Raw genomic sequence first — 144,179 nt, forward strand, 5'->3', positions numbered from 1 at the left:
ATGCAGGAGACGTAGTGCAAGAAAGGGAGATGGCATCCGCATTTTGTGTTATAGAATTGGATGGGTCGGTGGCACCATTACTGGGTCAATAGAATGGAGATTCTGATTTCCATTTTGATGTAAGTATGTAGAACTCCAAAGGTTACGTTTGGGCCATAGGTGGAAATTTGAGAAACGCGGTATCATGGCAAGAAAAGGACTGGTGAACCCACTGTTTCTCCAGACATGATGAATACGTGCATCAGAATCCCTTGGAGGTCTCTGGTGAAAATGCAGATTTTTAGAGCCATCTCAGAACTACAGAATCAGAGTTGGTGGGAGTAGAGCCCAAGGAAGTTTTAGTTTTTAACAAGGGCTCCAACCGACTTCTTAAGCACTCTATATTTGAGATCCCTTGGCCTAGGGACAGAGACGCCCCGAGGGGCTCTAGCATTTACTGTGTTGGTAGAAGAGGCTGGACCTACAAAGAAGTACTTCCATGTGTTTTGTTCTCCTCACTTACTAAAAAAAATAAAAAATATAGCTTAGGTCTCCCTTTAGAGCTGATGATCTATCTAGATTAATCTCACAATTCACATAAAATTAACATGCCTGTTCCCCAAGGTCCACACGTAAGAAAATCAGCTTTGACTCACATAACTTGTGCTGATCACCCAGCTTGGGTCCTTGTTCTTTGTTTCATGGGCTCCCTTTCCTCCCTCTCCCAGGCCCTGACCTTTGGACTCATCCCTTTCCCTAGAAAGACAGCATTTCCAGTGAGCAAAATGTCACATTACCTTTGCTGAACAGGACATTTCAAATAAAATATTAGCAATAACAATTACCTCTAAGCCACTAATCCCTCTGAAGCTACTTTAAACCACCGAAGGATTTAAGGCAATTCCCTGAAAATATCTCCGGCTTAATAGATTATGGTGCCGGGCGATGAAATATATTGGCTCACGTAGCCTTAACTTGCATTATGTGGCATTTTCACCTATAAAAGAAAAGTCATGACACACACTGCTTCAACTAGTATTTGATAAAAAAAAAAAAAACAGATCCTGAAAATCACCATCATCCTCCTCCTCCTCATCCTTCAGCACACATCACACTGTATCAATGTTTCCATGACCAGAGTGTTATTGGAAAGAGAAGCCACCAGAAAACAAAATAACTATTCAAGTACTCATTTCCCCAGGCAGGTTGGCAATTTGCTGTGGCCAGCGTATACAAGAGCATTCTAGAAGAATGCTTTCCCTGGCAGTGTGCAAGGCGCATGGATTAGCGGGGCTGGTGTTAACTCTGAGCCTCTGAGCGCGTCCTTCAGGCTTCCTTTGCCACAGCTGAATTTCTGAAAACGTACCTGTACTACATACAGCAACATGCTTTCTGGAAAAAAATGTGCTGTGTGAGACCCTACTTATAGAATGCTTTGGGGTTGTTTGTTTGTTTGTTTGTTTGTTTGTTTTTAAGAGACGTGTAAGCCACTGTTTGATAAAATGATAAATGAAGACATTTCCCCTCTGTTCCCTAGTCAGTCAGTGCCCAGGCCCCTTCTCCACTACACTGCCCACTGTCCTAGGGAGATGTCCCTGATCCACTAAGTCAGGCACAAAACAGTCAGCCTTTCAAAACAGAGACCAAAGGCTCTGCAAGCCCGTGTCCACTTCTTGCAGAGGTGCTTCTGCAATCTGTTGATGGTGGCTCACCTGATGTTTGTTTTCTTAAGAGCACATTATAGAAATAAGGATCTCTTGCCCTCCATTCTCCCAGCCCTTTGTGTCTTCATCACTCCCCATGTGGTACGAGACAGGGGAGATGGTTTAGCTACATTATGTCCTTACATGACAGATGGGCAGCATATATCTTTCCTTGTGTAAAAATGTCACTGCAGCTACGGATATAGTTGGAGGCTGAAAATGGAAAGTGATACAGATTAGCTTTAACCTAACAGGACAGACAGGAACTCGAATAAAACACACAGGCCCACCTTCTAGGAGCAGTTGGTCTCCAGTCCTCACTAGCAATTGACAGGCAACAGGGGAGAAGTCAGAGCATCAAGAATCTGGAGTATTTCCAGGTGGTGGAAATGTAATTCACCATGATTTTTATCTATCCTGAGGAAATGGGCTTGAATTGGAAAGGGAGTGCAACTTTTGTATCTTTTTGTGTAAAACGGGTTGGAGAGAGGATACACAGTCCAATTTTTTTTTTTTTTACTATAAACCAAAGGATATTCTTTTTCCCTTAATGATTGTCTAATGAAATTTTAAAAATATAAATAGAATCCCTAGAAATTTCTCACCCCCCCCCACCCCGCTCATGTAAAAATACAAACAGCAGTGTTTCATATTCTCAGTGATATATTTTGAGTGGTAATAATAGTGACATATCAGTTTTATTCTAATGCCAATAATTAGGGAAATATAAAAGAAACATGTCAGAGAATCTGGCATTCTCTGGGAAAGTTTAACACCAGGATCTGGATGGAGCAAAAGGGTGAGAGGTGTGAGGCCACATTTCTTTTTTTCCTACTTTCCTTTTTAAGCTGTCTTTTGGCCGTTTTCATTGTTATTTAGGAACAATAATAATTCGCATTGATGATAACATGGTTCAGCACTCATATCCTAAAGGCAAACTTTACTTACTTTATGGAGATAACTTCTAGGGAAACTCCACCTTGGGGTGATAGTTAATGCTTTGGCAGGGTTATTTCATTATTTTCATTCACATTTTATTGCTTCTAAGAGTAACTTGAAATATGAAAAGAAATATTAAATTATTTGATTTTTTTATTTAAATTTTTTTTATTTTTTTTAATTTTATATTAGAGAGAGAGGGGGGTGGGGAGAGCGAGCGAGAGACAGAGAGAGAGAGAGAGAGCACGAACAGGGGAAGGGCAGAGAGACAGAGACAGAATCCGAAGCAGGCTTCAGGCTCCGAGCTGTTAGCCCAGAGCCGGATGCGGGGCTCGAACTAACCAATCGCGAGATCATGACCTGAGCCGAAGTCGGATGCTTAACCCACTGGGCCACCCAGGCACCTCTTCAATTATTTGCTTCTAAAGAGAAAGTTGAAATATGAATACATATATTATTAAATATTTTAAAAAATAGTTCACGTTTTGAAAACAGGCGGAGGACATAACAAAGAGGGAGAAAGAAATAGGGTAACTAAACAACATGAAAATGTTTGACCTTACGTTCCAAACACTAAAGCAAGAGGCTCCTTGGAGGGTGTAGAACACATCTTACCGGAGCAGTTGGGACACAGCAGTGGGGGATGCTGATGTGGGCAGGGTAGCAGCAGTGCCCCCACCCACTGCTGGAGAGGGCTCACAGGTGGCATTGCACCAAAGAGCCCCCCTCCTGACTAAGTCAGATGGAGAGACTTGAGACCTACTTCAGAATTTCAGTGAATAGGACTGTGCAATGGATCAACTGAGGGCGGTGAAGGAGGGGTAATGATGGAGTAAGAGTCTGCAGTGATTCTGATTCATGATTGGGATCCCAGTGTGGAAGGCAAGAAAGGGGGTACAATTCGTAATTTCCACAGCCTGTCAAATATCCCAGTCAAGACACCGCAGTTCCACAGTTACTTTCCACTTGAAATTTGTATCTGTCCTGCTTACTCACTTCGTATGTCTATTAACAAATGATGTGACCTTTCACAACCTCCAATACGTTTTATGTTATATTGTTTCTCCTTTTTTTTAAAATTGTTTTGTTTCTTTATTCTGAGGCGGGGGAGGGGCAGAGACAAAGAGAAAGAATCCCCAGCAGGCTACCTTGTCTGCCTTGTCTCCTTTCATATTCCTGGGACCTATTGTCTGTCTTCTCTGCACATAAATCCTCCTTCGTACTTTCAGAATGTGTCCCTTCCTTCTTTATAACATATTTTATATATTTATCATTTTATATATTTAAGCTTATGTACGATAAACATTAAATGGACGGCATTATAACACAGAGGCTCTGTGAATTGCAGTGGTCCCATTAGCTACTTGAATGTCATGATGAAATATTGAAAGGCTAGACAACAGTTAGATTCTGTCTGGGTTTTTTGTGCAAGTATTTTATTTTATCCAGCTAATATATGCATATATATTTAAAAAATCAAATACCCCCAAAGGCTTAGGACAAACAGCAATTTTCTACCCTATCCCATCCCACCTCACGTTGAATTCCCCATAGGAAAACTCCTTCACTCCCCATGCTAGTCTCCTCTGCATTCCCAGAAATATGTATACACTACTTTTATCTATGTTACTTGTTATCTAGTAGTTTCTTCTCACCATAGATGAGGGTTAGCTCTCTTGTATCACGTGTCACCTCTCCTCTCTCCCATCCTCCCAGTATAGTTATCCACCACTTTAGAATAAATCACTTACCAGTGTTGATGCAGTTCTGCCCGCTTAAACACTGTTAACTCCACATTCAGGTGTACTATGACTGCATTTACTTTCCTGATCAACTTTTTGTTATCCTTGAAAATTACAATTGTCTCACTAGTTTCCTAGCACCATCTGGAATCCACATGTTATCATTACTGAATCCTGCTCCTGGACTGCTCCATCTTCCTGGTTCATTCAGAGTTAGTCACTCTTTAGAGCAGCACTTTTCAATAGAATTTTGAATGATGACAGAAATTTCTATATCTCTACTGTCCAGTATAGTAGCCACTAGTCACGCGTAACTATTGAGTGCTTGAAACGTAGCTAGTGCAATGGAAATACTGGGGTTTTCATTTTTATTTTTTTTTATTTTATATGTCTTAATTTATTTCTCAGAGAGAGAGAGAGAAACAGAGTGTGAGCAGGGGAGGGGCAGAGAGAGAGGAAGACACAGACTCTGAAGCAGGCTCCAGGCTTAGAGCTGTCAGCCCACAGCCTGACGTGGGGCTTGAACTCATGAATGGTGAGATCATGACCTGAGCCAAAGTCCGACGCCCAACCAACTGAGCCACTCAGGCGCCCCTGGCGTTTTCATTTTTAAAAATTTAATTGGTGTGTTTTGATTCATTTACAGTTAATTTAATTATTAAAATGGCTGGATTAAAATCTTATCTTGATATTTGTTTTATCCCATTTGCTCTTTCCTCCTCTATTTCTCCTTTTCTCACTTCTTTTAGGTAAATTGGTTATGTTTTAGTACTGACTTCTATGACTATTTCCGATTTTATTTCCTTAGTGGTGAATCCCCTTAAGGTGTGGAGTTACATCTCTGAGCCCATTCTGTTTTCTAAGTCCCATGTATGTGTATGTGGTGGGGGTGGGGAAAGATGGTGGACTCCTAGCTGTGGCATTCTTTGTACGGAATGTGGGATAGATTTTTGAGCATTGACCTCTCTTTACACTAAAGTTGGACCAGTCTTTCTGTTTTTGACCCCCTACTCAATGATGTGCCAGAACCAGCTCCTGCCAGCCAAAGAGCCAATCATGCACATTCCTTCTCATTGAATCCCGCATTCAATGATGGCTTGTTGATAGCTTCAAATTGGCCATGATAGTGTACCTGTATCAAGAAAGTCAATAAATGCTGTAAACTGGGATTTGCTTTCTCCTTCCTTCCTTTCTTCCTTCCTTCCATTCTTTCATTCTGCAATTCTTTTTCAGAGAGCTGTTTGTAAAATATTGAGCACACCACTGCCTACATCTTATCCTCACCATCTGTTATGCCTGACATTGCCATGATGTAGGGAAGGAGGCTGATCCTTTCTGGTCCATATCGCCATAAACACCCTGGACTCTCATTTCCCTTGCCCTGCCATATCTGGCACCTTCTTCATATGCTGAGGACATCCTTCTCTTTGTCCTTGTGGGCTTATATACTTTCTTACCATTTGAGTGCAGCATGAATAACTAATCTAGTCCTATTTGTCTCAAAAATTCTATCTTTGTGTTTGAAAGTAGAAATGACAAAGAAATCAGCAACTTTGAGAACTCAAGAAGGCTTGGTATTGAATCAATACCCAATACCCAAAAGTTCTAGTAAGCTCCACATTGGTCCAGTTTACCCTTTAATCTTAAGGGGGGAAAAATGAGGATGATGAGCAGCTATTTTTCACCTCTAATAAGGGAAAAATGAAGAAAATTAGTTTTTAACTACAGCATGAATCATTTAGATGTCAGTAATTTGATTCAAGCTAACATCTCTTGAGTGATTACTATGTGCTACTCAATATGCTAGGTGCTGGGGAGATAGGAAGGGACAAAGCAGACATAGCCCAGCCATTGTAGAGCTTACAGTAGAACAGGAGAGACAAGTAATTTCAAACACCTCTACAAACATGATATCTGCTAGAAGAGAAAAAGTACTATGTACCCTAGGAGCACATGACAGATTTAGTGTAATCTGGGGGGTCAAGGAAGACTTCCCAGAGAGAACAAGACTCTAACCGAGACTTGACCAGTAAGGAACAGCATTCCTTTGAGGCTGCAAATAACAGAGACCTCACAGCTTGTTTAAACAAAGATGTAATTTGTTAAAGAACGTTAGGTAGCCTTCACAGTCTCCAGGAAGTTCAGAGAACCAGCTTGGGGGCTATGAAGCCATAAATCATGCCCAAATCAAGCCATCAGACTCCTCATACAAGGGCCCTCTTGCCACTGGCACAGGCAGAGCCTCTCTGCTGGAGCCCCTGAGCCGAGTTGTGGTAAAGCTAGCAATCTACTATTATCAGTGCTGCCTCTAGAAGAGGAATGTCTCTCTGCTCTCCTTGCCAGAATGGCCACCCTGTCTTCCTGTTACCTTTTTATAAGCTTAAATCTCAAAAGAGGTATGTTTCACAGGGGTTGGGTAACATGAGTGTGTCCTAGCTCCAGGTTGAGAAGCCTGAGAAATTGAGTTTGTCCCATCTGTTTCCAGTTGTGGGAATCAAAAGATGGGAAACCCTGAAACACAGAACCTTTAAAAGGCACTTAGTGGCCCAAAAGTATGAAAAATGTCTTTCCCAGAATGCCATCGTTGTTGGATTTCTAGTGATATTGTTTGGATTTGATGTGTATGTAGCTGTTACTTCAATGTGACTACATTTGAGATTTTGCATAGAATTGCAGCTCTTAAAACTGAGAGTGCTTTCTAGAGATCACCTGGCCGAGCCTCCACCTTTTAGAAGGGAAATTGTTATTTATTCCCACTGTAACAGCAGAGGCAGGTAGGTCCTTGGGAGGTCATGCCTTAGTTCACACAACCAGTAAGTAACAGAGCCGAAACCAGAATTTTTATCTTCTGGGTGTTCACTTCATTCTGTCATCCCCCAATAACATGTGTGGGGATGGCTGGAGGCAGCAAAGTACAAGTCCAGTAGCTTAGGTTAGGAAGGTCACAGTGGAGATGAATCAAGGTGGCCAGATGGTAGAGATGTATAGGTTGTAAAATTGGCTTTGCAATGGATTAGATGTGGCAAGTAGTGGAGAAGAAAGAGTTAAGGTTGGTCCCCAGTTTGGGGCTGATTAAACCAAGTGATGATGCTTTTTACTATGATAGGTAAGAGAGTCTGGAGTGGGAGTGAAAGGTAGGCAGAGGAGGTGAGGAATGGAGAACATGATGTGCTCACTTTGTGATATGTCCAATCTGAGGGCCCCAAGATACAGCTTTGTGGAGTTGTTAAGGCAAGGCAACCCAGCTTTTGGTATTGTTGAAATCTTTATGGTAACTGAAGCAGGGACATGGACAAAACCACCCACGGAGAATGGAGGTGGTGATAAGAGGAGGGACTAGGGCATAACCCCAAGGACTAGCAGGACCTGAAGGACTGGTGGAGGAGAACAACATGTGTAAGGAGTCAAAAAGGGAGGGACCGTAGGGAAGGTAGAAATCAAAGAGGGAAGGAGGCAGAAAGAACACAGCTCCACCCCCTTTCCCAGAGATGTTTATTTAACTCATCTTCAGGATTGGAGGGAACATTATGCTTCCTTTTAAGTGTGATAGCTCACAAGGTAGGAGGTAGATGTTCTCTTCAGGTCTTTAGAGCTTTATTTATAAATCAGAAGCTGACATCTGGGCTCAGTAGCCATATAGTGGTCTTTTTGGCTTTGGTTTCAGTTTCAGTTAGCTCATTGGTTTTCTTAGACTGTGCTGCCAGTCCCAGAAAATGAATGTCCAATGAATAGAATCTGAGAGACAAGAGAAAAGAGAGACACATAGAACATATGTCGCTCTGGGGCTTGGTGGGGTCCGAGTTAAATCTCAAAAGTTTCTGTGCTTTTTGAAAGATCGGGAGGCCTAGCAAATCAGGATGACTGGCTTGATTCCCTTTTCTACCCATGGTTTACGTAAATACAGAGAAGTTGCCCGACCCCCATATAGCTTAGCAGCTCACTTTGCAAGATGAAAATAATATAACCATGTTCTCTTGGCTTAATGAGTGAACATCTATCAATGTAAGATTCTTATAGCCAAATGGAAGAATATAAAAAACAAAATTTTGATTGTTTCCCTTGGAGCTGGGGTCTTTATTGCAGACTTGTATAAAATACACAAGTAATAATCTCATGTTGTTAGGTTATATGAACCAAAGACTGGACATCGAGGGTCAAATGACCTGTTTCCCGTCTGTCAGACACGTTGAGAAGTTCCGTTAGAACATGGCCTGTAGACTAAGAATATAAAGACCCTGACCTGTTTAAGCAGTTATCACATGGTGCACAGAATGTGATGTAGCTTCCATTCTAACTGGATAATTACATGAAATTTCACATCTCTCAGTGTTCACATGATGGAAGAGATCTGCTGTAGTTTTCCAAGGCATAATTTCCAAATAACACAAACATTAGAGTTGCATGCTTTACTGCACTTTGGGGGACCGTTTTCTAGGCTAGTATTTACCAGGAAGCATTGGAAAGTGTCTGGTCTTACAGATCCCAGAAGAGTTTACTGCATTCTTTCTTGACTTCCTCACCCCAGAATACTACCGCATTTCATATTGATTAATATTAGCAATATCTTATTAATACAATTTTATTTTACATTATGCCTTTATCCAAAGGGTCATACACACTATATCAGCAAGCCTCATAGCAGCTGGAAGAAAGAGAAACTATATTCTTGATTTATTTGAATAAAGAAAATGAGGCAGTGGGAAGACAAGTTCCTTGCATGTGTCCTTTGTATATGGATAAGCATAATTGTGCTGGCTTCTTTATAAAGGAGAAGTTTCATAGAAAAGGTGCTGGAATGGGAGTCTGGAGACTTGGCTTCTCACTCTGGCTTAGCCACTAGTTGTCCAAGTTCCTGGGGGCACCAAGGACCCTCCTGTGACTGGTGCAGGAAGGTGAAAATGCTGATGCCCCTTCAAACCTTGACTCTTTAAATGCTTGTGCAAAATTTAAGGGGAAGTCTGAGAACTAGGTAAGAGGGAGAAGGAAAATGTAGACACCCTAGTTATCAAAACATGGAAGGCAGTTTGCACAGTTTCCAGGTTCCATTCTTCTCAAAGGCAGTTTTGTGACCCTGTTTGACATCACAAGTGCCCCTTGAGGTTGCCACACCCCCACCCATGCAGCTCATCTTCCTATTCCTTCCAATTCCATAAATCCTGCAGATATCTGGTAAACATCGTCCACTACACCATCTTACACCTCCAGGGGGATATTCTGCACTCTCTGTACACAGCCACCCCAGGAAACACCCAGGGTCCACCGCTTCCCCATCCAGCTCTGCCAGAACAGGTGACTTAACCTCACTGAATCTTGTTCTCAGAGATTTCAAACTGGTATTAACAGTGAAACTCTTGTTTAAACAAAATCTACATGGAAGCCCACCTGTGAAACACGTAAAGGTTGGAGGAGAGAGTTGTTGGAAGCCTTCTGGCTCCCTGCCTGTTGTTGCTCTTATATTGTGGGAGGTGGGTAATAAAATCTCAAATAGTCTGGCAAGCATAGTTGGAAGTCGCTGAACTGGACTATCTTTAGGGTGAATCCAGCTTTCACATTTTGTAATTCTGGATGACTCTGTTAAGGGACTTCTGGTAAAGAGGAGACAGGGAGGGAAATAAATGGAAAGTTACATGGTGTCATGTATTTTCCCCAGCCATTAGTTAGTAAGTTTGTCTTCAGATGGTGATTGTCCATCACCACTGCGTTGATCTCCAGGGAGGGGAGAACAGTGATGAGTCCCTCCTCAAAGCATGGGAAGGAGAGAAACACTAAGAAAAATCACTCAAATCACTCACATCTACAGAGTTGACCACACAGTAACCCCCTACACTACACTGAGGACTGTTGAGGGTCTCCCTCTGGAACCCCAGGGTTGCAGAGCACCTGAAGCTACTGGAGTATAAAAAAAAAAATTGAGGGGCGCCTGGGTGGCACAGTCGGTTAAGCGTCCGACTTCAGCCAGGTCACGATCTCGCGGTCCGAGTTCGAGCCCCTCGTCAGGCTCTGGGTCGATGGCTCAGAGCCTGGAGCCTGTTTCCGATTCTGTGTCTCCCTCTCTCTCTGCCCCTCCCCTGTTCATGCTCTGTCTCTCTCTCTCCCAAAAAAAATAAATAAATGTTGAAAAAAAAATTGAGAGGACAAATGGCAGCATTCTCAGGACTCACTCTGGCAGGGAGATAGGTGAGTTTCCCCTGGGAGGTGTGGGCACTGCAGAAGATGCCTGGGCTCAAGCCTTTTTAATTTTTTTATGTGTATTTATTTTTGAGAGAGAGAGAGAGAGAGAGCAGGGGAGGGGAAGAGAAAGAGGGAGACCGAGAATCCAAAGTAGGCTCTGTGCTATCAGCACAGAACCCAGCATGGGGCTCAAACCCACAAACCACGAGACCATGACCTGAGCTGAAATCAGACCCTCGACCTACTGAGCCACCTAGGCTTCCCTAGGTTCAAGTCTTTTGATTGCTATCCCTCCAAGTATCCTATACACAAAACAGTGGGCTGTGCCATGTGATATATAGTCTCCAACACTGCCATCAATATTTCTTTTCCTCTTGAGTCTGAGCTGGCCTATGACTTTCCCTAACCAAGAGATTGTGTTAGAAGTAATACTGTCATTAAGAATCTCGGAGTTCCTGCTTTTGATGTCTTGAAATGGCTTGAAAAATCTCAAGCTAGATTGCTGAAGAGTGAGAGGCCACATGGAGGGAGGTCCTGGAGGACAAGAGGCCATCTTGGACAGTCAGCCTCAGCTAAGCTCCCAGCAGAGTACAGCCTCTTGAGTGACCTCAGCCTACACCAGCAGGAAACCACCACCTGAGCCCAGGCAACCTACAGAATTGTAGGAAATAATAAATCACTGTTGCTTTACACCACTGTTTTGGGGTGCTTTGTTTCACAGCAGTCAATAACTGAAACAATCAAGGGACACAACTGGCTAGAAGAAAGGAGACAGCCCATGCCAGATCTCCTCTAGTAGGGAACTGTGCAAAGGGAAGACCCTATAGAACACAGTGTGACTGATATTCATGAGCATGTCTGTTTCCTAAGAGGAACATGTTCTGTCATCAGGATTGCAATTATATCTGAGCATTATGTTAAAGAAACAGGGTAACAGTAATGAGAGCAAACAGTTAGAGAGCAAACATCTATTACATTCCAGGCACTACTTTAAGTGCCTTACATTTTTTTTTTCACTTAATCTTCTATAGCAAGTCTATTAAGGTTCTATTATCATTCCATTTTACAGATTAGAAGACTAATACACAGAGAGGTTAAACATTTTGAATCTTTAGAGAGTAAAAGACATAGCTAGTATGTGGTAAGGTAGGCTTTCTGACTCCAAAAGCTATACTCACAATCACAAAATAATACTGCCTCTCATAAAGACCTAAGTGTTTAACAGACATGGTTGATTTATTAAAACATCATAGGGTGGGGCACCTGGGTGGCTCAGTTGGTTGAGCATCCGACTTCATCTCGGGTCATGATCTCACGGTTCGTGAGGTTGAGCCCCGCGTCTGGCTCTTTGCTGACAGCTTGGAGGCTGGATCCTGCTCCAGATTCTGTGTCTCCCTCTCTCTGCCTCTCCCCCACTCATGCTTTGTCTCTGTCTCTCTCTCTGTCAAAAATAAACATTAAAAAATTTTTTAAAGAATAAAACATCAGAAAAAGGCTTTATAAGATAGAATCAATAACTGAATTATATAGAATATTGTATTCATCTCCTTCAGTTGCTATAACAAAGTACCATAGCCATGGTGGCTTAACAATACACATGTATCCTCTTATACTCTAGGAGGCCACAAGTCTGAAATCAGTTTTACGGGGGCAACATCAATGTGTCAGCAGGTCTAAACTCCCTCTGAAGGCTCTGGGGGAGAATCATTTCCCAACTTTTCCAGTTTCTAGAGCTGCATTCCTTGCTTTCCTTGGCTCATGGCCCCTAACTCCATCTGAAAAACGTAACATCTTGATTCAGTGTCACATTAGCTTGTTCTGCATCAAATCTCCCTCAGGCTCCCTTTTATAGAAATACTTGTAATTATACCTAGGGCCACTCAGATAACCCAGGATAATATCCCCATCTCAAGAAGCTAAATCACTTCTGCAGTCCCATATAAAGTGACATTCTCAGGTTCCAGGGATTAGGAGGTAGATATCATTGGGGGGCGTTATTCTGTTTATCTTAAATATTAATTATATTATGAATATAATTCACCACTTTAGTAAATATAAGGAAAAAATAATTGCATAAATTCTTTTAAAAAGCATAAAGACCAACATCCATTCTTGATTTTTAAAAGTGACTAATAAAATGGGATAAATTGTTATGTTTTGTCACAGTCAAACCAAGGGCCAACATCCTCTTTAATGGGAAACCCAAGGACATTCCCAGTCTCCAGTGTCACAAATGAAGTGTTTTCCACCATCAAAATTATTTATTGGCGGGGGGGCACTGGTGAACACAGACAAAAGGGTAACTATATAAAAGTTGGAAAAAGAGGGGGAAAACTATCATTATTACAAAAATATGTTTCTCTACCTAGAAAATCCAAGAGAAGCAACTGAAAAATTATCTTACGAAATGGGAACTATCAGGAGGTATAAAACTAACATAGAGAAATAACAATGCCTAAATGTACAGATAATATCAGTTAGAAGAAATAAAGGAAAACTCCCCATTAACATAGCGACACACAAGAAATGTATAAGATCTATGTAGAAACACTCATACTTTAAGAGGCACAAAAGAAAACCATGTTCTTGGAAAGAAAGGTATCACATCATAATGATGTCACTTCTCCCTAAGGTATCATGTGAATATAATGCAATTTTTGTGAAATTACTAATAGAGTGGCTCTTACAAGTTACATAAGATGGTGTTAAAGTTCAGATGGAAAAGTAAACAAGCCAAAGTATTCGGGGATTTTTTTTTATTTATTAGATTTTTTGAACAGATTATAAATATAGGATAATAAAAGGACTTGCCTAGGAAAAATCAAACGAACAGATTTTGATAAAAATGGCATTTCAACTCTGGTGCAAATAGATGGATTGCTCAATAAATGGTGTTGGCACAACTGAGAAGACATCTGGAGAAATAAAATAAAATTGGATCTATGCCTCACACGTTAAAGATAAAGTCCAGATGGAACAAATATTTAGATGTTAAAAAATAAAGCCATAGATGTACTAGAAGAAAACACAAAGGGTTTTTTGTTTTTTTTTTTCACGTCTTCACGGGACAGATTTTAGAAGCATGACAAAATCCAGATGCCTTCAAGAAGAGATTGTTCAATTCAACCACAGCAACTAAAAAAATTTTTTGGCATTACAGCCTACAGCCAGGAAAATGATATGACAGGCAGCTAACTAGGAAAACTCTTCGTAGGTCATAGCTAGTTTTCCTAACACATGAAGAAATGCTACAAATAATAGATAAAAGTTAACACTCATATAGATAAAAGGGGAAAGGATGTGCATAGTCAAGTCACAGAAAAAAAACACATATGGCTTTTAAACATAAAGACATGCATGTAATAAAAGAAAAATTTATTTTTTTTAACGTTTATTTATTTTTGAGACAGAGAAAGAGCATGAACGGGGGAGGGTCAGAGAGAGGGAGACACAGAATCTGAAACAGGCTCCAGGCTCTGAGCTGTCAGCACAGAGCCCAACGCGGGGCTTGAACTCACGGACCGCAAGATCATGACCTGAGCCGAAGCCGGCCGTCCAACCGACTGGGCCACCCAAGCGCCCCAATAAAAGAAAAATTTAAACTACACTGAACTCATTTTTGCTAATCACTGAGATAAAGATCAAATAGTTTACTGGCATACAATATTAGTGCAAGTGTAAAAAACAGGCATTCTCATACATTGCTCATTAGAGTGTAACTTGGTATAAGCTCTACAGAGAATAATTTGGTAGCAAATCTGTCAAAATTATTCATAGATGTACTCTTTAGTCCGGAATATCACCTCTATCAATTTATCCCACAGATAATTATACATGTGCAAAATGATCTATACAAGAATGTATTAATTTTAGAATTGCTTATAATAGCAAAAGATTGACAATTACCTAAGTATCTCTCAGTAAGTAAATGACTAAGTAAAAAATGGAATACTAATACAATGCAATACTGTACAACTATAAACAAGAATAACAAATTTTTTATGTACTGATAGGAGATATAAAATGTATTGCCAAGAGAGGGAACAAATCAAGGTACCAAACAGTGTATATGGTAAGCTACCGTTTCAATTTTTAAAGGGCACTTTAAAAGGTTAATCCATATATTTACTTGTATATATTTATTGTGTCTCTAGAAGGATACAAGAAACCGTTAATTTTGGTTGTCTCTGGGGAAGTGACCTGAGTGCCTGGGGACAAGAATAGAAGGTAGAATTTATAACTTTTGAATTTTAAAAACACTTCCTGTTCTTAAAATGTGTTTTAAGCATCAATCTTTTATTTTTTTAATGTTAATTTATTTTTGAGAGAGACAGAGAGACAGAGAGAGACAGAGTGTGAGCAGGGGAGGGGCAGGAAGAGGGAGACACAGAATCCGAACCAGGCTCCAGGCTCTGAGCTGTAAGCACAGAGCCTGATGTGGGGCTTGAACCCATCAAACTCACCATCAGTGAGATCATGCCCTGAGCCAAAGTCAGATGCTTAACTGACTAAGCCACCCAGGTGACCCATTAAGCATCAATCTTTTAAAGAACATGAATCACAGGTAAATAAAATCCCCAACTTAGAGTACAATTCAGGTAAATATATAAGTTGAGTTGGGAGTCTTTCTCATAAATTTTCCAGTTTTCTTTTTTTTTTTTTTTTAATTTATTTTTGAGAGAGAAAGAGACAGCATGAGCGGGGAAGGGGCAGAGACAGAGGGAGAGAGAGAATCCCAAGCAGCTTCCCCACTGTCAGCACAGAACCCCTTGAGGGGCTGGAATTCACATAACTGTGAGATCATGAACTGAGCTGAAACCAAGAGTCAGACACTTAACTAACTAACTGAACCACCCCAGTGCCCCAAATTTTCCACTTTTAACTCATTGCTTCATCTCATCAAGGTCTATCTCTGGGCATGAGAAAGTGCATTCTTGTACTTCATCCTAACCCTTCTGGGCTTATTTTCAACTAGTCTACAAAGCAGATTCTTTCCCATCTGCATGGGAGACCTCTGTTGGGGTTTCCATTTGCGTCTCATTCCTTCTACTTCCCTGACTCTTCCTTTCTCCATATTGATAGTGAAAACTTCAAGCTTATTCATAGTTCAAATCGTTTATTTTGGGGTTTTAAACTCCTGCACCTTCCTTCGTAGCTCTCAAATGTCTCATGTCTAGGTCTGCTCCATACTTTTCCTAGAAAAGGGTTTGAGTTGCTTTTGCTATGCCTTCCAGAACCCACATTTCCTGCACCTGCCAGGGCGAGAGAAAGCAGACTCTTCTTATTTACCTGTGTGTGTCTTCCTGTGACTAGCTGAAGACTTGACTAGAGAGGGATCCACTTCCAAGTTCGCATGGTTGTTGGCTGGACTCTTTCCACATAGGCTGTTGGACTGAAGACCTCAGTTTCTCTCTGGCTCTTAGCCAGAGGCCACACTTAATTTCTTGCCACATTAGTCCTCTCCAGTATGGCAGCTTGCTAAATCAAAGCATGCAAGATGAGGAGGCAGTGAAGAGATTCTGCCTTTCTGGAAGTCAGTCTTTGAAACCTAATCATGAAAGTGACACCATTACTTTCACTTTTGTAGTATTTTATTGGTTAGAAGCAAGTTATTCCAGGGGATGGAATTACACAGAGTGTCAATATAAGGAGGTGGGAGTCAACTGGGGCCATCTTGGAAGTCAGCCAGCCACAAGTGGCAGTACAGATTTATTCAGTACTTACCTACTTACCTTAAGAAGCTTGAGGTGTCAAGATGGCCGGTATGAGAAATTGTCAGTGATGTGTAAGCAAACCCATTTCAATGAAGAATCCACAGTTTTCTCTTTATTTGATGCAATCTCTATTCCTCCCTCATGGAACCCTATTCCTCATTAACTAACAGGTAATTATATGGTGAACTCTGCTTCTTTTTCTTCTATTGTCTCTGTCCTTTCTGTGATAGAGGCACTAATAAACAGCAAAATCTCTCTGAAATTAAGGAGTCAAGGAAAATAAAGGAGTAAAGGAGCTGAATGATCTATTTTCTTGATCATCAGCCCTGGGATAATTTACATTGAGTAAAATGTGATTCTTTTTTTTTTTTTAAACAAATGAGAGCCAAGCAGACTACCTCAGCACTGCTCAAAGAAATAATATTGTAAGAAAATACATAAATAATAAATGTACTATTTTCATCGTCACTAAGTCCTTTATTACATGCCTGGGTACAAATGACACAGACTGTTAAATTAGAAAGGCAGAATGAAAACTTTACATCAATCTTCATTCTAGCCCCAAATAACATGTTATAATCCAGAACTTTCTCTAAGCTTTATTGTTCAAGTAACATACCCATCAGAAAAAGAAAATGTTTGAAGTCGCTTCTGGCCCTTTAATAATTTTAATCAAAGGTGTTCTTCAGATGGAGGCAGCAAAAATCAAGAGTGTGTTACATTTGTGTTTCAACCCATATAATTTTTTTAAAAATTTCCTTGTAAATAACAATCTTCCCAAGAGTCCTTATTTTTCTCTACATGGGTTATAGCAAGAGGAATGAAGTATTAGTGAATTCCTTTCCCCTGCAAAGCACAGAACTCTCACAATTTCTTGTTGTGGATGTAGAGTATTATCTTTACTTTCTAGTTGGAAATAGAGACCTAGTGAGTGAAGGCCCTTGACCCGAACCACACAGTGAGGGATGGAGCAGGAATTCCAACTCAGAGTTTAGAATCTAAGGCTTGGGCACAGAGGCTGGCTGGCTAACTTGAACAGCACAGATGAGCACTCAGCAAGGCGATGCTTGCTTCTGACAACAAGAGGTATGTTGGGGGACAAAACTGGATCTTCACAGTTCCTGCTTCTCCTTTTGCAGCTTCTGGTGACTTCTCCTTCCGAATTTGAAAGGAGCTCAGACCTTTCCACACTAGCTCCTCATTTTCCCTCAGGCAGGAAGAGTGTCTGTTCACCCGCCCATACCACCCCCCACCCTGCCACCCCAACACTTAGCTCCGTCTAAGCAAAAGTGTGGCTCCGCATTTTGTCCCACAGCCTGATCCCCTGAAGATCTAGTATTATTCTAAAAAAGACAGTTGCCACTGGCCCATTGCCGACCCTCTAGCAATGCACCCCACCCCCAGCCAAACCACACAAAAAGTGTATTAGAGAACAGTAGGCACTCTCACCAGCACATTCAGAAGAAATGGGGGGACAGCCTGTTTTCAAACACCCAACTTGGACACCACAGAGGGTGTGATCTCATCTAAATGGCTCCCAATTTAACATGTGACAGGATGGAAATTCAGGAGATTCTTTTCATTTCCCAAAGACATGCTTATTCTTTTGGGACACATTCATGGTTTGCTTTTCCATAATCATTTCTGACGTATTACTTATCAGACTCCAAGTTCCCTCAAAGAAGGGAATTAAATAGTCAGTCTCCATTAGAAATGCTCTGAAAGACCAAACAATTTTAAGAGACTTACTCTAGACAGTACAAAAAGAGACGTGTTGTAAAATGAGTTTCACAGTTTAGAAATATTACAAATGCTAATTATTAACATAACTGAATATATGAAGAAGGCAGTGATTACCAGTCATTATCTATATAAAATAAAATAAAGGCTACAGAAACTTGCACAGAGATAGCATCTTTTGCTAACAAGAAATGACCAATTCTGTTCACATACACACAAACGTACACACGCATAGACCCAAACACTCACAGACCTCAAATGGATTGAACAAAAACTCTTTATAGGAGCTCCGCAACATACTTTTGCACTGGCATCTCTACATTAAAGGTATGGTTTTCTGTGGATACCACCTAGTGGTTCAGAAATGAGGCATCAACCAAAAGAAGTTCTGTCAAAGTTGCATTAAGAAGTAGAGAACACTGCACCCCCAGTATGTTGTAAAGCCTCTGATCTATCTCCAAACCCTTTCTCGCACCAGGAGGAAATGGGCAAAATCTGCAGTCCTTTTTGTGTTCTTCTCTTGGTAACTCCTTTTATTAGACAGCAGCTTCTTGCCCCCCGCCCCCCCCCCCCCGCCTCAACACATGCTATGTGAAGTAATCTATAGCAAAGCTGACTGTGGCCTAGCTCTCCTAACATTGTTGTGAGCATTTGTGGGGTCTACATATGAAGGGAATCTGTCCAGTGTCATCTTCTCAATGAGGCCAACTTTGCAACACTGGCATACTTCTGATACTTATTTTGCTCTTTATTTTCTTTCTTTCCATTGTACTCATAGTCTTCTAACAGTCTGTGAAGTGTGGCAGAATATAACACCCCAAAATATGCTATTTTGGCCTAAGGATTTTTTAAAGCTGAAGGTAATTTTGAGAAGAAGGAAATGTAAGAAAAGCTCTCTGTCCTCCCACTATTTGCCTCAGCAGGGCATAAATTTTTTTTTAAATATAATTTATTGTCAAGTTGGCTAACATACAGTGTATATACAGTGTGCTCTTGGCTTTGGGAGTAGATTTCCACGATTCATAACTTATATACAACACCCAGTGCTCATCCCAGTAAGTGCCCTCCTCAATGCCCTTCACCCATTTTCCCCTCTCCCCCGCCTCCCCATCAACTTTCAGTTTGTTCTCTGTACTTAAGAGTCTCTTATGGTTTGTCTTCCTCCTTCTCTGTTTGTAACTATTTTTTCCTCTTCCCTTCGCCCATGGTCTTAAGTTTTTCAAGTTCCACATAGGAGTCAAAAGATAGGATATCTGTCTTTCTCTGACTGATTCATTTTACTTAGCATAATACCTTCCAGTTGCATTCATGTTGCTGCAAATGGCAGGATTTCATTATTTCTCATAGCAGGGCATAAATTTATAAAGATGTGCACACCCCACACACCAGGAGTGACAGAAGTTAATGACCAGAGATAACTCTACACTCTTACCAGCCCAGAGATGGCACCAGAGGAACTTGCCTAACAAACTTCACTAACTAGCCTTTGTCTTCCATTAGTTACCCCTTATATTTATCTTTTGACAGTTTGCTAACCTAAAGCTCAAAGTCCTTCTCCTTTCTTATCACTTCACGAAAAATGTATTGTTCTTTTGTTAAGATGCAATACAAGCCTGAGTTCTAACTATCCCTTTGAGCTACTTGTCACCAAATACTCCTATGTGTACAGGTGATGCACATGTTCATAAACTTCTGTTTATTTTTTCCTCTTCTTAATGTATCTTTTGTCAGTCTAATTTACACAATGCTAACCAATGAACCTAAGATGGATAGAGGAAAAGGAAAATTTTTAATTTTGGCAACTGGATAATGAACGTCTTTATCAGATTTATTATGTATTGTTTCTCTTTCCTAGAACCTGAGACCCACAAGCCCAAGTATCTTGGTTTGTTTTGTTCATTCATATATCCCACTGCCTAAGACAGTGCCTGGAAAAGCTGTCACCCAAATGCTTGTTGAATGAAAGATGATTTGCAAATGACTTACACTTAGCAGTTCTTATTTGTTACCTTCTGGTTTGAAACTAAGCCGGGGTGCCTGGGTGGCTCAGTCGGTTGAGTGTCTGACTTCGGCTCAGGTCATGATCTCACAGTCTGTGGGTTCAAGCCCCGTGTCCGGCTCTGTGCTGACAGCTCAGAGCTTGGAGCCCATTTCAGATTCTGTGTCTCCCTCTTTCTCTGACCTTCCCCTATTCATGCTCTCTCTCTCTCTCTGTCTCAAAAATAAATAAATGTTAAAAATTTTTTTTAAAAAAAGAAACTAAGCCTCATAGTTCAGAGTAAAGAAACCACAGTACTGCTGTGATTCCAACTTACTGCTCATGTCTCTTGAAAGGGATTGTGAGCTCTTTGATAGGTCAAAAACACTCCGTCTAGGGGAGAATAGAAAAACATGGGGGGTGGGGAGTGGAATGAGGAAGGAAATGGCCAGACTGAGAGAGAGAAGTGTCAGGTGGTGTTCCCCCTGGCTCTCTCCTCTGGAGTGAGATGCCTGCTTCCTATTACCTGATTCTGTTTCCCTTAAAGACAAATTGTTTCATTCAGAGAAAGCTGTAAGCAGCAGCAATTACTGTTTTCACAAATAATGGTTGTATTTTTTTTAGGTAGAACCAGAGAAAACTTGATATCAGAGACTTAGATAGACATTTTTCTCCATTTTTTTTTTTTGTAAGTGCTGGGAAGGACAAGCAGGAAATAGTAAAAATAAATGTGAAAGTGAATCAGGTAATATTCTCTACGGGTGTAATAATGGAGGGTAGACCTGAATATGCATTTACTAGTTCCTAATTGTGTATTATTTATAAAATTTTAAAAACGCAATCATATTTTTTCTTCTTCCTACTAAAATAACAAATATTAGCAACTGCCTTAAATGATTTTCAACACAACTATCCCTTTATGTCCAACACAGTGCCAACCACAAAATAAGCATGTAAGAGATTGTCATCGCAGTTACTATGCATAAGTTAATAAATAACAAAAAAACCTGTAAGAGAATATAGGGAGCTGTAAAACAATACAGGAAGAGGGACATTTTAAAGTAAAGACACTGAGATTCAATAGAGAAGTATAAAGAGGAGGAGGAGGAAGAAAGAAAAAGGGGGGAAGGGGAAATCACAGAAATGAAAGAGGCAAGTAAAAGATAGTGTGGAAGACTACTCCCTTCCAACATTGATTCTCCCTGTAGGGATAGTCCTTGAAAGGTTGAGCGAGGCAGACAAACAGGGGTGAGCCTAGTAGATCCTTTCAAAGCTCAGAAGCCAAATTTTATGGGAAGAAAAATCATTTGATGTAGATGGTCTGGGACTTTTTATTAAGTGCTGACAGCTAACAACACTCAGCCCATGATTTATTCAGAAAGCTGTGGATGCAGCAAAGACCAGCAACATGGACTTCATGCTGCCCAGCACTGGCTTTCCATCCACACCAGAGGACCATCCTCAGCCCTTAATATCACCAGGCACCATTCCCTCTCGCTGAGCTGCCTCCTTGGGTTTAGGGCTAATGGGGTCTAGTAAGAGTTAGTAATCCTGCTCTCTGAATCTTCAGTTCAAGATAAAAGCCACGTATGTTGTGATTGTGCACAAAGGTGCTCAGCTTCAGTGAAGGCTTTCCTGCCACAAAACAACTTCCCTTGTGGATTTAGAAGGCCATCTGTGTCCTGTGTGAGAGATGGTAACCTACTCACTCACTGTGTAATGATCAATGCTCAGTAGTTTTCCTTAGTCTTCCTGTCAGGAGGACTGTCAGAAAATGCAGAAAATTGAAGGTAGCCCTTATATACCTTAGATTATTTCTTCTTTTATTAGTTCCAAAACCTACTGGTTTTGTTATTTCTTTTTCCTTTGTTGAAAAACAAAAACCAAACCAAACAAAACAGAAACAATCCTCCCTTCATTTATGTATACTTTTAACCAAAAGATCCAATAGCTTATTTTTCTCCTCTCAGAAATGCATCGTGGGTGTGAGTAAATCTGAGCTCGGATCTGACCTTTATCTTTACAATATAACATGAGCACAATAATAATTTACACGGCTCAGTCCTAAGTGTGACATTTCAATGAGCCTGGTAAATATCATTACCTGAAGCCAGCAGCCCACCAGGATACAGACTGAAAGGCAGGTGGGTGAGGGCATTTTCCAGAGAGGAATCCTTAATATGATGGTGGATATGGTCCTGAAGTCAGCAAAGGTTTCACTCCTCAGAGCTATGTTGGGTTAACATTGACAACAAGGTAAAAACAAAACCAAAGGGGGAAAAGGAGGCTTTCATTTAGCTGGACAACAAAAAAACTCTAGCCCTCGCATTGCAGGTTGATGGACTGCTGAACATCCAGATGCGTGGATAATGGCTCAAGGTCTTCCTTTTTCTCTCTGTGCTTGCAGACAGAGGACAAGGAGGCCACACATGCTATGAATGGAGCAGAATCCCGCAGGAGTTGGGGTTAGGAAAGGAGAAATTGGGGAGGAAGAGACAAGGAAATGGACTGATAGTTCTGCCTGTCTTCAAAGCTTAACCAACCTGTTGGTGGAAGGTGTTTGGCACCCAATCTCACTCTGCTTTGGGAAGGCAAAGCTATCAAATGTCCTTTCTTCCTACCTCCCCAGATTCCCAAGGCTACTTACGTCTGACTTTTCTAGACAACCTATCTCATCACATGACCCCAGGGTTTCATGTGCCGCTTAAGGGGCAGGTCACTCAGGGTGTATTCTACCCCTTCTCTGAAAATCAAAGCCTCTAGACTTGCGACAGACAAGTGTGCCCTTCAGCCTGGCTGGCGCCCATCAGATTCTTTTTCAAGCGGAAGGAAGTGTGGACACGTTTCAGCTAGCGGAGAATAGTTAACGATGCCATAATGTATATGCTTCTCCCCATGTTTGCCTATTTGCATCCAATTGCAAGAGGCACGTCGTCACTCCACACTTCCCATCTCTTGTCAGTTTATCCTGTCCCCAGTGTAGAATGGCATTTCTCCCTGTATCACATCACAGTGATGTACAGAAAGCAATTTCTCAAAAAAATTAAAAACAAATGCTAAAAACAACCGACAATATGTTCTGCTAGAATTCTGTGCTTTAATAGGGAAATCATTCTCCCAGGGACAAAGGCCATCTTCATGTTGTATAGAAACCCCCTTGGTGCAGAGGTTTCTCCTCTAATCCAGCCCTGCCCCCTACTAGGGCTTTGGTAGGCTTCAGCAATATCTTGACAAAGCTCTCCTTGGTATGGGAAAGAAAAGTTGGGTTTTCCTGAAATACGTTCATACCCTCGTCTTGCCCATAACCAACAGATTAAATACACACACATATCACTTGCTGAGAGTTCCAGCTGTTTAGATTTTCACCCAAACATGTGAATAAAAACCGCAGGCAAAACAAGTGCTGTCTCTCATACCTTTTATGGATTAACAAATAGCCCTTACCCTGCTGATGCCCGTTCTTAATTGGACTGTGCTGTGAGGAGCAATTAAGCCTAAATGGCCACTTGCTGAGAGCTGGAGAAAGAAATGCCACAGCTTGAGGCATCTGCATTCTCCAAATAGAGCACATATGCTTTACTTTGGTGCCCATAAAAAAAAAAAAAAGGAGATTTACTTATCTCTTTCGTCCTTTTAAAAGTGAAAAGGGACCATTGTTTCATGCAGTAGGTGGAAATTATTCAAGGAAATCCTTTAGGGATAAAATAATTCTTGCAACTTTTATGCGCATAGAAGATGTAGGGATGAAAGAGCTTTGTTCCTCCATGAAAGAGGGCGGGAACTGGGCAAGAGAGGCCCCTTCCCACCCTCCACTCTACGGTGCATCTCCATTACACTTGCCGAGGCCGGATCAGAACCCACATAGTGAGAATGTAATACAATGAGACAATCCCCTGGACACAAACAGATTAACACCTGAATGGCATGTAAAGGAGGAAAAGTTTTATCAAAGAATATTCAGAGATATTATTTTTTGATGTGCTTTTGCTCCTGAAAATGGAGGAGAGAGAGCAAGAATGAGGAGGTTAAGAGAGGACTCACCTGCTCCTTTCAGCCAAGAAAGGTCATTTCAAGCAGCATCCAAGATATTCTTCTACTGAGCAGACACATGCATTGTCGGCCTCAGTTACTGATATTTGTGTCATTTTAGTATGGACAAGGGACTTTTCTCCTGAGCCATCTATCTCCTGAGATACACTGAAAAGGTTTTGTTATTGTTGCTGTTGCTTTTCTTGTGGGAAAGAAGAGAAAAAAACCATTGTTTGTGTAAACATTATATTATTCATCATCATTGAAAAATAAACTTCCAAGTGATTAAGGAAAAAGAAGAGAAACAAGAAAAAAAACCTTCAAACCCCACCACCTAGAAACACCCATCATTAATCATACTGTGAACACCTTTCCAAACATCTCTGTTTGGACACATACAGATAGAAGAAGTAGGGGAAATTCTATAAAACCAGAATCATAATATAAGAGCTATATATTTTTTAAGGGTTCAGTTTTATTTTACTTCACTTTAACAGCCACAATAAAACTGTGGCAATATAGGATAAATTACTAAACTTTAGAAAAGCCGTTCTCTTCAACAAATCAATTTAATTTTTTAAATGTATCTTTTTGTTGTTGGGGACTGGCCCGTGCACTGCAGGTGTTGAGAGGAAAACTTTTACTTTACTCACCTACCTTTAAATGTTTGGGAGCCTACAAATTAACTGAAAATAGATTGACAGGAGAAGAGGTTGGGTTTATTTACACAGGCATTTGGGAACACTAGTAATGAGTAGCTCACTGAAGAGCCAGAGGTAAAGATTATAAATGATCTTAACAAAAAGGCAGAGGGGGTTGGGCACAATGGAAAAGTATGGAAGAATCTGTCAGGCTTTTTTGATGCTCACAGACAGTTGAGTTTATTTTCTTTTATTTAAAAAAAATTTCTTAGGTTTCTTTTTGAGAGTGAGCGCGAGAGAGTGTGGGGGAGGGGGGAGGCAGAGGGAGGGAGACACAGAATCCAAAGTAGGCTCCAGGCTCAGAGCTGTCAGTACAGAGTCCGATGCAGGGCTTGAACCCAAGAACCGTGAGGCCATGACCTGAGCTAAAGTCAGACACTTAACCAACTGAGCCACCCAGGTGCCCCAACAATTGAGTTTAAACTTCCTGGTGCTAAGGGTCAGTTTCCTCCCAAATGGGGAACTTCAGAGGAGGATCTGTGGAAGCTCTATTTTCTGGAGGCTCTGCTGAAGGGTAGGTAATGTTTCTTTTTGTGGCTGTTGATAGTTTAGAGGGTTTCAATTTAAAGTAATTTTTATATGACTTTGGTGAGCCATTAATCCTCTCCTCGATTTCAGACACCAGTAGAAACATCCTCCTTCCCCAGTAGGAAACCAAAAATGTCTCCAGACCAGGTCAAATGCCCCTGGGAAGGTGGCTGAAAGTCACTTCTGGGTGAGAACAACGACTCTAAGGTTCAAAGAAAAATAGAATCAAGAGGAAAAATACTGATAGATTGAAAGCATAATTTTTAACCATATAATTCAATTTTGAATGGTATCTATTTATCCCTTGCCATGAAAGATTTTTAGGAATTGACAATTTCTTCGACATTTCCTCCTTCCAACTCCCAATGTCAGTTAGCCACGATTTTTATGTTTTCAAAGTTTAAAACACATTTTGTTGTTTAAGTATAATTCTGACAATTAGTTAACTATTAAAATAAATCCAGATTCACCCCATGTCCTGGACCACAGCTTCTTAATTTATTCCTGAGTTCATGAAGCAGATGTTCAATTGGTCTCCTCCAGAATAGGAAATAAAGCCTCCAAACTGTACATAAAGTACCTCCATATTCTAGAGAGAAGTTCCAGGGAACCCAAAACATGCTCTCCAGAACGTTAAAGATGCATGGCAATCCCAATCCTGTTATCACCTCCTACTCCAACCTACATATGCAGAAGAAATGAACTCAAGGAAGCAAGTGGGGCGTGGTAAGAGGGATTGTGCTGTGCTCTTTCTTCTCTTTCCTCCCCCACAAACACACACGCACACATACACATACACACACAATGACCTGAAATGAAGGACAATGTAAGAATCACTAGTAGAGATTTGTGAAAAAACAAAAGTCTCAGGCCACTCATTCCTCTCTGGGCAATCACACACTGGCTAATCTACTCTGTGCCTCACTGAGACTGGCCCAAAAAACCTGTGGGAAAACGTAAGGCAGATTGTACGGGTGTTGTTGAAACAGCCTATCTTCTAGATATTTTAAGGCCAGATGCATGAGTCTTCTGAGGGTTGGGTCCCCACAAGCTAGCCTGGTTGAGCCACTTCAGTAATATACCAGCTAAGGAGACAGCCTGCCTGGCAAGAGAATCTCAGCAGCAGGAGACTACGGAATAGTCCACGGCAGATAGGAGCTGAGTTAGAGTCAGAGATCCTGCCAAAGCACCAGTTGCTTGTCTGGCAAGAAAGAAGTCCTAGAAGGACCCCCAAAGAACTCAAACATGCATTTCTTGAGAACACCAGCTTGTGGACTTCTGTAAGGCAGAGTGAATGAGAATCAATAACAATCTAAAAAACGCCCAAAGCCACCACCAAAGTGCTGTTCACCCCTTTTTACCCATCTCTCCTCTCACCACAGGGCAATAGAGGAGAATGGCACTCAGAAAAAAGAGTGTGTGAGGAAGGGCGACAAGGGAAGGCAGAGGGAACACAGAAGGATATCTGCGTAGAGGAGGAAAACTCTTTGTTGCTCCGCCCTCTTAGATTTAAGGCCTGGAACACACAAATAAAACCAATCAAAAACAAATTAACAAAAGGAAAAATAGTTTTAATTATATACTACACACAGAAACCCACAAAGCAAAATGTAGCTCAAGGAGGTCGCCAGATGACCAAGGGTTATATCCTATCTTATGCTAAACACAAGAAAAGGAGGTTTGGGGGGCTCCTGGGGGGCTCAGTTGGTTAACTGTCCAATTTCAGCTCAGGTCATGATCTCACAGTTCATGGGTTCACGCCCTTTGTCAGAATCTCCGTCAGCACAGAGACTGCTTTGGAAGCCTCTGTCTTCCTCTCTTTCTGCCCCTCCCCAGCCCATGCTCTCTCTCTCTCTCTCTCTTTCTCAAAAATAAAAAAAAAGAAGAAGAGAGGGGTTTTGAGCTTCTCTGGTGGGAGGAGGGGGAGTTATAGGAATGTAACCAAGCTGCAGCAGTGTAAGAGCACCCAGCTCTAGGGGTCCCAAACAAACCAGGTTTAGCCACTGATAAAATCCAGACGTGGAGAAATGAGCAGTGGTGTAACAAGACAGGAATTTATTTCAGTGAAGCTATCGCCAGGAAGACAGCAGACTAACATCTCAAAGACTGAACATTTCTCAAATGCTGAAAATTCCTTTAGGTTCATACTGTAGGTGGGTGATAAAGGTCAGCTTGATCATTGTCTTGGGGTCAATCACATGGGGTCCTGCTGGTCATCACGGCAGTACCTATTGCTTGAGGAAGTAGTTTCAGTTCCCATCACAAGACGCTTGGACCAGTAGGGTCTTCTGCCCGAATTAAGAGATAAATTGGAAAGAAGAACATAATCAATTAGAATGTACAGGCCCAAGGTCAAAATGGAGGGAGTTGAAGTTCTCTTTCAGAAGGAAATATATGATTAATAAGGTTTGTTTTGTTATATAGATAGGACAGGTGATAAGCGTTGTCTCTGAGAGTATCTCTCTTCCTGGTATAGCGACATCTTTACAAATGGAAATTTTCTTTATAAGTTTAAATTTCTTTTACCAAAGGGAAAATCTGTGCTCTGTTTTTAGACGGTTAAGCGGAGGTAAATAGTTTTTCCGAGTCTATGGTTTTTCCATTGTATTTCACTCAAAATAATTCATACGCCAAAGAGGCATACTTAGAAGCTTCATATTCTGGTACCCCTCCTCTGCCATAGCTGCTCAACCTCAGAGTGAAAAAGAAAATAAGAGTTAAATTGAATATGAGATAGAAGCTTCATTGGAGTTCCAATCCTTGAAATCACTGGAAAGTGATTAGATAAAGCTAAGGTATTATTATAAGAACAAAAAGGGAAGATTTGCCTGGGAGGGTTTGAAGGCTGGAGAATGTGAATAAAGATCCTCAGTTTGGCTATTTAAAGATCAACCCATTCAACAAACTGATTACATTTGTTTTTCATCATCTCTTGGTCCGTTGAATTTATTTTTTCCAAGGACTCTTATTTCCTGTATTGCTTAAGTACTTGGGTTATTGAGAATATCTATGGCCTTAGATTTGAACTTGCAGTTAGTAAATGATTTAGGAACACTTGTTTTATTTAGAACTTTGTTGGCATTCCTTCACCGTCTTTTAGCATTGAACATTGCCATGTACAAATCTGAAGTCAGGCAAATGGGCAAATGTTCCCCCTTAATTTCTTTTCTTCATGTCCATTCAAATCTTTCTTTACCTCATATTCCATGACTTTTTACGGGTATGGCTTGGTGTTGACTATGTTGTGCCAAACTTTACTGGATCATGCTATTAGCCTTCAGTGTGCCGATTCAAGCTTTAATTGATGGAAACTGTTTTCTTTTATATTACTGAAATCATGTCTCTTCCATCTGTTCATTCTTTTTCTCAGAAATGTCAATTAGTATATATTGGATCTCCTTGGTTTTTCTTCCATATCCAGTACCTTGTCTGTAATCTTTTGTTATGCTATTGTTCTTTTCTATTTCATGCTGGGTGCTGTTGTCAAATCTGCCACTATCTACACAACTACGTTTTCAGTCACATTTGTTCTTTCTGTATTGTTGTTCTCTAACACTTCTCTTAGTTCATTTTTTATCCTTTTCCATTGCCATTTAATTTTTTTTGGAGCCTTTCTGTTACCTCTTTGAAATCTTTTTCTCTGACTATAATTTTTGTTATAGGAAACATCTTTGAGACTCCGGGAACAGTTTCTCTGCACCCTTTCTCCAGTTCTATAGGCAACTCTTCCTGCAGTATGTTTTACATTAACTTTTTTTAAAAAAATTTTTCTCGGAGCCCCTAGGTGCCTCAGTTGGTTAAGCGTCCAACTCTTGATTTTGGCTCAGGTCATGATCTTGCGGTTTGTGGAATCAAGCCCATGTCTGGCTCCACACTGATAGCACAGAGCCTGCTTGGGATTCTCTCTCTTCCTCTCTCTCTGCCCTTTACCTTCTTGTGCGTGTGCTCTAGCTCTCTCTCTCTCTGTCTCTCTCAAAATAAAGTCTTTTTTAAAAAATATTTCTCGGGGCACCTGGGTGGCTCAGTCAGTTAAGTGTCCTACTTGGTTTCAGCTCAGGTCATGATCTTACAGTGTGTGGGTTTGAGCCCCACCACTGGGCTCTGTGCTGACAGCTACAGAGCCTGCTTGGGATTCTGTGTCCCTCTCTTTCTCTGCCCCTCCCCTGCTTGCTCTCTATCTCTCTCTCTCAACATAAACAAACATCTAAAAAATTTAAAAAAAATTGTTTCTCTATTTCCCCATCTATTATTATTATTATTATTATTATTATTATTATTGCAGGGTCTATCCATACAGCTCCATTCTGATTATCACTCATCTTTGAATCTTTGAATGGCTGGGTGGTTCTATATTAAAACATCACATGTGATTTTGCTGAAAAAGTATGGTATAAATCACACACACCTATGCTAAATCTTTATTTCCTGTGCTTTGGGGCACTTCTCCCCTCAACTTCAGGTGGACAGGAACATCCACTGGGCATTGCTCTCTTCTTCACCTTACCTTTAGCTTCCTCCCTCAACCTAGAGTTTAGACCATTCATGGAGGTCTTTAAAGAGAATACTGAGGAGCGTCTGGGTGGCTCAGTTGGTTAAGCATCTGACTTCGGCCTGGGTCATGATCTCATGGTTCATGGGTTCAAGCCCCATGTCAGTCTCTGTGCTGACAGCTCAGAGCCTGAAGCCTGCTTCGGATTCCATGTCTCCCTCTCTCTCTGCCCCTCTCCCACTTGTGCTCTGTCTCTCTCTCTGTCTCTCAAAAATGAATAAATGTTATAAATAAATAAATAAATAAATAAATAAATAAATAAATAAAAATAAAGAGAATACTGAGAACTGTATTTGTGGGTGATTAACCTAAATGTCAAGGTACATAACACAGGAGAAGAATGAAGGCAGTGAAAATAATTCCTATGGCCCATGGTTTCAGTATTCCCTCCTCATTTCCAACAGATCTCAGCAATATATAAAACTATCTTTACACAGTTTTAGCTCCTCTTTTTAGGAGTAAAAAAAAAGTATGAAATCAGACTTACATTGAGAAATGTATATGTGTAGACATCATGCTCTGTCCACATCAGCTAGTGTCTACTGTTGGAGGCGTGAGAGAAGTTACCTCTACACCAAGTCTATGAGGTAACCATGCTAGAGCCCTCTGATACTGGATTAGGGGTATCTTGTTGATTAACATTGGCTCTGACAGTTCAAAGGATTCCCCAGCTCTCTCTCTCTACCTATATCTCTGAAATTCCTTCACTTATAAGCTATTGACTAATTGGAATTTTTCCATGACCAGCTTGCATTGCCTACAGGTACAATCTAGAAAGGTTGGGGGACATGGAGTAAAAAGGATCATATGCCATGCTTCTCATGGTCAGTTTTCTAGTTCAGTCAATGCATTGGAATTATAAGGGGTGAAGGGAATATTATAACTTTCTCACTAGAAATAAAACATTTCACTATTGAATGGAATTTCCCATCTAACATAAAAAAAATTCCCCGAAGGCTGGAGTGCCTGGGTGGCTCAGTAGGTTAAGCGTCTAACTTTAGCTCAGGTCATGATCTCCTGGTCTGTGAGTTATGGGAGTTTGAGCAAGCCCTATGTCAGGCTCTGTCCTGACAGATCAGAGCTTGGAACTTGTTTTGGATTCTGTGTGTGTGTGTGTGTGTGTGTGTGCGCCTCTCTCTCTGCCCCTCCCCTGCTCAAGGTCTGTCTCTCTGTCTCTCTCAAAAATAAATAATAAAACATTTAAAAAAAATTTCCCTGAAAGCTAAGTGGGTAGGGATGAAGACCATTGAGTGCAACCTGTTAATTTGCCAATAACCAAAGAAAAAGTAAGAACCTAGACTGAGTGATCTCCAGACAAGTATTCTTCCACTACTTCAGGTATTATTCCTCCCCACAGAAAAATGTGAATAAATAAAGGGAACAAGGGACCATCCTTTTTTAAATAATAGGAAAACAAATTAGGAGAGAAACCTCACAAAGTTCCTGGTAAGGGAAAGCTCACTCCAATGTAACTTGCTTCAATCAGGTGCTTTTGGAGGAGTTGTTTTGTTTTTCATTTTTGCTTACATTTAAAATTGAAATTGATGGGGCGCCTGGGTGGCTCCATCAGTTGAGCGTCCAACTTCGGCTCAGGTCATGATCTCACGGTGTCTGAGTTCAAGCCCCATGCTGGGCTCAGTGCTGATAGCTCAGAGCCTGGAGCCTGCTTCAGATTCTGTCTCCCTCACTCTCTGCCCCTCCCCCGCTCACACCCTGTCTCTCTCAGAAATAAGTAAACATTTAAAAAAAAATTGAAATTGATGACAAATTCGGTTAAAGATCAGTAAATATAAAGGGTAAATTTGTCTTGTCCAAATTCACTAATCCTCTCCCCCCAAATTCTCTTCATGAATTCTGAATTAAGAACCCTAGTTAATCTTTAAAACCACCAGTTTCAATTTGGAATGCCAGAAATGTATCTTCCTGCAGAAACAAGATGTTTGAGATTTCTCAGGTAGTGGGGCAAGAGTTCATCACTACAGGAAGAAGCAAGGAGAGCTTAGTTGGGCTTTCCAGGAGGCTAGAGGCGGGGTTTCTAGGGCAAGTACTAGAAATGGAAAAATTGCGGCAGCAACAGTGACCCAACAGTGAAGAAAGATCCTCGGCTTGCAGAAGGGTCTGATAAAATTCCTTCTGCTCCTACTTCTTCCTCCCCGTTTTTTCTCTTTTCTCTTTGTTAAAACGTATACAATAGCAAAGTCCTTTTGGAATCATTCAAAAGAAATGGAATAAAACACAGACAATAATTTGATCAGAGTTTTGTGTTGCGGTAGAATTCAAAGGTAGAAAATATTACCATATGATTAAAATGTCATCAATGAGGCAATGCTTATGAATTGAGATAGCACAAGACACAACAAGATCACATTGCCAAATGATACTGACACACATCAGAGATCTTACCAAGTTGCAAGTTTTACTAACAATTTCAAAGATACAGGTAATGAAAAGGTACAGGTACAGGTTCAGGTGGGAGGGGTCCAGAACCCCTAGTCGTACTCCCTGGGTCTTTGTCTTCCTGCGTCAGAGGTGCTCTGGCCCAAGATAACGGATGAAGTCACTGAGAAAGATATGAAGCAACCTCGCTTATCCTTGCTGCTTAGTACTGGAAACATCTGAAGCATCTCCATTTTATACTTAGATATTTACATAATTTGCATGACATTTTCCAGAGAGCTATGCCCCATAAATCCTTAGATTCCAGATTTGTTTACCTAAGAAGTTCTAGACAACAAAGTACATTCTGCTAAAAGCATTCCATGGATAAGGACTCTCCTGCCAACAAAAATCATTTTTGTTTGTTGAGAGAACTAGCATTAGTATGTTTACAAGATTAGACTACTTTACCTGCCATCTCTCTTCTTTAGGAACCCGCATGTCCTCCCCACCCAAGCAAGTAAATTGAGAGAACAGATCATAGACCTGCTGCTTCCACAGTATATTATGCTATATGCAGGTACTTTTCTGCAATCATAAAAGTTTATATTGACAGAGATACTGCTTCTGATATATCGATCAATGACAAAAACGTAAGCTACTGTATTCACATCATCACCTGAACTATGCATAAATATCACAGAACACCTAAAAGATAAAAATACTATCAAAAAACTAAAAAGATTTTAGTTTAATGATTATCTCTGGGTCCACAGATTATGGATGATTATTTCGTGGTTTGTGTTTTCAGTGTTTTCCACAAGAACTTTGTATTACTTTTATCGACTATTTTTTTTTCTACTTTAAATTAAAGCACACAGGAGAATACAAGTAGGGCACTGGACACAGCAGAAAATTTGAAAGTAAACTAATTTGGATTCAAACTCTGGCTTGACTGTGCACTGTTATGAGCTCTTGGGCAAATTTGCCTGTTTCTTCAGCTGTAAAGTGAGAAACATAATACTCACCCTCAGGGTTGTTGTAAATTATAAGTAGATACATCAACCACAGCATTATGCACCTCCTTAGACACCTTCTGCCTGCTAGCCTCCCATGGATGGCCAGCCAATTACTTGCTCTGGGGGAGCCTCCTTGTTGGCCATCTCTACACAGTTGGGCCAACCAGCCACATGCCTGGAGTTGCTCAGTCTTCCTGCCATTTCCATATCTGAATGAAACAAAACACAAGGCCTAGGATCTTACATTCTGGCAGCTGCTGAAGGGTGCAGAAATTAACTCTCCATTGGACAAATGTTAACCAATAGAAAAAGAGATAGGAGGGATGTAGGAAAATTCATCACCCCGCTTCTACTCCAATTAACTGCTTTGAGGTATGATTTTTCTATAGTCTTTCCAGAAAACCCTCAATACTTTTGCAAACACACCTGCCAAGTGGTCTGCCCTGTCTTTCTGTGCTCCTTACAAAGCACTCACTAGTCAGCGTTAGTAACTTTGCATTGCTTCCCATCTTGTCTTGCCTTATTTTACTTAGTCTTCACTTTTGCTGCTCTGGGTTTGTACCTCAAAATAAATTATCAGTACTTTATTCCTTCCTCAGACTCTGCTCTGCTCCCTGGGAAACCTGAATCTAAAACAGCAGATAATTTAAATAAGGCACCCAGCATATTACAAGCCTTCAAAATCCTTCATGTATGTATAAACATATGAGGAGTGTGGGTGTGTGCGCATGAGCACACACGCACTGGATAATACATGAGGTATTTTTGTTGTATTTTTTAGGTCTTTAAACTGCCACTGTGGAATACAACGTTTTTTGTTTTCATTGCCACCTCCTGTCCCATTCCCTCCTGTAAACAAAGTAGAAACCCAACATACTCATTGTAGCCAATAGTGAGATTGCCTTTATACTATGAATTATTAGAAAAAATAAAAATAAAAATTACATGCCCAGTGTGTGAGTCAGGATAATATCATGACTAAAAGAACAGACTTTAACATCAAACAGACTTAGATTGGAATGCTAATTCTATATCATATGGAGACTCTCTCCTCACTTGAAAACTAATGAAATGGGGCGCCTGGGTGGCGCAGTCGGTTAAGCGTCCGACTTCAGCCAGGTCACGATCTCGCGGCCCGTGAGTTCGAGCCCCGCGTCAGGCTCTGGGCTGATGGCTCAGAGCCTGGAGCCTGTTTCTGATTCTGTGTCTCCCTCTCTCTGCCCCTCCCCCGTTCATGCTCTGTCTCTCGCTGTCCCCAAAGTAAATAAACGTTGAAAAAAAAAATTTAAAAAAAAAAAAAAAAAAGAAAACTAATGAAATAAATATCATTCTGCAGTGTTGAATTAAATAATGACTGTAAAGGTTTTTAGCACAAAATCTGTACATAAGTTAGGTTACTATTATTGTTTTATTGCTTTTATTGTAAAATTGCTATTTATAATATATATTCCAAGTCCAGCCATAGTAACATTTAAAAATGTGTTAATGAAGAGTGAGAGTTAATGTTGTATATAATCCATGGAGGATCCAAAGTCCTGAGGCACATGTCAAAACTGTCATTAATCAGAGGTGTGGCTTGCAGATACACCAGCAATGCCTGAACATGGAGAGAAGCAGGGTGGCGAGGCAAGGCTGGACAAGGCAGACTGGGGCCTGAAGACGTCTACCCAGAACTATGCCTGGTCCTCTGAAAACAGCTGTGGAGGCTGGTAGAGAGAGCAGAATCCATCATCCTTCTCTGAGATTTCAGGGACCCACCTAATTTGATTGGGGTCCCACTATTAATTTGGCAGTACAGTATCAGATAGGGGACCTGAGAAAGCAACCTTCTCTTTAGGAGAAGGCACCATTCCAAAGCTCAGGGGTGCTGTATAATGCCTCCCTAGCCTACCAGTTAATATTTCTCAGGCAGCGCATCTCATCATAGATTTTAGTGGTCTGGGCTGCTAAGATATCTTCCTGACCTGTGTGGATTAACTTAGGGTAAGGCTGAACTTGCAGATGAAAGGCATGTGATGATTCAGGTAAGAGAACTGAGGGCCCCAGGGCATGATGGATAGACCTATGTCAGGAGAGAGAAGCCGGTTACTGAAAAGTCTGAAGAAGGCCAGAGGCCACAGCACACCCATGACCAACTCCTACCAGGAAGTCTCGTATACCTGGTGTCATGAGCAAGATTAGGGTAGATCTAAGCCACACACTTGGACCTTGGCCTCCGAGGACATTCGGTCCTCACCCATGCTAGTGCCAACTTTCTGCAGGGACATTTTAAACCCAAATCTTTACTGAATTCTTGTCCAAAATAAATCTCCTAGGAAACTGTGGCTTAGACTACCTGCCTCCCTGCTTTTTTAAACAAAGATTCTCTGGGATTCTTTATCTTTTCATGGAGAAGTAGTCTACTGTGGAACAAAACTTCAGTCTCCTTTCCTCTCCCAACAAATACTTCAAAACTCAGTATCATTTGCATCTTTTCACATCAGGATATAATCCATCTCATGGCTTAACATGATGAGATGATGCTGGAGGACATTATTATTTTATGTTTCTATTCTGAGAAAGATGTCTCTCTTCAACTTAACTACTAGCTGACAAAAATAATGTTGAACATCTGCAAGAGATAAAACAACTTGAATCCAATTTCCTTTCACATAGATTAAGAGCCCCATTCTCCTGTCACTGATGTGGCATATAACTCAATTTTTTGCAATATTTAAATGAGAGGCTAGTTTTTCAGGTCTGTCATGTGGATGACATAAATTTTTTATTTTGTCCCTTCCACTGATGTAGTGGATATATGAGACCCTGTCAGAATGTGGCAGCTCAGAAAAGAAAAGGGGAATCACACACTAAAAGACAGAAAGGCCAATAAAAGGGAGAGGCTGTAAGAAAATCTCTTCTTTTAAGAATACAAATAAGTAAATCATACAATGAGATATGTTCCTTCAGGAAATGCAGTTTGAAATGGAGCCTGAGTCGCCTACATAGATGAAAGGGAAAATGGCCTATAATTTGTAATCAATTTGACAGTCAAGATACCTAAGTAGAGATGTAATAATTGTGACTAAAGCGAAAGGTGGTTTGATTGGTTTAAGTAACCGGAACGTCCATGGGTCATTTTGGCTTCAGGTAATGGTTGATTAAGGGTTTATCCATAGTCTATTTCTCTTTTTTTTTTTTTAAGTGTATTTATTTTGAGAGACAGTGTGTGAGCAGGGGAGAGGCAGAGAGAGGGAGAGGGAGAATCCCAAGTGGTCTCCGCACTTCAGAAGGCTCAAACTCATGAACCTGTGAGATCATAACCTGAGCCAAAATTAAGAGTAGGACGCTTAACCGGCTGAGCCACGCTGGCAAGTTTATTTCTTGATGCTGTTGGTTCTATTTTCTTTTGTGTTGGTTTCATCCTCAGACAGACTTTCTCCAAATGGGAAAAAGTTGGCTACAACAGCTCCAGGCCTATGTAACTCATTTATTAAGGGGAGTGGACTTGTTGGGCTATTTTCTGGGTTATTAGGGAAACATAAAACACTACAGGTATTTAAAGCAGAAGGAAAGAAGTTCAGGGAATTGGTCACATGGTGATGAAAGCACTGAGAACCAAAAAGGAGGTGATCAAGAAATTAGGAATAGCAGGAAGCCACTACCACTCTTGGGCTTCTAGAATAAAGGGAGAAGGTCATGCTATTGGAACCCAATTCCAGTTGACCTGGAAGAATCCAGAACCATGACAAATCTTTCAAACAAAAGCTAGGGTCATGGAGGAGAAATAGCCACTAATGGAAATACTCCTGACAGTAGAAGGGAAAGAGGAAGTTACCCTGGCTTCTTCCACCTGCTCTCCCATCTCTTGTCATTGCCCCCCATTAGACAAACTTAGCTGGAAGCCAGGTGTCAAGGAAGTCTGGGATATGTTCCTGCCTATGATATGTAACAGAGGAAGAGTTGGAGAATAGGTCTACAAGTAGCAGACAAGTGTCTAGCACAGGATTTAAACACAAAATGATTTTATTTCTCTATCATAATTACCTTCAACCATAATCTGTTGATTCTCCCTTCTCTGACCCCTAAAGGGTGGATACCTTAACAACATCTTGGTTAGATTACCCTAATTCACTGTTTAGTTTCAGTTACTGAATCTCTGTCCAGTGGTCAAGCAACATGTGTTAGCACACTTCTGGGTCTGGGGTGTTACCCTTAACCAGGAAGCTAACAAGACCATGGAGAATTTTCAGGCAGCACACAAAGGGCTAAGTAGGTGGGAGACATCTCAATACTTGTTAGATGCATCACAGAAGCTAAAGAGAACTCCTGGCACACATGCAACCAGAGTTGGTGTCACCCACATGCAGGGCCAGTGGAGAACTTTAAACCAGTGAACAACCAGGGCCAGGGGAAGAGTAGCTCTTGGTCTAAGAGCCACTAGGACTGGGGCAGGGGAACTCTCAACTCTCAACTCATCTATAGTGAAGATGGTAATTCTCAGCTGGCATGAGTCAGTGATATAGGGCTAAGGAGATGGCATCTGTGATCTGGAGGTTAATTATATACAAGGGACTGAGAAAATACATGATTGAGAATAATAGGATCAGGACACTTACTGTCTTCAAATATGGGCAAGAGGAAGGCCAGAATAAACTATTGGATGTCAGATGGCAACTGGAGGTATCTATATAAACTAACGTTTTTAGTGTATATGGATAGAAAAATGTAGAAATGACTACAGGGGTGGGGGTGGAGATAGGTGTGTGTGTGTGTGTGTGTGTGTGTGTGTGTGTGTGTGTGTTAGCTTTCTCTTGAGAGGGCCTAGAAGCAGCACCCCCATAGCAATGAGCACACTAGTTCCCATAACTTGGTTTTTAAATACCACTTTCCACTAAAAGGAACCAAGCATCCTTGGAGAAATGGCTGGTTGCAGGGCTGGAACAAAGCAGGTACAGATAAGCCTAGAACATCTTGGGCCAGGATGTAAAGAAGTGCTCAAAGAGTAATAGGGACATTTTAAAAGGATATAGGAAACTCCTACTAGCCAAATCTGGGGCAAATTGAGCATTATAACATATATTATAGTATTGGATTATAACACATTGAACAAAATAGGTATCCATGGATCCATACAAATATAAATAAATAAGAAAATAGGATAAAGAAAAAAGTCTGCAGTATATTATCAACTAGTAAATGTAGAACAAATTAGAAAAATTTTTATTTGGTGGTAAAAATTGATTTAGGCAGGAATTGTGGATGAATACTTAAACTAGTGAGTGTAAAACTGACAAGGAACAAGATATTTACGCAGTCTCGCGGTAGCACCCCATGAAGCACTCATTAATTTTACAGCAGAAATACCTGGCAGATAATACCTTAGCCAAATGAAAAGAGTTCACATTACCAATAATAGAACAAATCAGCGTCATGTAGACAAATTCAAATTAGGGACATTCTACAAAATAACTGGCTTGGACCTTCAAAATTATGAAGGCTTGAAGGGCCAGGAAACACTGAAGAACTATCCCCAGCTTAAATAAACTAAAAAGAGGTGACAACCCAAGGCAACATGTGATTCTTATTTGGACTCTCATTGTATAAAGTACACTATTGTGAAAATGGGCGAAATTGTAATGGGCTCTCTGAATTATACATTTGCATAAAATCAGTATTGATTTCCTGACTTTGATGGGAACAATGTAGTTTTATTAGAGGATGTCTCTTGTTTAATACATCTACACTGCAGTATTTAGGGGTAATGGGTCATTTGTCTGGTACCCACTCTCAAGTGGATGAGGCAAAACAAGTGTGTGTGTGTGTGTGTGTGTGTGTGTGTGTGTATAATAACAAATAACAATTGGGGAATCTGGATGAAAGGTACACAAAAGTTCGCTATACTGTTTTTATAAGTATTCATCCTTCCCTACATTAGGCTTTCTAAAATATGCGAAAATAGAATCACCTAGTCCCGAGGCCCTGGTGTTGCAGATATTTTAATTCTATACCCACTGCCCACTCTTTCCTCCCAGTGCCTACATGTCTTCGAAGGACTGGACTTAAGTGGCTTCCTGTGGCCGCCACAGTGTTATGTAGGAGCAGGCCCCAGCTTGGTAGGACCTAAATCTCAAACATTTTGAAGAGCATTCCTTAAGAAAAAGACATTTAAAATTAGAGATGAGAGTGAATATTTATTTAGAAAGGGCACAAGCCGCTGAAGGTAAGGTCACTAAAGATCAAGCTGTGTTAATGTGGAAGTCAGTCTGCCTCTGCTGGATTGGTGATGTGGACCAGTCTGCTACCAGGAAGTTGTCCACCTGGAAGAGGCATGGACTGAGCAGACTGGACTAGCTCTACACTGGACCCTTTTGTAGAAATAGTTCTTTCTCTTTCCCCATTGCTTGGACCTTTCTTACCAACAGAGTAAAAACTACAAAGGTTTGGGTTTAGGCCTAAGGAAGAAGCCCCCAGAAGACTACTCACCCTAACTTGTGTGTTCTGCCTCCAGATTTAGCTAATAGATTAGAAGGATGGCCTTGTTGCAGCTGAATGGAAACAAAGTGCAATGAGAAGCAAGGAGGTTAATATGTTGTTGAGTCTAGGTCTCCAGAGGACCATATCAGCATTCGGTTGAACACTTTAGGAGTAATAAAAATCATGTGTTCACCTGGCCTTTTGGTCTATGCCTTTGAGACCTCATGGGGTGGGGATGGGACCAAAAGGAAGTTGGCTATTACAGGATCTCTTTCCATCAGCCACATGACATCCCATCAATATTCATTCTTCACATTAGCCTGTGTTCCAGGATTGAGAAACTGGTCATCACAGCCCCTTTGCCTCTACCCCTCCCTCTTGTATGGTAGTGAAAGGCAAACAGAGATCCTTGTTCTTTCTAAGAGAGTATGTTGTTTGCACTTACTTGTTCATGAAGAAAAAAAACAGAATTGAAAAACAGAAAAAAAAAAGTAACTAGATAGTGAGACTGGAAATACTGTTCCCTCCACTAAGCATTTCACCAAGATGAAACCTGCTTCACTTTTATAACACAACTCATCAAATAACTGAGACAGCTCATAATATTATCCATCACGCTATGGTAGTGTCCTTGAATGCTACAAAAGAACACGTGTGGGTAGATTGCCAATTTGTTATTTTTAGTTCTTGAAAAATTTGACTATGGGGGGAAATTTCAAGAAAATCTCCCAGTCCCCAGCATGTATATAGAGCACTTACAGCACATCTGTCAGTAAGAAGCGCCAATTACATCTGCAGGCATTCACAGGTGACCAGAGGATTATTGCCCAGCCTTCTCCCATCCATCCTTCTCACATGGGCTTATAGAGGAGCTTCTTATGAGTGTCAGCTCAGAGCGTGGAGCCTTTTGGGTGGGAGAAGCACACTCCTCCCTCGAGCCTTTGCATCTGCTTCCTTCTGGTGGGAGCATTCATCCCAGATCCTCACATGGCTGGTTCCTTCTCATGCTCCACATCTCACTTTAGATTTCGCTCCTCAGAGGACTCTTTCCTGTCACCATATGAGAAGTCACACACATCCCTAACACCCTCACCCTCTTGATTTAGTCCATATCCTTCACCACTATGCAATACACCTGGCTATTGTCTGTCTCCTCCAACTAGGTAGGGACATTGCCCTGTTCATCACTATATTTCCAGTGCCCCACACAAGACCAAGCATGTAGTGGATGCAGAGTATATTGTTAATTCAACAGCGGTGGGAAAAAAAGTGAGAAAAACAGACTCATGAACTGAATTAATGAATAAGTGTATATGTCATTTCTTTTGATACGTTTCTTTCATGAACATGGCCAAAGTACTGAGTACCTCCAAAGGAAATTATGGACAGAGAATGAAGTCTCAAAATGAGAGATCAGAGTTTCAAAAAAAGCAACTTATTCTTTCTGTCTACAATTTGTTCCACTAGCCTTTTAATCTCTAAGAACACAAAGTTTGAGAGGACCAAAACACTTTGCTGTAGTGCTTAAGAAAGTGGCCCAGGGAAGACAAGAATTCTTGATGGACAATCTGTGGTAGAAAGTTGAAAGGAACCCATGATCTAGAACTTCTGTCCAAACCTACTTGCTCAGATAACCAAACCAAGGCCTCCTGGCCAATAGCCATGAATAGTGATGAGAGTCTGATGGATGACTGAGTTCCATGTAATCCCCTAAAAGTCCTATGATAAAGAACACTGTGGGAGCACAGGGTGTGCTCAGAAGGTTACATTTCACATTTTTAAAAGCTGCTGCTGCCTCCAATGTTATAAACTACATTATGGCACCCAGATAACGCAACAGACTCCATTTTGCAATGTCTGTTGCAAGGGTTCTTTGCATTGCTAGTGCCACCATTAGAAATCTCTAACTTGGGACTCAGGACGAATCATTAATGAGGTAACTGTGAGGTATTTAGGCACATACTAGATAAAATGTTTTTTCTTTATTTGAGTATAGTTGACACACAATGTTACATTGGTTTCACATGTACAACACAGTGGTTCAACTTCTCTATACGGTATCCTGTGCTCACCACAAGTGTAGACACTATCTATCATCACACAGTGCTATCACAGTATCAATAACCATATTCCCTGTGCTGTGCCTTAGGTTCTCGTGACATATCCATTCCATAACTGGAAGCCTGAGATGCTAGATTTTAAATGCACTTAATCAATAGTAGGTACTTTATACCTAAAAAAGTTGGGACAGGAATGAGGCCAAAAAAAAAAAAAAAAGTGGCCAAAATGAATTCTGTATACCGGTTGTCCACACAGCTTAAACTCACCCATGAAATGGCAGCTCTCTGCTTTACTCCAGCTTATGAATAACTGCCCTCGAATAAGACCTGGAAGTTTGATGTCTAAGTCAACCCGAAAGAAAATTAAACAGTTGTAGTTAAAACTATATTATTTCCTAACAAACTTTCCAATAAGTTTTCAGATGTTTCTAAGCACATTGATATTTCCCTTTCTGCTTCATTATCTTCATTATTTCCCATAAAGATTATTGGTGGTAAGGGGAGCCTGAGTGACTCAGTCAGTTAAGTGTCTGACTTCACCTCAGATCATGATCCCATGGTTTGTGATTTCGAGCCCCACGTCAGGCTCTATTGGATTCCATGTCTCCCTCTGTTTCTGCCCCTCCCCTGCCCATTCTCTCTCTCCCTCTCCCTTCCTCCCTCTCTCGCTCTCCTTTTCTCTCTCTCTCTTGCTCAAAAAGAAATAAATAAACATTAAAAAAATTTTTAAGATTATTGGCGGTGGAAAACTTTATAGCTTAGTCTTTTTTTTTAAAGTTTATTTGGAGAGAGTATATGTGTGTGTGACAACGGGGGGAGGGCCACAGAGAGAGAGGAGAGAGAAAATCCCAAGCAGGTTTTGCACTGTCAACATGGAAGCCAACGTGGGGCTTGATCTCACAGACTGTGACATCATGACCTGAGCTGAAGTCGAGTCAGGCATTTAACCGACAGAGCCACCCAGGTATCCCTATAATTTAGTCTTTAGTGAGGAGATATTCTGATGGGTTCATGTCTGAATTTGAGAAAGAATTAACATTTCCCAGAAGTGGAGACAGTGACTGTCAGGACTTTGTGGCCCCCTCTTTGGCAGAATGGGAACATCTTTATTCATAAAAAGGATATTTGCATCTCATTAGGCTAAAGCATAACTGTGTTATTGTTGCTCATCTGAGTTCAAATATGTGTAGAAGTCTGTATATGTGCACTCAGTAGCTAAAGAAAAGGACTGTGACAAATATTAAGCCATCATATTATTGTATAATGTGTATTATTGTTGTTATTATTATTATTATTTGAGTTCCACACCCCCATTGCTGTACTGAGGTAGGGACTGCACAAACCATATTTCTCCTTTGTCGGTTGGCCACATGTTAGTTCCTGCCAATAAGGAGGTGCTAGAGAGAAATTGGAAGGCAGGAGGAAGGAGAAGGCATTTGCTGCTTCCTGTTTGCCTGCTTGCTGCCTGTCATTATTGTTCCATCTGTGACCCTTCACCCAGTCAGCGGAGGTTTGTTCTAGCTGTGAGTGTGTTCCATGTGTGGCTTCTTTCTGTACTTTCAGAATCACCCTTGTCACACGCCACTCAGCAAGACCAGTAGCTGAACCCCAGCTTCCTAAGCTCCTGGGTGTCACGAGCTCTGCCTTCAAGGTCCTGAACTAATGTAGCAGTTGGATGATGCCCCCTGCTCAGTGCCAGCTCTGCAAGGCGCCACTTCTGAGTTTCCAAGTTTTGATAACCCCAACCTCTTCCCTTCTTGTGGGGTTATTATCTCTGGGATCTCTCAGTGTTCTCCTTTTCTTTTCTTTTTTTTTTTTTAGTACTGCAACACCTGTTACCAATTTCTTATATTACTTTATATCCCAAAAAAAAACCCCAAAAAATAGCTAGTGTGGTTTCCATGTTCAGGAGTCCTGACTGATCCTTGAGTGTAACAGATGTCTCCTTGTGGGGGGAAGAGTGGAGGAGTGAACAGAGATTGCTTATAGTCAGACGACTTTAAGAAACACTGAGCTGAGTTAAGTTTGAAAGGTTTCTGCACAACAGGACTTACCAGAGTCTGTGCATATGCTACTGTGCAATGATTGCAAACTTTCAAGGGAAGGACATTTCCCAAACTTAAGTGAGCATGGAACCCATTCAAGTGCAAAGTAGGTTGTGAGATTAATGCTCCATAGGGTGCACATTCAGAAATGTTGGGCTCAAATATAGGTCCTGGAACTCCCAGAAAACTTCTCTATTATCAATAGCAAAATACATGACACCCTGCATTATCTTGCCCAATAGAAGGTACTTTATTTAAAACAAAATAAAAATCTGGGGAGATCTACAATACATTCATTTCAGGCCAGCTCCCCCCAGACAAAGCAAAGGGGAGAATAGAGGCAATTTTTTAAAAAAGAAAGTACCAACATTTTGGTGAATATTCCAGATATTTACATGGCTAGAAAATTCCTCCTAAAGTACATTTTCTTAACAGTTTCAACTGAAAGATTGACCTTTGATTCTCTCTATATTGGTGTGTTATTGCTAATGTATTATTAGTGAAAATTCTGTCCAGGTCTCTGGTCCAGCTAGCTAGAGAGCTTTTAATTCTCCAGTATCCTGCAATTATGAATTCCACCAGCTGAAAAAATTCACTTTCCTTTTTATAAATCAAGTGCACAATGATTTATATATTTAACATCAAAGAGAATTTGAGGCAAAAAGAATTGCCATATAAGGGGCTTTTGTGGCCAGGTCTGCAGCCAAAATTCAGTGAAAACTGTCCAGTGAATGCGGATGTTGGGAACAAGTTCTGTCATACTTTCTGTCATACCTTCTCTGCATTCCTATTATCATTTCCACTGTAAAAACCCTCTAGCCTATTAAGCTCTAGTCCATTAAGCTCTCTGTTCTCTGAACTCTGATGGTATTTGTGGTTTGTACCCTAATTTGGGTATGTCAGAAGTACATTTACATTGTTGTTTATTTATAAACATAAATGCTATGTCTCTAAGTGAATTGCAAATTCTTTGATAACAAAGACCATGGGGTATGGCTACAATAACCATAATATCTGGATATGGCCTGAAAAAGAATGCTTCTGATTTCCAAGTTGATTCATATGAAAAGTATTATACGTTTAAAGAGCAGTATTTGCAGATAGGAAAGAAATTACACAGAATCTAGATTTGGGGACAGGAGTGGGTTATGAAGCCAGTATAAACATCTGTTTGTTCTAGATCTTAGTGCCTTGCTTGTAATAGGTGTTTGGTAAATGCAAGTTGATGATAATGGTAATCATAGAATTAGAATATTTGGGATTTTCCTGGGATCTCAAATGGAGCGGACTAAAGGGGCACTCATTTGAGCAAACATTTTGTTTTTAATTTTTTTAATGTTTTTATTTATTTTTGAAGGAGAGAGAGACAGAGCCTGAGTAGGGGAGGAGCAGAGAGAGAGGGAGACATAGAATTTGAAGCAGGCTCCAGGCTGTAAGCTGTCAGCACAGAGCCTGATGCAGGGCTCGAACTCACCGACTGTGAGTTCATGACCTGAACCGAAGTCGGACGCCCAACCGACTGAGCCACCCAGGCACCCCCCTGAGCAAACGTTTATTAAATTCCAGCTATAGAAAGAATAGATCTGGAAGTAACATGGAAAGAACACTGATTTTGAATCAATCAGAATATGGTACTTTAAACGCCTACTGATTCACTGAGACTTTGAGCAAGTACTTAACTTTCCTCAAGGTCAATTTCCCACTCTATAAAAGAAAGATAATAACTACTTCAAGTTCTTACTGTGATGATCACATGAAGTGCTAGTGTGTCATGCATTTGACACATAGTAGGTTCTTAATAACTAGTGGTAGTAGTAGTTGCTGTTGCTGATAGATGTTTTTAAAGTTCAGGGGCGCCTGGGTGGCGCAGTCGGTTAAGCGTCCGACTTCAGCCAGGTCACGATCTCGCGGTCCGTGAGTTCGAGCCCCGCGTCGGGCTCTGGGCTGATGGCTCGGAGCCTGGAGCCTGTTTCCGATTCTGTGTCTCCCTCTCTCTCTCTGCCCCTCCCCCGTTCATGCTCTGTCTCTCTCTGTCCCCAAAATAAATAAACGTTGAAAAAAAAATCAAAATAAAGTTCATTTATTATACACACGTGAGTGGGGAAGGGGCAGAGAGAGAGGGAGAGAGAATCCCCAGCAGGCTCCACGCTGTCAGCACAGAGCCTAAAGTGGGGCTTGAACTCACAGACCATGAGATCTTGACCTGAGCTGAAATTAAGAGTTGGATGCTTAACCAACTGAGCCACCCAGGTGCCCCTGTTGCTGTTATTTTTACAGAAAGCTTGTACCTACATGACCAGAATCAACAGTCACCCACCCAGGGTAAAGGTATTCACCTACCCTTTCCACTGTCTACAACCCCAAGCACAGGGGTGCCTGGCTGGCTCAGTTCGTGGAGCATGTGACTCTTGAATTTGACATTGTGAGTTCAAGTCCCTTGTTGGGTATAAAGATTACTTAAAAATATAACCTTTACAAAAAATCCAAAGCAGAATTCATTCCCCTGGGTTTAAGGATGATGCCCTTTATATTTCTCAAGGCATTAATCCACTGTCAATATTTATTGCTTAATGTGCATTTGTTTGTCAGCCCTTATAGCTAACCGATGCATTGATTCACTCACATGGCAATCATGTACTGAGGCATTTCTCTGCCACAGATACTTGAAAGGACAAACAATTACAGAGGAGAGCAAAATGCTCATGAGCTTTGCCCTCACGGGACTTGAAGTCTTGCTATGTATTTGCTTGAGGGGCAAGTCAAGAGAGTACAGAGGGAAAGGAAGGGCCATGCAATGCAACTAAAGTTGGAAGGATAAAGCCTATCAGTAAGAGCCTTATGTAACTCTACCTTGTTGCCTAGAACTCCCCTGGATCAATTTGCAGGGGAGGAGACAATGTCTACAGAAGATTTAGGTAATTATGAGGTGTTTTCTTTAACAAATCAATATGTGGCTTTGTTACCCAGAGAGTGGGCAATTTTGCATTCCTCAAAGCCATGCCACCTCTGCCACTGCACACAGGACAGTGAGTCGGTGTGCAAGCCTCCTGAGGGCTGTCATCCTGTACAGGCACATCATAACTGGAGGCATATCCCCCTCGACAGGGCTGATGCTTTCTTCTGAACAATAGAAAAAAGACTTCCTAAATGAGTTTATGCTTAAAAAAATAAGAGGCACCTGGGTGGCTCAGTCAGTTAAGCATCCAACTTCAGCTCAGGTCATGATGTCACGGTTTGTGAGTTCGAGCCCCACATCAGGATGTCTGCTGTCAGCACAGAGCCTGCTTCAGATCCTCTGTCTTCCTCTCTTTTCCCCTTCCTCTCTCTCTCTCTCTCTTTCTCAAAAATAAACATTAAAAAAATTTTAATCTTATTTAAAAAAATAAAAAGCCAGCAGTAGACTTATTACAAGAATGAACTGTTTTAGAGTGGTGTCATTTGCATGCAAACAATAGTTAGGGTAATTAAGCAGGCTTGGATGGACCCGTGTTTTTCCCCACCCACCTATCCATCGGTTTTGCATTTCGTTATGCTTGGAAAACAATGCAAGTGAAGGTCTTTCAAAACAGTTTGTAATTCAGATCGTCATGACTTCATGCTGACCTTAACTCCCAATTCATCCAAATCAGTAAGACTGAACTCTAGTTTCTCAAAGCTTTGGGGGGCTGATTAGAGGAAACCTGCAACATTTTCTCTTGAATTATCCCAAGTCCACCACAGAATGGCCGTTCCCCTTGCACTTGACTGGCCGCGTGCACACATTGAGAAATTTGGGACCACTTCTCCTGCCCAGAGCCATTCCTTCCTTTTACCCACGAGATAATCAAGTTGCGGTCTCGAATGAGGATGAATCACCTGACATATTTTATAATTTATGAGACTGTTGCGTCTGATGTGAAACGATCAAGTTTTATGATCTATGTCTGCGTTTGTAGTTTATTGACTCAGAGTTTGCGTATTTAGCTTCTCGAAATGGATTTAATGTGGCCAGATTAGCTGGCTCTTTTTATGAAGGCCAGCTTGATCGCTACCCAGGAGTTACAGAGCCCCTCCTAATCCCTTCAATATCCCCTCAATATTAAGGCTGATTCAAAGCTGCATGTGTGCCTCATCAGAGTAATGACAGCAACAATTCCTCATATTTGTATAATGCTTAATATTTTTCAAAGCACTGTTGTTAAATGTCATACCCTCCCAAACCGGGTTCAGTGATAGGAAACTGAGAAGAATCTCATTTTCCTCATTAAAATCAAGTAAAAAATGTTAATACCAGAGGAAATGGAGCTGCCAGTCCCTCGGTTCCACATTCATTAGCAGAATCCTGCTAAAAATTGCCTGCGATTCACGTTGTGCCACTCAGTCGTGGACAGTCGAACCGGTCTCACTGCCTCCCCTCGGGTTCTCCAGAGAGCCCAGCTGCTCTTCTCTTTAGCTCTCCTCCATGGACACACGGGGTGATCTGTCGGGGGCAGGGGCCACGAGGAGCAGCAAGCCGGCTGCCCCCCCTCAGGTGGCCCCCCTGCCAGCTATGATCAGTGTCACCAGGCAGAGCCCTCTCGACTGCCCTCTGAATCTGATTTCCTCCTTCGGGTTTTTCCTCTGCTCGCCGCAGTCAGTCCAGAGATGTTAGGCCCTCGAAGCTGGCACGAGCGCAGTCATGAGTCTTCACCTGCTAAGTGGCTCTGGGACCTTCCACAGTCCTTAAGATCTAACAAGCCACACTCCCTGCAATCACAGCTTTGCTAAGGGTCCCCGCCACCAGCAAAAGAAGTCAGAGCAGGCAGAGCCCACGGGGATGCTGGGAAGCCTGGCAGAGGGAGCCGGAAGCAGGTCAGCTTCTAAAGGCTCCAGCAGCATTTTACCGGTTTGCACGTTTGTTCCACTCCGGAGGCGACTGTGTGTGTCTGACCTTGGCCTGGCTCCCAAAATTGAAAGTGGAGCAAGCATCTGTGTGCTCTGTCTCTCACTTCACTATCCCTAATGCAAGTCTCTTTACGACTACAAAAATCTAAGTGCTATGTTACAGAATACCTTTAATCCTGTTGTACCTTGCTCTCTTCCCTCAACAGCACCATTGGCGCACCTAGAAAGTACCTGGGCACCTCAATGACAGCATGAGCAATTGTCCACCCTTTTCATATTTCTGGCAGGAGACATGGTAGCCATTAGTGCTGGTCACAAAATACTTACGGCTCTCTGCCTTCAGGTACATGTAGGGTATACCTCCCTGCTCTTCTCTGAAGTCAGGCAAAGCATGGGACTTGCTCTGTGCAATAAACAGAGAGCATAAGTGACGTGTGTCACTTCCAGGGGAAGCCCTCACAGCCTGAGTGTGACTTGCCATATTCTTGACCCCTGGCCTCCTCCAGTGATGGTGGAGACACATTTCAAGAGAAAACCTCCATCCTCCTGGGCCTGGGTGATTGTGATGAACAGATCCCAACAGCCAGCTAACACGGGACACAGAGCATGAATAGAAAATAAAAGATCTATTATGTGGTGCCACAGAGAGCTTTGAGTTGTTCGTTATTACGGCACAAACTGGCCTAATTTGAGTACACGAGCAGAGAAAGGCCCTGGCAAGATTCGGAAACCAGCCCCTGGAAGCTCAGTCAAATGGTTCAGCAGTTTAGGAAGTTGCCTGACCTCTGTTGAAGAGAGTGTGCAAAGCATCTCAGCAGCCCTGATTTGACAAAGCCGAGGGCAGGCACTGCTGCCCCTACCGCCATGGCTGACATGATAGGTAAAATGTATAGCTTGTTGTCAAGATAATTCCGCTTCCTGAAAGTCTCTCTCCTTTTGGAGAGGGCACACATTACACATTTTCTTCCCTACATTTTCAGAAACAAAGGAAGAGAAAAAAAAGGATCCTGCCAAACAGCATTTATATTTAGCATGCGCCATATGCACATGTGCGGTACAGAGCACAAAGACATGTGGCAGTCCCGCCGGATTGAAATCAGCAGGATAGAGAGCAGGAGATATAATATGTAAGTGCGAGACTCACAGGCGTATAAATGTAGGCATTTCTGAGAACAGAATGGCTCTTTGTGTCTTGACTTCACAAGATTCTTCAGTAGCCACTTCAGAATATTCTAGGGGAGCATAATCTTTAGATGCAAGGCCATGAGTGAAAGGAGGGCTCTGTGGGCAAATGGTCTTTGAAGTGGAGTGCAGTTACTTAGGGCCCCTGCAGGTTCTTGCTAATCCACTTGACTACATCCTCCACTGCGGAGCTCACTTCTGAATGGGAAGTTTTTCTCCTTAGAGTCACAGAGGGACAAAATATTTTGAGGGGAAGATGGCGTCTAGCAGCAGCAAAGCCACGCTCACAACTGAGCGCTTGATGGTTATGAAGGGGGCATGAGAAGCAAGAGCTTAGGCCCTAAAGAGGGAACTGAATCTAGGAAACTACAAATAAGGTAGCAAAGCAAACACGTGCATACACAACGGGAAGCAGGATGGTATGATGACTCCCCACCAGCTTTAACCAGCAGGTGAGTGTTACAGAGAGAGGCTTTTGCCCATACCCAGCTCCCACGAGAAGAGGTTTTCTCTGAATACACACAAGGCTGTCCATGGCCCTTTACACACACCACCCCTAGAGAGCAGTGATTTTATTGATTAGATCTATGGATTATCCTGTTAATGGATAAAAACAAACCTTCTATTAGTCTGATGAAATTCAGAATATTTTGCTGTGCATATTTTTGTTGGGTTTATTCCTATGAGTGAAGTTTCTGGGTTGCTAGGTATTCATATTTTTTTAATGTTTATTTATTTATTTTGAGAGAATGAGAGAACAAGAAGGGAAGGGGCAGAGGGAGAGAGGAAGAGATGGAATCCCAAGTAGGCTCTGTCCTGTCAGCACAAAGCCCAATGTGGGGCCCGAACTCATGAACCACAAGATCATGACCTGAGCCACAGTCAAGAGTTGAACACTTAACCAACTGAGCCACTGAGATGCCCCTCATATATTTTATTAGACACTACCCATGAGGTTTCCAAGTGTGTACAACTTTGCACTCCCACTAGCAGCCTCACCAGTGCTTGGAGCTGTCATTGATGTTTTGTTGGCTTGTTTTTTTGTTTTGCTTTGTTTTAGTGTTTCTGGTGTATGTTTTGTTTGTAGTTTTAATTTGTAATTATGTTAAACACTTTTTTAATTTGTAATGATAAGCACCTTTTCATACGCTCAGTCACCATTAAGGCATATTTTGGATGAAGTGCCTGTTCAAGTCTTTCTCATTTTCTGATAGGAATATCAGCCATTTATTTGTAGGAGTGCTTGTTATATAGTAGGAATGAGTCCTTCACTGAGTATATGTGTTGCAGTTATCTCCTGTTCTTTGGCTTGCTTTTTTGTGTTTTAATGATGGCTTTTGATGAGCAGAAGTTCTTAATGAAGTCCAATTTATCTTTTTTTTTATAATTAATGCATTTTGTTCTAAGACATCTGCCTACCCCAGCCATGTCTTCCTGTAATTTCTTCTGAAACCTTAATTGTTTTAGCTTTCATTTTCCAATCTATGATCCACCTCAAATTAATTTTTGTGCACAGTATGAGAATGGGGTCAATTTTCATCTTTTCCCCTACATTAACATCTAGTTTCTAGTATCTGTTATTGCAGTGACATTCTTTTCCCCCACTGAATTACAATAGTGCCCTGGCCCTAAATTAAGTGACTGTATGTGTGTGGTTCTATTTCTGGACTCTGTATTGTCTTCACTCATCTATTGGTTCATCCTCATGCCTTTACCATCCACTAACTTAATTACTATAGTTTTCTAACATGTTTTGAAGTCTGGTAGTATATGTGCTCCAACTTTGTTTTTTGCTGAGTATCTCTTTGCTATTCTTGACCCTTTGAATGTCCATATAAGCTTTAGAATCAGCTTGCGAGCACTTCAAACCCACCCCCCTAGGACTCTGATAGGGGTTGTACTGAACCTATAGGTCAAATGGTAAGAACTGATGTCTTAACAATACTGAATCTTTAAACCCACAAATAAGGTATATCTCTGAATTGATTTAGATCGTATTTATCTCAGCATATTTAGTAGATTTTGTGTAGAAGTCCTATCCATTCTTTGTTTGACTTATTTATAACATTAAACATGTTAATTGTTTGTTGCCAGCATAAATGCAACTGACCTTATATATTGACCTTAGTAAATTCACTTATTAGTTATAATAGTTTATTTGTACTTTCTGAATTTCCATATACAAATTATGTAGTCTGAAAATAATGACAGTTAAATTTCTTCTTCTCTGATCCTTTTACTTTTCAGATATTTTTCTAGGCATTTATATTGCCTAGAATCACTTGTAAAATGTTCAAGTGGTACCCTACATCCTTACTTCATTCCTGCTCTCAGAGGAGAAGCTTTCAGTATTTCACCATTAGATGTTATTTTTTTTTATAAATTTTTATGTATATCTTACTATCAGATTAAGCAGTTGTATAGGTGTACCAAAATGCACACACAAAGGTGTTAATAAACAGCAGAATTCATAAAAGCAAAAAACTAGAAACATCCTAAACATTTGTGAACAGTAGAATGTATCAGTGTGGTATATCCATACATAGTCTATGCAATGGAATACTATACAGAAGTATACAATGATGAGTTTCTCCTATAGTAGACAACACGGTGATTATCACACACATAATGTTCAATGAAAGGACATAGTTATATATAATTCCTCATATTTGGGTGGATTTTTCCCCCCACATTGCAGCCATCTGAAAGTTCTTATCCATATGTTAATTAGAAGAACACCTGATTTCAATGTGACCATTCATGTTAGAAAACGCTTCTTTATCGCCTTATCATTCAATCTTGGTCATGTGCCATCATCACTATATATCTAGCCAGTTAAAATAATAGTTCCTGTGGCAAACACACCCTAAGGTGACCCCTCTTGAGTCATGTCCTAGTATAATCCCCTATATACCCCCTTGAGGATAGACAGAATCTGTGATTTACTTCTAGCTCATAGAATGTGGAAAAGGTGATGGGAGAGCCACTCCCTTGAATAGATGGCATTATAAAAGGCTCCATCTTCCTCTGAGTGTCTCCTGTAGGTTTTTAAAAAGTACGCTGCCATGTTGTAAGAGGGCATGGTAGGGAACCGCAGGTGGCTAGGAGCTAAAAGTGGCCCCAAATGACAATCAGCAAGAAAATTGGGCATCACCCCAAGGAACTAAAATCTGCCAACAACCACATTAGCTGCCAACAACTATATCAGACCCCTAGTTCTAGAAAAGAATGCAGCCATAGCTAATATCCGGATTATAGCTTTGTGAGACCCTAAGTAGAGCACATCGCAAAGCTGTATCTGGACTCCAGACCCCCAGGGAACTGGAAGATGGTAAATGTATCTTGTTTGAGGACACTGTGTTTGTGTTAATCTGTTACATAAACTGTATTAGTAGATAACTAATACAGTTCTACTGACTGTCACTACACCTGTCTTTTCATTCTGGAGGTAGCTATGGACCTAGAACCAGGGTAACCAATTTGGGAAATGCTTTGATGTTGACTAGTGGCCCTCGAAACCTGGTGCACAGCTGTCATCTGGGATCCCTCATACTCATACCTTTGCCAACTTATTCCCTTTTCCCATGTATTCCTCTCACTTAGTTTAATTCCTTTTCTGAGTAGAATACCTCCCTCAACAGTTTCCTCAGAAAGTGTCTTACATTTTTAAGATCTTTCATATCTAAAATATATTCATTCTACACTTCTTTTTGATTGTTAGTTGGGCTCGATATAGATTCTAGGTTTGAAATAGTTTTGAAGGCAGTGCTCCAACACAGTTGCTCTTGAGTTAACTGAGAAATTCTGATTCCTGATGCTTGGCATAACATCTGCTTCTGTTCCTCCTCTCTAGAAATCTGTAAGGTTCTCTCTTTGTTCCCAGTGTTCTGAATATTCCAGTAATATGTTTTGGTGAAAGTCTATATTCATCTATTGTTCTGGGCTTTCAGTGAGCCCATTCATCCTGGAAACTCCAGTCTAACAGTCCAAAGGAATTCTCTTGAATCATAAGTCTCCCTCTCTGTTCTCTGTTCTCTCTTTTGAGAGTTCCTGTTACCTAGATGTTGGACTGGTCTCCTGTGTAAATGCTCCTTGAAATTTTAAAGACCCTACCTAGCACATCTTACAGTGGGCAACATGAAGCAAAAAGCTTCCACTAGGATTTCAGCTCAGATTCTTATTATCCTCTACAGGTAGAAAGGATGCCACCTTCTGATTTTCATTGCACTTTTACCCCAGCTGGTATTATTTCTTCTGATGATTTTCTGGTCATAGTGGTTTCTGAGACCCCTTTCCTTTCTCACAAACCAGTGAATTGCACGTACAGTAGAACGTCACCATTACTTTTTGTGTCCCTGCTTTATTTCCCAGAATGTGTTGTCTATCTAAGTAATTGTTCCACTTTTTTCCTTTTATCATGTTTTTTTAGAGCATTTGGGGACAAGCTGTTACATTAGTTAGGAGTCTGAGTTGCAAGAGGTAGAAACCCAGTTTGAGCTAGCTTGAGCAAAAAAAAAAAGTGGGGAAGGAAGATTTACTTGGCAGATACAATCAAGTTACAGGAAATACAGATTCTACTGGACTTCAGAAACAACGAGACTGGGGGCTGTATAACATGTAAATCAAGTCACCACTTCTTGCCCCTGCTCTTTTCTGATACTTTTATTCATTTCTCTTCAGCTTGTATCCATATGACAAAAAATACGGTCACTAACAAGCAGTTCCAGAGTTCTGCATCTTGCAGCTTTAGTCACTGGTGAGAGACTGACTCTGAATCCAAAATCTCAAAATCCCGGGTAATGAATGTGACTAGCAAAATTAGATTGAGGTGTCCATTCTTAGATCAGTCAACTCCAGATAGGAAATTGGGAACACAGAACAATAATGCTACCTGAGTGGATGATAGGGGAGGAGGACAGCCCCTACATTATGGGTGCTGATGCCAAGAAGACTATCCCTTAGAGATTCCTGGTAGCAAACCTTCTTTTCCAGATGGTGGAGACTTAGCAACAGGTATCACTCTTCTCTGAGACACTGGGGCCAGATCTTTCACATGCTTAAATGACATTTGGCACCCAAATCCTAATGCACACAAAATTCACTTAGAGACAAAACAGCCCAAGAAAAGAACTGGGTTGAATCATTAATATCTGTTTTCCAAATTCATAGTTAACAGTCAAGTCGGAGTAAATACTTCCAGGTAACAAGTATTCTTAATAAAGAGCAGATACAAATCTTAATAAAGATTTGCCTTAATGGACTTGATTAGTCATTAACCTATCCCCAATTTACCAGATAATTTCCAACCTTCCCTCTCACCAGTGTGGGCCTGATTCAGAAGACGTGTGTAGAAAATAATGCTTATTCTTAAGTGGATGGTGAGACCCCTGAATACATTATAATTTTGTGTAAGTCACAGGAGACGTTCAAAACCTTTAACTCTGAGGTTAATAAAAGCAGGAGTAATACGATTTTGTGCCAGACTTCTTTTACTTCTTTTACTGGAATGCTGGGTTTTAGGTCTTTCTAGATTTTTTTCAGCTTCTCCTGAGTCATTCAGTAGTTCACTCATCCTTTGCTCCATTCTTTCTTCTTCTTTCAGCTATTGCTTTCTCTTTTCACTGCTGTCTGTCTTCAACTTTTGGTTGAGATGGTTATCTACAGAGAAAAACAGAATTTCTTCTACAGAAAGCCAAAATCTAACTTACAGTTGTAAAAACTATTTTACACTATTTTTTTTTAAAATTACTTGAGTTTCCTGTAGTGGAGCAGCTGAGAAAAATTGCTCTAATTGTGTAATTTTCTGCAACTACTCTGGGACAAAAATCTTGGTAATTGGATTTCTTTTAACTAACACGTCGTCACAATTGGATAGTTCTTGAACTCTTTGTGCTTATGCTTCAGAAACTTTCAGTGGATATACAGTGTATTTTAAATGTTTTGCATCAACTTGTGGTCTCAAATTTGATTTATTTAACTTTGGGTTTTAAAATAGATGACAGCTCTGATTATACATTGTCTCCACTAAATGGACCTTTGCTAAGTTTTGTAGCCTCTTCATCCCCACCCTACACGCTGCTGTTGCCATGGGAACCGAGATCCTGACGTGTGTGTGTGTGTGTATATGTGTGTGTGTGTGTGTGTGTGTGTGTGTGTGTGTGTAGCTCCGCCCCCAAGTGGCTCTGTCTCCCAGAGTGCTTTGCTGTTACTATGGAAATGCTTGCCCATTAATCTTGTTGTCCTTCTACTACCAGAGCACCTTTAACTGTCTCAAGCAATCAAGTGATGTTACCTACAGCAGAGAAAGGAAGGACTGCTTCCTATTCTACAACTGCAGCACCGATTTTAATCAAGATTTAATTAAGGACCAGAAGAAACTAAAGCTACTCTAACAGTTCTGTTTTAAAAATATCCAAGCAGGATCCTGATCGATGCATAGGCACGTGCATTTGTTCATGCCCTTGCTTGAGACCTCTGAAAAAGCACACAACATATTTTTAAGCTACTTTTGTATTTAACATACAAGATAGCGTAGTGGAATCTGGAGGACAGGTAGTCATTCATTTTTTTACTGATGAAAACAATGTAATGCTTACCTCAAGTTTTCTGAAGAAAGTATTTTTGGAAATAGGCATGAAAACCACACACACACACGTGCCTGCTCACTTGAACAAAGCTTTATCATCCTGTAGAACTGAGGGGTAGTAATTATGATACAAGGGAAGAAAATTAGCTAATGAGTTACAGATACTTTTATAAACTTTGCCTTTTCTATTACCTTCAGGTTAGGCATCTGTGAATGTTTTTATTTTTTTATTGAGGTATAGCTGACACACAATGTTACATTAGTATCAGGCATACAACATAGTGATTCAACATCTCTATACATTATGCTCTGCTCTCCCCCAGTATAGCTGCCATCTGTCATCACCCATTATCACAGTATCATTGACTGCATTCCGTATGATATACCTTTCATCCCCATGAGGGCTGTTCTTTTTTTTTTCAATATATGAAATTTGTGGTCAAATTGGTTTCCATACAGCACCCAGTGCTCATCCCAAAAGGTGCCCTCCTCAATACCCATCACCCACCCTCCCCTCCCTCCCACCCCCCATCAACCCTCAGTTTGTTCTCAGTTTTTAAGAGTCTCTTATGCTTTGGCTCTCTCCCACTCTAACCTCTTTTTTTTTCCTTCCCCTCCCCCATGGGTTTCTGTTAAGTTTCTCAGAATCCACCTAAGAGTGAAAACATATGGTATCTGTCTTTCTCTGTATGGCTTATTTCACTTAGCATCACACTCTCCAGTTCCATCCACGTTGCTACAAAGGGCCATATTTCATTCTTTCTCATTGCCACGTAGTACTGCATTGTGTATATAAATCACAATTTCTTTATCCATTCATCAGTTGATGGACATTTAGGCTCTTTCCATAATTTGGCTATTGTTGAGAGTGCTGCTATAAACATTGGGGTACAAGTGGCCCTATGCATCAGTACTCCTGTATCCCTTGGATAAATTCCTAGCAGTGGTATTGCTGGGTCATAGGGTAGGTCTATTTTTAATTTTTTGAGGAACCTCCACACTGTTTTCCAGAGTGGCTGCACCAATTTGCATTCCCACCAACAGTGCAAGAGGGTCCCATGAAGGCTGTTCTATTTTTACTTAACATTCTTTTCTCTACACATACCTTTATTTTCTGTATTTTATTTAATGTTACTTTTTTTATTTTTAATATAATTTATTGTCAAATTGGCTAACATACAGTGTGTACAGCGTGCTCTTGATTTGGGGGATAGATTCCTTTGATTCATCGTTTAGATACAATACCCAGCTCTCATCCCAACAAGTGCCCTCCTCAATGCCCATCACCCATTTTCCCCTCTCCCCCACCCTGCATCAACCCTCAGTTTGTTCTCTGTAATTAAGAGTCTCTTATGGTTTGCCTCCCTCCCTCTCTGTTTATATTTATTTTTCCCCCTTCCCTTCCCCTGTGGTCTTCTGTTAAGTTTCTCAAGTTCCACATATGAGTGAAAAACATATGATATCTGTCTTTCTCTGACTGACTTATTTCACTTAGCATAATACCCTCCAATTCCATCCAAATCTGGCTACAAATGGGGCCAGATTTCATTCTTTCTCATTGCCAAGTAGTATTCCATTGTATGTATAAACCACATCTTCTTTACCCATTCATCAGTTGTTGGACATTTAGGCTCTTTCCATAATTTGGCTGTTGTTGAAAGAATTACTATAAACATTGAGGTACATGTGCACCTATGCATCAGCATTCCTGTATCCTTTGGATAAATTACTAGTAGTGCTATTGCTGGGTCATAGGGTAGTTCTATTTTTAATTTTTTAAGGAACCTCCAAACTGTTTTCCAGAGTGGCTGCACCAGTTTGCATTCCCACCAACAGTGCAAGAGGGTTCCCGTTCCTCCACATCTGTTATTTCCTGAGTTGTTAATTTTAGCCACTCTAACTGGAGTGAGGTGATTTCTCAGTGTGGTTTTGATTTGCATTTCCCTGATGATGACTGATGTTGAGCATCTTTTCATGTGTCTATTGACCACCTGGATGTCTTCTTTGGAAAACTGTCTATTCGTGTCTTCTGCCCATTTCTTCACTGAATTATTTGTTTTTCAGGTATTGAGTTTGGTAAGTCCTTTATAGATTTTGGATACTAACCCTTTTTCTGATATGTCATTTGAAAATATCTTTTCCCATTCTGTCAGTTGCCTTTTAGTTTTGTCGATTATTTCCTTTTCAGTGCAGAAGCTTTTTGTCTTGATGAGGTCCCAGTAGTTCATTTTTGCTTTTAATTCCCTTGCCTTTGGAGACATGTCAAACAAGAAATTGCTGCAGTGGTCAAAGAGGTTGTTGCCTGTTGTCTCCTCTAGGATTTTGATGGTTTCCTATCTCACATTTAGGTCTTTCATCCATTTTGAGTTTATTTTTGTGTATGGTATAAGAAAGTGGTCTGGTTTCATTCTTCTGCATGTTGCTGTCCAGTTCTCCCAGCACCACTTGCTAAAGAGACTGTCTTTTTTCCAATGGATATTCTTTCCTGCTTTGTCAAAGATTACTTGGCCATATATTTGTGGGTCCTTTTATGGGTTGTCTATTCTATTCCATTGGTCTATGTGTCTCTTTCTGTGCCAATACCATACTGTCTTGATGATTACAGCTTTGTAGTAGAGGCTAAAGTCTGGGATTGTGATACCTCTCGCTTTGGTTTTCTTTTTCAACATTACTTTAGCTATTCAGGGTCTTTTGTGGTTCCATACAAATTTTAGAATTGCTTGTTCTAGCTTTGAGAAGACTGCCGGTGCAATTTTGATTGGGATTGCATTGAATGTGTAGACTGCTTTGGGTAGTATTGACATTTTAACAATATTTATTCTTCCAACCCATGAGCATGGAATGTTTTTCCATTTCTTTGTGTCGTCTTCAATTTCCTTCATAAGCTTTCTATAGTTTTCAGCATACAGATCTTTTATGTCTTTGATTAGGTTTACTTCTAGGTATTTCATGGTTCTTGGTGCAGTTGTAAATGGGATTGATTTCTTGATTTCTCTTTCTGTTGCTTCACTATTTGTGTGTAGAAATGCAACCGATTTCTTTACATTGATTTTGTATCCTGCAATTTTGCTGAATTCATGTATCAGTTCTAGCAGCTTTTTGGTGGAGTCTTCCAGGTTTTCCATGTAGAGTATCATGTCGTCTGTGAAAAGTAAACGTCTGACTTCTTTGCCAATTTTTAGGCATCTGTGAAATTTTGAATTTGACACTATGGTCATTTGTGCAAGGTAAAAATAGGACTTATTTGTAATTCTGGAAGTATTTTCCAGGTCATCAGGGGGAAAAAAAAGTATTTGAAAACAAATCTCGGCCTCGGCCTGGTCACCCTGGATGTGAAATGAGAACTGGAAAGATTAGACTCGCTCTGACAAATGATATGTGTCCAATAGCTGTTTTTAAAAGTAGGAAAATGGCATAAATATGGGGGACGATGGAATTAAGCTGATACCTACAGCAAAGAGAGGCTGCCTTCGTTCTGAAAATAATCACGTGATATTGAAGATGTGAGCAAGGAGAGGAAAAATCAAGGTGGGCAAATAGCACAAAGGACCAGGAGTGTCCTCTTTTCTAAAGACCCACAGGAGGGGCACCTGGATGGTTCAGTCGGTTGGGCATCTGACTTCTGCTCAGGTCATGATCTCACAGTCCATGGGTTTGAGCCCCACATGGGGCTCTGTGCTGACAGCTCAGAGCCTGAAGCCTGCTTCGGATTCTGTGTGTGTCTCTCTCTCTGCCCCTCCCTCACTTGCACTCTGTTTCTCTCAGTATCTCAAAAATTAAATGTTGGGGCGCCTGGGTGGCGCAGTCGGTTAAGCGTCCGACTTCAGCCAGGTCACGATCTCGCGGTCCGTGAGTTTGAGCCCCGCGTCAGGCTCTGGGCTGATGGCTCGGAGCCTGGAGCCTGTTTCCGATTCTGTGTCTCCCTCTCTCTCTGCCCCTCCCCCGTTCATGCTCTGTCTCTCTCTGTCCCAAAAATAAATAAACGTTGGAAAAAAAAAAAATTAAAAATAAATAAATAAATAAATGTTAAAAAAATTAAAAAAAAAAAAAAAGACTCACAGGAGCAGGAATGGTTGTGACTCTGGGCAATCTAAACAAGGCTACTTGTTGCTGTGGCACCTGGCTCTGATGTAAAACAAAACAAAACATGAATGAATGAATGAACGAACAAACTGGTTTGACACAGAATTTTAGGAGATTTGTTCAAATATCTGATTGGAAAGAATGTAGGTCCATAAGCCTAGCACTCATACAATGGCAAGAAAAGTCTTCCTACAGAAACCAGATCTTGTATATAGATTAGAATAAGGGGGAAAAAAGATTAGATTGGTAGGATTTTGTCAAACAGCCAGAGAATGCATAAAGTGGCAACTTCAGCATTTGAACATCACCTTAAGCTTCCAGTGACCTGTTTGGTTAAGTCCAAATGATGTGTTATCCCCTCAAATGTATTTTTTTCCCACCCCCTTTTGTTTCCTACAGTTGCAGTAACAAAGTACCACCAACTGGGCAGCTTAAAACAACAGAATTTATTGTTTCACAGTTTTGGAGGCTTGAAGTCCAAAATCAAGATATCAGCAAGTTCATGCTCCCCCTGAAACTTGTAGGAGATAATCCTTTGGGCCTCTTCTAGCTTCCATATTTGCCAGGAATCCTTGTTATCGCTTGGCTTGGAGATACATCATTTCAATCTGTGCCTCCATCATCACATGGCCATCTTGTCTAGTGTGTCTTCATATCATCTTCCTTCTATGCATTCCTATGTCCAAATTCCCCTCTGCTTCTAAGGACTCGGTCACCTTGGATTAGAGGCCCACCCTGCTCTAGCATGACTCATCTTAAGTAATTACATCTGCAACGACCCTATTTCCAAGTAAGATTATGTTCTGAGATACAAGTAGTCAGGATTTCAGCATCTCTTCTAAGGACACACTTCAACCCATAACACCTTCTCTCATAAATAATATCAAGAAAAGTACACAGGAAAATTAGTAATTAGAAAATTAAGTTTTTGGAAATCTTGACCACTTTAGGCCATCTGAACTCCTTCAGTTTGTTGGAGTACAAGTGAATGGAGTCATATTTATTAAAGTTCAATTTACTTTCATACCAGGGAGAGATGAGGTAAGGATAATAATCATGATGATAGTGGTGGTGATGGCAGATAACACTTACCGAATGCTTATTATGAGCATGGTGATATTCTAAATACTATACATGTATTCATTTATTAAGTCCTTAGAACCATATGGTAAGGAAGGTTCTTAATATTGTCCTCATCTTACAGATGAGGAAACAGAAGAACAGAGAGGTTAATGTAATTGGTTTGGAGCAAGCAGCCAGCAGAAATACCACTGCATCTCCATAAGTCTGTCCTCACATTCTACCGTAAAGTCTTCAATGTAATCACACGAAAACTTGGAACTTCCTAATTTAAAGAACACTTTTCATACATCCAGTCTCTCAAAAGTGGATTCAGAGAGGAACTAAAGGTGGCATTGTATGTCTTTAAATCAGCACCCATTTCCCCTCCCATGTGAAAAGGAACGTGCATGTGCCTGTCCACATAGGTCTTTCTGGGTTGCAGATCTCTGCTGGGAGCCCGCATCTTGAGTTGCTCAGGTTGAATCCTGGATGCCATGTTATTTTCAGCATTTCTTTCTTATTTTTATGCCTATAGAATGGATCCACTTAATACTAAGTTTTGGGTTATTTATAGACATAGGAATATGAATTCTTTCCCCAATACAAAAAAAAAATGTAGGTCATCAGTCTAAGAACAATGTGCCAAAAAAGTTGCATTATGCTTGTTATTTACCTAGATCTGGGAGAGCTAGGGTGATTGATAGCAATTAAGACATCAGTATTCTCATTCTCTTGGGATTTCTTGTATGAATTACGAGAGCATACTGATTTGACTTGTTTGTCCATCCATGTATTTAATTAGTTCCACCAGACAACAATAAAACAAATTCTTTGTTGTATGCTCACCAGAACTTCTATGTCCTAGGGTGACTTTATGTAAAAACAGGACCCTCACAAATACAAAATGCACAAAATACGTGAGTGCACTCATCTCATCGTTGGAGCCTGTGTGTTCAGGACATAAATCTATCGTGCAGTGTAAATATTTTTCCATAAAATGTAAAAGCTGAACACATTGTGAGCATCCAAGAGTTATAAAACAATACCAAAATTAATCAATTAAATATAGAGCTTAAATTGGAAGCAATCCCACACCTTAGTTAAAATTACAGAGTTTAGTGCCACTCTCCACGTCTTGAGACATTCCATCCTGGAGAGAGCAGAAATGAAATCTCCTCTATATATGTTTGCCTTCCCTGTCCACTGTATGAGGGCTTTTAGAATTCCTGATTTACCTTCATGGGATCCTGCATGACATTGCTTTTGATGAAGGGACAAATTTTGCAGCACAGTATGTATGCCACTGGAAAAGGCACATGACCAAAGGGTCCATTTGTTCTACCATAAGCCAAACTCATGCAGAAGCAGCATATATGACGGAATGTTGGAATGACCTTTTAAAGATTCAGATAAGACAGTAGTACAAAGACAAAATCCTCTAGGTTGGGGAGCTCTTTCAGATGTGCTGAGCAACAGTTGCTACACGGTAGCTAAAATACATGGATCTGGGGAAAAAGGGATGGAAGTAGAATTGGTCCTTGTCATAATCGCTCCTAATAGCTCACTTCCTATTTATACTTCCAGTTCCTACAACTTAGGTTCTTCTGGATTAGAGGTCCTGGTTCCCAGTGAGACTACCTTTCTACCACGGAACGTGGTAAGGTAAGGGATCCACTGAACCTACACCCACAGCTGCCAACTAGTCATGCAGAGCTCTTCATGCCTGTGGATCAGCAATCAAAGGAAGGGGTCCCTGTATTGTTAGGAGAAATATTTCTTAATTATCATGAGATGCTAGAGTTGCTGTTGCATGATGGAGTCAAGGAGGAATATGCCTGAAACTGGGGAGATTCACTGAGTTTTCTGTTGGTGCTTCCATTCCTGATGGTAATGGTGAATGGGAAATGATAGAAATCATGACGTAACAAAGGCATGATAACCAGGATATCAGACTCTCAGAGATAAAGGTCTGGGTTATTCCATCAGGTAAGCAATCTAAAGTGACAGATGTGATGGTCAAGAGTAGAGGAAATCTAGAATGGGTGTTAGAGGAAGGAAATAACAAATATCAATTCCAACCTGGGGACAAGCTGCAGCTCTTGTTCTATACTTGTTCAGCTAACTTTCTCATATTGTTTTAATGAGATTGTGTCCTTGACCTTGAAGAGGTCACACCACATAATGGCAGAATGGGCTTAATGTGGGGGCTCAAGCAGATCTGAGAGGGAATACAACAGGCAGTATGTCTAAGATTTCTTTCAGGTGATGCCTGGGATAAATGGTGATCTACAGACCATACTTTTGGGAGTACTTCTTGGTTTGTATTTTAGACGATTTTTTGTTGTTGAATTTAAAAGGGGTATCTCTAATGATAGAACTATCTCTGTGTAATACTAATGATAGACAAGTTCATTTTTATCATGTGGAACACCCCCACCCCAACAAAAAAAAGGAAAGAGAAGAATTGTGAAGGTAGCAAAAGTTTACTGACAAAATTATTGTGCCACTGTGGGTACTCAGTAAACCTGAATAAGGACTTTGCTATATGTAGAAAAGCACTGCTCATAGAGTATTGGTGTCCACATCTTGAAAGCAAACTCTCTTGCCTAGTAGAAGATCACTTAGAGCCTTGTGTTTTTCTTTGAATGTGTTGCTACACTTATACTCATCACAGGGATTACCCTAAAGTGATGGGGTCACTTAGCTGAAAAGCCAACCTTACTCTAGTGAATTCTAACATTTGAAGAGATTAGCATGACCTTAAGGGATTGCAATGCTGTCTGTCTTTCATTTAAGACTTCTGTGTCTCAGAATAATTTGGCTTGCAAATACAAGTTTGCTTGACAAAGGTAGGCTGAAAAGGTTTGTGCATTTGTTAAAGCATAGATCCAAAGACTCATCTCTAAAAAGGGGGAAAAAGAATACTTCATCATCATCATCGTCATCATCTCTCTTTCTCCCTCTCTCTCTCTCTCTCTCATAACTTTAAGTAACCCCATAGCAACTATATATGTATGAAAGTAACTAGTCTTCATTTTTCTCTGACTCCAAGCTTAGTAGTCTTGGTAATTGTAAGTTGTTTTCAGAACATTACTTCTTCATTTGGCTTTCCTGGCATCAGACTGCATGACATAGATGCATAAATATATTAATCTATCTGTGTCATTTTTAAAGTTTTCTTTTCTTCCTGAATGTTAACTCCCTAATTTTTTCCAACTCCTTGCTCATAATAAATTCCAGAGCATTGCAATATATTACATCTTCCACACAACTTAGAATTCACTGTTTCGCATCTGTCATTTGAAGATAATCAGGATTCTTTCACTACAAAATGACTAAACATTGTGTCTTGAAAGAAGCAAATGATGGATTTCATCTTAGAATACAGAGAGAAAAATAGTGAAAACATGGCATCGAAGACCCCGTCAGGAAAGTAACATTAATGGAATTTCTGCATACAAGTAAGATTTCGTCTGTCCTACCTAATTTGCTCTAAATTGGGTAATATTCTTAAAACAACTGTTCGGCTGACCCATTGCTTGGTCCCATTTCATCTTACCAAGGCAGTGGCAATAATGATGAGGAGGATAATAGCTGAAGTTTATTGAAGGCTCCCTGTGCATCAGACATGGGCTTTAGTGCCGTGCACACATACCTACAGTGTCCACAGCTCCGCATCTGTGCACCTCCACTCTGGTCCAGGCCACCATCATTCATAGCTTGGCCTTCCGGAGTAGCCTTCTGATTAGTTTCCTTGCTTTCATCCTTAGGTCTTTGCAATTTATTCTCCACACAGCAGCTGGAATGATCTTTTACAAAATATTTTAGAGCACATCACTCCCCTGCTTAAAACACTTCCAAAAGGCTCCCACTGTACCTAAAATCCGTTCCAAGCTCCTTACAGTGACTTTCAAAGCCAAGCCCGCTGACCTCTGGGATCCCGTCAGCCACACACACTGGCATTCTGCAGACACATGAAGCCCATGCCTGCCTGGGGACTGTGGCAATTGCTACTCCCGCTTCTTTGATCTTCAGACCCTAAATGTCACTCCTCAGAGAAGAATTCTATGATGGCTCAGTCTAAACTAGCTACCCAGTCCCTCTCTATCCTTCCATTTGAATTCTTTACATAGTGCTCATCACTGACTAATATCCTGTTTTCCTATTTGTTCATCATCTGACTCTTTCCCCTGGAATGTTTCCTTCTTGTCTATTCCATTTACCAGTAGAACACCACCTGGGACATAGTGGGGTCTCCATAGTGAATAAATGAATGAATGAGCAATGCTGTGAGCTAAGAACATTGTGCTAAGAGAGGAGAGGAACATTATATTAAGATATGAAAAAACTAAGCCTTAGAAAGGGTAGGCAAGTTGCTGAAGCATCAGCTTCTATATAGTAAAACAAGAATCCTGTTTCTAAATTTTGAGGAGGGAAGCTACTAGAAGGGGGGAGGTGGGGCAGGACAGGTAAGCAGACCATTGATCTCTATTATAAAATGAAGAAGAAAGGTGATTTGCCTCCACAAGACCTCTCTTCAGCAAGGAAAACATTACCAGGCACAGAGATGGCCCCTGCTCCATGGAGGAAAATAAAATATTCCAACAGTGGCATCTTCACTGTTTTTTACTTGGTGACCATATCAAAAGGGATCCCTCTGAGCCCATTTTTAGAAGGGCTCTGGAGCAATTATTCTTAGCCTCTTGTGGGTCATAGAATCTGAGAATCTGATAAAAATTAAGCACCATTGCTCTAGGGGAAAAAGGAAAAACAGACATTTTACATACAGTCTCAGAAGATCTTAAACCTAAAGTACAGTTCTGTTATAGAAGGAATCATTCAGTGTTTTTGTCAGTAGCATTAAAGAGTTTTTTGGCCAACACTTTCTGGGCAGGGCAGACAGACGTCCTGCCCTCCTTGGAGAAGCAATTGAGTGATGATAGTACCCTGAGGCTGAGCCTTTCGTAACCTAAAAGAAGAGAGAGCCAGCTCTCAGCTTCTAACAATTTGGGCTCAGGCTTAAAGGCCCACCCCGCCCCTTACTGATGAGTCCTCCATTCTTCTATTCAGTAAATACTTGTGAGCACCTCCTATGAGATGGGCATCATTCTAGGCTCAGAGCATCCAGGAGAGCAAGGTGTGTCCCTTGCCTTCATGGAACCCACAGACCCACAGGGAAGACAGAGATGCTCTGGAGACCCTTGGAAACACCTCTCCTATTCCCACTGCAGTAGGTGATAAAGACTTGGTCTGGCCAAAGGATTTCTGCCTGAGGTCCATAAAACACACTTTCAAACATACTTTTTATGATTTACTTGAATTCTACGGACCATCTGGAACCCGTACCGCTGTCAGACTCTGAGGCCAACTTCGGAAGGAATAGGAATAAGGCTTGATGAAACTGCCTGGAACATTTTGATCTTACCTATTTTTGAGCTGCAGAAGTTATATGTTACTAAAAGCTGAGAGGTACCTGGGGCTTGGGGGAGAGTAGAATCCTTCTTTTAGCTAAAAGCACTTTTATACTAAGTAGAGTATAAATGTATAAACAATTTGTACTGTTCAGCCACACTCTCACTATTTAGCTTTGATAAATGTGCAAAGGGGAACACTAAGGGATTAAATGCTGTAAAGACACATAGGAAAGGTCCCTAAACCAAGGTTGGGGAGAGCAGAAAAGCCCCCCCCCCAAGACAAACGGGAGTTAGCCCTATTTTTGCAGGACTTGGTAGTGATACAGATTATATCCAGGCAAACAAATTCAAACTCAGAATCCTGCAGTCCACCTCTGCCTTGGTGGACCAGTCTTCCATGTGAACAATAACACCCACAGAGTTTCTAAATTTCCAAAAAATTAATCTAGTATTTCATAGATACTTCTTTTATCTTTCCTTAATCTGCAGCATAAACAAATATTTTCTCTAAATTCTCATTGGGATATAACCTCAAAATGTCTTCCTATTATAATACTGAAGATGCAAAAGAAATGCTTCTCATGCTAAAAGATAAAAAAAAAAGTGCCTTGAAGGTGGTTGAGTTGTCTAATGGGTTATGAATTCAGGGTGTTTATGCTGAAGAGCTTAATGCTTAGTCATTAAGAGGATATATCAATTCCTGTGTTTACATTTGCCCAATCACCATTTTAAAACACTGCTCTAGTGGAGTTTGCAACATAAATTGCTACAAGTTCAAGCCAGTTCTAATCCTCAAGTAACCCAGGAGCAGGCTGTGAGGAAGTCAGCTCATGTATTCTCTGTCTGTAATAGCAGTTGCTACCAGTGGCTATATATTTCATTTCATCCTCACACTAACCCCAGGCAGGGGGAATCTTTTTCCCTGTGGTGCAGATAAGGAAGCTGAAACTCCAAGGCATGAAGTAACTTATCCAAGGTCACACAGCTGAACAGTGACAGAATCTGACATCTGTGCTCTTACGGTTCATTCTACGAGTTCCTGTAATGTGTTCTCATCACATGTTTACGTTGGTGTGAGTGTGCCTTAGGAATCAGCTAAAGAAAGTTTCTGAACCCTGAGTCCTACTAGCTGTTCCTTTTACTAGAATTAACTTATATAAGAAAGGAGAAGAAATATTGCAATTTCAAAAGTAATTTATGGAACCAGACTTCATTGATCCTCGTAGTTTCTTGTGGGTCTCTTTAAGTCCATGAAATATTCTGAAAGAAAATAATTCTGTTCCTTTTGAGAAATAAGACTGTATTGAAAAGGTTCACTAGTTAAAACTTCTGGGATCCAGGTTCAAGAAAGAAACCCATTCCTCTGGAACCTAGGGGTGTACAATTCAGAAGAAATGTTGACCTTGGACCACCCTGACAGAACCCACTTCCCCCATAGGCTCTCACCATCCCCACTAGCCCATTCTCCCTCCATCCTCCTGGTCCGTAGCTCCCGTTAGGCTGCTTGGAGCATTTGGTGGAGGTGCTCTGTAACCTTAGCCATGGTTTTCTTTCCAAATCTCTTCCATCCTAAAATAATCCAGCTCACGAATTACCTCTCCAATAAAGTGCTCCTTATGGCTCAGCCAGGGATGATTGCTCCCTCATCTGAATTCCCGAGGTACTTACTATTTTCCCCACCTGAACTTTTAAGGTACTTATTGTTTGTAACGATCGGTTAGGATCTTTACTTACTGTATCGTGTGTAAGTTGCATCCCTTGTCTTCCATAAAACTATACGGGCTCTGAAGGCAGGATCCAGGCATTTACTCATTGGTATCCACAGCTTGTTTCCTGATGCAGTGCTGGCCATGTTACAATTTTTCAGTAAGTACTCCTTGATCTAACTGAACGTTTATCTGCCTTAACTCCTTCCTCAGATCCTAATAAGTTTTTGAGGCTAAGTCTAGGTCTCCTTTATGTTTGGTAATGCCTTGCACTAGAGAAATTCAGTGGGTATCGAAAAATATTAGATCATGAATTTGCAGTGGGAGTTCAACCAGTAATCATGCTTCTTACTCTAAGGATTTCCAATGTAGGTAAAAAATTATTTCCATTTTGTAACAATGGCAATAACAATTTATATACACACTGCAAAAAGAATGGTAAGAATTATACCTAACTAAGAATTACTAGTTCCCTTTGATGGTAGGATTATGAGGAATTATTTTGTTTGTTTGTTTTCTATATTTTTGAGTTAAGTGTACTCTTAAATTTTTTATAATGAATAGACATACTTAAGTAATTAGAATAAATTATGTTAAAAAGTTGAAAAATTGGAGTCAGCTGTTTAACATCAAAAACTTTAAAAGATTCCATTCCCCTCCAGATGTCATTGTCCTGTACTTGGAGAAGTTCAACTTCACAGGGCTCTTTATTTTGTTCCACTAATGACACACAATTTTCTCTTGAGTACTTTACACATCCCTTTATTGTCCTTTCTCCTTGGTGACTGGTGCCCAGCACCTCTTGAATTCCTTCAAATTTTCCTGTGCTGGAAAAAGGAAAGTCAAGTGAATCAAATGTGTCACTTTCAAATTGGACAATTTTGCAAATAGATTACTGATGCGGAGCTGAGTATATCAAACATATCAAATGACACTTTTGGCCAAGGCTACAGGCTTTCCAAGTAGATGAATGTGGCACCTAAAGTTGACACTAAAATGAGTGGGATAATTTTAAAAGCAAAACAAAGATTAAAATAAGAGAAGTGGGCATCCAGAAAATATCCAGAACACATAAGTTTGCCTTGTCTATTATTGTCATTGGCGACTTTGCTGTCGTTGTTATTGTTGTGGTTACTATTTATCATTAACGATGATGAATAACATAATTTAGCTTTTCTTGCCAAGTGCTCTTCTATCTGTTTTGCTAAGTGTAATTTCCATTATCAGAGGAGAAAAGTCAGGGCTAATGTATGTCAGCACTGACTGTGAAGTACTCCTCTCATGTTCACTGTATTTGTCACTTCAGTGTCCCGCTTTACCAACTAAGGCACCAAATAAGGTGAGATTTCTTTTCATGTCTTAACCATGAACCTGACTCCAGAATGCCACAGGGAAAGGAAGGCAGGACTTTCTATAGGTTATCCCCCAGACCAAGTTACCACTGGGACTCTTTAGAGCATTCATCCATGTTTTATAAATCTATGCTAATAATTATTGGTGCCTTTTCCCACTCTGTGATGCAAACTCTACATCACCAGAGCTTTCATGTCTCCTGTGTCATCACAGAATGTACCACCCCAGACTGCACACTCAGCACAGGTGTGATCCAAGTGTGGGCATGGTTCTCTCCAATGCCTTAAAGGCACAGCTAAGATAAGTCAGTGGTGTTGGACAAAGATAGAGCAAAAGTTCAGCACATATAGAAGTGAGTACTTGGAATGATCTATTCTTCCATTGTTGTTGCCACTCCTAGAGCTCACTAGCCCTACCTGCCTGTCAGAGTACCTGCCTGCTCCCAGATGACTTCAGGGTAATAGTGAGATGGACTCATACTGTACTCTACTCTCTGCCCCCTTTGTTGGGGTCTCTAGGCCACTTTACCCCATAGTCATAGGCTCCTAATCCTGACTCGAAGAGTGAAAATGGTCCTTTCCTACCCCAAATTCAAGGCCCATTCTTCTTTCACAAGCATGACTGAGGGTGGAAACAGCCAGGTCTTTAGGGGAATCATTCACACCCACTCACAGGTTGAAATCCAACCTCTGTGGTTCAGATCAGGCTATCACAATACAGACTGCACATTTCCCAAAGTCTGGGTTATTCACTCCTAATTAACCCTGTAACAGTCACAATGCTGCATAGTCCCCTGGTTCTACTTCATTTTCTTCTTGCTGAGCAAGCAAGATGACAATACTTCCCAGATTCCCTTGTAGTTAGGCTAGAACTATAGCTCTAGTCCGGCCAGTGGGCTCTCTGTGTGCTTTTCTCGGCTGAGATAGTGCCTCTCTTTTCCTCTGCCACAGTGGCTGTACAAATTGAATTTTCCGGATACAAATGGCCCGGATGCTTGAGTCACTTCCTATAAGGGAGCCACCCAAGAGGACTAAAGTTACCTTGAAGAGGTGGCTAAAAATTTACCAAGTCCTACTCTTTCATAGTCAGCATGCTGGGCTCAAAGACATATGGTGAGTAGACAGGTTTTCTGCTCCCATGACCTCAGGAATTATTTCACGCTGAAAAGTTTGGAATTCATCTTAAGAACAAGCACAGAGCTTAAAGGATTTTAAGGAAGCATGTAGCTTGATCCAATATTCTTCTTAGAATGGTCTCTGTAAAAGACACATGAGAAAAATATTTAAGGGGAAAGACTAGAGGCAGTAATCCAGGCAAGGGACGGTGATGACCTAAACTAGTTTGGGGGCAGTGAAAATAAGTGGAGATTGGAGATGCCCTGGGCACAGAGAGAAATGGATGGATGTGATAGGTACGATCTGCATGCATATGAAAATTTTAATTCCTATTAAAGTTTTTTCACAAGACTGCTTTATATACATTTTTACTTTTTTTTTCTTTACAATTGACAAATAAGGTTTCAAAATAACCAAAAAAGAAACTGCCTTAGCTCCGAATCAGTGCCACATTGCTCTCAGCAACAGGAGGCCTCGAGTGCGGACTGCTCTCTATGTCCAGAATCATCTGCTAGACACTTCCTTCTTCGCAGCATAGGGATACCCCTGCCCTCGATACAGAAGAGCTTCAAAAGTCAGAATGGTGGCAAGAACTGTATGCAGGGCCACCCAGAATTGTGTGATCTTGAAGTAAGAAAAATAAAAAACTATCTTCAATCCTTAGACTTCTGTCCCTTGGAAACATGCAGTGCATTTCATAGATTTCCCTACCAATGAAGATAGGAGAACTTTGGGGATAAAGAGTTTCCCTCCTACGCCAGTCCCACGTTTCGTTTTCATTTTTATACTGAAGTTTGAAAGTTGTCACCAGTATGATTTGATAAACTGGAATGATGCATGTTAACTCCCCATTGGAGGTAAAGGAAGATTTGAAATAATAAATAATATAATCAGCGCTGGTACTATTGGATGGGGAAGAGAAAGCCATTTTGAGATAGTATGGTGACCCTTGTTAAATAAACCATGAAAATGTCAAATGTTTATTAGCACCAGAAAGCCAGGGGTTATGATTTTAAAGTGAAAAAGGTCAAAGTCATGCTAACAAGAAAAATATGCTTTCTTCGTATAAGGCTAAACAGCAAGAACATCAAAAACATCAATGCTACCCTTGGCAAGTTGGGCTGGATTCTTAGGAAAACTAGTGAGGAAGCTGTTGCTCATGGGGAAAATAAATTGGAAACACAGTACCCTCAATTCATGGGGCAGGGGCCAACATCCCACCTCTGGGCAGCTGACAATGACCAAATAAGGAAGAAATTATCCATCCAACCAAAGCCTGAGGCTCTCAGCTGCGTGAGATATAAAAGATGTTGAGCAGACGGGACTGAACATTCTCCTCCCCGACGGAAGAGGAGTGAAAATGACTCCAGCAAGGGGCTAGAGACACTGGATCAGGAAATTCCAAAGAGAGGGCTGTGTACAAAGGAAGAGAGAGTTGGGGGAAAAGAGCACAGAGGCATAAATCTGTCAGTCCTTCCATCGCATGGGACCAAAGGACAGATGAAGTTACCACCTCTCCTCCTGCCACACTATGCTGGGTTTTTGAGACCTACGTGGCCCTTCCACAAAGGCCTCCATCATAGTGCGAGTTATGTTGGTCTGGAGGGCACTCCAACTAAATCCACACCCTCTTTCTCTTCATGCTTCAGCCAAAAGCCATGTCTGTCTCTGAGCTCAAAGAGGCAGCTGGTGCGGTCCATCCCATGTAGACTAATCGCTGACTGAGGTACCTAAAGTCAGAATTGAGGCCCCACCTCAAATTTGTCCACAGAAGAGTGTGAATTATTTTATTTTCCAATACAAAGGTAATTAATGGTGACCTTTTTTGTGTGTGTATTTTCTTTTTTTTATTATGAAATTTATTGTCAAATTGGTTTCCATACAACACCCAGTGCTCATCCCAACAGGTGCCCTCCTCAGTACCCATCACCCACCCACCACTCCCTCCCACACCCCATAAACCCTCAGTTTGTTCTCAGTTTTTAGGAGTCTGTTATGTTTTGGCTCCCTCCCTCTCTAACCATTTTTTCTTCCCCTCCCCCATGGTCTTCTGTTAAGTTTCTCAGGATCCACATAGGAGTGAAAACACAATGGTGACCTTTAAAGTTGTTTTTTTTTTAATTTCATACAAAACTAAATACCTCTCGAGTAGCTGACAAGTGGCAATAGAGAGCAGTAGGAAAAAAAAACAAACGCAAAAAACTCACAGGGATACCAGAGTGCATATTTGGTGGTGCTGTCACTGACCCTTCTTTCTCTTTTTTTTTTAATATTTATTTATTGAGAGACAGAGCACAAGTTGGGGAGAGGTAGAGAGAGAAGGAGACACAGAATCCAAAGTAGGCTCCAGGCTCCGAGCTGTCAGCACAGAGCCCGACGTGGGGCTCGAACTCACAAACTGTGAGATCGTGACCTGAGCCAAAGTCAGAGGCTTAACTGACTGAGCCACCCAGGCACCGCTGTGACTGACCCTTCTTTAGAGCAATGTGGTCTCCTATGAAGGCAGAATATTCTCGAAGCCTGGCAAATGCTGAGGAAGAGCCCTTCAGATAAAAAAAAGAGAAAGCAAAATTCACACCAAGTCCTCACGCTGCTCCCCTTGCATAGAAAACGATACAAAGACGAAAATAGAGAAGGCGCATGGCACAGCCTAGTAACCTGCAGCCCTGCTAAATAGAAAATGCAGAGACTCACCACAGGGCAACTCCATAAAGCCACTCTGGATGCCATTTTGCTAATTGTGTTTGCTATGACACCAAGCACCGCTTAGCCGGGCTCCCAGAGTGTCTCCGTAATGTCAATCACTTGCCAGGAGCGAAAGTGATTTTTATTTGATATCCATACAAAGCAGAAGCAAATGAATTACCATAATGAGAAGCAACATAATGATGTGGAGATGTACAAACTGCCATTGTGTTTAATAACAACAAAGCTTTCCCTTTTGAATTAAATTTGCAGGAAGATTCTTATTGAAGCATCATTGTACTGAAACCAAGTTGTTAAAAAAAAAAAAAAATACTCCAAAGTATTTCAGGCCTATGATTACTGGAAAGGTTGTTAGGAGAAGTTTTTTTTTCAATTTTTATTCTCAGTAAAATCGACTTAGTTGTAGCACTACACAGCTGCGATTTGTGAAGTAAATGGCAAAGCTAAATGTGCCGAAACCCAACATGCTCCCCGAGCAACAAAGGGATAGAAGGCAAATGTTACAGTATTATTGACAGTGCTGGTAATGCGCGTATAAGCATCTGCTTCATAAAGGGGAAAAACCTACATTATAAACAAAAGGAGTTTCCAAACAGGGCCTGCCAGCTCAAATTCTGGCTCTGATTTGAATTTTCACTTGTTAGAACACATATTTCCTCTTTTTTACCTTATCCTTCCAAAGGGAAAAAACAAAAAAAAAAAATCTCTGACTTGCGTTCTGGAAATCTCCCTATAATGGACTCCTTTGTTTTTTTTTTCTTTCTCCAAAATTATTTCCTATATTTTTTGGTACTTACCTGTTGACCACCTCTTGATTTACAACAGTGGATGCAAGTACCATTGGATAACATAGCACTAATTGAAACCTATCTTCATGATCATTATGAGGGTATCGTCCTCCTCTTAGACTGAGTCCAATGTGTGATTGGCATGGGTCCTTCCCTTCCCTTGCCCCACGGCATTTCCACTGATATGCATTTCCAATAGAACTTCTAGTTTTATTAATGTGCACAACCGGAGCCAAAACATGGCCTGCATTTGATTGAGCGAAGCTTAGCCAAATCTGAAGTGCAATATTATGGGACCAGAAATTGGGAGCCTCCGGCCGTGGGTCCATCTCATCATTAAATGTGATGGAGGCACATTTGTGTCTGCCTCAGTTTTCCTAGCTGTAAAATAGGCATAATACTGCATCTGTTCCACCCACCTCACAGGAGTGTCTTAAGAATCAAATCCTATTCAAGTATTCTGTAAGTTGTTATTGCTCCGCTCATGAGACATACCGCAAGTCTTTTAGTAAGCCTAAAACTCATCTAGAAAATCATAATTTATAAAGATCTATATTTTGGCTTTTGTCATTTTATCGCCCCGCAAGTATTTATCAAGTTACTATTTGATGCAGGACACAATCCTTAGTACTATGGAAATATACATATATACATACATATATATGTATATAATAATTATGTGTAATTATTAAATAATTATATTATATATTATTATATAATTTTAAAAATATAATTTATAATGATTCCCGCTCTGAATGAGCTTATAAACAAAGTAAGAGAAAGGGACTACCATATAAAAAGACAGGTAGAGGGGCACCTGGGTGGCTCAGTCAGTTAAGGGTCCTACTTTGTCTCAGATCATGATCTCAAGGTTCACGAGTTGGAGCCCCACATAGGGCTCTGAGCTGACAGCTCAGAGCCTGGAGCCTGCTTTGGATTCTGTGCTCCCTCTCTCTGCCCCTCCCCTGCTCGTGCTCTCTCTCTCTCTCTCTCTCTCTCAGAATAAATAAACATTAAAAAAAAAAAGAAAGAAAAAGGTAGAGTCGCACCTGGTGGCTCATTCAGCTAAGGGTCCAATTTCAGCTTAGATCATGATCTCATGGTTCTTGAGTTTGAGCCCGACATCAGGCTCTGCCATTAGCACAGAGCCCGCTTCTGAAACTCTGTCCCCATCTCTCTCTGCCCTCCCCCGCCACTCTCTCTCCCCCCTCTCTCTCAAAAATGAATAAACAAACAAACAAACAAAAAAGACAGGTAGAAATAGAGTCCATGCGTTAGTACCAATGGGAGACAGTAGAACACAGTGATTGAAAATACAGGCTTTAGGGGTGCCTAGCCAGCTCAGTTGGTAAAGCATGCAACTCTTAATCTCAGGGTTGTAAATTCAAACCCCAATTTGGGGGTACATATTACTTAAAAAACACAAAATCTTTTAAAGTGCAGACTTCGGCATCATACCTTCTCGATCTGACTCCTGGCTCCATCATTAACTAGCCACGTGACCTCGGGCAATGTACATAACTGTGCTCAGTTTCCTCATCTCTAAAATGGGGATAATTATAGTACCAACCTTATAAGTTTGTGGTGAGGAGTAAATATGTTAATAAATCAATAACTCTTAGAAGAGTGTCTGGCACACGTAACATTCCTAAACATAAAGACATCTTATGGTACAATCACCGAGATGGGGAGACAGCAAAGGCTGTGGCCAAGAGTGGCTCAAGGGTTCCTGATCTAGGAGTTGGAGGCTAGAAGGCTCGTTGGAGGAGCAGGGAAAGGGTTGAGGGACTGGACAGGAGAAGCACTCCAAGCAGATCAAAGGGTCTGCATGAAGGTTCAGAGCCAAGTTTATGTGAAGCACGTGTGGGACAGAATGAAGGGAAGGATCAGGGTTTCCAAGTAGTAACATCATGGGGAAATGGGGCTGTATGAGGTACTCTGGATGAGATAGGAGCTGGTCTCTGCCCACATCTCCATGGCCAAAAGCCAGAGTGTGAAAAGGGGCCATATTTCAAAGCTGCCAGCAGGCTTTGCCTTTCTCTACAGACTGTGGTTTGAATTTACCTTTGAAAGTGTAGTTCTCCTATGTTTTGAAGGGAAAACGGTGCACTTTAATGGGCTTTTTGATCCTGAATAGATAAACCTAAATATACTATTTCTAGAACTACAGAGTTCCTCACAGTGAGATGCTAAACTGCTTTGCAAAATAACATTGAGGCCATCGTATCAGGCTTGCATGAAATTCATAGAACTCTACCTGTAGGCACCTAGACAGGGAAGGAGGGAGAAAGGGACACAGGGAGAGAGTGAGAAACTAGTTCGGAAGTGTGGACGCTTCTGCCTCGGGAGTGGGTAGGAGCTGAGACTACATGATTCCCAGCCCCTGTGCCATAAGCGGCATGAGCTACTCACTGCAGGGAGCGGAAGGGCGAAGTTAAAATCAACCTTAAACCCAGAACAGCTACTTCATGTGGTGTTCTGCTGAGGGGATGGTGACCTGTTCCAGACTAGAAGGGCCAGCCAGGTTCTGCCAGGCTTCCTGAGAAAGGTGCTGCTGTTTGCAGAGAGCCAAGTAATTTTCAATGTTAATTTTTTTTTTAATCTTGGTTCATTTTTAAGAGAGAGACAGACAGACAAAACACGAGTGCAGGAGGGACAGAGAGAGAGGGAGACACAGAACCTGAAGCAGGCTCCAGACTCCGGGCTGTCAGCACAGAGCCCCACGCGGGGCTGGAACCCACAAAACATGAGATCATGACCTGAGCTGAAGCCGGATGCTTAACCATCTGAGCCACCCAGGTGCTCCAAAGTTAATTTCTTACCCAGATTTTGCCTTACATACTGACTTTATTTTTATTTATTTATTTGTTTGTTATGTTTATTTATTTTTGAGACAGAGAGGGACAGAGTGTGAACAGGGGAAGGCAGAAAGAGAGGGAGACATAGAATCAGAAGCAGGCTCCAGGATCTGAGCTGTCAGCACAGAGCTCAATGTGGGGCTCAAACTCGCAAATCATGGGATCATAACCTGAGCTGAAGTCAGACGCCTAACCGACTGAGACACCCAGGCACCCCACCTTACACACTCACTTTAAAACCTAATCCTCCAAAAATATCCAGCTCAACTATACAAAAGATTGTTTTATTGTGGGTAGAATTTATCCCAACAGATTATGAATATGGGGGAATATATTTATGAGAAGGAATGTGGACCTTCTTTGACCCTCTCTTATTGGGGCTCATATGCTGTGACTTATACTTCAGATACAGAAGATAGCTAAAGTCTGTCTTTTTTTAAATTTTTTGAAGTTTATTTATTTACTTTGAGAGAGAGAGAGAGAGAGAGAGAGAAAATGCCCACAAGCAGGGGAGGGGCAGAGAGAAGAGACAGAATCCCAAGCAGTCTTCACAACATTAGCATAGAAGCCAACGTGGGGCTCGAACTCACAAACTGTGAGATCATGATCTGAGCCAAGATCAAGAGTCAGACGCTTATCTGACCTCACCACTCAGGCACCCCTAAAGTCTGTCTTAATGAAGGGTGGTAATCAGGCCCCTGCAAAAAGGTTGCAGACCGGGAGCTGAGGAGAGAGGCCCGATATGGATCCTGTGGGAGGTCTTGGCCTCTGGACTCCAGAAGGGTTCAAATCTAGGATTCAAAGTTAAAGAGTTGGGGAATCTGTATTATAATTTCTTCTCTTATCCCTTACTTTTCAGTGCAGTGTTTGTTTTTTAGTCATGAGACACGATCTGGGCTCTGCTTTGGGCCAAGTGGCTAAGGGTTATAGAAAGGGAGATAGGCAGTAGCCTTGGAAAGGCAAAATCAAAAAGATTAGAGCATCCATAAAGAATAGAACAGCTGACTGGGTCTGGTCTCAGTTGCTGTACCTCATGGTTAAGAAGCTTTCCATCAAAAACATTCTACTTTAGTTAATACCTGTCCTCTGCAAGCACATATTAAATGGAAGTCGCTGTACGTTATCCCTCAGCAAAGGAATGGGGAAATTCCTCTCAGAAAAGGCAGGACGAGGCCTTGAGAAAGGATGTTCCCATGCCAACAGGAACCCAGCACAGCCCTAGATGTCCCTTCTGACTGCATGGGTCACTCATCCTGTAACCGCCATTTTATCCCTGGGAAGAAAGAACCAAAATGAGAGACCCTGAATGACGGGATTTGGTTGCTGACAGGATGACTATAGAGAAAAACCATAGAACCTTCTTCTTTCCTATTTTGCTTCCTTATCCATCCTCCCCACTCCATCTCAGTGAAATCTGTCATTATTTCCCAGTTCAGATTTCACATGTCAACAAAAAAATTAGGACTGCTTTATAAACACTGGTCCTACCGTGCCAGGCAATTGGCAAGAAGTTACAAGACTATGCAGTCTCTACTTGCTTTTTATTGCAGAACAGCACATTCCTGGGGACCATGTCATAAAGTGGATCATTGAAAAGCAAATTACATTTTCCCACAGGAACAATGTCATAATTAGAGGCTGTATTCCTGACAAAGGACTTGGCTTCATGTAAACAGTAGACATGAACAAAAATATTTCACAAAAGCAAAGATTCAAGAGCCATAAATCCTTATAATTGTTTAAAATAATAAAATTTTCTCCAAGTATTATAAACCAGGCAAGATTGGAGGGAGGACACATTGATTATTCAGGGACTCCAGTGTACCATAAAGTGTACAATAAAATATAACTACTGTGTCATAAATTAGAACCTGAAACGAACTTTAATATAGTCATTACACACTTAATTAGCAATGGGAAGGCTGTAGAGTACCATGGTTAAAATGTGGTGTTGTGTGTTAGGGCGTCTCATCTGCAGACTTGCCCTCTAGACCGCAAGCTCTGCGAGGCCAGAGGCTGGACCTGCACGTGGAGATAGGTAGAACCATTACAGAGCCTGACTCAAAACCATTTTTACAATGAACGATCAGGTTCGGGTTCTGGCTTGGAGTAAGTAAATGACCTTGTCTGGGTTCTCGTCTCTGAACTGTAAAGTCTCTAAGGTCCCTACGAACTCCACGATTCTAGGACTGCCATTTTGCTCCCTTACACTTCACAGGAGTTTCTGGGGGTGGCCAACTATTACTTTGGTGAACCTCAACGTGAAACTACAAGTATTCATCCCCTGAGTTACCCCGAACCACATTCTGGGCTTGGCCAGGTAAATGGCTCTGGTCACTGGGATTTTGGCATACAATATACAAGCAGAGGCTTAATAAGTACTTGCACATTGGGGCTTGCTCCCTTGGAACACTCCCTCTGGGAACCCAGGTACCATGCTGTGATGATCCCAAGACCCATGGAGAGGCCACATGGGAGAGAACCAAGCCCTTATGGTAGACCACCCCGGGGGAGCTCCCAGCCAACCACCAGCACCACTAGCATCAAGGGCTAGTCATGAATGAGAGTAAGCATCCTGGAGGTTACAGCTCACCTGAGCCCCCAGAAGACAGCAGCCCCAGCTGCCATCATATAGGGCAGAAACCTCCCAACTGAGCTCATTCAACCCATAGCATCATGAAAGATCATAAAACAATTGTTGTTTCAAGATACTAAATGTGGGGGTAGAATTACACAGCGAGAGCTAAATGAATCTCCAAGACATGACTTAAATGGCTTTAGGCTCTTGTAAAAACACTCCATCCAAGAGTGAGTGAATAATGTCTATTTTTCTCCATGTGGGTTTTCCTACACTGGGAAACATTCAAAATATTCCATTTATCTTAAAATAGACTTAAAATACTGTAGTAGTGTTCCATAGCTATTTGTAGTAGATAAAGATGTTTCCTCTTCCTGAAAAATATTTTTCCTCTTTACCTTCTCTTGAGAAAGTAAAGTTGTTCAAATGCACAATCAAATAAAGGTCACAAGGAAATGATAGGTGCTATTCAGTCATTCTCCTTGACACTTTGTTGACAGTTCTCAGAACATTCCCTCACTACTGATAATCTGTAAAAACAATTATCAAGCAAAGCAGAGACTTGAAAATAAGACAATAGCAGGGTATGTGGTAGGGCAGAACTCTCCTTTTTCCTGATTTAAAAACAAACAAAAAAAAACCTGTCGGCATTCAGAGCTGGGGAGAAGTGGGCAGATTTGTATGAGGTGATACATTTTCTTAAAGTAAGAGGGTGAGACCCTCAACTTTCCTCCAGGAGGTTCAAAATTACCAACACCTGTCAGGAGTGCCCCCAATCAAGGCTCAGTGACGAGACAAGGAGAGCAATGAAGTAAAGACAGCATGGGAGTAGCAAGAGACTGAGTCAGGGGACCAGCCCCTGCATGAAGGAAACAAGTCAAAGGAAGAGTGATTCTAGACTGATACTGTGCTCTGGGGAAGTAGCTGTGTGGGTGAATTAAAAAAAAAATTCTTCAAGTCAGACCACCTGTTCAACTTTGATATGAAATTCCTCTGGCCAGTCTTTAACAGGGGGTGGAAGATGATCTTTCCTCAGACCTTGAAGAAGCAGCCTAGGAGGACTGCCCCGGTGCTTGACATATCAGCCACTTTCCCCAGACATTCCCATCCTGTCATCCCGGGAATGATGAGGCCTTTGATTTCCCAGATTTTACTGTGTCATCAGGTCTGCAGCTTGAGGATGCATTAACCCAAGCAGAAATGAGTTTCCAGGGGAGGATGCGGCTTGCTGTCACTCTTAGGAGTCATGCCTGAACTCCGGATACAGCAGCAAGATGGGACACCTAAGCTCCCAGAAATCATCCCAAGAGGGTAGAACCAGGGGAGCCAGCCATTCAAATGTGTGAGATGGCTCAAGCCGTTTAATTGGAATCCTAAAAAGAGATGTGGTTTTACATCCTACTTCGAAGCTGGTAAAGTAGGTTGTATCCACGTGGGGCACTTCACGACACCTCTCATATCATCCAAAATGGGTATAAGAAGCTCATAATCTTTGATGAATGCTTCCATGTGCCAGGCACTATTCTAGATTTTTACCTGTCCTATTCATTTCATGCTTGCATATAATTACAAGGTAGGCGATTCACAGAGGGAACTGGGGCACAGGAAAGTATCCTAACGTTCCCCAGATTATCCAACCAGTAAGCCATGAAGCCAGGATTCAGACCCAGAGGCTCACTCAACTCCCAAGCCAAGCTTGCTGCCTTCCTCACACCGCAAACATTCTGCTTTGTCACACTGAATGTTAGAAGGCGAATGGCAAGGGAAGTCTTCAATGGACCTGAAGGTGAGAAAAAAACAGGCTGCAGCAATTATCTCAGGGACATGCTTTTTCTGTATTTTCCATTATAATTTAATTAGTATACTCAGTAATCTTACCAAGTGAAGACAGACCTGTTTTTAGCACCTACCCGAATGTAAGACCATAAACCACCTGTCAACACCCTCGCTAGAGCTTGTCAAGATACCACAAGGGAGGTGAAATGGGTGCTTGAGGAGGGCGGTCCTGCTGACAAAGCTCAGAACTCCACTCTCCAGTTGCGATTGGCCTGGCTCATTTTGTCTGGAGCACTCTGTCACACGGCTCCTTATAGGCTTCAGGCTCTGCACGCGTATTGTTATTGTCAATTAGCGAAGGTATTTGCTACTGATATAGCACTTCCTTTCTGCAAAGACTTTTCTTTGGGTGTTTGTGCTTGGCTGGTCTGTAGGGCCCTGCTCTGTTTGCACTGACATCACCTTCTCAGGATGATTCCTGTGGGTTAAATGATTTGCTTATGGCAATTGCAGAGATACATGTTAGAGAATACCAGATGAGCAATCGACAGAAAGGAGAGGAAGAGCACCGCTAGCTAGTTGTTTAGGGGAGTCCAGTAAAAGCTCAGAAAGCCAGCAGCTTGATTTTATTTGTTGCTATTTACAATCATAAAAGTACCATTATTAAAGATGCTCTTTTACAATCTATAGCTTCTTTGCAGTTTGAGGGATCCCGAAGGGTTTTGCAAATTCCGTGTGTGTGTGTGTGTGTGTGTGTGTGTGTGTGTGGCTTCACTGTTTTCATGTAGCCATTGCCCTTCCTTCCCTCTCAAGGAGCCTCTTACTAACAGCAGAGTGATGACAGTAGCAGTAATAACAGAAAAAGCCAAAATTTAGGTATTGTATTTCCGCCCACCCCCGCAACTCTGTCTAGTGTTAAAAAGGAGCTGGTCTCTGCCCTCACGATCCATTCCGTTTTCTCGGCAGCAAAAGGTGGTGGTGGTTCAGCACGTGTGGGTGAGGGTTGAGTTCATGCCTCTTTGCACCACCGGGGAGAATTAGAGCCAACTGAAACTGCAAACGTCAATAGGCGAAAGGCTGCAAAGAATTCCAGCTCGAAATCTTAAGCTTTGCTCCTGTTTGTTATGATGAAACATAGATTTTAATGCCCTAAAGACACTCAAACCATAATGCCAACTCTAAGAATGTGAAACAAAAGAAACCCAGGGTTAGGTCCTAAAGTATGAGATTCAGAGGAAATGAGTTGAAGGTTGAAATAGAAAAACACAGACACGTGCAGTGTGAAAGCAAAAAAAAGTCTCAAGGCTAAGAGCTGCATTAACAACTCTGAGAGATTATCAAATTCCAAAGTCCCCAAGCCCCCAGCCCCAGAGCCCCAGGACCTTGCTGAAGGCATGCTGTTTCTGGGGACTGTTTCCCCTTTGTTATTTAGCCTGGCTCTCTGTGGACCCAGAATCCGTATCTAGGAAATCATGATCATCTCCTGGAATTAGAAGGAGATTTTTACTTACCTGAAGATTTGAAAGGCTGTATCTGGTACCAGTTTTTGCTCACTGCCAGAGAAGTTCGAGAAGTAAGGGTTTTTTTTTTTTCCTCTTTTCCTCCCCCTTAAAAAGATAGTAGGTTAGACTCTACATAGTTTGGTTATGCTGTACTTTATTCTTAAAGAGTTTAATTATTTAACAAATACATTTATGGCTCTTACCATGTGCCACACACCATTTGAAGTACTTAGCAATATCACTCATTCAATTGTCGTAACAACCTTTAGAGACCGGTACTATTTTACAGAAGAAATGTACAGAGCAGGAAATGGAGGCACAGAGACATTAAATAACATGCCTGAGGTCACACAGCATACGAGTGGTAAAGCCAAGATTCAGACCCAGAAGTCCAGCTCAAACCCCTGTGCCCTGCTGCTTCCTAAATTATGCGCAAATTCTGACAGGCAGTTTTTAGTGGAACACCAGGAAAACATTATCAAAGCAAAGGACAATAAAAACTTATAATTTTGGAAAATGGATATGCCTGGATATATTTTTATAGATTGCTCCCATGAAAATCTTACTTTTAAAATCATGGTGTTATTAACCTTAAATTCTAAGACATTTTTCTCCTAAAGGGGCTGTGCATTCATTAGAGGTACTTCATTTTGTCTTCTCTAACTGCTTTATAACGCCAAAGAAGAGAGGGTGGGTGGAGGTAAGAAGGGTTTGACATATACTGGAGGACAGAGCAGAGTGATAATTCCGCGTGTTTTAAATCCTGGCTTTGACACTTATTAGTCATGTAACTTGGAACAAGGTCCTTATCTTTCTGTGCCTCTGTTTCCTAAGGTAGGAGGGTGATAACATTACCTGCCTCATAGGTTCTTGTGAGAAGTAATGTAGTCATTGAAATAACATAATAATTGAATAATATAATAGTTGAAATAGTACACATAAAGCACTTGGAGGGCCTGCCACATAGTGAGCCCCCATGAAAACTGGGAAACTGGGCAGTGGGACAGAATGAGAACTAACTAGAAGACCTGAAACTGATAGAGCCAGTCTCCCCTTGGTGTTAGTTCCCTGAGGGAACTTGGGTGTGGCGTCAACCGAGGGCTGCCCAGCTTTGAGATGCCACCTGCAGTTTAGTTCCTGAAGTCCTTGCCTCTTGCCTACCCCTCCGAGGGCCCACCTAGCCACGCCAGCCCCTGCCCCATTCCCTGTGCACCCTGCTGACCCAGGTCAGGGCCTTGCTGGCTAGCTCACATTCAGCGCTGGCCTCCAGGGGTGGGGCTGCTGCTTAGGCTGCCCACAGGCCATTTTGAGGGCTGATTGGCTTGGTCCCGACAAGTGCAAGGGAATGGAGTCTCAGCAGAAATGTGTGCTTGTTGAAGCAATATTGTGAAATGATAGAGTAATATAGTGAAAGCTTTTCTTTACCCCATTGCTTCATCACACTCCCTAGAAAAAAGCCCAGTTAACGAGATGGAGACTTCTTTATCATTCCACACTTTTCTGTACTTACACACGCACACACACACACACAGACACACACACACAGGGCTATTCTTTTCACAAAAAAAAAAGAGGGGGGAGATGGGGAGGACCATACTGTTTACAGTCTTCCAAATACGTCACACACACCTTTCCAAGACAGAACACAGAACTCATTTTTACCAACTGCCTATTCTTTCATTGCACAAAGCTCCAAATTTCATTTAAACCACTGCCCCAGTGATAGTTGTTTTGGTTTTTAGTGTTTGTTGTTGATTGGGTTTTTGCCGTGTCTCTCAATGAGCCTGTGAAAATCCTCATACACATGTACAAGTATTTCTGCAAGAAAGATTCGTCAAAATGCAACTGCTGGGTCATAACATGTATGTATTCTTAACTTTTTAATATATGCTCCAAATTGAGGTAGAACCCATTTTCTAGATAAAATGCGAATTCTTGTAATGATTGCTGGGCTATATTGCTATGATTGTTATGATTAAAACAACTTAAAACTCGTGATTTGGAGAACGTGGTATTAAGATACAACATTAAGCCAACCACATCCTGTAATTAAAGCTTAGAAGATACATCAGAGAAAGACAAAAAGAACCAGTTCTAAGATATGTGGCTCCCTAATGACATGTATTGGAAGCTAGTCAGTGCCTGATATTTCCCTGTGGTGGCTCTCACAATTACTCTAAGAAGTTGTGCGAGCCCCAGACCCGTTTGAATCAGAATCTTCGGAGGTGTGGCTTGAGTTTGCAAATGTTTCCAGGTGATTCTGAAATATGGTGAGATCAAGAATCATAGGCACGCTCCTTGCTAATTTTGCAATTTCTGAAGTCTTAGCAAAAGAAGTAATTCAACCATCACTGGCATGACAATTATAAAAGAACATTAAAGGGCAGTTGTAAATGTAGCGTTTTATAGATTTTAAATGGACAGAAGTTATAAAAAGATACACAACCTCAAATATTTTTTATTCTCTTGAATTATTCATCACGTAAAAGATGGTTGTTCGCAACGAGGATAAGAGTATTTGTAACAGGCAGATGTCTGATTCCACAGAAATCAAACAATAGAATCAGTTTGGATGTTGAAAAAAGAAAGAACAGATGGAGCCAGGCAGGGTTAATGCATATAGTGTGAATCAAATAGAACTTTCTGAAGCCCCAAACCATGGAAAAAAATGCTTTGGAAGGCCAGGGCTCTCCAAGCTTCAGTTTTTAGGAAGAGATGGGCACAGCCCAGTAAGAGGCAGATAACAAGGCCTGGTAAATGATTGTTATTATGATAGTAGTGAAATCACATCACAAGAGATGAAAAAGCAATAAAAGAAGAGACATCGGCACAGGAGGAGGTCAGGCCAGCGGCCAGCTCCAGTTCTTGTCAAAAGCCAGGAATGATTCATAACGTCATAAAAAGGGATTGCAGAACAGGGGCTTGTGAGAGGCTGTTACAGGATTAAAACCCAGTCCCTCTTTGCGTGGTGTGTGAGCGCGTTGTCCTTTTTCTTCTTCTCCCACTGGAATCTTTGTGTCAAATTAAAAGTCAGCTATTCTAAACCAGCAAGGAAGATTTCATGCCAGCGTGTGCTGTTGAATTGCACCTTTTTCTAATAGTTAGTGAGCACTCCATATTTCAAGTCGTACTGACTATATAGCCTGATAACACCGTATCCAGTGATCACTAAGTAATTTAGTATTTAGGATTCTCTTTTCTAATTTTGTTACAGAAACAATCTTCCATGCCTTTCCAACCTCTTGTTAAGATTAGGGTATGGTTATGAGAGCTTAGAAAATGTATTCAGTAAAAACCCACAGATGGAGTCAGGTACATCTTGAGAAGTGGAACGGCACCTGGAATCCTACAACTGGAAAACAGCAATCAGGACAAGGAAATGCATGATAATCCTATGGATTTCAGCATCCCTGCTCCTGGGCAAGACTGGGCCCCAGGGCTTCCAAGAAGAAATAAACGAGGAGCCCAAAACGAGCTAATCAAAGACACTGCAGTCAATCCAATCCAAAGAATTAGCCCACAACCAGACAAAGGACTTTGTGTGATAGTAAATAAAGCAAAGCAAAAATAGAAACATCCAACCATGACTTTCCAATACCTTCAAGACAGTGATGGGAGCCCCTCCTTAGGAGACAGAATACTCCTGCCTGTATCTCCGTCAAGCATGTGTGTTGAGTATCAGCCTTGCGACCCTTGCTATCTTGACCCCAGTTGTAATTTTAATGGCAGAAAAAAGAATCCTTATTCCTTCCCTCGAAGGTTGTTTAAAAAAAATCTCGTGGGCTCTTGCACACATCTTAAAACAAAATTCAAGTTCATTTCATTTTTTCAATAAATATATTTCACCCTAAGAAGATCACAGGAGCAAAATAAGAATAAGGCATGAATGGGATAATGCTAGTACCAAAGCTTGGGAATTCCTGAATTCGGAAAAGTATAAAGTACTCCTTCAGAACGCACTAAGGTTAGATTCCCTCAACAGAGGATGTGTGGAAAAGGATACATGGAGAAGGAAATATAGAAAGTAAAGGTACACGGGGACCTGCTCTGGAAAGAAAGAAGGTAACCTGTAGAGGGAAGAAAAGTGTGACACAGAAGTGGAGAGCCTTGAAGATAAAAATGACGATGACTCTCCTACGGGAAGGAGCCCACAGCACGCTCATAGCAAAATCCCTTATAGCACTTGCTCAGGAATAGAGAAAAGAAAATGGGGCAGGGAAATGTCACATGGTATACATTCTAGACAATGTAGCTTTGCTATTTTAGTATTGATTTTTAGTGTTCATTCCAAGACCCTTTGGCTTCTTTGTGGAGCATGCCACACAGAAAGAAATTAATGTAATAACTGCACAAAAAGTGTTAACAAATACACGCCAACAGTGACTGTGTCTGACTCCTAACTTTTGCCCCTTACTGGTTGATCTGAAGCCACCAAAGCTCCCACACCTGTCTGCTGGACTACTGCCCCATAAGAACAGTGGATCCTGATTCTTTTTTATTATTGTCCCTCTAATTCACTAACCATAAAGCTGGTTTGTATGTTTACAAACATTAAGATCTGGATTGACTTTCCAATCTTCTTCACTCAGTCTCTCAACCGATAAGCGTGGGCCACCCTTCCGCCAAGAGCTCACCTGGTAAGTGCGACCCTTTCTGGCTTTCAGGCTAGATTCTCATTCACATTTCATAGGTGAATCTTGAAGGTAATGAAAATATGAGTTGGTGGAAAGAATGGGAATAAGAAGACAAAGCACTCCAGAATTTCACTGTGACCCTCTTGCTTTAATATCAACTACCACACATTTACAAAATCTGTTGTCTGTCTGGGCGCTGTGTGGGGAGGAAGGGAGTGGCCACTCATCACCAACCTGGACCACTTAACTAAGGAGCAGAGATTAAATGCCTGGGCAGAGGACTTACTCTCTCACCTTGTGTTTGCTACCTTTTCCCATTCCATTTCAGGGATGGTGGGTCCCACACGTTGATCCCTACTGTGTTTCTAACACAGCCAGCCAGCGTTTAATGGGGAAAGGCACAAGAGGGACTGACAACTATTTCAGCCTTTTCCTCTAAGTGAACATTCTTTTTTTCCTTCCCTTCTGCATTATCGTGCTACGGTACTTTAAACTTCTCCCATCATTAAGCCTTCTGAGTGAAATATTGAACTGATTAATGTGGCATTTTCCACTAAACTGTTCCAGGAAATGTTGCACCTTACCAGTGGGATGCTTTTGAATAATGTAATCTCCTTAGTATAATTAAAACTAAGTTCTGAAGTTAGTACCTTTTCTCCCTGGAGACACTCATCAAAATGTCAAGTGTTCCTTCTAGTAGAACTGCAATCCCATAATACAAACAAATATATTACCCATTGCTCCTTACTAGCAAGAGACCCTGGCTGCATTTTTTTGTCACTTCGTGTCTAAACCTGAAGAAGCCGCATAAGAACTATGGTTACCGGAAGCTGTTGTGACATGAATACCCAGAAAAGTGTTCTGCGCTCACTGCCTGGTTTGCATTTACTAATATTTCTTTTGACTGTTTGTCCTCAACAGATGAACTTTTTGTTGTTGTGTTGTTATTTATGTGTAGAGAAAGTGTAGCTCTAAAAGCCTTTGGCTCTCCTAGGTTTTTGCTTAGTTTTACAGGGGAGGAAAAATCAGAGACGCACGCCCTCTTCTGGTGGAGAAGCACTTAGAAGAAGGACTGCAAACCTAGCAGGGTTTTCACTCGGTCTTTGAAGACTGCTTGCTACCTTTTGGGATGAGTACTGGGTGTTGTATGGAAACCAATCTGACAATAAATTTCATATATTGAAAAAGAAATAAAACAGGGTCACTAAAAGCAAAAAAAAAAAAAAGACTGCTTGCTATATGGTGAATAATAACTGAATAATCGGCATTGTTGTCGATGTTTCCAGAATTCTTCTCTCTAAGGACAGGATGAGGTCTGGCTTCAGAGAGTTGGTCCCAGCTTGCTGGCTTTTAAGTGCTCTAGAATAAGGCAGGTGGGTGCACCATTACCCAGGTGAGCAGGGAGGTTATTGAGAGGGATGATGTCCTTCTCTGGAACAGATATTAAATCTAAGACAAGGGTAAGTTCATTCAACAGATTCAGGAGACTTTCTTCTGAGCAAATAGCTGAGAGAACCCAGCTTTTTTTTTTGCTAATTACTGGCTTTCTGTAGAAAAACTTGTTACTTTCTGATGATTGTTACGTACTCCAATATTTTGCTTCCTCAAGATCATAGAATCTCTGAGAGCCCACACCACCTTTGAGGAGCCCTGTGCCTGAATAAAGTGGCCTTGCCAGTCTCCATCTGGGAAGTGACAAAGGAAAGCGCAGACTCTAAGAGACAGAAGGAGCCCAGCAGGACTTTGAAAGAGAAATATTCAGTGCTGGAGCATGCTTCTTACCAAATAATGTTTTTATTCTCTAGAAAACATGTGTCTTTCTCGTCTTTCCCGTCTTTCCCTTGTGAAGGCCAGGCTGGCTGCACTTCACTTTGCCAGCCACCTAGTCATTAGCAAACAATGAGTGACAGGACAGAGAGGAGAAAGGAAGTGAGCCTGCACAGGGGAATTATGAGAGGAGTGGCAAGGAGGAGAAAGTATCCAAGTATCAGGCTGGATGCTGCTCTGTTCACCGGGAGCTTCAGGGTGAGGAGAAAGGTGAGGCCATCAGGGCCACGGAAGGCTGTCTGCCGGCCACACACCTGTGGGCATGTGTACCTGGGGATTTGTGCGGCTGAGCGTGTGCACACCCGTAGCGCTGGCTGGAGAAGATGATTTTCTATATCTGATTTATAGGTAATCTATCTCGATTTCCAATGATGGAAATGCTGGGAGCAAATAATTCCAGAAAGAAGTTCTCTGAACATCTGTGTTAAAGCCCTTTGATGGCAAATATTAGAAACCCTCTTTAACTTAACGAAACACAGAACTGATGGGGAAGAATCCTGGAGTGTCTCATACAATCCCAGGGCAGGAGTGACACTGGGGGCTGAGCTGCTTGTTTTTCTGGAGCTGTGAATGAAAAAGTGAAGAAGTCAGGCAGCCGTCCTTGCTGCCTGCCTAGCTCTGTTCCCCCGGCGCCACATGCTGTCTAGTCTTTCTGCTTGCTTTATACCAGCTTTTTCCTTCTCTCTATAATCTCTGCTTCGTGGTTGTGTGTCCAAACATGGGGCCCATGGCCCCAGAGCTTGATTGTCCTTGGTTCAAATGACCCATAAAACTGAATACCTGGTATCCATTCATTCTGATCCCACATTTCCAGGAGAGACAGTTTGCTCCATCCTGCATTGTCTCCCCTGTTTTCTAGGCAGCCGCGAAAAGAAGGAAAGGTCATGGACTATAAACGTGGCTGTCAGGATTCACCCCTACCATGAAGGAGATATGTCTTAGAGAAGAGGCTTATGGACCGGAAAGAAGGTCTAATGGTAAATGCACTTTCACATTGACTCTAAAGGACCATAAAGTACAGCTGAAGTGACTTTATGAAATGGCAAAGTGATGAGCAATTTTTTAGAAAAAAAAATACTGGAATTGTGCCTGTTTCTGATGACTTTTTCAAAGGGGCATCAGCATATATTCTCTACCAGGAAAGATAACTAATTTGGAAGTTAGAGGATCTGAGGACTGTTCCTGTCTCCACCAAACCAGCTCTATGAACAAATGTTGTAATCCCCTCACACGGTTTCCTCATCTCTAACTGAGAAGTAGTAGTTGCTGTATTTGTGTCATAGGGCTAGACGAGAGGGGAATATACCACTGTACATATGGGAGAGTAGGAACTGGGAAGAGTTTGGGGTTCGGTGACTAATAATTACAGGTCACATAGGGACCTGGGACTACAAGGTTGGAGATAGGAAAGAAAACCAGTGGAATTGCCCCAGCCACCATCAGCCTTGTCTGTGGTCCTCTGGAGGAATGAAGCTGTGAATGCTCGAAGTCTCCCAAAGCCAGAGAAGTGCTTATGATTGTTAAGGTAGGACTTACAATTAGTAATGACAACAAGGTTATCGCTTCTCCACCTTTTGGCTAAGATCAAGTGTAATAATAAAAATAAGCTGGAGAACAATGTTCATGGTGAAATAGGGAGCTCTCACTAATGCCCCCTGGATCTGAAAGGTGGCAAATCCAAGCCTGGTTTGTTGGGTCTAACCCTTTGTTTACCAAAGCGATTCACTGAGACTTTGCTGAGTTAAGGCTGGTTACTCTCACCCACGGTGTGGAGGGGCAGGGGCAGGAAAAGGCCAATCTTCTGGCAAATGCATCTTCCCAAGTTTGTTGTGAAGATCTGATAAGATTGTGGATATAAAAAGGCTTTAAAGACTGGAAAGAACTACACATATGTAAATTATTATAATCATGATGATTACAATGTCATAAGGGGAAACCATCGAATCAGTCACGCAAATGGGTGCACATACTCAGCACCTAAAAGTTATCAAGCAGAGAGCCTGAAGCAATTTGATCATCTTCTTTTTCTTGTAAGTTCCTTCTCATTCAGCTCTTGTGGGTTTGTGCATCTATAAAATCAGAAGATATATTTGGCCTCAGGCTACTGCTTTCTCAGCTGAATGGAGGAAAGCCTTCTTTGATTATTTGTATTCCAAATCTGTCACGAAAGGGAAAAGGTATGTCTGTCTCTGAGACATACGCTACACTACCTACCAAGTGTTCCAGAGAAATGCCAAATGAGAGCTGGATTCTCATTTCTTTTTTGTGTTCTTTGCAGCCAGGATGGGGGATGTGTTCAAGAGGTGAAAGAGAGAGGAAGAGAGACAGACGGCAGAGGCTAAGGGCAGAGAGGGACATAGTCAGAGACAGAGATGAATGATTCTGTGTATAGTGGGTTGTCATGAGGCTCAACAGAGTTTAAATAAAAGGACAACAGTCATTCCTGCAGCTAAGTAATGTTACGGACCCTGAAGTACCATTATCTTACATCCAAAACCAGGAAAGCAACATGTAAGAGGCACTTTCAGATAGCAACCTATACAACCTGTGATTTTTATTAAGATTTTTTTGGGTACTCTCTACACACAAGATAGAGCTCGAACTTAGAACCCCAAAATCAAGTCACATGCACCACTGACTGAGCCAGCCAGGCACTGCTACAGCCTGAGATTTTAGGTCAAAGATAGCCATTTTTGAGCAGTGAACAGACTGGACCCCAGACTAGAAGACTATGGTGGAGGATTATGGAAGTTTTTCCAGTCAGTTCATATGGGGTATAAGTAGAGATGGGAAAAGAGTCTTTTTATTTATTTTACTTTATTTGTAAGATTTTATTTTTTTAATGTTAATTTTCTTCTGAGAGAGCACACGTGAGGGACAGGGAGAGAGAGGGGGGCAGAGGATCCAAAGCGGGTTCTGCACTGACAGCAGTGAGCCCAATGTGGGGCCCGAACTCACACACGGGAGATCATGACCTAAGCTGAAGTGGGACACTCAACCAACTGTGCCACCCAGGTTCCCCTCAAGATTTTACTTTTAAGCAATCTCTACACCCAATGTGGGGCTTGAACTCACAACCCCGAGATCAAGAGTTAAACGCTCCAACTGAGCCAACCAGGCGCCTCAGAAAAGAGTCTTTTTAAATGACAATAGAAGGGTGGATCCTTTGAAATTAGATAAACTTTATACTTCATGAAATAAAAGATGATGGAAACTCCAAGACCTATGTCAAGCTTATACACAATATTTTCCCTCTCTCTTTTAAACTTAACACATCACTCAGAAAAGTACTGCATGTTATAAAGTGAGGAGGCTAATAGGTACACAAGACCATCAGTTCCATTACATTATAGTGGTTACCTGTGTAAGACATGACCCTGGCCCCAAGCAACATGCAGTAGACTTGAGGAAGTAAGAAAAACGCAACAGGAGATTACCCATATCAATATTTAGCATACCATATGCCTGGCACAGAGTGCGGATTCCGAGAGGATCAGATGTTAGTTTTATTATGGTTGTTACTGTTGATTTAAGATTACTCTGAGATGCATAAGAATGATGTTAAGAAAAACATCCTCTGGGGTGCCTGGGTGGCTCAGTTGGTTAAGTGTCCGACTTCGGCTCAGGTCATGATCTCGCAGTTTGTAGGTTCAAGCCCCGCATTTGACTCTGTGCTGACAACTCAGAGCCTGAAGCCTGCTTTGAATTCTGTGTCTCCCTTTCTCTCTGCCCCTACCCTGCTCATGCTATGTGTGTGTCTCTCTCTGTCTCTCAAAAATAAGTAAACATTACAAAAAAGTTAAAAAGAAGAAGAAAGAAACACATCCTCACTGGTTACATTGTCACTGTCCACCTTCTTCCTAGCCCATGTAGGGGACCAGGACATCTTGACAATGAGCCAGTGCCCAAGGGTGATCTCCAGGGGCAGAAGGATAGGGGTTAGACATCTATCTACTAGAGGCTGTCTGGAACATGAAAAGTCAGAATGGGGAGACCAAGCCAAGGCCTCAAGAAATGCCAAGAGTCAAAGCCAGGGAATGGGGGCCAAAAGCCAAATCCAAACACTGCTGGTGAGCAGGAGAAGAAGACTTGGCTCAGGAGCCAGGTAGAGTCCACAGTAGAAAGGAAGCCAATTTGGAGCAAATCAAGGAGGATCCCAGGAGGTTGTCCAAAACAGTGCTGGAATAACCTTTTATAGGCCATTGGGCATGACTATTTAACTATCAAAGAGCTAAAGAGCCAGGACCCACAAACAATACTGTAGGACAGAAAAAAAAGAGAAAGAAAGAAAGAAAGAGTTGATGGAACCAAATAAAAGAAATCATGATTTGTTACTGAATGTAAAGAGAATATTACAGATTGGAAAAGAGGAAGAGGCAACATTTGCCAGTTCTTACCTGTAAGTTTATAAATTAAAAGCAGAGGAAACCTTTTCTATTAGGCTCCTTATTTGTAAGTAGGGTATGCTGACTGGTAGTTCTGTGTTTATCTGCAATTCCTAAAATGCTGGCCTTTTATTCAAACTTACTAGATTCATAGTAATGGCCATTCTAGACCTTATGTCCAAAAAACATGACTCTTCTTAAGATAAACAAGAATGATGAATAGGAAAATAATCTTACAAATTTATCTTAAAAAAAATTAAAATGCATGTAACTTATTATACTTTTTAGTTATACTTTTAAATATTAGGATTATGACTCATTTCCTTATTTTCCTCACCCCTTCTCTTAGCTCTTAGCTCCTTCTCACAGGAGTGGCAGGAAAAGAGGAAGCTTTGTGTCAGAAGACTTTAGATTAAGGTCTGGTTCTATCTAGCTCTGTGACCTTGGGAAGTCACTTAGTGTTTCCAAATATATGAAATGAGAGTGATGATACATGTCCTTACTACATAAAGGAGCGAATGTGTGCAGTGGATGAGAATATATACTAAAGAGTGTTATAAAGTGTGCAAAGTCCTCCACAGGTAATAAGCCAATTTCAGAGGTCACAGAAGTATAGTTGGAAGGGAACTTAATACCATCCTGTCCTAAGACTCTCATACCTTTGAAGGTGAAGGACTTTGTCTTGGTCATTTCAGGCTGCTATAATGAAGTACCAAGACTTGGTGGCTTATAAACAACGGGCATTGGTTTTTCACACTTCTAGGGCCTAAAAGTTCAAGCTCAAGATGCCAGCATAGTTGAGTTCTGGGGATGGCCCTCTTCCAGCTTGCAGACTGCCCCCTTCTCCCTTTTCGTGGTACCCTCAAAAGGTGGGAAGAGAGCAAGAGAGCTCTCCAGGCTCCTGTTACAAGGGCACTACCCATTTCTAAGGGCTCCAACTTCATGACCTACTCACCCCCACAAAGGTCCCACCTCCTAATACCATCACTTTAGGGGTGAAGATTTCAACATGTGAATTTGGCAGGGGGGACAAAAATGTTCAGTCCATAACACACATTTTCCTCAAATAAAGTCATATATAACAACTAAAAGCAAGAGCTGTTCTAATAAGACAAGGAGCAGGAGGTACTACATCCCAGCTAGATTTCTGTCACACTGGGCCCCCCTCCCCACACCCCCACCTCTACCACTGGAGAGGAGAGGACAGGAGGATGTGGCCTTAGGTATTACTCAGTGCACAAATTTTAAAACCCACCCATCTATTCCAAACCTCTTAAGTTATAATTGAGGAAACTGAGGTCACAGAATGGGTTACAATCTGTCCTGCTATAAAGTGTTTCTAAAACACCAATTAGCTTATACATGCTTCCTGACATCAGGAAAATGTAGATATTATGTTAGTTTATATATGTTTTTTCTTACGCAAGGGGAGCCAGAATATCAGGAGAAAATAAAAGGAAAAGCCCTCAGTTTAGCTGCTGTACAGGCAGGAGCCCTTTTTAGCTCTATTTGAAATGTATGAATGAATGAATGAATGAATGAATGAATCAGATGTACCTGTGTGGCTCTCAGCTTGTGACAGGCTACACTTGTTCTTGTGCCCACCTTGATAGCAGCCCCACTAGCTCAGACTTGTGCTTCCATCTATATTATCTCAAAGCCTCCAAAGTCAGTATTTCCACTCTGTTAATTTTATGCTTTAATAATATTCTCTGGTGTAGCCTCTGGCCACACTGAATGCCTGAGTTTTGCCAAGAATCTACACAGGTACTACCATAACAAAATAACTTAGGCTAGGTGGTGTAAACAACAGAACTTAATTTTTTTCACAGCTCTGAAGGCTAGAAGTCCAAGATCAAGGTGCCAGCAGAGTTGGTATCTGGTGAGTCCTGGCTTCCAGATGGCCATCTTTTCACTATGTTCTCATGGAGAGAAAGAATGCAAGCTCTCTGGTGTCTCTTCCTCTTTTCTTAATGACACCAGTCCTTATAGCATTAGGACCCCACCCTTATAACCTCATTTAACCTTAATTGCCTCCTTAAAGGCCATATCTCCAAATGCTCACATTGGAACTTAGGACTTCAGCATACGGATGGGGGTGGGGCGGGGGGAGGAGACAATTCAGTCCATAAGAGACATTGTTAGCATTCTTGTTAGTGTTACATCAGGTATTGTTGGTCTATCCCTCACTCTGTATTTCCCATAAGGCTGAAAAGATAGATTTTAATGCTTAGTGTTGGTAAAAATATGGAGAAATAACCACTCCCTTACATTTCCCAAGATAAAATAAAATTGGCACAACATTTACGTGTGGAAATTTAACAGTACGTATCAAAAGCCTAAAAATTCTGCATATCCCTTGACTCAGACATTCTCTTCCTAGTCATTCATCCTAAAAAAATCAACCTGTAGCTTCCAGGATATTTACCATAACATTCGAATTTGGAAAAACTGGAAGTACTGTAAATGTTTACCAATAGGGGACTGATATATCACTTGATGAAATTCTGTAAAGCTATTAGGATAATAATATGGAGCATGGACCATGGAAATACACACTTAATACCATAAGTGAATAAAAGCGAATTTTAAATTATGTAACATATCCCATATGATTCCTTTTTTACTAAAATATTACACTGTAGGTTTTAGGTATACTTAGAAGAAATGTTAAAACATTACCTCCGGGTGCTAAGACTAAGGCTGACATTTATTTTATCCTTTCTGTTTCCTCTTATTTTCCACAATGAAAAAGCAACACATTTATTAAAAAAAAAACTTATGTGTAAATATTTACATAGAGATAGATATATAGGTATATATGCACCCACATATATATGCACACACATACTTGTGTTTAAACTGTTAGAGGAATAGGAACCCTAAGGTAAATTAGTACTTTTATTTCAAATGATCATGTGCATCCATCACCCATTTCATAGAATCCTCTGCATGCTATGAATTCCCTGGAGAATCTTCTCCTTCTTTCAATTGAAGAAGCAGCAAAGGGATTACAGCAATAACAAAAGTCTATTTCCAAACAAATAGTCCTCGTTAGACAACCAATCACCTCATCTTCCCTTATTTTCCATCCTTTCAAAAATCAAGGAAAGAAAAGAGGAACCAATACAGCTTAACAGTAACACTTTCTTAACAAATTCTTTTCTGCTGTTTTCCACATGTTCGGTAGCTTGAGAGGCCAAGGAATATCCGTAGGACTGTTCTGAAAGGTGATTTTAAACATCAGCATCATTCTTGTCAAGTAAAGATAGCATTTCCTTGGGAGACTTGAATGGTTCCCTGAGAGTGGTTCAGGTCTCTGAGCCAAATATGTATCTAGGCACTGTGGTGGGGAGTATTTGCCAGTGAGGATATCAATGCCCAGGTACACATGCACTATGTGTTTTGCTACAAATGTTTTCCCAGTAAACAAGAGTTCAGCCATCAAAAGAAAGGGAATGCTAATTTTAAATCAATTAAATTCAAACAGAAAGGCTTCCTTTGGGTATAGTTGCCTTTTTAGTAAGCACACTAATTTTGGAGACTTGTAGTATTTACCCACAAATTGGTTTTGAAGGATCTGTGGCATTGAGAAGTTGAAGTCGAACTAGTCTCTCCTGCAGCTCCTTCCCAGTCCATGAATTATTGAGGGTGGAATTTAATGGTGCCATTATTGTTCATCACTCTGCTCTGGTCGATACAAATGCATGCTCTATCATTGTTGCATAATAGAGCATCCGTATGTAAGGTTCACGGACATGAAAGGGGATGCCCAGGAAATCAGGAATCACATGGTTTTGTGGATCCCTCTTCCAGTCACGTTAGGACCACTAAACAGAAGGAAATACATCAGCTGTTGGCCAAGATATCAATCTGGAAAGGAGAATGGACTCTGGACTCTGGGATCTGTCCAAAGTGAAGCAGACCCAGCACTAGACCTCACTTAAAAATGTACCTCTGGCCTTGAGTGGCCTCTGTGGCCACATGGGAAGGGAGAAGTAGCAGAGCTTGAATCCCTGCCGGTCCAGCTCAATCAAAGGGAGGATCATGGTTTGGAGCGTACAGAGAGGAAAATAGTTGGATCAGTTCCACCAAATGAAACGGCTCCCAGAAATGACAACTGCAGCCCGGCATGTGAAACAAACAGATCAAAGGTGGTACAAGAATTCCTGCAAATGATTGCTCACCTTCCAATTCATGAGTCACTTAACATCCAGTGTTTGGGGTTTAGATTTGCTGTCATTGTTTTTATTGTTGTCTGGGGTGAGTTATTGGATTGAAAGCAATTTGGATATTGTCTCTCTCCACGGGGTTCTGCAGCCAAAAAGAGATTGATGAAAAGCAGGGGTTTGGGGCCAGTGATTCCAACACAGCTTTCCTCAGAGCAATACAAATGATAAGGCTGTTACTTGGGAAAACAACAGTCTGTAAGAGTGATTTCATTGTCTCTGATGGGGAAGGGTGGGCATAAACATTAAGTACAGTTCATGACTTTGGGGAATGATGGATGATAGGATGGTACAGAGTCTTGTTTCCTCATAAGGATTCCTCAATGTTTGCAAAAGCCATATTTTTGTACGGTTCAGGAAGCAGCAAGACAACTTGGCGGTCGTCCTTGACATTGGTACAACACTTTAAATTTTACCAAACACTTTAGTACACATCATCACAATCAATTCTCAAACTCACACCCTAACTAGGAGGACAAGCACTCCTATTTTAGTAATGAAGAAATGAAGGTTCAGGGAGGTAAATGACTGGCCTCAGTTTACCCAGTCAAAAATGTTCCTTCCGATCTACCACCATGCCCACTCATAGAGTGGATGTCAGGAGACTGAACATCCATTATTTGTTTCTAACCAACTATTTCATGAACATGTATTATATCTCAGTTCCCTTTCTATACTACAGGATTATTAATAATCATGTAACAATACTTATTTTAAAATAAGAGTTGTATTACTGAAACCTGGAAACATTTATTAGAAGCCAATCAGAATAAATTAGAAGCTTCAAGTAATTTCTTAACCCATTGGGTAAGCTCCATTTGAATCCAACAAGAACAGCAACCATCAGCTGAAAGATGGTCCTCCCAAGCCCTCAATTTTGAACCACAATCTCAATGGAAGATGCTCCAACTATATTCTAAGGGAAGAGCAATATCATCTCAATCTTGGATTTATGTTCACAAATATTTTCGCAAACATTATTCAGAAATAATAACACTGGTCTGCTTTTTTGGGTTGCATTAGCAACAACCAAGTATTTTTACGTACGTGATTTGATTTGATCCTCATTCCACCCTTGAAGACAGGTGAAGATAAGCATTCTTACCATCTGCCACTGGAGCCCCATTGGGAAGGGGGGCACACTAAGACTGAGAGAGGGCACATGTCGCCCCAGGAACATGCATCAGATCACTTGAAGCTTGCAAACCTGAGTTTGAATCGTATGTCCACCACTTGCTGGTATAAAGGCCTTGTGGCAAGTTTCTGAATCTCTCTGAGCTCAAGGAAAACCATAGTGAACTTATAAGACAGGCCAGTTACTTACCTGCTCTTTCTCAGTTGTGCACCCACCCTCCCCATTGAGCTGTGTGAGGCTAGAGCTAGAAACCTATAGCCCACCTCTCTCAGACTCACTCACCAGTGACTTCCTATTAGTTTCTGCCAGTAGCGAGCACAGGTCTGATATCAGAGGGTAGAAGCAGAGGAGAAGCTGTTCTACTTTCTTGGTTTGCCAGCATCTCTGGCAGTGGCTGTTTCCTTCTGTAGTTCTAGCTCCTACAATGGGGCTTCTCCCCATTAGCTTCTCTGTGGTCCTAGTCCATTAGCAGGTGGGCTCCAGGACTCTGCCACCTTGATCTTCTCTCTTTTGTTCCCCTAGCCCTGGAAGTAGGTCTGATTCCTGAAGCTACTTGTTTCGGGGAATGACCTCTTCTTTCTAATTGTTCCCCCAGCACATAATCCTCCCGTTTGTTTTTATAACCCATCCAAAACATATATAGCCAATTTCTTGTATTAAACTTCTTTGAAATACCTAAATTGGGCTCTATTTTCTTATATCCATCCTGACTGACACACAAAAGAACCCAGCGCAAGAACTGCCACATAGCTAATGTGTAAACGTCAAACAATTAAAAATAAAAAGGCTTGCCAATGTTTCACGTTGGGTACCACAAATGGAATGTACTCCCCCAGTGCCCTACCCCTGGAGCTTTGCGTTAGGTGTGATAGCTATATGGGAATTGTCTCCACTCACAGATTGCTTCCAAATACCTAAAAGTTTAAGATTTTTAAATGATGCATGCACCAATTTAATGTAATCTCCAAAACAGGGATGATAAAAGTACTGACCTACCTCATAGAGCTGGTTGGAACAAGTAATTAGCTCTCATAAAAACACTTCAACCACCTAAAGTACCTCATAAAAGTTTATTATGAGTAGTAATGCTAATAGTTAAACATATAATGATGGGCACCAAATGGGCACGCTCCACAAACTGATGGTGTGTTAAATTCTCTTTACGATCTCACTGTTGTTTAGCAGTTCATATGTTGAGAGCTCTTCACAGCTGTAAATTAGTTAATCCCCATGACACTCACTCCTGAGAGATAGGTCAGTATGATTTTCCATTACTATGGCAACAAATCCCATGTAAATGTCCAATGATAGAAGTCGAAGATGAGAAACAAGAAAGGTTAAGTGACTTGTTCAAGGCCACACATCAAGTAGGTGGCAGGGTCAGCTTTAAAATGCAGAAGAGCTGACCCCAAAGCACACGCCAGTCCACCTGGTCAGCACTGAGGGGATCACTGACATTCATTTGCTTAGAAATTTGGTGAAACAGAAAATATCAATATGGTCTATATCTTGGAACAAAATATGAACAATTACAGTGTGCAGGCATATAATTAAATGACTGTGTTTTGTTAGTCCATCGATGACAGGCAGTAGCAGGAAGGGCAGCATGAATTCTAAAGCCAGACCTTTCGAATTCATACCCCACCTCAGCCTCTGTCCCATACTCGCTGCACAAACTTGGTCAAGCTACTTGACTGCTCTGAACCTCAGTTTCAAAGCCTAATAGTGGTAAAATGAAGCTAATAATAGGATCTACTTCACATGGTTATTGTGAGGATTTAATGAAAAGCACTTAGAACAAGTAGATAATAAGCTTTCAATAATTGTCAGCTATATTAGATAGATGGACCCCATTACGGAAGAAATATTTATTGCTTTCCAACAATGTTGTATCCAGTACAGAGATGCTTAGGAGACAGACCCTGCCTTCAATGAGCTTTCAGTATAACAGGTTTGTACAGTGTGTAACTTGCCACACAATCTAAGGGGACATCCTTCTGATATGGTACCATTAATCGTTCAAGCAAGGCCACATGTTTTCAAAGCAAATGATGCCATTCCTCAGTTCTCTGACAGGGAGTACTCAGTCTGCTCCTTTCCTCGCCTGCCCTTGTGTTTCTCTTGTCATTTAACTAACTTTATTTACACTTGTGTAAAAAGGCAGAACACGAACTGTCACTGAAAGGTTCCACGTGTTAAAGAGAGTGCCATGGGTGTTCAAGGAAATAGGCTTATTTCTGGCTGAAGTGGTTAGGCAAGAGGTGGGACTTGAACTTGGTCTTAAAAGATAAGTCTGGTTTTAAAACCCAAAGACGGCTGTGCCATTTGGTGGGGGAGGTCGGGACAGTGGATCAAGGGAGTGAGTGGGCAGACAGGATCAATAGGAAACCAGACCTTAACAAAGGAAGAATGGAAGAATGTTTATTGAACACCTGTTATGATCCAGTAACTATGTCTGCACCTTACAATACTTAACAGAGGTCACATAACTGATAAATGACCCTACTGGGACCCACATCAATTCACCTATTTCAAGTATGAGGCAATGCAAAAGAAGCATTGATGACCTTAAGAGTGGAGAGCCTGGGGGTGCCTGGGTGGCTCAGTCGGCTCAGGACTTCGGCTCAGGTCATGATCTCACAGTTTGTGAGTTCAAGCCCCACATCCGGCTCTATGTTGACAGCTCAGAGCCTGGAGACTGCTTCGGATTCTGTGTCTCCCTCTCTCTCTGCCCTTCCCTGCTCGCACTCTGTCTCTGTTTCTCTCAGAAATAAATGTTAAAAAAAAATTTTTTTAAAAGAGTGGAGAGCCTGACACAAAGTGGAACTTTTGTGAGATTACTCTGGGTATAGTATTTAGGGAGATTGAACAGGCAGTCTAGGAGAAGCCAGATAAGGAAATTTATAGCATGTGAGGAGGGAGGAAAGCTGGAATAGAATGGTGATGTCAGACTGGAAGGGAAGGGGTGGATGGGAGAGCTGCCTAGTGACTCAAAGCTCTCTCTGCATAATAGAATCACCAGGAGATAGATTTAGAACTAATGATACATAAATTCACGGACTGTGGTATACACAGTACATGGGTATCAAAGGTACCCTTTAACGCTTACGCTAAAAAGAAACCAGATAGGGGCGCCTGGGTGGCGCAGTCGGTTAAGCGTCCGACTTCAGCCAGGTCACGATCTCGCGGTCCGTGAGTTCGAGCCCGGCGTCAGGCTCCGGGCTGATGGCTCAGAGCCTGGAGCCTGTTTCCGATTCTGTGTCTCCCTCTCTCTCTGCCCCTCCCCCATTCGTGCTCTGTCTCTCTCTGTCCCAAAAATAAATAAAAACGTGGAAAAAAAATTAAAAAAAAAAGAAAAGAAACCAGATATAAAGAGTTAATTAAAAATGGAGAGCTAAGGGCATTTTTTATTATGATAAAAACATATATAAAATTTGCCATCTTAAGTATGTTTAAGTTTGCAGTTCGCTTATGTTAAGTACATTTACCTTCTTGTGAAACAGATCTTTAGAACCTTTTTGTCTTGCAGAACTGCAATTCCATAGCCATGGAATAACAGCTATCCAGCCCCTAGTAACCACCATTCTACCTGCTACATCTATGAATTTGCTTTGCATACCTCAGATAAGTGGAATTACATAGTCCTTGTCCTTTTGTGACTGGCTTGTCTCACCTGGCATAATGCATCATAGTTCACCCATGTTACAGCATGTAACAGAATTTCAACTTTTTTAAGAGTACATAGTAGTATTCCGTTGAATGTCAGGCATATCACATCTTGTTCATCCATTCAATAGTCGGAATGTTTGGGTTGCTTCCATCTCTTACCTATCATTAGTGGTGCTGCCATGAACATGGTTATGTAAATATCTATTCAAGACCTTCCTTTCAGTTCTTGTGGGTATATACCCAGAAGTGGGAATTCTGGATCATCTGGTTGTTCAATTTTTAATTTTTTTAGCGGCTTCCACACTGTTTTTCAGAGTCGTTGCACCCTTTCACAGTCCCACCAACAATGCACGACTTCTCCATATCCCTGCCAACACTTACAGTGTTCTGGGTTTTTAATAGTAGCTACCCTAAAGGGTGTCACTAGGAGCAATTTCTTAAAGGTATAAGTACAAAAGGGCACCTGGGTATCTCAGTTAAGCATCTGATTTCAGCTCAGGTCATGATCTCGTGGTTAGCATGTTCGAGCCCCACATCAGGGTCTGTGATGACAGCTCATAGCTGGAGACTGCTTCAAATTCTTTGTCTCCATCTCTCTCTCTGCCCCTCCCCTACTCATTTTCTGTCTCTCAAAAATTGATAAATGTTAAAAAAATTAAATAAAAAAGATGTAAGTTCAAAAATAATTTCTGAAACAAAACTATTTATCATCCTAAATACCAAAATAGTTTTAAAACGAATGAAAACAAATTGTATAGAGAAGCAGCAAATCTAACATAAACATAAACATAATAATAATAACAAAAAATAATATGGCAGAGTTGAGACCATCAACTGTATCGGTAAATATGTATAATAAACTTTAATTCACTTGTTAAAAGATTCTCTATCTGGCTCACAAAGCAAGACCCATGTATATGCTCTACTCAGGAAATGCAATACAAAGGAATTCACAAAAGCTGAAAAGAAAGGAACGAGCAAACTTTTCTAGGCAAGTGGAAACAATAAAAAAGGAGGTTTGCACTCCTGATATCATCACATATATTCCCCGGGGGTGGAGGGCAGGCAGAGCAAACTGCATTGTGTCTATGTGAAATCCCTTATTCGGGTAATGCCACTGTGGTCATGAAAGAGAATATTCTTTTTTTTTTTTTAATGTTTATTTATTTATGAGAGAGAGAGAGAGAGCTAGGGAGGGGCAGAAAGAGAGGGAGGCAGAGAGGATCCAAAGCAGGTTCTGTGCTGTCAGCTCAGAGTTGGACCTGGGGCCCGAACCCAAGAAGCATGAGATCATGACCTGAGCTGAAGTTGGGATGCTTAACTACCTGAGCCACCCAGGCTCCCCAGAGAATATTATGAATTTTAGGAAGTACATACTGAAGGACTTTTAGGGATAAAGGACTCACTCTCAAAAGATTCAGAAAAAAATTGAGAGAATGATAAAGAAAATGGTGCAGCATGGCTTCTTGCACCTTTTTGACAAGTAGGAAATTTTACCAACATAAAGATTTTTTTAATAATAATAATATGTAGCTCTAACTCCCTGGAACTTTGAATTCTCTTAGCCGCAGAATGGAGCCAAGACCATGATATTTTTTAAAACTCTCCAGGGAATTCTAACGTGCGTTCAGAGTTGAGAGCCAATGTAGCAATCAATCCATGGAATTCAATCACTGGCTGGATGTATGTGGTAACAAAAGAGGGAGAGCTGGCCCCCCAAGATATCCAAGTCTTTATTCCCAGAACCTATGAATGTTATGTATACGGCAGAAGGGACTTGGCAGATGTGATTAAATTAAGAGTCTTGAGACAGGGAGATTATCCTAGATTACCTAGGCAGGCCCTAAATGTAATCACAGTGTCCTTATAAGAGGAAGTCAGAGGGAGATTTGACTATAGAAGAAGTAGCTGTGGATGTGACAATGGAAGTGAGAAGTTGGCAGAAGATGTAGCCAAGAGCTAAGGAATGCCACAGCCACCAGAAAGTAGAAGAGCCAAGGAACAGATTGTCTCCTGGATCCTGCAGTAGGAACAGCCCTTGATTTCACACCTTTGTTTTAGCCCTGCAAAACTCATTTCAGATCTTGGCCTCCGAAAGTGTCAGAGAATAAACTTGTGTTATGCCACTATGTTTGGGTAATTTATTACAGCAGCGATGGAAAACTAATATGAAGACTTAAATGTTTTAGAGATAAAGGGATAAAAGCGGTTCCATGAACAGAAGTATGACCTGTTCAAGAGGGTTGAGTGAGTTTTATAGCCATGCATTTTTCTGAACCCCTGAAAAGAAAGGGAAAGTGGATAATCAGGGGATGAGACATTTCAAACAAATTTCTAGAAGATGAAAAGAGGAAGGGGACATGCCGATAGGTGAAACAGACACACGGAACCACACTCCAAAACATCTAATTTAGGAGATTGCAGAGATCTTCCCTGAGGCTTCCCTGTAAGCCTCAGAGCCTAGAGTTGATATTTAAGATGGCAGGGCATGGTCATACATTGGGCTAACAGAGGATTCTTTGAACATCTATACACAAAACAGTTGTGTCAGGGAGCACCATCTCTCTCTTCTTCTCTCCTCTTGCTACGCACAGCCCAGCATCCCTGACAAAAATTCTGGAGGGCTCCTCTTTAAGGAAACTGAATAAATATTGATTGGGAGAAGCCAAGATTCTGTGTTGGATGTTTCTGCTCAGAGATATGCTCTCCTCATTTTGACCTGAGGTAGGGGGTCCTGACCTGCTTACCCCAGAGCAAAACCTGCCAGTGATGGACCCCAGACCTGTACACTGTGATCAAGCTGAAGATGTTCATGTATAGAGCAGAGGAGATCTATATCACCTACTTAGTCCTCGTCTTTTCAATATGAATGGGCAATGAGTCCATTAGAAACTCCAGGGAAAAAAAGGTAACAGAAGCAACAATCAAAAGATGTTTCAGAAATTCATGGTTCACTTACGAAGCCTTCTACAACTTCAAGCAATTGTAGCAATGTAAGGCAAGAGAAACCTTTTGACCTTGAAGCTACAGCCATTGTATCTTGAGTAGTCCAGAGGACATTTCATTGAGCTCATAAAGAAGGAAATGCAATCCTAACATACAACTTGGCTTTGCAGTGAGCAATCTTCACACAGTTATAATAATGTCAGTGCTGTTCTTTGATTTTCAATCTATAGCAAAAGCTCATAAAAGTTAATTATGGTTTCAGAACAGATGTAAATGTTAACCATCTTGAAAATGTAAAAGTGAAGACGTGGCTGGGATGAGGTGGGAGTTGGCAAGGGAGGGGTGGAATAGAGAAATGTAATAAAGAGGATAAAGTGGGAATCAGAGAGACATAAATATAATACCTAATATCACAAAGTTATCTAATAAAATAACTCAAAAGTAAACAATATAAAGATCAAACACTGCAGGAATGGAAAGGTGGGGTGCAATACAAATGAGCTAAGTCTTGGTCTTTCATGGCTGAGAGTCAACATAGATTGCCTAAAGCTTTTTTAAAAAATCAAGAAATGGAAGTATATTATTTAGAGGTATGGAGGTAATTATTAGAAGGCTTGAACTCAAAGGCATGAGCATAAGAGGTTGCTTCTGGAGGCTGGATTGGGATAGAGAAAAGAAGGTTGAAAGAGTGTTGCTTTTCATCATGAATTCTTCTGTGTGATTTTTCTTTTTACCACATGCATGTATTTCTTTAATAATATAATTTATAAAATTATAAGTGACTAAGGACGTGGCAGCCTAGTGTTATTTACCAGATGATTACCTTTTATATTGCCTTGAGGCCATTATTTTAAGTCCCAGGGTTTTTTTTTAATGTTTATTTATTTTTGAGAGAGCACGCGTGTGCACATGCACACACACACACACACACACATATACGTGCGTACACACATGGGATAGGGGCAGAGAGAGAGGGAGACAGAAGATCCGAAGCAGGCTCGCAGGCTTGATGTGGGTTCAAACTCACAAACCATGAGATTGTAACCTGAGCCAAAGTGGGATACTTAACCAACTGAGCCACCCATGTGCCCCACCTTGGGGCCATATTTAAGGACTAATCATGTTTATACACCAGTAGCCTATGTTCATCAACTGTATAGTTAATTACTATATTCTTACATTAATAAAGGGGGTGTTGTAAAGAAAGGGGAAGAGATTTGGGGGGGGGGAATAATAGGAAAATCAAGGTATAAGGGAGGTTGAAAGGGTCAAATTACTTAAATTCAGAGTAGAACAGGTGAGTTCTCAGGGTAGAGATTTCCAACAGGAAAGAGCTTTAGAAAGCAAAACTCAGACACCATTTGGAACATTATTCCCATAGACCAGCAAACTGTTAAAATGGTGGCAGTCATGAGCTCTGCCGTAGTAATCCCCTTAGCTCTTTGCTCAACAGGCTTCCTCCTGGCACTCTCCACCCTACACACACTGTCTATCTCTGCCAGTTCCACACTGTGCAAGGCCTTTTCCAAGTGCCACCTTCGTGATGTTTTTCTCAATTATCTCAGACCTTACCAATCTCTTTCTTGCTAAACACTTTCACACTAAACAATAGTTGGTAGATACCATTTGCTTTACTAATTATTTGGGTTTCCTAAGCCCTTCAGCCCAACTAGATCATAAGTTCTTTTAAAAGAAAAAAACGTGGGGTGCCTGGGTGGCTCAGTCAGTGAAGCATCGATTTTAGCTCAGGTCATGATCTTGGGGTTCATGAGTTCGAGCCTCACATTGGGCTCTGTACTGACAGCTTAGAGCCTAGAGCCTGCTTCAGATTCTGTGTTTCCCTCTCTCTCTGCTCCTTGTGAGCTCTCTCTCTCTCTCTCTCTCTCTCTCAAAAATAAATAAGCATTAATAAATTGTTTAAATACTACTACTACTACTAATAATAATAATAAATAAAGGAAGAAATCCTGACATCTTTCTTTTTGTCTCATGTAGAGAACTTAGCACAGTATTGGGCTTCAAATAAGCAATTACAACTCAAGTGAAAGCAGAGAGTAGTAGATGAAGTTTTCATTGTAACTGAAACAAGTTTCTTTCCCTACCTTGCATTGAATTATGATGGGGGAACCAAACACAGTTCACTTGTCACGTTTGTAACTTGGTTATGACTGCCGGGATCCTTCATAATGCCAGTGACCTTTTATTCTCTGAGACAGGCAGCCTAAGAGTGCGGAGGATTGATGACATTAGGAGGAAGAGGGTCAGCTCCATGGCTGACTTCTGGTCTAGCTCCTAAAGACCAGAATCATCCAGACAGCAGGCATGACCTCATAACTTGTGGGTCAGAGGGAAGCACAGCATATGACTTGGCATCTTTGCCAAGAGAACAGGGCTCCTGTGGAAAGCCCACATTCAGGATTTGATGTGATCCAGAGAGGGAAGACAGTTTGCCAGGCCTCCACTGTCCTCGCTTTGACCATCCTTCCCTGTTGCTCCATACGGAGGCTGCTGCCTGGAATGGGAGTTCATCCAATTATTTTGGCATCTATGCCAAGGTCACTTTCTTCTATTCATTTTAGCAGACTTCTTTCAAGCTCAGGTCAAGACCTCCACTCTCCAGGGAAGCACGTCAACATTTCTTCTCCTCTTTGCCCCTCACATCATGGCAACTACTTGCAAAGTGTGTTTATCCGGAAAGCCCCAGGCAGCCAACATGCTCAGACAAGCTGAACAGAAAACTCTGCCGTGTACAGAAGAAGAGTTTTTGGTGTGCCCTCTGGCCCTGAAAAAAAAAAACACTGGTTTTGCTAAGATTTATTTACCTTCAAAGCTTTGTTCCCACAAGTGTGCAGAAATATAGACACACATACGCCGTTGACTTAACTGCCTTTTCTCCCTTGGTCATGAAAAAATTCAGAGGCTAGGACAGTCCTGGTGTGTCTGGGTGAAAACAATTCTATCACTCACGCACTCTCTGACGTCTTCGCGATTTGACAGAGAAGTCTGAATCAAAAGGGACACTTCCATGGCAATAAAGAGGAAACCAGGAGTCGAGTTGCAGTGGATGATTAAATCACATTTTAACCACTCCTTCTGGGCCGTAGCGCTTTTCCCTAGAGCACCCTCGTAATTGTGCTACAGCACCATTTATTATTTACAATTGCCTTATTTTCTTCTGAGATCGAGATTTGCTTAAAAGTCCATTTAGGACTGGTCATACCTCGGCTAAGGGTCAGTTGAAGCTTCCAAGTAATCCGCTCCGTGTCCCACGTTATTATGTTACAAGCCCCAAAACCAGCACATAAGGAAATATGTTTACCTAAATGCGAAGAAGTTGCAAAAAGCTAACAAAAGCTACATCTCTTCAAGGACATGTCAAAGAGAAAGAAGTGACGGTCCCTCCGTTTGCTCTGCTGCCTGGTATACGTGATGCTCCTCTCTGGCACGTGAATATTTATGTATACATTGTGCGAGTCTTGCTAATTGTAATTATGATTGCTTACTACAGTTTCCAAGGTAACAGTTGTCACTGCAACGCTTCACTGCCAACTCAATTTCCATTCTCCTGCTGGTATAACAAATATTGTGTGACATTTTAACTGAAAATATCTGTAAACGGGTGTCTGAGTGTGGTGTGTTTCTTTAAAAGGGAAGGAAAACAATTATTAGCTTTTCATTATTCATCTCAGTGGCACATTTGATCGGTAATTACTTCAGCTTTATATTTAGAAAGGAATGAACCGGAGTCCCACAAGGTCTTGGATTTGGAGGTTCTGGGTTCTGATCCTGCCTTCTCCCACTGATCCATGTAACCTTGTCTCAGTAGCCAGGAGCTTGTCCAGAAACAATGTCATGGTAAAGGAAGGAGAGCTCTTGGGCACCCCCTTCCCCAGGGTACACTCACCACATAGGCACTTCATTCTCTGAGACAGACAGGTGCCTTGCACCATGAGGGATAGGTCCTGAAAGAGAACAGATGAAGCAGGTGTCCTTCATTGAAGCTGCTTTCTGTCTTCCCCCTAAGAGCAGAAGCATTCAGGTAGTGGCTCATAAATACCTCAACTTACAGTTGATTCTGGTAAGGACCACAATGAAGGAACTTTTCCCCAGCCCCATTGTGCCCTCTCCAGAGATCCGGTCAAGGACCTCACATCCCACCCACTTCAAGATCACTTCCTGCCTTGCTGGGAGAGGTGGGACTCGTATACATTCCAGGCAGACTGCTGGCCGACCAGGATGCTGTGCCACACACACAGTTTGAGTGAGCTGTCCCTCACTGAAGGCTTCCTGAGGTTGCAAGTGAAAACAGGTGACTGGAGCATTAGCCAAACCAGGAGCCTTAAAGTTTAGCGAGCACTTCCTGTTTGCAAGACACATCAAAGATGTGAGTGCAGTTACAGAAATGCAACCCCCGCCCTCAGAAAACAGACAGTCTTCTGGAAGAGAAACATTTAAACACATAAAATAGCTTGAGGACAGTAATCTCTGGTGCAGATGAGAGTGTAATGGATGTTCAGAGATGTCTGCATGGAGCTGGAGGAAATCAGGGAGGTTTGGCAGGGGGTGGGCCCTGAACTGGGTGGGAGAGGGAGGGGGAAGTTCAAGAATATAAGGACATAGATAGAGTGCTACAGGCGAAAGAACATAGAGAAGACACCTCAAACATAACTTAGATTTTTACTTGCCTGAATCTATAATTTGAAGCATAAATAGGGTCTAATGCAAAAAGAATGTGATTGCGTTCCATAGCCATGACCCTTTAGGCCTGGGGAAAGTTAAGAGGACAGACGTGGATAACGTGGGCACAAAGGAATGGAGGTCTCCTTTCAGGTTCCAAAACTGGCAGTCCAAGCAAGTCTTAGAGGAGGAAGAGCACTTTGCTCGTTTCCATGGTTCACAATACGCTCCCAGTTTTAACTTCCTCCAACTCTCTCAGTACCCGGGACTAGCACCAGGAAGAATCTGTTATTTCCTCCTCCCCTCCTTCTGGCCCATTGTGCTTCTGGCCTCCTCTCTGCTCGTGGCATCTTGTCATTGCTGCAACGCTCTTGCCAGGACCACCAACCGGGACCCTCAAAGCCTTTGCCCTAGACCACCGCACAAATGGACTTGGGGCTAAAATCCAGCCTAACCTCTGGGAGGGGCTGCATCCACCCTGAAGAATGAGTGATTTTTTTGTAATTCACCTGCCCAAAGAAGTAAGTTTTTTACAGTTTGCACAAAGCCACTCTGTCCTAGCAGTAGCACCGAGCACTGCACAATCCAAGCTTTGCTAGATATTTTGAGGTGAGTGCTATCACCTGGGGCCTCCCCTTGTGACCAGCATCAACTGATCGGACCAATATGAAATACCACAGATCCTACATATCACCTAAGGTGAATCTGACCACATTTTGCTCTGAGAATGAGGCATTGCAAGTTATTTTCAAGTCCTTCTGTTTATTGTATAAGAAAACACAGGATGTCTGAAGACTGTAACGAGAGGCTGAAGAAGATATTAACTAATCTCATTATTCTCATTAATTCTCATTAATTCTCATCACCAAAGAACACTTAAATCTCTTGGTTTATGAACTAAAGATTTAGTTGTCCCTGAATCTACTTCCTCCATTCAAGGTCCCTTGGTACCCGCTGACCTGATATCATACTCTCTTATTGCAACTCACCGGTTGAGGTCTTCCTCATCAACCACAAAAGAAAAGTCACTAAAAGATTCGAAAGAAAGATTTCAAAGTTTGGAAAGAGGGAAACCACTGAATACCTCAATGAGCTTAAATGGTCGGGTCTTTTTGAAATCAGCATATGACACGATGATGATGATAAATCTTTTTTTCGAAAAATGCCTTTTCGGCACACACCGAGCGACCACTTCACGAACAATTGGGCACCCAAATAATTGGAAATATTTCAGAAGAGCAAATGGAGCAAAAGAGATCATGGAAAGCCGGAAATATATGGATGCAATTTTGAGCCTAAATGAACATGCAGTGCCATATACAAAATAATCAGTGAGATGTGAAAACGGATGTGGATCCCTTTGATTTGAATCAACAGGGTGTGAAGGGCTCTTATTATTAAAGGCAGACCTTGATGCTGCCTTGCCCTTGTCCAGATCCAGGCATCCAAGATCTTCCCTTTGGAGATGCACAGACTCTGTACCAAGGCGTACCCAGGCAAGAAGCTCGAGATCAGTCCTTTGACTGTTGGCTCTGACTCAGAAGCCTTCCTCCCTGTCATTCCTCTGAAAAATTTTCCTCCCCATTAGCAATTTTAAAAGTCCCTTGCCAATACAGGGCATCTAATTTAGTGAAGAGAGGTGGCCTATACTTTCACCCTAAGTATAGGGAAACTAATACCCTGTAGCATAAGGACTTGCCACAAAATTATTCCTTCTAGAAAACGAACCAAGGGCAAAAAAGAGCAGTGTTCTTCCTATCCCAAAGACAAAAATCAAGGACCATTTTTTCAGAGCTCCAAGGAGCCCTAAAAAGCTTCTCCAGGGATTTTCAAACTGTTCAGACGAGTGCCAGGATATTGAGAGAGGCTGCAGATCAAGAGAAGCATGGGCTAATGGTGAAACCATGAAAGCATTTTCAAACAAAGATTTGCTAGAGGCTTCCTTCAAAGTCAGTTTCAAAGTCACCTTAACATTGACAGGAGAAATATGCGGAAAACCTGTAAGGTGGTTGGATTATATCTTGAAATCTTAATCTGTATAGGTTCTATTCCCTTCTACTTTCTCAGCAATACTCAAGGCCATTTTTTTTCCTTCTTCTGGCCAAAATGGAAGAAAGAACAAAACTCAAAGAAGGTGCTATCCTGAGAATAGGACCAAGCAAAGCCTGTGCATAAATCCTTTCCAGTTAAAGACCAGATAGAGGAAGGGGGAGGCAGGAGGGCAGCAGGCGAAGGAGGGATTACAATCGGAAAAGGGGGAGTCCCCAGAGTTTTCAAAGTGGGGAAGATAAAAGGGCAGTCTCTCTTGTGGACCAGAACGAAGGGAAGAAGGGTCATCAAGGTGAGCTCACCCAGTAATTGAGGATAATCACCCGAGATTCCTGGGCATCTGTAACCCTCCAGAACTGAAGAAGGGAGATGTGGATACCAAGAGTGTGGGTGAGGAAGAGAAGGAGGAGCTCGCCCTGACCAAGGCGTCATCAGAACCCGAAAGACTCATTTGGGAAGCTTCCTTTGAGGCAAAGCAGAGATGGACACTAAACCTTGTTCCCATAAAGCCCATTAATAGGAGTACGTGACAGAGAAGCCTCCACTTCAGAAGTGTCTGGATGCGCCTGAAGGAGGAAGGGGACATTGAGAAAAAGTGCCCCCGTCAAAGACCTCCATTGTTTTACCCGCTTTGATGTGACCCAAATACATTTAACCAACTGACTGAGGAGCTAAGGTTAACCCAGTCCTTTCTACCTCACCGTTCAAAGAAAGGATGAAGATAAAGGGATTTTTGCCCCACAGTTGTTGTTTTCTTTTTCCTTAAATTTATCATGAAGGCCTGTGCTGATTTTCAGTGTGCTTAATGATATTCCTATCAATCTACCTGGTGAAGAAACTTCCAACTCCATAATGTGATTTTTTTAAATTTATTTTTTAATGTTTGTTTATTTTTGAAAGAGACAGAGACAGAATGCAAGTGGGTTAGGGGCAGAGAGAGAGGGAGACACAGAATCTGAAGCAGGCTCCAGGCTCCGAGCCGTCAGCGCAGAGCCCGACGCAGGGCTGGAACTCACGAGCTGTGAGATCATGACCTGAGCTGAAGTCGGTCGCCCAACCGACTGAGCCACCCAGGCACCCCCCCCCCCCCATAATGTGATTTTTAAACAACTGAACCTGTTGGTGTATGTTAACTAATTTGAATATAAATATAAATAATAAATAAATAATGCAGTAAAAAAGCAGAAGCTGTTATTTGACGGGGGCTAGGGGGACAGCGGGGGGTGGGGGGGGAGAGTGATGCAGGGGCCGCGAGACGGCAGGGAATACCGGACTCATACGATAGCATCACATCTGTGACAAAATGCTGGGGGAATGGTGAGGTGCATCAAAAGCGTTACACGGTCTGACTAAAGCAATAGGCACTGCTCACCAGGAATGCCTCACCCCAGTGCAACTGCCCCTTGATTTTCTTGCTGTATTCAGTGAGGTGGTAAAAATGGGTCAGACGCTTGCAGCCTGCCGCATTGCGGGAGTGCCTTGACCAGCCCTCAGTGAGAAGATACAATTAGGGAGATTTTACCAACAGTTGCATGAAAATGCCCTGAACCTCCTCTGGGGCAGTGTCGACACAGCTTATAAAACTCTGAAAAGTCTGCAGATATTTATATCCTGATATTTATGAGTTTGGGTTATCGGAATATTAAGAGAAAAGAAAGTAAATGGACACCACAACTGCCGTGCTGTGCTAGATCTCCAGCGCTCATCTTGGTTCTCCCCAGTGGAGAGACTCACTGGCAAAGAATCTCACTCATTAATCCCGAAGTTAGGTGGAAAACATGTTCATGTTTTCCCATAGCTTCTTACTTAAAATGTTATTCTTTATGTTAAAACAGACATAAATATAGAGTTTGAAAAGTCACATGAATTTTTAATACAGAATTTTCCCATTTTCTAAGAGGGTGTGGTGGGAATATGGCCCCAGACTTCCAAAGGTATCAATTTAATGTCCGCATTATTAGGGATACTTAATGGGAAAGGTTTTTTTTTTGTTTTTTTTTTTAATTTTTTTTTTCAACGTTTATTTATTTTTGGGACAGAGAGAGACAAAGCATGAACGGGGGAGGGGCAGAGAGAGAGGGAGACACAGAATCGGAAACAGGCTCCAGGCTCTGAGCCATCAGCCCAGAGCCCGACGCGGGGCTCGAACTCACGGGCCGCGAGATCGTGACCTGGCTGAAGTCGGACGCTTAACCGACTGCGCCACCCAGGCGCCCCAATGGGAAAGGTTAAGAAGCACCATTCTGATGGCTATTGATGGAGAAGGCTGGCAGGTATAAATTGCTCAGCTTTCATGACTGATGGTGCCAGAAAAGTCACTTGCCAACAGGCAAAAGCCCTTGCAGTAGACATAGTTCTTGAGGTGTTAATCACACAGCATTTGAGAAAAGGCAGTCGTGTGTACAACTCATGTATCCAGGCAATGTATCTCAATTTTCCTCAGATAATGAATGGACTCTGTTAGAAAAGAGACACACTCTAGGATCCACATGATCTAAATATCCTAACAATCAAATATTCATTAGTTGACAGAATGTTTCATCCAAACATGTTTTAAATGATGGCAGTGTTAGCTTCAGCTCCAGATCACTTCATCGTTAGACTTACTTCATCTGTATTATTTCTCTTGACATGGTATCTTTTCTTGGCCAAGAAACACTGAGAAAATCTTCTGTCCTTCAGGCATGTCCACCCCCAGCCTTGACTTGCCCCCTCCACCTTCCGAATGCATTCTGCTAATGCTCTACAGTCTTTTGCCTCCAAATAGCATTCCTCCCTACCCTTCCTTTGCTCATCCCTTACTGAATCAGTTATTTATGTGTAATCAACTCTCTATCTCAGTTGAAATTTTAAAAAAATAATAAAGCAGGCAAAATTATTTTGAAATGAAATGAAAACTTCAGTAATTTGATTTGCAGGCAATGAAGAACAAAGTGTCACAACCCGAGTGCTTTTAAATAAGTCATAATTAATTACGCATGCATCTATGTTTGGATGCTCAATTTATGGCTAATTATGCAGAAAATGTAATTGCGTACTGAAGTATTCAGTCGTGCCTTCTCTCGCTCTCATTTACAGCAACCAGGTTTTTTGTTGTCGTTAATGGTATGTATCACCTGTTGAAATTGTTGAAATGTTGTCAAGACACAAATAATCAGAAGCTCTCTCCTAAAATATAGTTGCTCCTGTTGAGAAAATTGCAGAAAGATCGAAAATTGTTTCCTAACTTATCCTCCTGTTTTTCAAAAAAAAAAAAATCGTACACATTTCTATATTCTTTTGTCCTTTTCTGAAATATACTTGCTAAGAAATCACATTAGGCACAGCCTGCCAGCTTTGCTTCTCCTATGGATTTGCAGTATAGATTTTTTATTTTCTTGGTAGAGTCATAAAGCTCGAAGGAATCATGAATGACCATCACATTTATGTCATTCTGGACAGGCTTCTTTTTAATGATGCTGAGGGGAATTTATAACCTTTTCTCTATCTTAAGATGCCTAATAAAGTGGGTATCAAGGAAGCAAAGGAAATAAAACCAAATTTAAAACTTCCTCTGAATAAGTCATGGGAGTAATTGTATTTGTGGGTATTTTCTCACGAAAGGAAAAAAAGAGAGAGATAGCAAGCAGGCAAAAACTTCTAAAACCTCTTACAATACTTAGCAGGATGACAACTACTTACTGTGTTTTTCAGAAACTCTTAAGAATGCTTTATTACATAGAGTTTCCTCTTTCTGTGTAAGCCAAATAAATTCTAAGGCCCTTTGTGACCCAGTCTCTGAGAGGTATCACCTGTAAGAGATACTGTCCAGCCACCAAAAGTAAAAGCAATTCATATATTTTGCACAACCCAAAAGAGCCCACGGCAGATATTAGCAGAGCTTACCTACCCATGATTCTCATCTTCCAGGCTCATGGAAGACAGCTTTCAAGCCCCTTTGCAGTTGTGCAGGCCACGGGGCCAGTTTTAGGAGCTTGGCTGTGAGCCAAAGTCCCTACCTGGCTGAAGCTTGCAAAACTGGTTGTAAGGGCTCCCTGCCCTCTTTCCCCTCTCTCCATTCTTATGACAGCAGAGCCATGAGATTAAAGCAGATGGGGCCACTGAGTCACAATATGGAAGACTCCTGCCCAGGAGAGTCCCTGGGACCTGTACCAGCCTTTGAGCAGGAAATGAACTTTTGTTGTGTTAAGCCAAGGAGATTTAGTAGTTTGTAACTTGCAACTACACCCAGAACCTAGCCTATCCCAACATGCAAGCATTAAAGGGAATCCACATCATATCCACTCTGCAGCACTTCCTGAAACACTTTGCCCACTCCTCTCTCTCTCTCTCCCCCATTCTACCCTGGACTAGAGCTTCTTATTCTTTCAATCTCCTATCCAGCCCAACAGTCAGGCCCCTGGGTTGTTTTTCCTTCCTTTGTCCTCCCTGCTCTCTAGCCCCATCTGTCTCAATAGTCTCCTGATTCTGCCTCACAAAAGCCACAGAACTGGATTGACAAAAGTCAAACTCTATGTAGAAGGCTAATAAGGGAAATAAACTGAACCTTCAAGGAAAAAAAATCCTTCTGGAATGGGCAAAGGGGGACAGAAGTAGTAGAAATATTCACTTGTTAAAAAATGTCCCCATCATATTTCTTTTTGGTCCAAAACAAGTGTGTTAGGAATCACACCTTAATGGAGCACCTGAGGGGCTCAGTTGGTTAAGTGCCCAACTCTCGGTTTTGGCTCAGATCGTGATTTCAGGGTCATGGGATAGAGCCCTACATCAGGCTCTGCACTAAGCACAGAGTCTGCTTAAGATTCTCTCTCTCTCCCTGCTTCCCACCCCCACCCTGTATCTAGCTTATGCTCTCTCTCTCTCTCTAAAATAAAATAAAATAAAAAGATTTAAACCTTAGTGATTTATTTACTCTTACCTGTCTAGACTATTTTAGTTAGTAACACATGTTTTGTATATGTTTTATTTTGAAGCACTAATGCTATCATTCTTTGACTTCCATTTTTTCAGAACCATCAGAGGCAATCACCACAATCATTGTTTATGTGAATAGGCCCCTCTAAAGTTTTACAAGATATAACCTGTATGACTGTATGGGTATCACGTCCACAACACTGGTAACGTAATACTAAAAGAGCTGAAAAAGAAGCATAGCTCATATAATAAAATCTAACATTAAAAAAATAACCCAAAAAAACCATGCAAACTTTTCAGTAAGACTTTTATTCAAATTTTTAACAGTGTCATTAACAAAATCTACAAATACTAACACCTACTGTTGCAAACATTGTACTAGTAGCTGGGGAGGTTACAAAAAGATGTAAGATACAATCTTGACCCTCAAAAAGTTTGCCTCTATATAGGGAGATAGGACACATTCACAAAAAAGATTACTATCAGTGGAGGATAACAGTTAAGAGTCAAAATAGATGGAATTCATAATAATGTGTGATGATCGAGGTGTGCGAAAGTGATCAAGGAGGACCATGGAAATGGTGGGTGTTGAGCTAAACCCCAATAGATGTGGGCAAATCAGAAAAAAGGAAAAGAGATGAGTCTTTAAATTTCAGGGTCTGAGCTGCAATGTTTGCTGACAGGACTATAAAAGGAGATCATTTGTCATTGTGTGGGACTAAACTCTTTCCAAGGCCACCCAGAACAAACTGAAAGGAATGTCACTCTCATATTTCACAGGAATGCTCGATTGTCACAACTTCACACCAGCCAGCTCACCTCAGAAAGAGCACTTACTTCTTCATCTGCCTAATCAAAATGATCTAATCACCAATCATGTTAAGTGAGGGTGTGGAAAGCGCATTATGCAGATACAGTCCCTGTCCTCTAGGGGATTACAATCTAAAACCTGCATTCCTGGCTCCAACAAACACAGACATAATTAACACAGATAAGGATGAGGAATGTATCTCCTGCAAGCCTCACTGCCATCAGACAGAACAATTTGTAGTCATCACTGATCTGAACTGAATTCAAATTAGTGACCCAAAGGCTCCACTGTCTGGGTGTTATTTTCAATCTCCTTAGCTATCCAATCTCCAGAAGTTTCATTTTTCATTCTTACTGTGCAGTCATCATCAAGTACCAAAGGGAAAGACCGCAATCCAGACACACTAAAAATAGCATTCTTGCCTTCTGAAAGCCAGGCTCAGATTTATGACAGTTTTAAAATTTGGTTCTTCGTCTTGAAAGTCCAGCATTCTACAAGAACTGTGCAAGGTAATACCTACCTGGTCTTTAGAGCATGAAACACCCTAACCTGATGCTCTGGGAGATGGGGCCTTTATATAATCCATTTACATTAGGGAGAGATAGCATTTTCTTTTGCTTGGCAGGTTGACATGCCTTCATGTGTTTTCCACTTAATCAGCAGAATCATTAAAGCACTGAAGGTTTTGATGGTCTCAATGAAAAACATCTATTTCTGTAAAATCTATCACTATAAATAATTTAACAAACATGCCCCCCAAAAGACTATAAAAAAGGAGGAAGAATTATTCCTTTGTACTTAAATCACAGAATATTCTGAAGTTGAGCCAAACTGAGTCCAGATTTAAAATGAGGGCAGGCTGGGGATTCCTGGGTGACTTAGTCGGTTAAGTGTCTGACTTCGGCTCAGGTCATGATCTCACAGTCCATGGGTTTGAGCCCCTCATCAGGCTATGTGCTGACAGCTCAAAGCCTGAAGCCTGCTTTGGGTTGTCTCCTTCTCTCTCTGCCCCTCCCCCACTCGTGCTCTTTCAAAAATAAACACTAAAAAAATAAATGAATAAAATGAGGGCAGGCTGATGTCTAACAACAAATGATAAAGTTAAAATGAAAAGCAGATTACAGAAAATTATAATCCAATTTCTGTTTTAAATATATGTTATATATTTAAATATGAATAATAGATATTTAAATTTACACTTCCATAAAAATGGTCTAGGAGAATTGTATCACTATAAATGGTCAACATTATTAATCAAGGGATCCCTTGTGGCAGGGAGAGCTTATACAGCCTCTGTGACTTTTTTATAATAATCTCATTCTATCAGGAAAAAAATGGGATTTCCATTTTAAAATGTATACACACACATTTAGACTGTATTTACATACATAAATTGATATTGGTGCAAATAGACCTGAATATTATATCTCTTTTTGACTACCTGGATATCAGTGCTCATTTGTCAAGCATGAGGTGGTGTTAGCCTGGGAATCTATGCTGAGAAGCTAATCTCAGTCAGCAAGAGAGTAGTAATGACTGAGGCTGGGGCTACAAGAGAACTGACTAGGTTATAGGATGAGTCCCCAGAAGAAGGGCCAGTGGTCCACATTGTGATGTCCCAGGTAGAACTGATACCCATGGAAGTGAGTTGTGGATTGGAATCTGGAAAGTAGGCACCTCAGGTCAGCAGTGCACCCTGGTTTCTAGGTGTAGAGCAGCATCTTGCTTTGGGAATAAGCAGGAAAGTTGTTCATCTGGTTGAAGGAGGAACTCAGGCAGGAAGAGAGAGTAGGCAAGACTTTAAGTCCAGCCCTGTACAAAATGCTGAATTTAGGGTAGGGCTCTGATTTCAACAATCAGGGTAGCCACATGGAAAGAGAGCAGAATCCTAGCCAGGCCTAGGACAGACGGTGGAGGTAAGCAAACAGGCCGCAGCACACCACACGCCCAGGTCCACAGATCATTTCAGATTCCACATGCTGATACTGGTGGAGAGAAGGTGCCTACCTTAGTCACAAGCTTCATTCTCCTTGGTTCAGGTACTGAGCCACAGATTCACAGGGATGTGAACCTAGATCATGGCAACACGAGGCAGGCAAGAATGATACCAGCAGCTTAGATTTGGTCTTTCTTACCAAAATTAAGAGAATTTTTCCTCTAATTTTCACCAGTTAGGTATAAACAAGATGATGTCTAGTCCCAAAGTAGGTTTTTTGAAAATGTATAAAACCTTTTATTATGAAGGCCAGGACTACCTGCTCAACAGATGTGAGCCTTTGAGATCTTGGGTTAAATTACAGGTAGATAAAGAGAAGTCCATTTCACAGAATTTTTCGCAGATTTTATTGACGGCAAAGGAGCTAGCCCATGGTCTTTCTAGTCAACTTCACAAATGACAGTCAGAATAAAGATTCTATATGAAAGAGGAGGAAAAAGTCCTTTCTCACCTAATGGCTACCATCTTTGCCTTTTGTTTGCACCTGTTTGCTCAGGAAGACCAATCCCTTTATACCTTCTCCTTAAAAGCTCTCAGCATCTTGAGACATTAAGCTAAATGTGTTATAGTTCCTGCTCTTTCCAGAATGAAGAGATCAAAGTAATATAGATCCCATATATAAAACAGGAGAAAAGTAAATGTAGAATACTCAAATACTATAAACCCTTCAGAGAATCATTATGTTCTCTATTTCCCAGGTAGGGAAATTCTGGATGACAGGGAAAGGGCTAAAGCAGCCCAGTAGGGTCACTTATTCCTCTCCAGACCACTGCTACTATGGAGAGAGATTCAAAATGGCCCCAGATTCCAACTGGAATGATCCTCAACACAGACTTGTCTTATAATCCAAAGACTCTTAGAGTCGAAATATTAAATTTGTTTTAGTGGGGCCATGATTTTCAAACAGTGCTTCAAATGATGTTTCTTCCCCTTTCCAGTTCTCAGGGGGAAAACCCTAAGTCAATAGACAGACTTTTCTCAGTTTTAAGATTTTTCTATCATAAATGGTTCTTAGTTTTTTGTTATCAGTGGAGGCTAAACCCATAGCAGACCCGTCTAGGGAAGCTGGAGCCCCTAAGGAGGCAGAGTCCCTGCTAGTCCCTGATAGGGATATCACCTAAGGTCAGGAGGGGATGAGTGGGAGGGCTGGGGCTGGGGAGAATGGAGGAGAAATACCCTGCCTTCCCCCTCTCTCTCTGTCTACAATCTCCTGCCTTGACTTCCTGTTGGCCAAACCCAACAGAAACCAGTTGTCACAGGAATCTGAGAAACTATAGCCTGCAGGGATTTACCTGCTGAATAACAAAACTGAGCAGGGAAAAGCAATAAATGACTCTAAAGGCTAAGAGGGCAACATATGGCATCTGATTTAGGAAGAATTCACAGATTAGTTATAATATGTTTAAAATATTACCATATTCAGTGGTGAAAAACTGAGAGCTTTTCTCCTAGGATCAGGAACAAGACAAGGATATCCACTCTTACCACTTCTATTCAACATAATACTGGAAGTCCTAGCCACAGCAATCAGACAAGAAAAAGAAATAAAAGGCATCTAAATTGGTAAGAAAGAAATCAAATTTTCATTATTTGCAGATGGCATGATACTATATGTAGAAAACCCTAAAGACTCCACTAAAGAAAAAAAAAAAACCATTACAACTCATACATGAATTCAGTAAGGTCACAGAATATGAAATCAATAGACATAAATTTGTTGCATTTCTTTACACTAATAATGAAGTAGCACAAAGAGAAATAATTAAGAAACCAGTTCCATTTACAATTGCACCAAAAATAATAAAATATCTAGGAATAAACTTAACCAAGGAGGTGAAAGACCTGTACTCTGAAAACTATAAAACACTGGTAAAAGAAACAGAAGGGGACACAAACAAATGAAAAGATATTCCATACTCATGGATTGAGAGAACAAATATTGTTAAAATGTCCCTACTACCCAAGGCAGTCTACAGATTGTATGCAATACCTATCAAAATACCAACAGCATTTTTCATAGAACTAGAACAATCCTAAAATTTGTATGGAACCACAAAAAATCCTGAATAGGTAAAGCAATCTTGGAAAAGAAAAACAAACCTTTAGGTATCATAAACCCAGATTTCAAGATACACGTCAAAGCAGTAGCAATCAAATAGTATGATACTTGACACAAAAATAAACGTGTAGATCAATGGAACAGAATAGAAAATCCAGAAGCAAACCCACAATTGTATGGCTAATTAATCTTTGACAAAGGAGGCAAAAATATGCAATGGGAAAAAGTCTCTTCAATAAATGGTGTTGGGAAAACTGAACAGCTACATGCATATAAATGAAGCTAGACCACTTTCTTACACCATACACAAAAATAAACTCAAAATGGATTTAAGACCTAAATGTGAGGGGTGCCTGGGTGGTTAAGCATATGACTCTTGGTTTCGGCTCAGGTCATGACCTCATGGTTTGTGAGTTCAAGCCCTTCTTGGGATTCTCTCTCTCTCCCTCTCTCTGCACCTCCCCTCAAAAAAAGACCTAAATGTGAGACCTGAAATCATTAAAATCTTAAAAGAGAGCACAGGCAGTAATGTCTCTGACACTGCCCATAGCAACATTTTTCTAAATATATCTCCTGAGGCAAGGGAAACAAAAGCAAAAGTAAATTATTGGGACTACCTTAAAAAAAAAAAAAAAGCTTCTGCACAGCAAAGAAACAATCAACAATGCTAAAGGTCAAACTACTGAAAGGGAGAAGATATTTACAAATGACATATCCAAAATATGTACAGAACTTATACAACTCAGCACCCAAAAAAGTAAATAAATAAAATTTAAAAATAATCCGATTAAAATAGGCAGAATACACAAACAGACATTTCTTCAAGGACATACAGATGGCCAAGAAACATATGAAAAGATACTCAGTATCAGCCATTATCAGAGAAATGCAAATCTATAAGATACCACCTCACACCTGTCAGAATGATTAAAATCAGAAATACAAGAAACAACACATGCTGGTGAGGATGTGGGGAAAAAGGAATCCCTGTGCATTGTTGGTGGGAATGCAAAGTAGTACAGCCACTGTGGAAAATAGTATGGAGTTTCCTTAAAAATTTAAAAATAGAATTGCCATATAATGCAGCAATTGCACTACTGGGTATCTACCCAAAGAATACAAAAACACTCATTCAAAAAGGTATATGCATCCCTATGTTCATTGCAACATTATTTACAATAGCCAAGATGTGGAAGTACATCCATAAATGAATGGATGATGTGGTATATGTGTATATTCAATGGAATGTTCTCAGCCATAAAAAAGGATGAAATCTTGCCATTTGCAACAACATGGATGGATCTAGAGATTATAATGCTAAGTGAAATAAGTCAGAGAAAGACAAATACCATACGATTTCACTCATGTTTGGAATTTAAGAAACAAAACAACAACAACAAAAAAATAGACAAACCAAAAAATAGACTTTTTGCTAGGAAACAGACCCATGGGGAGGTGACCAGAGGGATGGGATGAAATAGGTGAAAGGGGTTAAAAGTACACTTACCGTGGTGAGCACTGAGTTGTACAACTGAAACCAACATAATACTGTATGTTAATTGTGCTAGAATTAAAACAAAAAATACATATATTTGTTTCATTTCTGGCTAGTGCCCGCCCTGCTTCCATAACATCCAGGATATGTTTAAGCAGGACTATTGGATTTACTTAGCAACCCAAGACACGGAGTGCTATTTAACAGTGGTTTCATACGTGCTCTGTAGACCAGAGGTTCCATGGAGCTCTCCCGCAGCTGTCATACTGCTAGGGTGGACTGAGCACACCAGCTCCAACCTCTATCTCTACTGAAGCCAAAGCACTGTTGCTTTTTATCTATTTTACACACTAGGGCTCTGTAAGATTTTGCTTAAATAAAATGTCTCTCTACTTAAACAACTAGAAATTCACTGGCATATCAAGTTGCTGCTGGGAAGTATCTCAGTGATCACACTTCATTTTTTTCCCTTTAGCTTGTTATGATATTGATGTCTTACTTCCCTACGTTTTATACTCTACCATATTTATAGACTATATATAAATACAGGCCACCCCCAGCTTAGAGTGTGCATACGTATGTAGTTATGAGCCAACTGTTTGGAATTTCAAATGTTTTTCCCAAAAAAATATCATCCAGGTACTTACAACCTCAAACCAACCACATAATAGCACTTAACCATAATGTACCTGAAATAGGATTTGATGCTAACAATAAATAAATTAGAATATGGGCGATATTTATAAACAAAATTCCAAAGGAAAATGTTTCCTCTCTGAAATGCAGGAAATCATCCTATCCTCCTGCAGTAGGATCTCGAGGCTTCTCTTTTCACATTCTCTGCATTTTTCAAAGTAGTAGAGTTTGAAACTATCAAATGCTGACAAAGATGAAGCAAAATGCTCTTGTAGATTACTTGGAGGAATAAGTAGAAACAAATATAACTATCTTTGGGTGGGTCTTTAGAGAAGCAGATGCCAAGACTGGATTAAACAAGAAAGAATTTTATTAGAGGAAATGTCCTGAGAAAAAAACGGAGAGCCGAGGAAGGCTGAGAGCGCCTTCAGACGTCAGATGCTTCCTGACGTCATTGAAGGGAGGAAGAGCTGGAGTGCCCATCCTAGATTGTGTGTGTGTGTGTGTGTGTGTTCTAATCCCATTGACTGTTTCTCTGGAGAACCCTAATACCAGACCCATCAGTGACATCACAGATATAGAAGGGGATCAGAGAAAGGGATTAAAGAGTTTGATAAAAAGATTTCTTTGAAGATAGAACTTATCTTGCTGTGAGTCCCAGCTCCCCCTTCAGGAAAGAAATGAGAAGTATAACCTTCTACTTCAAGGAGAGAGAAAGGCTTCAAGGGAAACTCCCATAGAGCTTTGAAATGTGTTCTCTGAATTGGGTGACACCGACAACTGGTGACAGAATCTGGTAAAGCTAGTGTGGACCATGGAGTCACCTTGGACACCTGGTCGGCTTCCACCTACAGAGCAGAAGGGCTGACTGACTGACCCACTCGTTTCATGGGAGGTCCGGGAAAGGCTTTTTGGCAATGGGAAGACACCTCACTAAAACGAAGTCAAAAGATTCAGCAAGGGGAGCTGTCACTTTACCACTTGTCCTCAATTGAAGACTCAAAAGGAAAAGATGGAACTTCAATGTGGATACTACTTTACTACCCCACAGAAAGAAGGGAGGCTTACTTCCTCCTTGCCCCACCTTTCCCCTGCAACAACCCCAGCCATAGCACATTGTCACAACTCAGCCAATGAGAAACCACTATACTTCCAACTCCCAGTTTACTGCAATGGGCTTGTTGTTTATAACAGCCTTCCTAACTTCCATTTTTGATCTACAAAAGAGCTGACCTCTCCTACGTTCTCGGGACTTGGGTATGGTTTTGCTGTAGCTTGTTTTGGATCGAAATTCTCTGTGCTTCCTGAATAAGCTCATCTTTTGCTGGGAAAATAACTAGAAGTTTTATTTTTCTGGTTAACTTTACTTGATGATCAGAGATGGCATCCAGAAAAGACCACCCCCCCCCCCAACAACAACTCTGAGGCTGGTGAGCAAACATATGACTGTACCCACAGAGCCAAGTGGGTTCATTGCTTTCTTGACAACTTTGGGGTTTGATGGTAAGTTTTCTCCTGGACTTTGAGCTCTATGCTTGGTGTGTGAGCTCCTCAGGATTTGTTCAGGACCCCTTTTAAGGTTTTGTTTTTGTTTTTCTCTCTGAGAGTACTCGTTTGGCCTTCAGTGTCACTCCTTGTCAGTACTGGATTGTAGCTATTGGTACTGTGCCAGCCGTCCATCCACAGTTCCTGATGGAACTGTGCTGGCCTTTGGTCAGGTTCATTCTGGAACCTGCTGTTCCTGTTGAAAGTGATGTTTTGGAATTTTTCCCTTTGGTCTAGAAAAAAAGCTCTCAGAAACAGGATTTCAGTCATCAAAATGTTTTCAGTGTCCCTCCTCACTCATTGGTATTCTGCTTGGTTTTTTTTTTTATAGTGTTTATTTATTCTTGAGAGAGAGAGAGCAAGAGTGGGGGAGAGGCAGAGAGAGAGAGAGAGAGAGAGAGAGAGAGAGAGAGGGAGACACAGAATCTGAAGCAGGCTTCAGGCTTTGAGCTGTCAGTACAGAGCCCGATGCAGAGCTCTAACTCATGAACTGCAAGATCATGACCTGAGATGAAATCAGATGCTTAACCAACTAAGCTACCCAGGTGTCCCTACTCTACTTGGTTTTATATTCAAATACTATGGTCCCTCTGCATGTGCATTTATCATTAGGTGAATTGACTTAACCAAAAGGAATTTAGAACTTCGATGGCCATTATAGAGAACTTTTGGTCTCCCCCAAATTGTTTTACCCAAAATTAAATTAGAAAGCCACAGTTCTAAAACAAACAAAAACACTGAATGAGACACCTATTTTAAATGGTACCTGGAAGCTTCCAAATGCTTTCAGTGTTCCAAGGTTGCCTCTTTGCAAAATATAATTTCTAAATCAACTGAGGCAAATAAACAATCAAAAGGAGTCAAAATGGCTTCTGGGTCCTCTTTTTTTCCCTTCCTCATTTTATTTGTCTACAGACACATAGCAGGTACCTTGTGCTCAGGCCCCACCTGCAGCACCATTTTCCTCTATTCCCTCTGCTGAATTTCCCTTTTCCTCCGTATCTCTCCCTGCACCCTCCTCTCCTAAACCTGTTAAAACCTGCCTCTTTAAAGTTAAGTCTTCTGAGGATCTATAAGCCTCGTTTCTTATGTTCCCAGGACTAAGGCCAAACTACAAGCCATAGTTAAAGAGTTTCCTGAGTGATTAAGGACCCCCATAGATTTGCTGAAGAATTTAACGACTATTCAAACTTACCAGTTTGGTTTCTCAGATGTACATTAATTAGCCCTCATGCTTTTGGTGACAACCAGGCCAAACACTGGATGAAACTAGCTGGTAGGGAACATTTTGAAGGGGATTTAGAGAAGCAAACTCCTAACTTTTGTGAAGATGCTAAAACACTCTCTGGAAATCTCCACTGAGCAATTACCGGAGCTTTTCCCAAGCATGCTGATTGAAACAAAATTCAGGCTTGCTCGCAAAAGGGAGCTTGTTTATTCTATCTTTATTAACAGGCCGAACTGGGATCTTTCTCTCTTTTTTTAAGTTTATTTACTTTGAAAGAAAGAGAGAGAGTACAGAGCTGGAGAGGGACAGAGAGAGAGGGAGAGGGAGAGAATCTCAAGCAGGCTCCATGCTGTCAGCACAGAGCCCCACGTGGTCATGAGATCATGACCTGAGCTGAAATCAAGTCAAATGATTAACCAACTGAGCCACCCAGGTGCCCCAGGATCTTTCTCTTGTAATTAAAAGGACCAGTATGGAATGGAAAACCACTGTTCCAGATTTATTTAATATGGCAAACCAGCTCACTCACATCCTTGATGAGGCACCTAAAACAAAGACCACTAAAATTCTCTAACAAATGAAGTTTTCAACTCCAGCAAATGAAGACCCCTAAACAAAACTAAAAATCTAGTTCATGCTACTATTGCAAAGAGCCAGGGACTTAAAAAAAATTGTTACAAATTTAAGCCTCCAGTTGCCTCTGCCCCCCTAGTCAGTCTTTCCAGTGTCCTCCCAAATTCCCAATGTCAGGACCCCAAGAAACTACAGGGGCCATTCTCAGTACTCCGTCTCAATGATCTCATCTCTCCAGGTTGGAAATGAATCTCTCTGTGTCCTTCTTGACATCTGAGCTACACTCTTGGTGCTCAAGCCCACTGCTGTAAAGCAGCCCCCACACTGGAGTATTAAAACTGTTCAAAGAGTGGGGGTCTCTAATAAATCTCAGTAGATTCCCATCTCTGAAACTATTCCCTTTTGTCTAGGCCTTTTGAGAGATACACACCATTTTCTCCTTGGTTATTCTGCCTGTATGTATTTATTGGGCTGAGATTTGTTAGAAAAATATCATGCCAGAATTTCTTTCTCCCAAAAGGGGGAAATAATTCTAGAATTTGACAATAGTAATCAAAAGAGCCAACCAGGGGAAATAAATGACCCTTTCGCATCTTCTCTATGCTCTGTCTCTGACAGCTCTATAGCTGAGTCTGGAGACACTGGTCATTTCTTCCTCTTGGATCAGGTACCATCCTCTTTATGCAAAATATTCAACTGATATTGGCAGAATCCTGAATGTATCTCACACCAAGTTTCAAACAGATCTCTCAAAACCTCTCTGCAGTATTAATCAATACCCTATAAATAAAGAAGCATGTCAAGACTCAGAGTCTCATTACTAGTCCCTGTAATACCTCTCTTTTATCTGTAAAAAACCAAATGGCCAAGGATGGAATTTTGTCCAGAGCCTCCAAGCAATAAAGCACACTGTTATGCCTCATCACTCTCTGTTGTTCCCAACCCCTATGTCCTACCAACATCCATTTGCATAGAAGACAAGTTTTTCACTGCAATTGATCTATGCAGTGCATTTTTAGTATTCCAGTTGGTATGAATAGCCAATATCTTTTCCCTTTAACTTGGGAAGAATGTGAGTACACCTGGACATCAATGCCCTAGGCTTTCTCAGAGGGTCCTTACTTTTCACAAACCTTAGAAACTGATCTGGATGCTATAACCTTTTCAGCAGGCTCCACTTCGTTGCAATACACAGATGACTTGCTTCTCGGCTCCCCTTTTTCAAACCTCTTCTCAGGAAGATAGCATCCACCTGTTAAAATTTTTTTACCTTAATGGGGCGCCTGGGTGGCGCAGTCGGTTAAGCGTCCGACTTCAGCCAGGTCACGATCTCGCGGTCCGTGAGTTCGAGCCCTGCGTCAGGCTCTGGGCTGATGGCTCGGAGCCTGGAGCCTGCTTCCGATTCTGTGTCTCCCTCTCTCTCTGCCCCTCCCCCGTTCATGCTCTGTCTCTCTCTGTCCCAAAAATAAATAAATGTTGAAAAAAAAAAATTTTTTTACCTTAAAAGACACAAAGTTGTCCAAAGAGAATTTGAAGTTTGATCAAACTTAGGTTAGATGCTTAGAGTGTATAATTTTGAAACAAGGACCACATTTGGATCCAGACAAAACCTCTCACCAGTGCTTAATGCTGACGGGTTACCTTTAAAATCCCCAAGACAATATACAGGAAATTCCTTTAACCAATGCAGATTTTCATGGTTTAATGATGGTTCTTATTTAAAGGATGAAAATGATAAATATAGTGCTGGCTATGTTATTGCAACTCACTTTGAAGTGATTGAAACAACACCTTTACACTTTGACTACTTTAATCTAACAGGCTGAGTTTTTACTCAAGCTTGTGCCTTAGCCAAGGGTAAAACCACAAACATTTACCCCAATAGTTGGTATACCTTTGGTGTATGTAGTTCATGACACTGGAAAATTATGGAAACAATGAGGGATCTTTACCTCCAATGACAATAAAAATTAAAAATGGTTTCTATGTCCAAAATTTATTAGATGCCATACTCTTGTTGGCTGCTCTAGCTAATAAAGTTCCAGGGCATTCCAGACTGAACTTCGTTGAGGCCAAAGTAATCCACCTTGATGAAATTTCCACAAAAATTCTGCTCTCAAGGAAACTAATAGCCAAACTTCTGTCATGGTCCAAAGGGATGTTCTCCAGATGATAATTTTGGAAAAGTTGACGAAATACCAAAAAATTGACACAAGAGAAAGAAAAACAGTATTGGAAATCTCATAATTGTTGGCTTGATAAAAAGAGAACTCTGGTTTGGACCAAATAACAATCTGGCCCTACCAGAAATTCTAAAATTCTCAATACTTAGGAACTGTACATACATTAAACCACCAACAAAATGATAACATTCATGAACCAACATTCATATTGATATTCAGTGATAACATTCATATTGGTGGAGAAAAGTTAATAAAGATGCAAAAAGTGCCTACCTTGCTTGTCCCACCTGTCCAAAGTATAACCCAGAGAAACCAGTTCATACAAATGGATTTCATACTTTCTCCTCTTGTGGGTAAATATGCTTGAGTCATAGTTTGTATGTTTTCTTCTTAGACCAAAGCTTTTTCTTTAGATAGGGCAGTGTTAGAAAAGATTATCCCTACCTACCCTTGAAATTCATAGTGATCAGGGAACTCATTTTACTGGACAGGTGCTTCAGCAATTTTGACCTATTTGGCCAATTTACAACAGTTTCATTGGACATATTATCTCTGGTTCTCAATCACACACACTAACAGCACTATTAAGACTCAACGGGCAAAATTTGTAGAGACTTTCCAAATGCCTTGGCCTCAAGCAACACATTGGCCTAAAGCGTTACTGCTGGGAACTCATACTCTCTCGTCCTTTGAGATACTCACAGGATGTCCAATGCATTTGGTTCCTGCCTCGTCTGACTCACAGTTGATGAAAGAAGATATTCTTCAGTGGTGTAAAGGCCTAACTGTTTCCATTAAAACTAACCATGCTTTGGTAGAGCAGTCTTTTCCCAGTGAACTCCCAGGAGACAACAACCTTATGCATCACAGCTTGCAACCTGGGTTTTTCATCTGTTGGAAAAGACACCCCCGAAAACACTTTCTAGCCTTCCCGGAAAGGCCCTTATCAGGAACTGCAGACCAACACTTGTGCTGCCAAACTCCAGGGAATAGACTGTTGCATTCACATGACACATCTAAAGAAAGCACCAAGTCCTGACTAGATCTGCACACCATCTGATGACCCAAAAGTAAAGATTTAGTGGAATTGAGGCAGATGACATCTGACAAGACCACTTTTCCAAGATGTCCGGACCCGATCTGTATACCTTTTTCTCACATTTGCTTCTTCTCTCTCTTTCATGGAAAGACAAGGCTCTTGTCCACATTTCTCAAGTCCTTGCAAAAGGGGGGAAACTCATCTTTTGATTATGGCCTTTTGGAAATAGCCTCATCATGATCCCAGGACAAATTAATTTTTTACTTGCTTTTTATTAAGGGTTAGAAGGCTTAGAATTCACAAGTCTTCTTTCATCTGAACTGGATTATTAACTGACTGGATTCTTACCCAATTCATGGTCTCTGAATGCGCAACCTTATAGTAGTCTCTATTACCAATAACACATTTGGTTCCAAAGAGTTCTTTTGACAGTGCAATACTGTTTGTTTGTTTGTTTGTTTGTTTGAGAGAGTGTGAGAGCGAGAGAGCATGCATGGGCAGAGGAGATGGGCAAAGGGAGAAAGAGAAAAAATCCCAAGCAGGCTTCATGCTGGGCACGGAGCCTGACATGGGCTCAATCCTATGACCAGGGATCATCACCTGATCCAAAATCAAGAGTTGGACACTCAACTGACTGAGCCACCCGGGAGCCCATGACAGAGCAATACTGTTTTAAACCATCTTTGAAGTTTTACATTTTGCAAAAGGTTCATTAGCTATTGCTTCATGTTTATATCTGCACTGTATCTTCCAAAATGCGCTGTTAATTCTTTCAGTGAATTCTTGCAGTATCCACAATTCTGTTTTCCTGTCTGCTTCAAGCTGAGACTTCCAGGAGGCATGTATAACTCCAGGTATATCTTCGTAGGGATAACTTTCTTCCCTAAGTCAAAATAAGTGCCAATAAAGACTTCAGTTGCCTAGTTTCGGGCCTAGAGTTCTGGTTTATATCGTATAACCATATCATATAACTTGGAATTGTTAATTTTACTTCTGTTTTATATAATTATTTCAAATTTTATATTTTGTTGATGTTGAACTTTTTTAATTTTTTTTAATCTTTATTTATTTTTGAGAGAGAAACAGAGACAGAGCGTGAGCAGGGGAGGAACAGAGAGAGAAGGAGGCACAGAATCTGAAGGAGGCTCCAGGCTCTGAGCTGTCAGCACAGAGCCTGACATGGGGCTCGAACCCACGAACGGTGAGATCATAACCTGAGCCGAAGTCGGACGCTCAACCAACTGAGCCACCCAGGCCCCCCAACGTTGAACTTTTTAAAAACAATGTACCCAGTAAGGTGATGGTGGCTCAGTGGTTTGAGGTGACCTCCAACACTCATGACCTTGAGAAGAGGTAGACTTTATTTTTTTTATTTTTTTAATGTTTATTTTTGAGAGAGAGACACAGTACAAGCAGGGGAGGGGCAGAGAGAGAGGGAGACACAGAATCTGAAGCAGATTCCAGTCTCTGAGCTGTAAGCACAGAGCCTGACATGGGGATCGAACTCAGGAACTGCGAGATCATGAACTGAGCCAAAGTCAGACACTCAACTCACTGAGCCACCCAGGTGCCCCAAGTAAAGATGTAAACTTTAGATGGGAAGTGCCTGAGAGTTTCTCCCTCCTAAGTTTCCTTGTTTCTCAAATGTGGCTTGAAGTGGTTTCCAACTACTGTGCGCTTTCACTCTACCATAGGACATGACAACGAGTGAAGGTCCTTCCTGGCACTGAGGAACCAAACCACTAAATATAAAGAGGCTATTTGATCAGCGATACTTTCAAAGAAAGGTCTTAATCAAAAAGGAGGAATTGCGAAGATTAATAATGGGAAACCTTGCTAAAATGGAGTAGAAAGTTTTAGCAGGGAGACTTATCGCCCTACCACTCATCCTCAATTGCAGACCCAATAGGAAGAGATGGACCTTGCATGTGGATCCTGCTTTACTACCCTGTAGGAAGGAGAGGCTTACTTGCTCTCATCCCCACCTATCCCCCACAATGGCCCCACCCATAAGAGACTGTCACAACTCACCCAATGAGATGTCACTATACTTCCAACTCCCAGTTTACTCCAATGGACTTTTTTGTTTATAACAGTCTTCTCAACTTCCCCCTTTCCTCTACAAAACAGCGGTCCTCTCCTGTGTTCTCTGGAGGTGGCTGTGGTTTTATGGTAGCTTGCTTGTCCCAGATTGCAATTCTCTGCCATTCCTGAATAAATGCATCTTTTGCTGGTAGAATAACTGGCAGTTTGGTTTTTAAGATCAACAATACCCAGGTGGAGAAGAGCCAGTATAAGCTTTTTGTCCAATAGGGCCACCTGGAGGGTAAGAGCCCTCAAGAAGAGGCCAGAGACTTAGCACCCAATATCCAATAATTAAGGAAAGGAGTCACAGGAAATCACCTGAAAGAAAGGTGCCCATTTCTAGGTAAAGAGAACTGGAGAGAGACACCCATCAGGACACCCTCTGAAAAGCCACAAAGAGAAACAAGAATCTGTAGTAATCATCTGCAAGGCCTATGCAGGGATGCCAGCACTGACCACCTACTGGGTCTAGAGGGCACAGAGTCCCCCCCCCCAATCAGCCAACTAAGAACTTTGCTACACCAAGGAGTCCCTGGCTTCCTGAGCTTCCCTGCCTAGAGAAAGGAGTAGGGCCCATGCCAGAAGATGGAGAGCTGAAGGACCACACTGAGGACTTCCAGGGAGAAACAGGTCTGGCTGAGGAAAGAAGAGGAAAACCATCGGTAGGTATGGAGTTTTGCTGTCACTGACCAGGACATTCCCATTGTAAAACCCATCTCTGCTTGTGACTTAAAGTAACTGTAGGGTATCTATTACTTACGAGTGAGTAGAAAAAATCACTGGTTTGGTAGTTTTAGGGGAAGATTATTCCCCACTGAACAGAGTTTAGAGAAGCAGTAGGAAAGGAAAAAAATAAGTTGTATTCTGATCACAATCCACATATCATGTGTGTACAGCATGCCAGCTACATTTGCTTGGCCCAGCTGGCGTAACTCTTGTAACAACCATCTTCAGATCCCATCGTGTTTGAATGACAGTGATTGAGATGATTGCTTTCACTTTCGGAAAATCCCCAAAGAAGAAAATGCCACTCATGTGATTTGAAGAGAGAAGGCACTTGGTCAGATACTCAGAACCGGACCTGGTCTAGTGGCCAAGGCGAGAACCTCTAGGATTCACAATTTTTTGTAACACCTGTCCCTCTTCGCTCATTTCAACCCTCACCAAGTCATATTAAGGCAACAAATTATATACTGTTCTTTCATGCAGAGGAGAAATTAAGGTTCATCCAGTTTCTAGAGAAAACCAGAGGTGCCTGGGTGGCTCAGTCGGTTAAGCATCTGACTCTTGGTTTCAGCTCAGGTCTTGATCTTACGGTTTCATGAGTTCGAGCCCCAAGTCGGTCTGCGCTGACAGTGTGGAACCTGCTTGGAATTCTCTCTCCCTCTCTCTCTGCCCCTCCCCCACTTGCTCTGTCTCTGTTTCTCTCAAAATAAATAAATCAACTTTAAGAAAAGAAAGAAAACCAGATTATCTTTTTTCCTTATCCTATTTCATTACAGCAGCTCTGACCATGAGGACCAGTGAGGCATGAAATTCCCAGAGAAAAGGGATAGAAGCTGAAGATAGCACAGGAGGTGGGACTCGATGAAGGGTTAGGTGGGTTAGCGGACAGGGTTAGACAAAAGCAAAGACGACAGCTGTCCTCAGCAACAGCATGTCCGTAGAGGGGGAATTGAAGAAGAAAAATCTCAAGAGGGGGTAGTTAAGCAGAGTGGTCCACTGGCCACCTCAGCTGAGGCCCCCAGCTAAGAGCTGCTGTTATGAAATGAAGAGTTGGGGGTACAGTAGGGGTGGAGTCAGGCAGCATAAAGCTTGAGCATAGCCTGTAGTCTCCACCATCCCCAACTCTGATTACTTGTGCTCAAGACAAAGTAAAACCTCAGTGCCCTGTAACCTAAACCACTCTCCTGAAACTGGCAGAAACATTAGCTTCATTACAGTAGCCACAAGACCTTTTTTTTTTTTTTTTTTACATTGTCAAGTGATTATAACATATTCTGATCAGGATAGCTTTAAATTATACATGTACGTGTCTTGCCAAAAGTGTTATTGAATAAGGCCTAGAGTAAAATTGAAAGCAAAAGCGTAGCGAGTTTTTTGATGTTTTTATCTTATGTTCCTTACCGAAGAGATAAATTTAGGAGTTGTTTCTCAGGTAACTCAACTTTGCTGTCTGGCTTAGTTTTTTATGTATTTAATTTGTCTTTAAACCTGGATTCTGTGCAAAGTTCCATAACAGCTTTAAAATATAGGTTTTATTAGGGACATGAAGGCTGAGAATGCAGTAATATTTTCTCCTTATTAACTCATCACACGATACTGAGGGCGCATGGGCGGGAGAACAGAAGCTTAGAGCATTCAGATATTCAAACAGGGAAGAGACAAGGCCAGGTAAGTGTGCCTTTTCGTGAACGTAAACATGAGTGAGGTTCCACATTGAAGAACTTGGTTCCTTTGTCCTTGAGATCCACTGGTTTGAGAGTTGAATAATATAATATTTTATTTTTTTAAATGGTCATATTTGTCTAAGGATTTGCGTTTCTGCTTTACTTCTTGCTGGTTTGTGGGGGGTTGTTTGTTTGTTTTTGGAGACAGGGTTTTGGCTTTTGTTTTCCTTAATCTCATTTTGGAAGAGATCCTTTGTAAGCATTGATAAATGGGTGCTACACATCTCTACTTTTAACCACCAGTGTCCACGTTTAAGAGGGAGCTATGGTCGGTTCTTCAGCGAACCTGAATTCTGGAAAGTCAACCTAAGTCATCATGAGCATCACTCATGATTATTTACTGAGGTATGAACTTACAGTCTAGGTAAGCAGATAGCTGTGCAATACAATGCAGAATGTAGAAAAACCATAGGAGCGATGCAAAATGTTTGAGGTCAAAGAAGCCTCAGAAGTTTGATGTAGTGGAAGAATATGGGCAACTTCAAACTTCGGTCTGTCTCGTTTGGGCCCTTAAGTGTAACTTGGGCAACTCTCTGAACATAATATTCCTCATCTGTAAAATTCTGAAAATGATACCTCCTATGTAAGATTAATCAAGGAAGGAAGTACCTGGCACATAGTAGGTGCTCTGTAAACATTAGTCTCTTCTCCTTCCCACAGGGGAGAGGCCACGAAAGGACCATGTGCTGGAACACGTGATTAGCTCTTTATATTTTGAAAGAGGAGCTGACTGGGCTGTCTCCCTGTCCCTCGGCCCAGAGCTCACCCTGCAGTCACGCATCAGTGTTCTGTGAGGGTGCAGCTGGTTGCACCCCTGGGAGTGCCAGTAACTGCAGTACAGGACAGCCAATGGAGGCCACACCTCCCAAAAGGTGGCCCTTTCGAAGTGAGCACTATGACTCCTTGGACTCCTCAAGGAAAATTTACAGGTAAGGTCATCCACATAACTGAAAACATGTATCAAAAATGTAAAACTTTGCTATTTAAAAATGCAAATTAAAGGGAACCACTTCTCTTCATATTTCAAAGTAGCAAAGGTTTGAAAACTATTGAACGCTGACAAAGCAGAATCAAAAACTCACTCATGTAGATTACTCGGGGAAATAACATTTTTTTAAGTTTATTTCTTTTGAGAGAGGGAGCGGGAGAGGCAGAGAGAGAGAGGGAGAGAGAGAATCCCAAACAGGCTCTACACTGTCAGTGCAGAGCCCAACACGGAGCTGGCACTCAGAAACCGCGAGTTTTGAGTTTGACCTGAGCCAAGATCACGAGTCAGAGAGGCTCAACGGACCGAGCCACCCAGGCGTCCCTACTTGGAGAAATAAATGGAAACAAATGTAAGCATGTGTCTGGGTCTTTAGGGAAGCTCAAAACAGGCCTGGATGAAGCATACAAGAATTGCCTACGTGAAGGGTCAGCAAGACAGTGGGAGGTCCTCTGGCCAGTGGCAGCCCTCGGAGGGCTGTCCCTCAGTCTCCCAGAGCAGGCTTGCTTTAGCATCTCTCTGGCGCTGGCTCATTGGCTGGGAGCAGCCCGTGGAGGCGTGGCCATGGATAGACTGCTGGTCAACCACGCCCTCTGTTTGGAGGCCAGTGGGCACGTTCCCATGGCTGCCACAGTCACTTTTTAGTAAACAAATTTGACAGTGTACATTAAAAGCTTTTAGAATGATTTTACTTTTTTTTATAATCTTGTAAGTGTACCCTTTGAGATCTGTCCTAAGGAAATCTTGTAAAATGAGAAAAATAACTTGAGTTACAAAACGATTCACAGGAAGTATTTCTAAGAGCAAAAACTTAGAAGCCCAATTTCACTTTCAGTTCATCATGACAGTGTCTATCTCATCCATTTCACTCATTTCCTTAGACCTCCTAGCCGTGTTTTGAGTTTGTGAGTTCTCTTATAGTGATTTCAAAAAGGTAAAATCTGCTGGTTACCAGAGCTCAGTCCTGATGAACTTCTTTGTGACTCTAGGACTCAAAGGAGAATTCTGCCTCTTAGTCTAGGAAGCAGCTCCCAAGGTTTATGGCGCATGTGGAAATTCACCAGACTGTGCACTTAGTATTAAAGCACTGCATGCATTTTACTGGGCCTGTTTCAGCCTCCATAAGGAAGGAAGGAAAAGATGAAATCAAAGGACATGCTGCTCAAAGTTAGAGACTGCTACTCCAGGTGTTCTGATTCTCCTTCCAGATGTAACTCTCAATCTCAGACATGACTACTTGTTCAACTCAAGTGGGAATCAACCAGGTTACAAGGGAAAACCACCAGATTCAAGTTGTGGCTAAGGGCCAGGGGAACACGAGTGCCACTTTCTACCCACACCACCCCCACCCCTACTTCTCTTCTCCCTCTTTCCATGTCCTCACTCTCTTACCACGATGATTTTCTCCTCTGAGCTTCTGCCACTACCTTGGCCCCTAAACTGTCACTAGTTCTGTTCCAAATCCAGTATTCGGTGACTATCACCACCATCTCCATTCCTTTATTGGACCTGTGAGTATCCAGGTGTCCTCTGCTTTCTTCATCATTAAAAAAACATTTTACTTTAGTCCAGAAAATACTTGAGTGACATCACTGGATTTTTTTTCTCCGATAAATATAAGTATATTATAAACCAAATCTTGCTGTTTAAATTAAAGCTGCAATCTGTCACTTGTTTGACGTGTAACATCTGCCCCTCAGAGATGACAAAATTGATTTGAATTCAAATGAGAACAAAATGTCACTCAGCCCTGGGATATGTACTCTGTGGCCCCCATCAGGACACAAATACAGTTCTGCATGTAGATATCCAACATTCGTGACTTAGAACCAAATTGTGACTTTGAATAACTAAGTGATAAATCAGGGATTTCTTTTCAGTTCAGTGTGGTGACAGGTTGCTGACCTATTCTTATGCTATGTATCCAACAAATATGTATTGAGGAAATACATATTGTTGGCAAATACTGAGGATTACTACTCAATATCCATTCTCCCCTTCTTCCATATTAACGGAACCTTTATTTTATTCTGGGCGGCAGCATGTCTGAGCTCAAGCAATAAATCAATATTGGGCACATATTTGTGACAATTTTGTTCCACTTAGGCAAATCCTAAATATCTCGATTTCTTTTTGCAGTAGAAATCTCCACGAGAGCCAGTTATCCTTAAAAAAAAGATGTAAGGGGCTATCTACCAGGGCCTGACAAAAGGGAGAGATGCCATGGGCATCCCCCCACCTTTTCCCTAATGCAGACACAATGGAACTGCAGCAGCAGTCTCAAGATCATGGGGCAGTGAGCAAGAGAATGAATGGCAGTCACATTGAAGACCGCAGAAGAGAAGGTCAGGTCAGTGCCTAAGATCAGAAAGACGGGATTAAACTAACGGGCTCAGAAATATAAGGGGCCTGGCAGTGTTATCTGGGCAATAAAATAGAGAACCAGTGAAAAATGAATAGTAGGAACACCCAGGTGCATTGAGAGCCCAGGTAAGGCTAGCATTAATTTAGAGCAGAACCTTGCTCACATTCATACTTGGTAACAGCATAAATTGAGATAACATTTTTTTGGAGAGCAATAGAGTAGCATCTATCCCCATTTAAAATGCACAGATCAATTAAACTAGCAATTCCACTACTGGGAAATTATCCTGCAGAAAAACACAGGTGCGAAAAAGGATATATGTACAGGATTATTTATTGCAGCTTTGTTTGAATTAGCAAAAACCTAGAAGCAACCTAAATATGAAATTGGGAAAACAAAATACAGTCATTCATATGATGAAATACTATGCAGCTGTTCAAGAAAGAATGAAGGAGTATACATGTAATGACAGGGAAAGATGCTCGGGAGATATTCTTAAGGGGGAAAAAAGAGCAATGGATATAACATCCCATTTTATTAAAAAAATTCTCTAAACATAAATTAAAAATGCCACGTGTGTAGGTAAATATACACACAGAAAACGTCTGAAAGAGAAGGGCCAAACAGATTATTATGTTATTATGTTTTCATGTCTTTTTTACCAACTACCATCGGTGCAAAAATATTAACTGAAAGCAGACAATAGGAATAACTCAAGGATGAAGTTCAGTATGGGTGACAAGCAGATAAAAATCAGCAGACTTAAAGTAGCTCCAAACGATGAACCTTCCAAATAAGATTTGGTAGGGGAAACGTGTAAATGCCAAAGAAGCACAATAAAGAGGAAAAAAAGAGAGGAATCAAGAGACTAAAAGTCATTATCAAGGTAAAGAAAAGGTTCAGGAAATGGGATATGAATCTACAGAAGATGAGGAAGATCTCTATGGAAGATACGGAAGATAGGGACATTGTGTTGGGGAGAAGAGAGGAGTTCCTGAGGCTTGAACAGATCTGAACTAGGAAAAAGCCCACAGAGGGAATATGCCTGTGGTTCGTTGCCTGGAGGGACAGACGAAATTATAATGTCAAAGTCCCCCTCAATTGTGCACCACAGACTACGCTTCCAAACATGAGGACAGTTCCCCATGCTCTCCACTGGAGCCTGTTCCATTTACATCAGCTTTTCTACCTGAGTTTCTCCCCTTCAATGAAAGATGGTATATCCTTGAAATTTCTTTCCCTGGCCTCTGCTGTTAAATAGGCATAATTTCTTTTGAGGGTCTCTAAGGGACTTTATTGCTAAAAATTTCAGAGGATAACAGAATAACAAATGTTACTGATAAATTATTAAGTCAACAGAATGAGCCTACTCCAACTTCACGGTGGTGGTGTTGTGCATATTATCACCTCTCTCTTAGACCTCGATCATGAACACCGCTGCTAACTGCTGACCCATCCATCTTTTTATTACTGGCCAGGTTTCTAAATTCCCTTTCATACCACCTTTCCCTGGCTTTAGCTCTGTTGGTTAAGTTTTAACACTAAGGCTGATGAGGAGTATTAGCTTTTAGCTCGACGCCTGACATTTCAGAGCAAGCTCCGGACCTGTTCCTCCCACATCAGCACCTTGTTAATTTGCTCAAAACAATTTCCTAACAAAGGCCTCTGAAGTTGAGAAAAGTATGGTGGGTCACCAATGAGAACATAGAAGTTTTAGGGACTAAAAGCAGGGGGTTGGATACAAAAGTGATTCTGGACGTCAGTTGACAGCAGCAACGAGCTTCAGTGGATGCTGCTGCTGTAAAATTGTAAAGAGACCCGGGCAGTGGTTTCCACTGGTGAAGTATGAAAGGGAGTGACCTCAGATGATGAGATTTTGAAGGAAGCGACATCAAAAAGCGAGAAACAAGTGTATCTATCAGAATTTTTAGTTACAACACATATTAACCAACTCAGAAAAAAGAACCAACCTGAAAAAGGGGTTTAAGCATGGCAGGGCTCAGACCTCATTGGAGAAGATGTGGTTATACAGCCAAAGGATGAGAGGAAGTCTGTTGGATTTCCCAGGCCAGAGCTGGTCCACATCCCCGAGCAAACAATAAGCCACCCTCAGCGCTCCAAGGGCCCACGCTGGAGAGCAGGTGTGTGGTGAAAGCTGGATGCCTGTGCAGGGACGAGGTCTGGATCACACAGTGTCCTTGTTGGGAAAGTCATATCAAGATGGTCACAGAGTCTGAACTGCCATGCAAGGTCACCAAGAGACTGTATAGGGTGGGCACACAGATGAGGCACTGTACAACAAGATGTCCCCAGGCATACATCCACCACTTACCACTGGAGAAGCGGAACAAAAACAAAATGCAACATTCTGAAATCACAAGGAGAAGCCCCCTTCTTCCCGCAAGGGTCTTCCTGTGTCCTGTATTGGCAAATTTAATATTGTGCTTACTCTAAAGCAGAAATCCTTAAGGAGTCCAGTCCAGTATTGCAGAGCAATTACTAAAGGGTGATTTGGAGCTGAGGCAATACATTGATAATCAGTACACACATAATAAAATTAATAGTAATTTCCTGATATTGTCTAATCCCTGAGCATATTCAGATTTCTCTAATTGTCCCAAAGATATTTTGTATAGTTTGGTTTTTTTTTAATTTGTTTCAAAGTTTATTAATTTTTGAGAGAGGGAGAGCATGAGCAGGGGAGGGGCAGAGAGAGAGAGAGGGAGACAGAATCTGAAGCAAGCTCCAGTCTCTGGGCACAGAGCCCAACACAGGGCTCAAACCCACGAACCATGAGATCATGACCTGAGCCAAAGTTGGACACTTAACCAACGAAGCCACCCAGGCGCCCCGTGTTTGTTTTTTTCAACAAGGATCCAATCAAGGACTATTATGTCCTTTTAGTCTCTCTTGATTTAGAGCAGTCTCTCCCAGGCTTTTTATTTTAATGACATTGATCTTTAGAAGAAATTGAGTCAGTTGTTTTATAGACTGAGCCACATTTTAGATTTGTCTTATTATTTCTTCCTCGTGTTGTTTAATTTGGTTTCTGTCTCCTGAGTTTCTTATAAACTGTAAGTTAGATCCAAAGGTTTGATTAGGATCAGGTGAAATATTTCTAACAAGGATACTTCATGAATGACACCGTGCAACTCATATCGCATCATATCAGGGACAAAGAGGGCTGTTTTCCCACTATTGAGACCAGAAACTTGGCCACTTGGTTAAGGTAGTGATGGCTGGATATCTCCACTCCCAAGGCATGGTTCTCCATTTGCAACTGGAAAATCTTCTGTGGGGAGTCACTTTGACTCCTCGAGAACATCCAGTTCCCCAACAACCTTTCACTTAATAGTCTTAGCATTCAGTTTTTCATCAGGGATTGCAAAATGGAGATTTTCTAATTCAATTCCCCCTTCTCTATTTTTTAGCTTGCATTCTTCTATAAAAAAAGATCTTTCCTTCATCAGCTGGAAATGGACTACACTTTTATGAAAAAGAGGCAAAAAAATACGTGATTACTTATTTTCTGCTTACAGGAAGATAAGTTATGATTGGAAAAGATGGAGAAAAATTTTGGAGCAAGAGCTCAACATGGGTCGGCATGCTCCAGGAAAACAGGAGAGCCCTGGTTCCTGTGGGGCCTGTGAAACAGGGGGCATCGGGAGGTTGGAGGGATATAGCAAGGTCAGCTGTCTGTTCTGCAGTTTGTCTGCCAAGGGCCTCAGTGGAAACCCCCTGTTTGCCACTCTATTTTCTTTGCAGTCACCTTGGACACTTTACTACAGAATGCTGATGCCCACTCTAGAGACGTGACCATGTTTAATTCACAATCAGTACTGGGTCCCTGTAAGACAAAGAGGCCACATGGACTGGTATGCATAAAGGTGCTCTGAAAATGTAACGTGGTAAACAAAAACAAGACATTATTGTGTGTTTTGGCTGTAACAAATAGTTATTTTCTCAATGGTTTAATGACTTCGTGGAAAAAATTTTTAAGCCACCATCTCATTTAAAATTTGAAATCTTTAATGAGAAACCTAAGAAGCCAATCCTAATTTATGTACCTAACATGTTGCCTCAGTGCTGGGATATTTTCTACTTGATTACCTTATTCATATTTATATCTCAAGAGCTTTACAAAATACATTATCTAAACAGAAAAGCAATAAGATGTCATGCAAAAGAGTATTGGACTAAGACTTATGATCTGAGTTCTGGTACTAACCAGCAGGAAAACCACGGGCAAGTTACTTAACCTCTCCCAGAATCAACTTCCTCATCTCTAAAATGAGGGTAATAAATCCCTTGTGTTGTAGAAAGCAAGTGTAGATTTGAGAAGCAGAAAAATCTAGGTTCATAGCCTTAGGCTCCCTCATTCTTGGTATGTGAACTGCGTAAATAAAACTAAATTTCTGAGGGCTTCGATTTCCTTTCTTTTTTAAGCATTGCAAATCTTTATCTCGTATTATTTTGTCTTTATTTTATTTTTTAAAAACAAGCCTACATTACAAATTCGAAATCCGAGGAAGCTCCTGTTCCTACCTAAAGAGTTCATAAATATGGGCAGGAGAACAAGTTCATTCATTTGAAAAGAACTTTGTTTAAAACAATAGAAGGTGATATCCATAGGCATTTCCAACTTCTAAGAAGCAATACAAATCTTCAGGCAGCCAGAGTAGCATTGCTTCTTTGTCTCACTCTCCACAATTTATAGCTTGATTCCTACACTGAAGGGGATAGGATAAAATTTATGTAGTCTAACAGGGGAGAAACTCTTCCCAAATGACACTCCTGGATGAACTGCCATTTTTTTCAACCTCAAGATGATGTTGAGTTTGTCTTTCTTGTTGGCCTTTCGGATGTTTCTCAGACGTATTGCTATTTTGCCCTTTCACTTTTTTTTCCACAAAGAATAAAAACTTTCTTTGAATATAGTATAAGATTGGGATATGACCTCTGA

Source organism: Prionailurus viverrinus, chromosome A1 (assembly GCF_022837055.1).
Source record: "Prionailurus viverrinus isolate Anna chromosome A1, UM_Priviv_1.0, whole genome shotgun sequence".
Taxonomy (NCBI): Eukaryota; Metazoa; Chordata; class Mammalia; order Carnivora; family Felidae; genus Prionailurus; species Prionailurus viverrinus.